Below are 111,372 nucleotides of genomic sequence, written 5' to 3'. Positions count from 1 at the left end.
TTATAATTAAAATATCACAGAGCTTTTTCACTTAGCGTGCGGTTTGTTTATTCTTTGCACAAGCATCGTGATGTCAAGCTCTCAATGTGACGATAAGGACAAGTTAATGAGTTACATCTCGACCTAGAACCCCCAAAATCATGACATCAACTCGATAGTTTAAAATTTTTACAATTTGATCCTTATTCAATCTTAAATTATCTATTGAGCTTCCGTAAACTTGTACAAGTCTCGCATACGATTGTATAACATGATAAAATGATATTTTGAACTTTATAATATGTACTAATTGTTAAATTGAATTGAAATTGATCATAATTGTTTTGACAACAAGTATGGTATCCCATAACTCGAATTCGACAATCGAGTTGGGTATAGAATGTTACAAATCTATAATGTGGGCAGTTTATTATTCACATTCATTGCCGAAACATTTCCACCGTTACCTAGATTAGGTACATTATCTGAAAAAGTAGGCCTCAGATCTGTTGTTTGAGAAACTGGGGAAGATTCCATAGTCGCATCACCCTGTGTTAATCCAATTGCTTTCACGTCCTAAACATGATCCAAGGGAAAACTTAAAATTCTATGACTTGTGCACATATACCCGAGCTTAGAAAAATCCAAAACCCTGGTAATATAAAAGAGATACAAAAATAATGCCCAAAAATGGAGCAGTTAAGAAGACCATTAATTTTGGTCTTAAGAAATATAATCAACTATTATCTATGAGAAATACCTGATACGATTGTGGACCATTGTCATCGTATCCAGCAACCAGTAGAGACACACCAAAAGGCCTTACACCACTACAAAGAAAAAGAAAGATACATCAAACTTACCATCAAAGCAAGAGGATTGCACAATTTAGCATTTCCACTTTTTTGGTCCAATTCAAACGGACTCAAAACATAGCAAAGAAGGCCATGGATCATAAGGCATGTGAAAATAGTGATCTACAACATTGCCATTTTCTCTGAAGTTCCTTCTCATATTCCACTTTCAACTCCGAGATAATGCAAAAATATTAAGGCCAAAATATTAACTTTGATCAATAGAACAGACCAAAGCTACAATACCATGATTTGATCTGACATAATTTTTTCCTAGATGCACATAGGTTAGAAATTAAGTAAACTAAGCGTCATTAAGAGCCATCAATACCTTATACAATCTATGATATCTTTTCGCTTTGCTTTCTACTTTTCCCAACCAAAACTCAAAATCAAGGCCCATACCACTGCGAACAATATGAAGATTTATGTGAATCTATATATCAAGAAATATAGAAGTTATATTAGCAGCAAAGAATTGTATTAAAACATAGAAATGGTGATGAGCTACTTACTTAGTAGCCTAGTAATCAAACCTACGTATTTTGAAAGAAACGCATTTCACCTTTCTACATGCCTAACCGTCTTTCAAAATCAAAAGCACAGTCTCCTTTCTTTTGTTGGATATAGCAACACGTGGCACAAAATAATAAACCATCAAAAAAAACTATATTACATGGTTAACAACTTACAGACCTTCCTTACAAAAAAACCATAACAAGACAAAGAAGATCATAAATAAAAATTCTCGACAAATAGGATATGAGTAAATGAATTCTTCATATATCAATCAAGGCATAGAACAAAAAGTAAAGGAAGGAAAGCTTTTAAAAAGGAATAAATTCCATGAAACAAAAAATGGTCATGTCTTTGGATAGTCGATATTTAGAAAATGAGTATTCTACGATAGACCAACTTATGAAACGTGAAGTTAGTAACTTAGGGTGCTCCTTTGAACTCCCCTGTTTGGTAAGTCAACAATGACATAGATGCACATGAACTGGTACTTGCTCAAGACATTGGCGAAACACGTAGATAATTGCGATTTAATTTTCAAGCGCTTTAATGCAATATGCATGCTAATCGATCCAATATATCTCCAACTAAAAGAACAAAATAACCGAGCTTTCCAGATTATTGCGAATGAAAAGAAACTAAACAACTCCAATATTTGGTGTCGACATCGTATTTTCGAACTCAAATCGGACATCAAATGTCCATATTTTGTGGTAATTAACAAAAATCATCAGCATGGAACTAGAAATTGAATACCCTAGGCTTTTAATCTTCATACATTATAAAGTTGAATTGCTTCAAAAGAACTAACTAATTCTACCAGAAAAGAAAACTAAAGCATCATCAATTATCGCTTATCTTTACATGATAACATAGAGCCTCACATATTTTCTCAAAACAAAAACTAAATGTAATTAAGCAAGTACAAGCATTGCATGTTTCTATATCTAGGCAGTGAGTGCATTCAACCATTCCCTAATTTTTGGTAAACCCAATACCCAAGGTCATATTGACACCGAGGTTGATGTAACATGGGAAAATCTAGAAATTCAAATGCAGATAGAAAGTGTGAGTGTATGGTACTAAATAATATACTCACAGAGGTTTCATCAACCAAGATTGAAGGCAATTTCTTCTCAAGAGTAATTACCACCCCATTAGCAGCTGTAATTTAAAACCATTTATTAGCATAAAAATCAAAATCATCAGCAACTTTTTTACTACTTCTAAAATCCTAAAACCCTTTTTTAAAAAGAAAACAAAGAAACATTTGATTCCAAGAGATGTTTGACCCGATCCTACTGCTGTCAAGGCGTGTTCGATCTGAACTAGCTTTCCTGAAGGACTGTTTAAGAACACAGCAAAAAAAAAAGAACTTTTGTTCTAAAAAAATTATGAAATATAGTACATTAACAAAGCTATAAAGCGATGAAAACATTACAGAAAAGAAATATTCCAAATTTGAGCACAAGCAAAAGCAAAAGCAAAACAAAATCAAAATCGATTTTATAGAAAAGAAAAGAAAAGAAAAACAGGGAAAAAATTTGGAAGAAGAAGCAGAAATCTGGAGAAAAGAAAATGGAGAAAAGAAAAGAAATGTGAGAAGAAAAGAAGCGTACCGTACCAGAAGAAGAAGTAGAAATTTGGAAGGGAAAAAATTGGGAAACGTCGGGAGAGGATGAGGGCAGAAAAAGGAAGAGGAGACGCAATGGGGAAGCCAATGGGAAGGGTAAAACAGGAGGGTAAACAATGCAAAGACCTAAACCGAGCAAAAGGGTCAGACATACAAATCGGTGGTTTTCACCGATTAGATAAGTAATTGATTACACGCGTATTAGCAATACATTGAACCAAACGACAGAATAGAGAGGGATTAGGTGGGGCTCACCGATTAGGGGTGTATTGACTATGTCAATACACCGAACCAAACATGCTGTAAGTTTCTTTTGATACTTCTGAATGAGAAAGCAAATTGGTAAATATCTAAATTTACTTATTTTACTATGCAAAAACATTGAATTTAATTCTTATTTTATTATTTGTACAAATTACGTTTATATATTTTTTCTTTTAAAATTGTTAATAAATATTGGATCAAATTTCATCCATTGGTGGGTGAAAATAATAAGTAAAAAGATGTATTTTAAATGGTAAATTTATTAAAAGAGTTTTAAAAATAAAGCCATAAATCTCAAAATTATACATGAACTTTGATTTAATGTGCAATTGTACATATGAACTTTAATTTGGTGCAATTATACACGTGAAACTCTAATTGTACTTGAAACTTTAACTTTGATTTAATCATACACATTTAAAGAAATAAATACATCAACTTATTTTTATATTAGATAAATATAATTGTTTATGTATGCAATATATAATCAAAAATGATGTTATATCAATAATTATGTTAGCAATTTACAAAAATTGGATCAAATCAAAATTTCATGTATTAAATTGCACAAAATCAAAGTTCATATACACAATTACACAAGAAACCATAGTTTAAGTATAGTTTTAAGATTTACCCAAAAATAAATGACGAGTGATAAATTAAAATTTAAATATTAACTTTTAGTAAAGAAATTTGCAAATATTGAATTTAAATTAAAAACTTGTTGGTATATTAATAAAAGTTAAGTGTACTCAATGCAATTATGCTTTAAATATTGAATTTAATCTTGTTTTATCAGAACAAATCATTTTAATCTTATTCAACATTTTTTTATAAATATCTCGGAAATCTATAGAATTACCGTCGCTTAGTTTTAAATTGCCTCCAACCATCTTTTGTGTTAACTGAAAAAAATTATCAAACATATTTAAAATTTTAAATGTTGAATATTTCATTTTATTAAAATGTAAATTTTAATGATTTATTAAATGTACTTGAGAATTCCCAAGTCAAAACAACTTTTATCATACAATTTACTCTTTTTTTTAATTTCTGATTTATAATACAATTTATTAATTTCTCACCGTTAGAGGTGTGCATGGGCCGGACCGAGCTCAACTAAAAATTTAGGCCTGTTTATTAGGCTCGGGCCCAACTCGAAAAATGGGCCTAAAATTTTGCCCAAGCCCGACCTGGACAAAAATGTTAAAACTCGGGTCTAACCCGGCCCACCCATATTAATTTTTATATAATTTTAAAATATATATAATACATCAAAAATACTAAAACATCAAAACAAATATTTCCCAACAAATTGAAAATAAATTTTAAAAATATGCATATTTAAATAACACTAAAATAGATGCAACTTAACAAGCAAATGCCTCTAAAATAATAACAAAATTAACAAATGTCTTTAAAATAATAACAAAATTAATAATAAAATAAGTTTTATACAATATTCAAACAATAACAATAAAATAGTAATAACATAATAGTAAAATGGTAGCAAAATAAGGAGAAAACAATAAGAAAATAATATTTAAAAAATAGATTTTTTTGTCCTTTAGTGAATTAGGGTCAGGCCGGGCCCAGGGTAAAAATGCCTTACTCGAGGCCCGACCCGTTTTTTAAATGGGCCTTATTTTTTGTCCAAGCCCATTTTTATGGCCTATATGCCCAAACCCTCCCATAGGTCGGGCAGGCCTTCGGGCCGGGCTGGGTGGCCCGACCCATGAACAAGTCTACTCACCGTTAATGTGTTTGCTTCTTGTAATTATGATTTATTAAGAGAATCAAGAGCTACATCTTCGAGGCATTTGTTAATAATAGTACATATGAGAATTCTTAATTGGCAGACTGTAAATGGAACAAAAGATTATCTTAGACATTTATACTGAAGTATTGATAGTGATTCTCAAATATGTATGTATACTTAAAATTTTTGGCCGAGTTAAATCACAAGTCAATTAAATAAAATATAGTCGGTAATGACTAAAAACTCATTCTTTTTACAAATAAATATTGTTTATAGTTTTATATTAAATCTATAAAAATCATTTTAAATTGTTGATTGAGTCTTAGCTCAATTGGCATGGGCATTGTTATTAATGCAAGAGGTCATGGGTTCAAGTGCACTGAAGCACATTATCCTCTTATTTATAAGTTGGAGAGGGGTTATATATAGTTCTAAACATTATGACAAAACCTATAATATCAATTTAAACCTAAAAAAATATCTCACATGGTTGGATTCGAACTTAGAACCTTAATTATGAGTAGGTTATTATCTAGTTAAATATGATATGAGAGTGGAGAATCGAGACACCATGAGTAATTCTGTTTCATTGCCCTTGGTAGGAAATTGGTTTAGCACCTATCAATGATTCGGTTAAGGAGTTTGCTGCTCGCATGTTGGTTGAGCAGCAAGATGAAAAGAGTAGGCGTGTTCAGGGGCATTTAGTTTTAGTAGAAATGTGATCATTTGGAAACAGATTTTTATGACAGTCGATCAGCTTGTGTATTATGTTACGGTGTTGATTATCTTGGAAATATATTATTGTAAAATAAAATCGTTAGTTTTGACAGGAAATTAAATTAAGTGTAAATAAATAAAGCAATCACTATGTCGTGGGAGAATTACTGCCTTAAAAGTAAATCTGTTCTAATCGGTGTAATCATGTAATGGACGTTACCCCCTAAAGTTAACACAGTACTTCAATATTTGTGAATAAAGAAGGTGGAATACAATTGGTATTATTTTTCTCGAAAAGCAATCGAAATCGAAAAACAAAAGTAGTTGATTGGAAATTTGATTAGAAAATAAACTAGAAGAAAATCAGCGAAACCACACTAGATTAGAGGGGCTACAGACGTCTTGTTTAAAACCCAATCTTCTAGATAAAGTTTCTCTCATGTAATTTCACATAACATCAAAATTTATGGAATAAAAAGAAATTAATTCTCTTATTGTGTTCTGTGTAAAATGAAGAGAATGAACTATTTATACAATTTTCTAAAGGACAAAATAGTAAATTAGTAGTGTCATTTCTAAAAATAGTAAAAGATTCAGAAAATATTTTCTGCAATCCACAAATGAAAATAATCTTTTGTATTACCAACAGGTTGGGGGTGCATGGTTCACTCCTCTTAGTCAATTTTGTGTCCGGCGGTTGAGGGAGGCGACGTTTGTTGGAAAAACTTAAATGAAATATTGACGGCATTATTTTTGTCGAGAGTGGTCATATGGGATGCGCCGCTATTGTGCGCAACGAAATAGGTAGTTTTGTGAGATGCATTTCGAGTTTCATGACGATGGTTGAAATTATAGCTGCGCGTGAGGCTTTTTTTGGCTTCGATCATTGCATGGATGACGTTATTTTGAAAATTGTTAATCTGAATAGGATGCCTCGTATTCAAGATTAATTCTTAAAAACTTTGTCTTTATTACCTCTTGCTTTCATTCTATCACATTGCTGGACTTGTAAAGATACTAATAAAATTGCACAGGCTTTAACAAAAACGACTAAATTAAATTACAACCGTGGAATTGATGATGTAATGGATTCAATCCTAAAAATTTTCAAAAGAAGAAGAGGAGCCGACCAAGTGGGACAGCACTTAATTAAAGGAGAAGGATAAGTGGGAGCCGCTGCCAATTTGCAAATTGTCGGTTCACTGCCCGCCCCCACCCACGCAACGTGTTCACGCCTTGCAATGCATCCATTTTTCTTTCTCTTCTCTAATTCTTCGTTTAATGTCTAAATATAATAGTTCAACTAATAACTATTACAATAAATATAATAATATGATATTGTTTTTCAATGGTTTTATTTTTATTTTTTTAAAAAAATCACTTAATTTTGGTTAATAAACTTAATAAATTGATGTCATGGGTTAATTTCTCAATCACTCAATTCAAAGAATTACTAAAACACAAAATTGTAAACATAAATAAGGTAGAATGTCAAAAGAACTTGACATTATTTGATGCAACTTTAAGACCATCAAAATAAACCCATTCAAAGGTTAGGACTAGAGGTGATCATGGGTTGGGCTACTCGGCTCAGCCCGATGGCCCGCTCGAAAAATAGGAGGGTTCGGGTAAAAATATAGGCCCGAAATATGGGTTTGGGCAAAAAAATGAGGCCCGTTTGAAAAACGGGCCGAGCCTCGGGTAAAACTTTTTTGGCCCTAGGCTTGGCCCGGCCCGAATTATATATTAAATATATATTTTTTATTTTTAATCAAAAATATATATTAAATATATACTTTTTTGGTGTTGTGAAATTTAATATGGGCTGGGTCAGGCCGGGCTTGGACAATTCTTTAGGCCCATATTTTGGGCCGGCCTGAGCCCGGGCCTAAAATTTTTTTTGGGCCAGGCCTGAACTCAGCCCAGCCCATGATCACCTCTAGTTAGGACCTTTCGTCCCAGTTGGCCAACCGACTTTAATTCCAAAATAAATAAGCTTTAAATTTAATTATATAAATATATAGATAAAATTGTAATTCTAAAATAATTTATTATTTAAACAACAAAATATACTTATAATATAAAATTAATACAATAAGTTGAAGAGTCAATTACGAAAATAATCACTTTTATTTGCCTCAAATTACATTTTAGTCACTTAAGTTATCGTTTTGTTACGAAGTGGTCATTTTACTGTTACTTCCCTAACGACAGTCTTATGTGGCAATCCAAATAGGTTTTAAATGCCAACTTAGATGTCCAATTATTGGGATGAAAATAGGTTTTTAATTAAATAAATTTAATTTAGACTGCCATGTAGGACATCCAAATTGACATTTAAAACCCATTTAGACTGTCACGTAGGACTGCCGTTAGGGAGGTAACAGAGGTTAATGGTAAAGTGACTAAAACGTAACATTTCAAACATAAGTGACTAAAATATAATCTGAGGCAAACAAAAGTGACTATTTTTGTAGTTTACCCTAAATTGAATGGGATAAATACTAAAACTATATATGAACTATGGTTTAATGTGCAATTGTATACATGAAATTTTAATTATTAACACAATTGTTGATATAACATCATTTTATGTTTATATATTGCATACATAAATAATTATATTTACCCAATATAAAAATAAATTGATGTATTTATTTCTTTAAATGTGTATGATTAAATCAAAATTAAAGTTTCAAGTATACTTTGGAACCACAATTAGAATTTCACGTGTATAATTGCAAACAAATTAAAATTCATATATTCAATTATATATTAAATCAAGGTCTATTTTGAAACTTTTATGACAAAAATAGTAGTGTATCAACATGTGTGAAGTCAAAATTAAATTATATAATTTTTGAGAATTAAAATTTACTTTTATTATTTTAATAATTTTTAAATAATAAAATTATTTTTAATTTTAATTTTAAAGTTGAAATATAATTTTATTATGTACTAATTTAAAATTTTTATAAATTTTAAAGAGTTAAAAAAGTTAAATTTCTCATTTAAAGAGAAATTGGAGCCTCTGCTGGGGTGTTCAATCGGTTAACTGACCCGAACTACCATTAACCGAACCGAAATTTTTTCAAAAAAATTAACCGAACCGAACTTTTTCGGTTAATTCGGTCGGTTAACCAAATTAACCGAAATTTATATGTTTTTTTTTTATTTTTTGTTAAAACAAGTATAAAACATATAAAAAATTAACCAACCAATTAATTTATATTTTCAAAAAATTAACCGAACCGACCGAATACTTATATATTATAATATTATTTATTAAATTCGGTTAACTGATTGATTTCGAACCGAATTACCATTAACCGAACTTCTAAAAAATTATTAACCAACCCTCGACTTAATTAATTAAGTTTTACCTGAAATTTACACACCCAGCCTCTGCCATGTTAGTCCCCTTTCGACCGCCCTTAAATGTCCATATCTGGAATTGAATTTATCAACTACCAGGCAAATCATGTTGACTTATAAAAATCAAAGTCGATGCGAATAAAAGAATCTTAAGTCTTGCTAAAAAACGTGTCTTAATATTATAAATGTATTTAGTTCATTTTTTAATAATATTGTTATATTATATAATATATATATATATATATCTTTAGGAGTTTGACCCAAAATTAAGAATACAAAAGATGAGCCACGTTGGACTTATAATTATTACATTTGATATATTTTATTTATATATGGGTTAGCAAGTCAAACCATCACATCAACATCAATTTTGCTACATCAATATTTTTTAATTAATATATTATTTCGAATTTCAGTTTATTTTCGATATTTAATTTAATTTTGAGGTTTTTAAATTTGATACTTAAATTTAATTGGATATTTGAATTTATCTTTAATATTCAATTTAATAATTGAAGTTTTGTATGTCCAATTAAATTTACTAAACGATATGTCAACCATTTATTAAGCCACGTGATGCTATTTAATTTGTGTGTTAAAATGAATATTGAATAATATATTAATTTTTTTATACGTTATAAGCTTAACAATTAAGGGAGAGGATGTATAGGAAGGACTCAAACCCTAAACTTTAAAGTGCCTAACACAAAATTTTAACTGTATGCAGAAGTTGTTGGCACTTATTCATAAATCAAATTGAAGGCTCACACGTCTTTGGAGTGCCTACAGCAAATGTCAATTAGAAAATATGAAAAGGTTACACATTATGATAAATTACAGTTTTATTTTATTATATATGGTATATTATCAATGGAACTTTTAAATCTCACGAGAGTCAAGTGTTGATAAGCATTTTATAAAAATATAATAAAATATTAAAAATAAATATTTTTGATGGTATGCATATTTATTTTACAGTTCATGTTCAGAGTTCATGGCTGCTCCTCTCAACAATGCTGTCTTTAATGTTCAAACCTACGTTTTCTTCTTGGGAGTAAAATATACTCTCATTGCATCCAAAAAAAACATTCTAAAAAGGAGACATATAACAAATTTTTAAGGCTATTTTTCGAATAAAAATGACACACTATTAGTGTACTAAATACTAATCTATTTTACTATATCCCTATAAAAACTGTATTAATAATGGATCAAATATTATAGTTTAAATAAAACACATTTTTATTAATTTTGATTATCTATGCTGTCGTTATCATCAGTCATCACAAATGTAGTAATGTACTGTATTTTTGCTTCTTCTTTTTTTATTGACTAAAGTTCGCCAGAATTGATCATAAAATTTAAATTATTAAAAAACTTGATTGGCACAAAAGTTAGTCCATGCTGCAGGAAAGAGAAGGAGACCCTTTAACTTGCCAACTATTTCAATCCTTGCAAAACAATTATAAAAATTAAGTATGTGATACTATGGACACATATTATTATAACTAGGGGTAGGGGTAATTATGGATAAATATTGAGTGAGTCGGTTATGAGTTGAAGACACATCTTTAAGGGTTGTTGATCTCGTAACATCAGATTGCTTTTTCATAGAGTTGTCATGAGTTTCTGCGTGTCTGAGTCCTATTCATTGGATTGAGGATTTTATTTATTTATCTAAAGATAACCTCAACCTCCGCTCCTGACTCACTCTCCATTGATGAATTCTGATTCTCGGGATGACTTTTGCCGTTTGGCCTCTGTGGTAACTTGAAAGGGTTTTTCAGAATAGTTTTAGCTGCTTTTGAGAATTATTTTTCTTACTTGATTGTTTGAGATGATTATTTTCAAAAAATAAATGTAAGGTACTTGAGGTACTATGCACTACAAAATTGTTTTCTTTAAAATAAAACTAAGAAAACATTTTTCCTCTTTGAGAGGAATATAGCTTTAAAAATACGTATTGCTCAATCATTTATCTTTTCATAATTAAAAAAGGAAAAAAGTAATTTGAGTATTAAACATCAAACAATATAAAATACTATCCTAAGTTTTATAATAATTTTAATAGTTTTAAAAAATTATAAGTACGAGTACAATAAAAATAAATTTGTTTTGATTAGTTAGAATCAGAATCAATTCAAAAATCAAAATATATCTAGTCAATTATAATTAGAATAAACTCAATACAAAAGCACAAGGAATTAAAAGTTAAAATATATTTAGATAGAGTCACACATAACATAAAATAATGTACATATGACATTTGCACATGGTGAGATTCAAATTTAGAATGGAAAAACTTACATATGATAAAACTTAAATTTTAATTGTCAAACTCAAATTTACCAACACAATCAAAACATTATTTGCATAACAATGTAATGTTGATAAAATTACTATTATATATTTAATCATACGTATTGTCGAAATGCAAAGAGGGAAGTGAGAGAACACTTTATCTTTTCTATTACAAAAACAAACCCTACAGCCGACAGAAAAATCTTCGGAAAAACTAAAGAAGAAAAATTATGTTTATTTGAACGCTGCTATAAGACAGCAGCAGTAGGCGACACATGGATTCAGATTTTCAGTTCTGTTTTTTTTGTGTCTAGTTTTTTCTTCACCATCAATTTCATTACCAGCAGCTAAAACATGTATAGCACATACTTCAACGAAGATAACACTCCCTTTTTCCCTTTTTTCTTTTCAAAATAATTTCCAGAGAAACAATTCTTCGATTTTCTTAGCTTAAATAGTTCAATTAGGTGACCTTTTCCTTTTTTATTTTTAATTTTACATATATATATATATATATATAAAGGATGAATCACTGCGTTCCAGATTTCAAAATGGAAGACGATTATGCAATATTCCTTTCACCTTCTAGTTTAACTCGAGTTGAAAAGCCTCCTTCCAGGTAATCTTCATTTTTTTTCTTCTGCTTTTTCCTTTTTAATCTTATGTACTATGAAAATTGTGAATTGATAAAATACAAAAACAGACCAGAGGATGAAATCATGGAGCTGTTGTGGCAAAACGGACAAGTTGTTATGCAGAGCCAAAATCAACGATCTATGAAGAAATTGCCGTCGTTCAAACTTCTCGACGCCGATCATTCGGCTCCCAGGGAGATCCGGTCATCATCACCATCTCACAAGCATCGTCGTCATCATCATCAAGAGCAACAGCAATTGCTTACCGATCATCTCTTCATGCAAGAAGATGAAATGGCTTCGTGGCTTCACTATCCTATCAGCGACGCAAATTTCGACCACGATTTCTGCACTGATCTCCTCTATCCTCCCTCCTCCTCCCCCACCGCTGCCGTCGCACCTTGCATGAGCTCCACTGTGGCAACTTCCACTCCTCCTATACTTAAAAGAGTTTCTCAAGTTTCGGTTTCTGCTTCAGCTAAGGAATCAGTTCCTAGGCCCCCGGTACCGCCGGCTAGGAGGAATGAGTTGGAGCCGGCAAGGATCCACAACTTCTCTCACTTCTCGAGGCATATAACGGCGAGGACGGAGCAATCTGAACTCTCGAATTCGAAGAATGTAATGGGGGAATCGACGGTCGTTGATTCGAGCAATACTCCGGCGGCAGCTCCTGAATCGAGAGCCGCTCAGGTTATGCCCAGCAACACTGAGGCGGCATCTGGCGGGAACAACAACAACAACAACAATGCCAACGCCAATATGAGCGCCGCTGGAGTACCCTATTTGCAATCAGCTGACGTCAGACTGGGTGCCAACAAAGACAGTTTAGCCACGTGCGAGGTCACCGTGACATCATCACCTGGAGGCTCCAGTGCTAGCGCTGAACCTACGGCTCAAAAGGCGGCCTCGGCTGAAGACCGGAAGCGTAAAGGCAGAGAACTGGACGAAGCCGAATGTCACAGCGAGGTTAGTTTTATTGGAGTTTAAAAATGTAAAAAGTTATCTGCTGTCTCGGCTAACGTGCGCCTTGGGTAACGTCTTTTAACATGAGCACCCTTCTCTTTGTCACTACTGGCTCACTGCCACCACTGGACACTTGGTGCATTATTTGGGAACTGTAGAAACGCCACGTGTACGACATAATTGAAAGGTGGACATGAGTTGGATGATTGGAGGAGGAAAGAGGTTTGCAGTATCAAGTGGGAGTGAAAAGAATTGGACTTTATTAATTAAAAATGAGAATATTTGTTACACTTGCACTTACACCCAATGCTTGTTTGTCAGTTGGCTCTTGGATTTTCTTTTTCTTTTTGGGCATCCTTTTAAGATATCATTTAGTAATTTTTTTTCGATTAAAAAAATGTTTATAATTTTTTAATGTATTTAATTGGCTTAAAACTTCTTCTTTTTTTATTTTTTATTAAGACATCCTTTAGTCTAGTGTTTACGTAGCTTGGATGCATGGGAATTCTGAAAGAATCAGCCTTAAGCTGGTTTTCATTAGTAGAGATCACCCAAATGTTACTCATCTTTTTCTTTATATCAAAATTCAATTTACTTTTTACTGATAGCTTTTATTAATGTTGCCAAAGAATGCTGAGTTTGAGTCGGCTGACACGAAGAAACAAACGCGTGGATCCACATCTGCAAAAAGGTCTCGTGCTGCAGAGGTCCATAACCTCTCCGAGAGGGTCAGTATCTTATATATTGACATTAATTAGAGTAGTGTTATTGAATTTGTTCTTCTTCTTCTTCTGGTTAGTTACATGGCGTTTACGTGCAGAGACGCAGGGATCGTATAAATGAAAAGATGAGGGCTTTGCAAGAACTTATACCTCGTTGCAACAAGGTTTGTTTGTCATTGACCATTTAGGAGTTGTTTGTACATTTCTCTCTTTGCCATTATTGACATATTCCATATTTTTGAGTCTCAGTCAGATAAAGCTTCAATGCTGGATGATGCAATTGATTACTTGAAATCACTTCAGATGCAAGTTCAGGTATGTATTATTTGGTTATGGTTAATGAAAGATGTGTCAAAAAGTTTTCTTCTTTCAACTCTATTTATAGGTGTAAAATGCCAACAATATTAACTTGTGTCTTTTCTTTTCAGTCGTGTGGGTCATCAATCATGACTTAATGCTACAACACTAAAAAGCCCTTGATCAACAATCAACACTATAAAATTTTCTGGCATAATTGCGTTAAGTGTCCTTTGATTCGTTAGCATGCTTAATAAATAACTCAAAATGAGTTGTGAGAAAGAAACAAAAATGGCTGAAAACTAAATTGGACTAACATAAGCTTCGGGATTTATGGAATTCATTTTACCAAAAATCAATAATGTGCATAACAATCTTTCTGCAGATGATGTCTATGGGTTGTGGCATGGTCCCAATGTTTCCAGGTGTTCAGCAGTATATATCCCCAATGGGAATTGGGATGAGTATGGGCATGGATATGGGAATAATTCGGCCAATGATGTCGTTTCCCAACGTTGTGGCTGGTTCAGCATTACCAACATCGGCAGCTGCAGCTCATTTGGGTCCAAGGATTCCTATGCCAGCCTTTCATATGCCACCATCAGTTCCAGCTCCTGACCCATCAGGATTCCAACCAAGCAATCAATCAGACCCCATCCCAAACCCGCTTGTCATGCAAAACCTAAACCAGGCCCAGCAGTATATTGGTCTTCACCAAACTATGCAAATACCCCATCCACAGGTAATGTCATCTTGCCTCCAAATCAGGGCTTGATTTGATTCACTCATGACAATATCTTAAAGAAAATTTTCTTCCTAAGATGTCTGATTCTGACAAAACACCACCTCAATCACATTGAGACATACTAATTACGAGTTTCACCTTTGACAGGGTCAAGCAATGGCCCAGCCAAGTAGCAGAAGGGGAGCTGAGAAAGTTGAGAATCACCCAACAGGTAGGTCCATTAGTTTCTAGTTCCATATCATCACAAGTTGTTGATATGCATATGCGAAATGATAAGACAGAGCACATGCCGTACCCATTCTAATCATATCAATAAAAGAGTGAAGTTGGTGTGAATTGTACAGGTTGAAAATTCTGCGTGGCTCACTCCAGAGTCCAGAAAGGATTCCTCTGCCTTTCTTAATGTTTTGTCGTTTGTCTGAGATAAACTATTTTGGGTTTCAACTAGGCAATTCATTATTATAACGCAGCTAACATGTAATTATCACGTTACTATGGAGATAGTTCCCCCTCAGTTTTCCCATATTCCTCTTTTATAGTTTGTTTCCTATTTGTTGAGGTTTGGGAAGTTAAATATATGTACTCTTCGTAAATTTAAAATTTAGTCCTGTGTTTTTACTTTTAAAAATTTGAAGTACAGGTATTAAATTCTAAATTTGTGAAGTGTACATGAAGTTGTGATATATTTTAACCTTGAAAAAATAAGAAAAATAAAGACATATTGTGGTTGGTGGGATGACTCTGATTTTGCTGACAACGCCACCCCTTCTCTCCCAAGTTGTTTCTGATTCAATTAAACTGAATTTGCTGAATTATTACTGCTTGTACTTTAATTTTATAAGGCATGAGTTTGTAATTATTAGTCAATTTTTAATTAAAAAATATTTAATTTAATCAAAAAGTATTTTTAAATTTTAACTTTTAGTAATTTTATTTTTATAATATCTGAGAAAAATATAATTTCAGAAACAAATTCTGAATTCTTTTAAAGTTTCTTTTTTTAATTATATAAAAATGTATATAATTTCTGTCATGAATTCTTTAGAATTTCAGATAGATTTTTTTTTTCTTCTTATGATTTAGCATTATATACTGTGCTTTGATGTAGCGTTTGCTTTTATTGACCGTTTATTTCATGCCATCGCATTAGGTAGCGGCAGTCGACGTTTGGATTAATTATAGAATTTAACCGCACTGAAAATGTGCCAAGTTTGAGCCTTTTGTCTAGGGTGTTATACAATGTCAACTGGTATGGCTGCCCTCCCAGGGTTGCTCATGCATATTTTATTATTATTATTATAGATGATATAACTATAAATTTGGAATGATTTCACTTCAAACGAGAGGGACGGAATGTTTTGATTCAACAATTTTAGTCATTATTTTACTCACCCTGCTTACCATATAAAATTATCACAATTATTTTATTCACCCTACTCATCAGGTAAAATTATATATATATTGTCGACAAAAGTCATTTGATACATACTACACCTCTGCTTGTCAGCTAGTGGTAGGAGTTAAACCAACTAGGGAGAAGGTAAACTGAGATTACTAATTCATTGAGCTAATGCATCCGCACATTTATTCCCTTCTCAAAATACTCGCTTCAAGGTGTTAGTAGTCAAAGACTGAAGGAACATATTGCACTCTTTAATCAAAGGTGACAGAAAAATGTTAGAGGTTAGTTCAAATTTTATAAAATGAATGTCAGTTGTAGCATCAAGTTCAATCTCAATGTTTTCGATATTCTGCCTATTTGCTAACTGTAGCCATCCCTTAGGGCCCACAATTCTGCTTCTACACTAGATAATCCAATTCCCCTCATGGTCTCGAATTAGGGCTACGTAATGATGATTCATCTGTGTTGAGTTTGTACCAACCCCTTGGAAGTAGTTTCCACATGACTAGAATGAAAGATGAAAGGGGACACTCTTCTAGCAAATGGGAAGATGGCCACAAATTTCCTTCTTGTTGAAAAGACTCTAGATACAAAACTCTCAAAGGGACGAGAATTCCCAAAAATACAGGCATTCCTAAACAACCAAATTTTTCATAGAGCAAATACAAATAACGTATTTCAGGGTACCTTTAGTTTGTTTATTCAAGTTTTAGACAATAGATTCGTAGAAATCCAATCTTCCCAACAGTGAGAGGCAGGAGGTATGAATTGAATACAGTTGTAGAGATTTTTCCATGGACCTTCTTTGATGGAGCATTCTCTAAAGAGATGACCGATGTCTTCTTGGGAGCTAGAGCAAAGGGGGCAAAGTGCCTTTGCATTTAGATTCTTTGAGCAGAGGAAAGCCTTATTGGGAATAGCATTATGAACACTGTACAACATAATTTTTATTTTGGGGGGAATTCTAACTTTCCAGATAGATTTTCAGAGATTAGTTTCTTTTGAGGGCTACAGCGAAATTCCTGCTTGTACTGAGGGAATATGCACTTGAAAGAGTAAAGCAACCAGTACTCGAGGAACCCAACATAAAGTACCATTATCGTTAGAGGAATTAAGGACAGGCGTACTTAAAAAAAAAAAAGCCTTCAAGAGTTCTTGAGGTAATTGGACCGAAATAATACAGAGCCCTTACACAACCCAACTATCTCTAACGTGGTGGAAGGTCCTATTACCTTCATCTTGTAGTACAGGTCCCTATAAAATATCTCTAAAGGCATCTAATTTAAACTAGTTATCATGCCAGAAATTCACTAAACGGTCATCCCTACCACCCCATCTAAGACCAAATGCAAAGATATGACTTATGTTCCTAAGTGACTTCCGAGTCGTACATGTATTACGCAAAGATAGAAGGTGCCTAGAGTCCTGCACGTATTTTGTTAAAAGAGTCTTTGCCCGAAGCGTATCCTTCCCTTTAATGAGTCGCCAGCCCAATTTCACCAAGTGAGCTTGATTTTTAAATTTAGCTATTTGGAGACAAAATCCTCCATGATCCTTCCATCGTGCCACCGAATCTCAATTAACCAAATGTAGTTTCTTTGTTCCCTCTCTTCCACTCTAGAGAAAATCTCAATTTAACGATCAAGTTGATTAAGAACACAAGTGGGCAGCATTCGAAACTGCATAAAATAATTTGGAATGGTGGCGATAGTAGATTGGATAAATACATGTCTCTCCGCAGGGGAGAGGAGATTTGCTTTCCAAGCTTTTTAGCTTACCCTTAACTTTCTTGATAATGTAATAATAATCTCTACGAGTTACCCTTTCGACATGTAAAGGGAAACCCAAGTATTTCCCTAGATCATGTTAGTAACCCTACCCCTCATACTGTACAAACAATTAGGAGAGAAAACCATCCTGGATTTTTTGTTGTGTATATGCATATTAAAACCCTAAATCTTTTACATTGTATCATGCCATCCATTTTTCTCAAACTAATATTCAAACATTTATTTAATTTCTACTTTCCAACATAAATCCTTCTTTTTTGGTTGGGAATTTTGTCCCAAAGTTATCAATTTTTAAATATTTTTAAAAAATTATGTTGAAAAGACAAACATTAAAAATAACTAACAAAAATCGAATTAATACAAAAAGAGACAAAGATGAATATATCCAACTTCCATGGAGATAACAATAGTTTTCAAAATTACGCATCTATAATAGAGTGAGGCATATGTTGAAACAGAACATCCCGATAGTAGATTTGACAACATCCATTCACAGCAGGAGGAAATACCAATGCGAAAATGTACATTGAACTATCTTTGGATCTGCACTGGGCTGAGGCTGAAATCAAGTGCCTGTCACATTTGTGCTTAAGACCCATTGATGACTGATGACTTGAACACTGAACAACACACCCCTTCTCGAGATTCATACCTTTAACTGTTTTTCTTCTTTTTTTTTTTGGTATATGGGAAACAACACGTCTTACAATCATATCCATTTCCACAAAACTCCATTGCCAAATAATTCTAAACCCTCTCCATAGCCATATCTCGAGAATGTTCAAAAGATATCCACCATCATAGACAATGCCGTGATACAAACGTTCAAGTATTGATTGTTACAGGCCACTGGAACACAAACTCCAACTTTAAGATTCAAGTACAAGAGCCCCCCATACCATCACCAGGATTGGCAGATAGCCAACTACTTAATATCAATATGCTCCCAAAGAATAGACTACCAACAACTAGCCACTCTAGTTGCAGACATCCACATAATCCACTTTTATCTGAAAATATTAATTAAACCTCTCTCTCTCTCTCTCTCTCTATATATATATATATCAATATCATAATGCATCCTTGTAATTTCTCAACTAGCATTTCATTCGGTTCACAGGAGCAACACTTTGTATCTTGCATGAGTAAATGAAAACATAGAAGGGAAAGTGCTTGAAAAAGGGCCATCAACAAGCATTGAATACAAAGGGAGCAGAGATGCCAACAAGCCATAACCATGAATGCATAAAGTGAAATGCAAAGAGCTATTTCAATTGTTTAAAACGCAAGGTGGAACAAGAAAACATCTGACCAGAATCCAGACAAAAAAGCACTGTAAAACAAAGACAGTACAGACACCATTGCATCAGCAGTGGTCATACTAAATCCCATGTAGCAAGCCAACTAGTTTTGAAATCTCCAGTCAGATTATTACTTCAATAAACAAACTAAAAATACCATGAGCCACAAATACCACGCATAGTTCTCCATATACTTGTGTTTACCTCAAGTAATCATCCAGTTTTGGAATCAGATTTTGTGCTAGCTTTTGACTCTGATTTTGAGTCTCCTCGTGTGTGAGCCGCTTCTCCACTTCTTGCATCACCTGAACAACATCCACCACCATGATGATGGTGGTGGTGGTGGTGATGATGATGACCATGATGATGGTTCGTCTTTTCTTTCAACTGCTTCCTCATGTCATATGCATCCTCCCCATCTGCATAATACTTGGCCTCCACATCATGAATCTTATATCCCAACGTCTGGGTATACAGATTAAACGCTGCCCTGTTACTCTTCCTCACATGCAGCGACACATACTCTGCTCCAAACACCTGCATCAATTTGTCCACTGGTAATGAAGAATGCAAAATTTTTCTTCTTCCTTTCTGATTAATTTTGCATTCAATTTATTCAAGAACTGCTAAAAACAAACCCTAAATGGAACAGTAATTCTAACATAAGCATTCTATATAAAAAGCAAAACCATTCAGTATTTCATCATACAAATATTAGATTATTAAGTTTTACTTCGCATACAATCATTGTCTGCTTTTTGCTTTCAAAATATAACAAAGCAACTATCGAATTTGCAAGTAAATATGTTTCTAATTAGCAATAACATAGGCAATATGAGGAGAAATCAAACTTCCAAAGCTTCATGGCCCGTTACATGATCACAAAAAAAAAGGAAATATGAATAAATAAATAAATAAATAAGGTAAGAGACCTGCTCCATGGCGGCTTGGGCGGCGTTCATGAGCTTAGTGGCGAGGCCAAGCTTGCGGTGAGTGCGGAGGACGGCGAGAGAGGTAATGTGGCCGTGGCACTCGTTGCTTTCGTCCTCCATCTTAGCGAGGACGTAACCGACGATGCGGCCGTTGTAGTCCTCGGCGACGTAAAGAAGCTGAGGCCAAGAGAGGATGTGGTAGAAATAGTATTTCATCTGGTAATTCTCGGGAAGGCAAAGCAAGTTGCAAGCTTGCATAGCCAGTAGGTCGTCCATGGTCGCCTTGCGTATGCACACCATTGTTCTCTTTGTTTGTTTAATTCCAGAATTAGGGATTTGGGATTTTTATGATTTTCAAGTTTACTTTTAAGAGGACAGGAAAGGGGTTTTCAGATGATAGATGAACTTGGATGGGCTAGGCCCAATGTGATTAGACCAATAGTTTCCAATGTTTAGTGGGCTGGACCTGTTTTATTGGGCTTTTTATCTAAATAATATAATAATAAATTACGAAAATAGGCATTTACTACTGTGTTCTGACAGTGCCACTTGACATATTGGTGCACTAGACTGAAATGTGATGACCTAAAATATTCAATGACTTGATCTGTAAAGTTCCTGTTTTGATTGGCAAAAAAAAAAAGTCAGCACCAAACTTTAAATAGGGTAAATTGTTTCATAACTCCCTTATTTATTATTATTTTTTACTCCCCTTTAACACCAAAAATAGAGAAGCCTCTTACCTCTTACCAATTAGTCAAAAAAAATTTTCTACCAAAAAATATTTTTATAAAAAGCTTATTCCAACTGAAAATATATTTTATTTATTTTTCGAGAAATAATTATAATTTCATTATCAATTTGATATGCGAACACGGTATAAAATTATAATTACAAAAGCTTTAGAAAAATATTATTAGTATAAATTATAATTATTAGTTAAATTTATAGTTTCTAAATATAATGTGAGCGAAAGAAAACTACTATGAAAACCGTTAATTGCCATGTCAAATATAATTTGAACAAAAAATTATTTTTCAAAAATAAATAAAATTTATTTCCAGTTGAATCGGCTTTTTTACAAAAGTATTTTTTAGTAGAAATCTTTCTTTTTTGGACTAATTGGTAAGAGACCTCTCTATTTTTGGTGTTAAAGGAAATAAAAATAATAATAAACAAGGGAGTCTATGAAATAATTTACTCTATTTAAAGTTTGGTGCTGCGGCTGCTCTTAAATCTTTTCTTCAAGTGACAATCAAAACAATAAATTTACAAGTCAGGTGCCTAAATATTTTAAGTCATTACATTTTAATCTGGTGCCGTCAATATGTTAGGCAATACCGTCAGAACACTATAGCAAATGTCTATTTTCGTAATTAATTTTTTTTATTATTTGAGTAAAAAAGTCGTTTTATTGTTTGTTAGTTCAAAATTCTATTTTAACATTTAAACAATATTTTGTATAATTAAATTTATAAAATATTTGTGTTAAATAAAATAGTTATTCGAACCATATCGAATTACAGTTTCTGTAAAATACAACTATAATTTATTCTGCTGGGTAATCAACAAACAAAAAAAAAAGGAATGTTTTAAGATCATAAAATAAAATTTGAATTATCTATTATGTAATCGGAATCTGATAAATTCGGCTCATATAATTTTAAACCATCTATTAAATTTCACACCGATATTTAAGAATACAAATATTTTATCAAACTTATTTATTTATATATATTATCTCGTTTAAATCAATTATTTAAAAAAACTTCCTTTTTACAAAAATAAATATTACGTGTAATCAAAGTGCATACATTTACATCACATGCAACACAGTAACACATGATCAATACTTCATATTAAAGTGAACTAGTGGTGGAGTCAGAAAATTATTTTGGGGGCGAATTAAATTGTATATTTTTACGATAGTAAAAATATAATTTCGTCATTTTAATAGTCTATATCTTTATAATTTTTAAAAGATTCAATCAAATTTTTTATTGTGTTTGAGAGTAAAAATACAATTTTACCATTACTAACTTAAAATTTAATAAACTATAGAAAGACCTAAATGAATTTTTTTCTATTCTAGGGAGGCTCATTGGCTCTGCCACTGTAGTGAACTCAAATGGGATCACATGGTAAGACAACGAACTCTATCATTATATTCAAAAACACAAATAAACAGCTTATCATAATTCATCTACCTGATTCACTTAACAATAAACTATGGCTCAATTTATTTTCAGTGATCAAATAATTCTTAAAAATTTGTAAACTCAATGATAAACCACCTATTCTTCTATCAAATTTTGCATCAACAATTATAACAATATATATATATTATAAATATAAATTCAGTAACTGTTCTAGCCTTTGCATAGCTATTACTAGGTTGAGGATGGACTTGATTTGTTCAATTTGTCCTAATACTTTAATATATTATTTGATATTAGAGTTTCACACTTTTTTACTGTAGTATTTGTGTTATTTTTTATTCAACTTTGGTACATATATTTGATTTAAAGTTATATATTTTGGTACTTCAAGGTAACAATATAAATTTTTAGTGTCTAATTCGGGTTTTAGAGTTGATTTGATAAAATTCATAATTAGCTAGTAATATTGACAATTAACCTTCACCAAATCAGTTCTAAAACGCAAATTAAACCACACCTATCGAACCATATTTGATAAATAAATAAATTTACAATTAATACTAAATTTGTTCTATTGACCAAATCATGAAAGCTTCAAACCTAATAATATTAGCAATTAACTTTCATCAAATCAATATTAAAATCCGAATTTAAAGACTAAGAAACTAATATCGTTACCTTTGGGTATCAAAATATATAAATTTTGTCAAATATAAGCACCAAATTAGACAAAAAAAACAAATGTATTGCATTAAAAAAATGTCAAACTTAAATACCAAATGATATATTAAGCCTTTCTACTAACAAATCTATTAAAGCTATACGATTATAATGACAATTATATATGTCGGTTATTCTACCCAAATGATCCCAAAAAATATTTACGTAAATGACCCTGGTTCAAAAACAATCACCTAAATAACCTGAAATGAACAGTAAAATTAGATTATGGGGACCAAATGGTCGGCACCACTATTTTTTTTAACACAACCATTGGCTGATGATTGTGTCAAAGGTTAGTGTAGACCTTTGTTGGTCGGCACCTGACATGCTAGCAAGCTAGTACTGTTTTGGGCATTTGTTGACTGGCACCTGACCCAAAATATTTTTTTAATCAGATAAAGGGGTGCCAGCCATCAACGTGCCAACACCCAAAAAAATTATTTTTTTATCTGATAAAGGGATGCTGACCATCAGTGTGTCAACACCTCAAATTTTTTTAAAAATACTGGTATAAATACAGTATGATTCGGTTTGAAAAAAATACATGGGTGCCGGCCTTCGTGCCGGCCTTCTAGTGTCCAAAACTCCAAATTTATTATTTTTTTACCCAACAAAAGGGGTGGGAATATTGCAACATTAACCCCTCCTCGTTTTCCCATATTTTTTATTTCCCATGTTTGATTACAAATTTTATATTTTAAAATAATATTAGATCTTATCGTGTTGTTAATTATTATTGCATCATTCACATTATTATTAAATTTAAATTAATATGCACAATTAAATTAATTTATTTTCATAAAATTAGAACCTGTTTTAATAATTTTCATCTTTTATAATAATTGAAATAAACATTGCTAAATTATTGTTTCTTTTGTTTTAAAAAATAATGTGTAATATATTTATAAATTTAGAAATAATTAAATAGTATTTAAAATTAATTTTAAATAAATTTAAATTTTAAAAATAACGTATAATATATTTTATAAAAGAAACTTACCTTATAGATTAAATTAATTTATAAAAATCATTTGAAAATATTTACGTTATCTTTATATTTTAAAATTTAATTTATAAATAAATTTATCTTGTATATTTAGAAAATATTATTTATTTTCTTGATAAAATTAATTTATTTATTTGAATTGTTATAAAAGATAAAAATTATTAAAGTAGATTCTAGTTTTATGAAAGAAAATCTAATTTAATTGTGCATATTAAATTTAAATTAACTTTTAAATTTAATAATAATGTGAATGATATAATGATAATTAACAACATGATAAGTAGCACAATATTATTTTAAAATATAAAATTTTTAATCAAACTCGGGAAATAAAAAAGATGAAAAAACGAGGAGAGGTTATGTTTGAATATTCCCGTCCCCTTTTGTTGGGTCAGCGTGAGCCTTTGTTGGCCGACCTTGACCTAAAAATTATTTTTTAATCAGATAAAGGGTATCGACCATCAATGTGCTAGCACCCCCAATTTTTTTTAAAAAATACAGGTATAAATATATACCAGTATGATACGGTTTGAGAAAAAATATATGGATGCCGACCATCTAGTGTCTAAAACCCTAAAAATTATTTTTTAACCCCTAACACAATCATCAGCTAATGATTTTGTTAGAAAAAATATTGATGCCGATCATCTAGCCCCCATAACCTAAATTTAGTGTTCATTTCAGGTCATTTAGATATTATTTTTGAACTAGGGCTATTTACGTAAATAATTATTTTTTTGGGTCATTTGGGTGAAATAATCATGTGTCAAATTGTATATTTATATTTTTTACTTGTGTTATCTAATAAGAGTTTTAATTTTTATATATTTAATTACACTTTTATATTTTTAGTTAGAAAAATTAAGAATATGCTCTTTCGTAATTAAAATAATTTTTATTTAAATCAATAAAATATGTATATAATATGATTAGAAACAAAATCGATTATTAATAAAATTTTTAATTTACGTTATTAGTTTTATAAATTTTATTTTAATATACATACTTTATTACTTTGTATATTTTTATTATTATTTTAGCCCTTAAATAAATTGATATTAGAGTCAAGACCATCAATTTGATTAAAAATTTAAAAATATCATAAATTAAAATATTATTTTATTCAAAATTTATTTTTATTAAAAAAAGCCAAGGTTTTATCCAACGTTCATTTTGATACAATTTTAGGATTTGTAATTTTAATAATTTAAAAATTGAGTATAAACAAGAAATGTCTAATCATATAGACAGAAGAAATGTATATGAATTGGATTTGTTTATTTATGATACAAGTAACAATGGGTACAGCTCTTTTATTTTCAAGATTTATTCAAAGCTTAAAGCTTGTTCCATTTGCTCAGAGTTTGCTAGTGATGTTAACACTTCGCACTTTAGAAGGCTTTGGAGTTGAATCTTTTGGAGCAACAATTGTGAGCACACCGTTTTCCACTTGGGCCTTAATCTGCTCAATCTTCACATTTTCTGGCAATTCAATTTCCCGAGAAAATTCAGCTTTCCCTGTCCCTCTCTCCGTAACATGCCAAACAGTTTCTTTCGTGTGACTCTCCTCTTTAATACCCTCTCCTTTTAGATGCATAATATTCCCATCTTGTATCTGCACTTTTATATCCTCCTTATTGTATCCTATATATACAAATTCACCAACCCAAACAACAAATCTCAGCTTAGACTTTGATTTTGGTGGAGGATATTGCTAAAAGAATGAAGGGAAAAAAAAAAAGAGGAAGAGAGGGGGGTGGAAGTTAAACCTGGGACGTTGAACTTGAAGATGTGGGCAGTGGGGGATTCGAGCCAATCCATGAGAGCGGGGGATCCAGACCATTCACGGAAGATTGGAGGGCTCCAAAAGAGGCGCCTGAATGGGTGACCCAATATACCATCTGCCATGGCGTGTCTCTCAGCTCTCAATTATCTATTGACGTTGAATGCGTTCAGAGTGGAGGGCAGGCAAGGGGGCTATAAGTTGATAAATACGAGGGGGTGTTGAAGGGATGCCAGAAGAGTCGAGAATATCCAGAATGTTCTTGGGGCTTGGGCTTTATATTTTATTATGGGATTTTTATTCATATCCTTGTTTTATTTTATTTTTTCATATTTTATGAATTCACGCGCGCGTTTTAGTTCTCTTGGTTAAATTCTGCTATTAGTTCTTGTACTTTATGAAAATTATGGATTTAGTCATTTTACTTTAATTTGATATTTTTAGTCCTTGGACTTTTCAAATTTTAAAATTTCAGTCCTCTCCATATGATAACTACTAAATCCATAAAGTTAAGTTCTGCTATCTCCCAAATCTTATGCAACAAACATGTTACTCACTATATAAGCATAATGTCATTTCAACTTATTATTTCTACATATTGCATACTAAAAGTTCAGTTAATGGACTAATGATTGTCATTTGTGTTAAGATTGAGATTTCATAATTTGAACAGTATAGGGACTTAGAATGACCCAATTAGAAAATATAGACTAAATCTACAATCTGTATGCATAATACAATACTAGTAATTGAATTTAATCAAATTAATTTAAATGTGATAGTTTGGGTCGAACTAAAATTTCAAAATTAAGTAAAGTATAAGGATTAAAATTTATCAATTCAAAAGTACAAAAACTAAAATTAATTGAATTAAAATATATGGATTAAATCCAAAACTTTAACAAAATATAGAGACTAATAGCAAAATTTGTCTTTTTGGTTCATTATGTGAAAGATAGATAATAGGCTTAATTTATGATTTGACCTTTAAAATAAACTCATTTTTTCACTTTGGTACCTAAATTTTTTGTCCCAATTTGATATTTAAATATCAATTTCCTCTATTTTGGTTCATTTTGTAGCAAAAAATTTGTTAGACAACTTTAGCCATTGAAAAAGCACCATGTGGTATGTTTTGACTAATGAAAAAAATGTCCCGTGGCAATTAGGTTTATTTTAAAAAAATAAATTTGAATTTTAAAAAAGTAAAAAGTATAATATTAAATATTTAAATATTAAAAACATTTTTTATTTTGACCGACCGTTGAAAGGCATCGATCACTCGTTGACTGGTTATGTGGCACTATTAAAATACACCATGTGTCTTTTTTATTTTTAATATTTTATATATTATATTGATTAAAAATATAAAAATATCATATATAATATATATATTTTTAAAAAAAAGTTTAAAAATAATTTTTTTTGTAAAATTCTAAAATGTAAAATTCTAAAATTTAAAAAGTCAAAATAATATATAAAAGTAAAAAAAGTTGTAAAAATGAAATATATATATTAATTTTATAACATTTTTAAATTTTTAAATATTATTATATATTTTAGAACTTTGTAAAAAACATTTTTAATTTTTTTAAAATTATACATATTATATAGAAAATAATATTTACTACTTGCCCATTTTAATAACATATCATCGCTCATTATCCTTGTAAAATCAACTCATGTAATTTGGCCTAATATGACGTATACAATACCTATGTTGTGCACAGTCTCATAGGCTTCAATGTCGATCAATCGCATCCTGTATTCCGAGTGCCTTATCAGAAATGATGCATATATCAGGTTGTTACACAACATGTCTTCTCAAGTTAGTTAAGAAAAAGTCCCAAGCATCAGCAATTTCTTGTTTAACAATTGCAAAAGCTATTAACAAGATTTTTCGATTATCATCCAGTGCAATAGCCAATAACAAGTGATGTTCATATCTCCCGTACATAAATGTGCCGTCAATTTGGACTAATGGCTTACAATATCAGAATGCTTCAATGCAGGACTTGAATGTCTAAAAGAGACAATGGAAAATTCTTTTCCCTTGGACCATTCGATTTCTATGATACGCAGGTTCCGTTTGTAGATTGATGACGGTACTTGGGACATATTGATTCAGTACCTTCAACCATTGTCACAAATCATTATATGATTTTTCCCACTCGTTAGTCATCTTTTCCATTTCTCTTTGTCTTGCAACTCATGCCTTGTAGTATGACACAGTGTCATCGTACTCACTACGAATATTAGTAATCAAAATCGGAACGAAAATTCTAGGATTTGCTTTCACCATTGGTAATACAATGTTAGAGATAATGTTAGAATCTAATTTCGGATGATCATGTGACATACTTGCAACAACAAAAATATTTCACCATAGGTAAGACAATGAACCCCGCCTTATTTCTCACAAATGCCATGATTTTCCACGGATATCTACCATCACGCATTGCACACTTCGGCTCATATTTTTGGCTCACGATTTTGTAACATGAAAGTTGACCCCATGCTTTTTGCTATACCGCTTCACTGCAACAACATCATCTTTGGAGGAAAATTTCATTCCAACTTGTAAATCGTCGAAAATTGTAGAAGAACTAGCATTGCTTGGTCTTCTATGAGTAAGTTTTGGAAATTCTAACCCATCTTCAGCATCAATGTCAACATTAAGCATGTGGGGTGGAGGCTCATATTGTAACACCCTTAACCTGTATTCGTCACTGGAATAGGGTTACGGAGTATTACATGACAACGAAATAGTAAATCATTCAAATAATACATTAATACAAACATAATCGAATTACTTGAACCTTAAGAAACTCAAATACTAACCAAAATACAAAATCAAAATGACATTAATCGAGTAAAAAACACATCAAAACCAACCTAATATGTGTCTAACCAATGTACCCTCATTGGTACCACAATTATATCCAATTTAATCTCAAAATACATATTAATTCAATTCATCAACTCATTCAAGCAATACCAAATCAAAATACCTAGCAAAGTTACCACAACCACAACAAATCAAATATATGTAATTCACGCATACTAGCATAACAACTATACCTCATTCTCATACCCTTTGCAAATTAGTTATTTGCACAAAATATCATTCATAGCATTTACATAAGTCAAACATTAACCAAAATAGCATAAGAGCCTATACATGCCATATAATCTGAATTTAACGTTTCAAAAACTATCGAGATAAACTGGATAGTGTGACTTTAGTGCTGAGCTGATCGTCCAATCTTTCGAAAATCTACAATGACATTAAACAACACAAGTAAGCTTAATGAAGCTTAGTAAGTTTGACAAGATAAACCAAAAAACTTATCGAACTAACTATAATAAATCAAATAATAATAAAAAAACCATACATGACAACTCTCTGTCATTCACAACTTCAATCGATAAATACATCTATATTCAAATCAATACAAAAATAAATAACATGTCTTTCAAATTCATTAAATAAATCACCTTACTGAGATTTTTCCATTCGAAGAACGACTTACAGATAAGAGTACATTGTCAACAGAATCTCATAAGAGCTGGTCCTCCCGAGTACACCAATAGAAACTCGAAAGCTGAACAGAAGCTCGTAAGCTAAATAGAAGCTCGTAAGAGCTGATCCAACCTATCACGCCAAACAGAAAGTAAAACACGAGAGTTCGCAACAAATGCTGAACCTCAGTTTACTTGGGTAAAATGCTGATATCTCCCTCTAATAACATCACCACTCCAAACCCCCGTCATACACCAAATCATGAATGTACTCAAATCTCGCGTTCAATTCAAATCGAATATCTAATTCAATATTATAATTCAAACAATAATTCATTTCCAACAATAGAATATATACATAATACCAATCATAAATTTATACAAATGTTAAATTTTAACCGTACAAACTTAACTGGACTAATTGTAGTAATTGCAGAAGTTTAGGGACTATTCGCTATTTTTCCTTTTCCACAGTATCTATGAGATCTTGATATAAAATATAAAATTACCCATTTATTAGCATATATTTCATTTCCAATCCATTTTACAATTAATACACTTTTATTTTTCAAATTTACGAATTACCCCAAACTTTTACAATTTAATCCCTTAATTAGTTAATCTATCAAATTAACTAATTTTCTCAAATTAATAATCTATCCAAATATTCTAGGTCCTCATACAACCTCTAATAAACCTAAAATTTACTATCAAACCCTAATATTTTGACATTTTTACAATTTAATCCTAAAATCAATATTTAACAAAAATCACTTTACAAAATCATCACACAACACAATCAAAGCTCCAAATCCATGTTATTCATAAAAAAAAAATCTAATATTTATCAATGGAAACTTCCAAAATTTTTAACAGAATCAGAAACGAAGGTACGGGTTAGTTGGACCTAGTTGCAACGATCTCAAAAACATAAAAATTATTAAAAACGAGTAAAGTTTGCTTACCAAATCACCAAACCAAAGTTGGCCAAATGTTTTCTTCTCCTTTCGAGTTTCGGTGGTGGTTTTTAAAATGAAGAAGATGATAATGAATTTTTATCATGTTTTTGTTATATTATACATATTTAATAATTTACTATTTTACCCTTATAAATATAATCAAACTTTAACAATTTAAAAGCCCACTAACGTCCACCAATGCTTGAATGGTCTAATTACCATTTAAGTCCCTTTTCCTTATTCAATAAACCATTTAATCACTCAAATCAAATAGTGACTAAATTTTACATCTTTTATGATTTAGTCATTTTAATTAATTAACTATCGAAATGTTAAAATTTTTCAACGAAACTTTAATACCACCTTAATGACACTCCTTAAATATTTATAAAAATATTTACAGTTCTGTTTATAGAAATGAGGTCTCGATACCTCACTTTCTAAAACCAGTTGACCTTAGGGTCTTACCACTTGAACCTAATAAATCATTATAAAACATAAATTATCAAATCAAAAACCTTTTTAAAATCATATTTGACTTATAAATATTAAATAATAATATTTAAAACTTACTCGCTAGATTTGGTGGCCTCGAAACCACTATTTTCGACACCACTGAAAAATCCGGTTGTTACACATATGCCATAAAATCTGGTTGGGTTCCTTTAGCATTGTCCGGACCTTCACTTTCAGAATCACTCCCCTTTGGTTTAATATGAAAGACCTCTAGTTCAGAAAATAATACAATTTCTAAACCATCTAATCCGGGCTACCGTATTAAATCATCATTGGTTTTAGCTTTCTCTTCGTTATCAACCCCAGTTGCAGTTTCATGTCTAGGTTTGGATGTCCCTTCACTAGTGCAGGTTGTAGGGAAAACATCATCCATTTTCGTCAACCCTGCGTTAAAACCAATATTATTTATTGATTGCCCACCCATGTAACTTGATGGGATGTCCGTATAAATGTTTCTAGCATAGAACATCGACTTTTTAAAGTTTAAATAAAAAAACACTCATAGAATGTTGTGTCAGGGTCTCTATGTTCGTGTTACCAGCAAACCCCAATCGTACGCCAAATTTTAAATTGAGGAATGCCTTCCCATTGATGATTCTAGAATCCCCTGATATGAGCTTTGTAACAACGCCATGAAATCATCGCACAACCGTGTGGTTGAACTTTCTACTTTCTGTTCCCGAAGCAAATTAACTGGAACTGTTGCCAAACTTGAACCACCTTCCCCGACATTGACAAACTGGACATATAACTCTAGTATAACATTTCTAGTAGAGCAATGTGTATCGAGCATTAACTCAACATCCATGTCTCATTTGAGCTCAATTATATCATATATAGATATTTAACGTTAAATATCTATATTTCAAGCTCAAAACTCTCCTCTGGCTTGAAGTCAAGACTTTACTTATAATTATTGATAGAAACTCATTCAATTTGATGCTCTGGTTGAAAGCCAATTATGTAGATTGGGTTGATACAAAAACAACCCCAATTTTGGTGTCACAAATTTGACTATCATAATAAATAACGACTCTAATTCATCTACCCATCTTCACCAAAAAAACCTATTTCACATGCTTAAAAAGAAAACATTATACAGAAAAATAAATACTCATTAGCCAAATTTAAACATGCTTAAAATAAATACTTTGTTAGGTTGATTTTTGAACTTCAAATTTTTAACATCAACAATCTTGTCCTTATGCAAATCTTCGGCTTGAAATTTAATTATGAAAACTTCTCCATATCAATCTTCATTTTGTAGGAAACTTTACCACCAAATATGAAACATATTTTAAAATGTTGGGTAGAAATCTAACAAGAAGAGTTTTTCTAAAAAGTTTTTAAAGATAATGTTAGCTTAAAAGATCAACTCGAAATCACCAAGAGGGGGTGAATTGGCCTTAAGAAAATTTGTGAAAGCAATGAAATAATGTGCAATAAAGAACACAACAATTTATAGTGGTTCAGCCCTAATTGCCTACTCTACTACCTTAACTTTCCATAACTAAAGATTTTCCCAAATTCACTAATTTAACAACGACAATGTTTAACCTTACAATCTCTCTTAAGATTTCTACCCAAAATCTTAAGATTGCAACTCCCTTAAGGTTTCTACTTAAAACTTAAGACTCAACATTCTCAAAGAAAACAAAAAATAGCAAACTAAGAAGTAATCCTTACAAGATTGATGTGTTTGCCAATTAAGCATAAATACAAAGAATAACACTTGAGCTAAATGAATACAATGAAAGCTCATAAGTATTTACAAGAAGAATATGAAAGAATTAAGCACTAATGTTGTTTTGATTGATCTTTAAGCTTGATGATCTCTCTCCTTGTTGTAGGACCTTTAGAACATGATATTTATACCCTTTAATACATTTCCAACTGTTGGGGTTGTTGTGAAAGTTAATAGAGCCGTTGAGGATGAAAATACCAGATCATTAAATTCACCTACAACAAAAGGTATCGATACTTTTTTTACGAGTATCGATACTATTAATAGTTAATGCCTGATTCAGTGACTGTTGAAATTAGTTTACAACTATACCAAAAATAAATTATCGAAACTTGGTAAAATGTATCAATACTTTTTGTGTAAATTGAAAACATAATGTCAATTTGATATTGATTTTAGAATGGGTATCGATATCTTGAAAACTATCTATACTTAGGCCCTAAAGCAAAATTGACTTGTTTAAAATAGTTTTAACATGATTGAAAATGTTTAACTCAATTGAAACCATTTTAACTTGATTTTATCAATTTTGTCCAATTTTGTTCAACTTTAACTTTAATTAAAAACACTTCAATTTGTTATATCAAAACATATTATAAAATAAAGCTTAGTTTAACAAATAATATTTCTGTTCTACCACGAAAAAGATGGGATGTAAATTTTATCCCAGGATTCTCAAGTTTTCAAAATTTAGCCTAATTGTTAATTTATTATTATTTTTTACAAAAAAAACGTTTTCAGGTGGCATGGCAAGAGAGAGGGTGAAAATACGCTACGTAGGACGCGTTTTCACTTAAAGTGCATTCTGCAAAGCGCATCTTCACCTTTTTTGCCACATCACCAAAAAAAATGTTTTTGCCACTTCTCCTCAAATCGATCTATTTATCTAATTTTTAAATAAAACGACTTAAAACACTAAATTATTTTTTAAACCGACATATATACCTAATTTTGCATGTAAAAGCTAATCTTGTGGTTTAATTATCTTATTAAATAGTTTTACAACTATCATCCTTTTAATGTTTCTAACATTTTAATTAATTTTGAATGTAATTGAGGAAAATGGAATTTATTTTAAACATTTTATTTAAATAATTAATAATATCAAGATAAATAATATTTATGTTTATGGTAATAATATATGATTTGTTAAAATATAATGTTTTAAATTTTTTACAGCTAAATTAGTATAAGTAGAAGATGAAAAATGACATGGCACACTTCCATTGGTTAGTGTTACAACTGTATTCACCTAAACCCGCCATATCCTTGGAAGAAACCTCCCCTCCTCCACCACCCAAAATAAACCCCATCCACAGCTTCAGAAGCCTCCACATGTGAACCGCCTGGATGAACCCAACAACAATCGCCGCCACCGCTGGATCACCTACCCACCCTTCATCGCTCTTCCCACAAATCACAAGATGCAAAACCATGAGAGAACTTCACCAAGTCCACGCCCTCTTCCTCAAAACAGGCCAAATCCACGACCCTTTAGCCGCAGCCGAAATTCTCAAATTCTGCTCCCTTTCCGCTCACCGTGACATCGGCTACGCCCGCAAGGTTTTCCGCCAAATGAGCGAACCTAACTGTTTTTCTTGGAACACAGTCATCCGAGCTCTAACGGAATCTGATGAAAACGATGAAACGAATGAACCGCTAGAAGCATTGCTTTTATTCACTGAAATGCTCACCGACGGGACCGTTTTGCCTAACAGATTTACTTTTCCTTCGGTTTTTAAGGCCTGTGCTAGAACTGGGAAGCTTCTAGAAGGGGAACAGGTTCATGGTTTAGCTGTGAAATTTGGGTTTGAAAAAGATGAGTTTGTTGCGAGCAATCTTGTAAGAATGTATGTTATGTGTGGAGCCATGGAGAAAGCTCAGTTTCTGCTTAACAAAATGATGGTTGAATTTGAAAATGATGGCAAATTAGTAAATGATAAGAGGAGAATAGAGGGTAATATTGTTTTATGGAATGTGATGATCGATGGGTATATCAGAATTGGGGATTTAACGGCTGCTAGGGAATTGTTTGATAAAATGTCTCAAAGAAGTGTAATTTCATGGAATGTGATGATTTCCGGATACGCCCAAAATGGATATTTTATGGAAGCAATTGAGATGTTTCGTTTGATGCAAATGGGGAAAGTGAGGCCTAATTACGTGACTTTGGTGAGCGTTCTTTCTGCAATTTCAAGAATTGGGGCACTTGAGTTGGGGAAATGGGTGCATTTGTATGCTGAGAGGAATGACATTGTGATCGATGATGTGCTTGGCTCTGCATTGATTGATATGTATGCTAAGTGCGGGAGCATTGAGAAAGCAGTTCAGGTCTTTAACAGGATAAGTAAACCGAATACAATTACATGGAGTGCGATAATCGGGGGTCTCGCAATCCATGGTAGAGCGAAGGATGCTCTTGATTATTTTTCAAGGATGGAACGTGAGGGGGTAACTCCTAGTGGTGTTGTCTACATAGGTATCTTGACTGCTTGTAGCCATGCAGGGTTAGTAGAAGAGGGGCGTTTATTTTTCAATCATATTGTCAATGAGGTTGACTTTGAACCTAGGCTTGAACATTATGGATGTATGGTTGATCTATTAGGCCGTGCTGGGCTACTTAAAGAAGCTGAAGAGTTTATATTGAACATGCCAATAAAACCCGATGATGTGACATGGAAGGCCTTGTTAGGTGCCTGTAAGATGCATGGGAATATAGAGATGGGAGACCGTGTTGCACAGATTTTGATGAATATGGCTCCTCGTGATAGCGGAGCTTACGTGGCATTGTCAAATATATATGCTGCTTCTAGAGATTGGGAATCAGTTGCAAGGGTGAGGTTAAAAATGAATGAGATGAATGTAAGGAAAGACCCTGGATGCAGTTGGATTGAGCTAGATGGAATTGTTCATCAGTTTCTTGTGGAAGATGATTCCCACCCCAGAGCTAAAGAGATTCATTCAATGCTACTCGAAATTGCCGAGCAAATGAGGTTGGTAGGATATAAGCCTGATACCTCGCAAGTTTTGCTCAACATCGACGATGAGGAAGAAAAAGAAAGCACACTATACTATCACAGTGAAAGGATTGCCATTGCATTTGGCTTAATCAGCACAAACCCTGGAACACCGCTTGGGATAGTGAAGAACCTCCGTGTATGCGATGATTGTCACTCTTGGATAAAACTAATCTCGAAGATCTACAAACGCGAAATAATTGTTAGGGATCGAAGGCGTTTTCACCATTTTGAGAATGGTTTATGTTCTTGCAAGGACTACTGGTGACACCCCTCCTCCATTCCCCATTTATGTGGTTTTAAGTATATACTAATAACTTCTTTAGTGGTAGCATTAAATAATTAGTTATCTCTGATTTGAATCAAAATTTTTGAAGAAACATGACTGCAAATCTCGTTGCCTTGTTACCAACATGTTCTTCATTTCAAGGGCTAAATATGTGCTTCACCGTATTGGCAATTGCTCAAATGTCTAACATGTTGAATTTGACATTCCATGTTTTACAATAACCTAACTCCCAAACCCTAAATTAAGGTGAGTAAAACTTGAATTGATTCAAAAAAGTTAAAAAAAGAATTTGAATTTCAACTTAATCAAGTCAAGTCATTCGAGTTCGAATAACAAATTGATGTAAATACTTTTTGACCACTGTTAATTCTGAAAATGAGCAAATTGATCTCTGAACAAAAAAATTTAAAATAATTTTCGAAAATTCGAAATTTATATATTTAAAAAATTATAATACTAAATTATAATTATTTTATTTTGAAAAAATTTCAAATATATAAAATTTTAAATTCATATATATTCGTTTTAATAAAATTTTAATTTTTTAATTAAACTCAAAATAATTTCAGACCCTCACCTCTAACGTAAATAGTGTGAAGAACATCATTAGTGCGCATGTTTAAGAAATGCGATTGCAAAGTAAGATATTAATTACGATACTCCAAAGCACAAAATTAAAATTGAGGGAGGTGTTGTAATATTACTGAAAATCTAAAATAATAATACTTGGTATGGCCCCCTTGAAAGGCTTTAACCAACCGACTTAAAAAGGGTAGTTTGAGGACAAGGTCATTGGGCATGAATAAATGGCCATTACTATGTCTCCATCATGCTCAACAAAGGTGTCATGTGTTTTCAACCTTAAATTTCAATTTCCTTACAATTGGTTTCACTCTCTCTGAAACCTAGTTTCAGCAAAACAAAAATACCCTTCTGCTGTGGAGAGTGAAAAAAGAAAAGGTGAAAGATTATTTATATAAAAAGAAAGAAAAAAGAATAATAGAAGAAAGAGTGATGGTAGATGAAAATGAATGATTGTTTAAAGGGCAGCGTGAATTTGAATAGTGAAATGTTGGTAATTCCCTATTTCTTTTTTCTCTTCAAACTTTCAAATAAACCCTCCCTTTTTTTCGCATAAAAAACCCTACCCTTTTTTTCTTCTTCTTTTCTATAGTAGGAATTTATTTCTAAAAGGACATAATTGGAGGCCCCATTTAATGCTAAAAAGAAAAACCTTCAATTATTTGTATAATGTTTCAAAATCTATAATATTTGCTTTCCATTATTCCTATTATAAAATATCTTTGAGTTAGTCAAAAGCTTTTATTTAAACTATTGGACTGTTAAGTCTTTTTCATTAACAGTTCGATCGACGAGTTTCAAGCAATAACTTAATAAACGGTATAGTAGAACAATATCTATTGATAAATAAAAGAATATATCTTAAATTTAAGTTGATTTAATGGTGAGAAAAAGCTGTTCTAATTTTGATTTGTATATTACTAACCTTCAAAGTTGTTTTATAAAGAAAAAAATATATTTTATAACTTTTGAAATTACCCATAATTTAAACCAACGTTATATCTTAGACATTTTTAAAAGAGTAAAATTCTGCAAAGTTCGCATGCATTTATTTAAGCTGCATTATTAAAAAATGGATGGCGATCATTATTACTTAGGAATTAGGATTGTTTAAATATATCTTTTTTTTTTTTTTGGAGAAATTCCCTGTAAATCCTAATGGATTAGGACATAAAAACTGAGTCCACTGCAACAAAACTACCACTATTAAACTCATACTTAGCCATGCTTTTGCTAAGTGACCCACAAGCAATCATCTTGGGCTCACCAAAAAAATACATAAACTACATTTCCACTTGCATCAATAGCAATGCACTCTCAACAATTTGCCTCTTTTCCATGTCCTTGGACTAATGAAAAGAGAAACAACAATTTGGACCTGCCATGGAAACTTATATATGGAATAAAGGACAAGGCTTGGTGGTGGTGTCCAGTGTTTTCTGCATAGAAAACCTTCCTTCTTAAAGAATGCAAAATGAAGATTAAAATATGTATATAAATTGGGAATTAGTAAAAACTAAAGTATAAATATAAAAATGTAGATTTTTACTATGGGTGTTGTTTCTGAGTTCAGGTGTATCTCTCCTTCACTATGTTATGATGCAATCTTTTGATTAATGGTGATGACTATACTATACTATACTATACGAGTTTGAAATTCTATAGAGCTCGGGTGGTGGAATCATGACCGTTTATTAATAGTCAAAATACTCAACACTCTGTCAGCTTTCCCAAAAAGAAAACCTCTCTTTCTCTCATTGAAAAGCTCCACAAAACAACATTGATCTTTGCACCTTCTTTTTTCTTTTATTTTTCCTCTCTCTCTCTCTCTCTCTCTTCCTCTATCTGGTACTTTCATGGAGGTGTTCAAACTTTACTGTGTTTGCATTTTCTTCTTTTTTGTGTTGGCCAAAGGCCTATCTTCATCTTCTTCTTCACCGGATGTTGAGCTTCTGTTGGGAAAGATTAAAGCTTCATTGCAAGGTAACACTGAGAACTTGCTTTTATCTTCATGGAACTCTTCGGTTCCTCTTTGCCAGTGGAGAGGACTTAAATGGGTCTTCTCCAATGGGACTCCTCTTTCTTGCACTGACCTTTCTTCACCACAATGGACTAACCTCTCTCTTTCCAAGGACCCATCTTTACACCTTGTTTCACTTCAGCTCCCCTCTGCTAACCTTACTGGTTCTTTACCTAGAGAGCTTGGGGAGTTCTCTATGCTTCAAAGTCTTTACCTTAACATTAACTCACTGAGTGGGACTATTCCACTTGAACTTGGTTACAGCTCTTCACTATCCGATATTGATTTGAGTGACAACTTGCTCACTGGGGTTTTAGCTCCTTCCATCTGGAACTTGTGTGAGAGACTTGTTTCTCTTAAGCTTCATGGTAATTCACTATCTGGGTCTCTCCCTGAACCTGCATTACCAAACTCCACTTGTAAGAATTTGCAGTCCCTTGATTTAGGTAACAACAAATTTTTAGGGGATTTCCCAGAGTTTGTAACTAGGTTTCAAGCTCTTAAAGAGCTTGATCTTTCGAGTAACTTGCTTTCAGGTCAAATTCCACAGAGTTTGGCCACTTTAAACCTGGGAAAATTAAACCTTTCCCACAATAACTTCACTGGAATGTTGCCTGTTTTTGGTGAAAGAAAGTTTGGCCCGGAGGCTTTCGAAGGGAACAATCCAGGGCTATGTGGGTTGCCTTTGAATAGTTGTAGTGGCAGGTCACAGCTGAGTCCAGGTGCAATTGCTGGCATTGTGATTGGTCTAATGACTGGAGTGGTAGTTTTGGCATCATTGTTCATTGGCTATATGCAAAACAGGAAGAGGAGCAGCAATGGAGACAGTGAGGAGGAACTGGAAGAAGGAGAGGGGGATGAAAACGGGGTCGGGGGAGTTGTCAGTGAGAGCAAGCTTATTTTGTTCCAAGGCGGGGAGCATTTGACATTAGAGGATGTACTGAATGCAACTGGTCAAGTCATGGAGAAGACAAATTATGGGACTGTTTATAAGGCAAAGCTTGCTGATGGTGGAAATATAGCATTGAGGTTGTTGAGGGAAGGCAGTTGTAAGGACAGGAGTTCATGTCTGCCTGTCATAAAGCAGCTGGGGAAGGTTAGACATGAGAATTTGGTTCCACTGAGAGCATTCTATCAGGGGAAAAGAGGGGAGAAGCTTCTAATTTATGACTATCTTCCAAATAGAAGCCTACATGACTTTTTACATGGTATGCATATTTCGAGCTTTCAAAATCTGCAGCAATAGTAATATGTCAATTCATATTGATTTAACCTTTATCTGTAAAATGTTGAAGTAATTTGTTTTGTGAATCTTTGGTGTATAGTGGTCTTTGATTGTGAATTCATCGAATTCTTATCTCATGTTTGTGTCTAAATGCAGAATCAAGAGCAGGAAAGCCAGTTCTAAATTGGGCTCGACGGCACAAAATCGCATTGGGGATAGCCAAAGGATTAGCACATCTTCATACAGGTCTCGAGATGCCGATCACCCATGGGAATGTTAGGTCCAAAAATGTGCTTGTAGATGACTTCTTTGTAGCCAGGCTCACCGAATATGGACTCGACAAGCTAATGATTCCGGCTGTGGCCGATGAAATGGTTGCCCTCGCAAAGACCGAAGGTTACAAAGCACCGGAACTTCAAAGCATGAAGAAATGCAACACCAGAACTGACGTTTATGCATTTGGGATACTGTTATTGGAGATTTTGATAGGCAAGAAGCCTGGGAAAAATGCAAGAAGCAACGATGTTGGGGATTTGCCTTCGATTGTGAAAGCAGCAGTTTTGGAAGAGACAACAATGGAGGTTTTCGACGTAGAAGTGTTGAAAGGTATCCGAAGTCCGATGGAAGACGGGTTAGTTCAAGCACTAAAGCTTGCAATGGGATGTTGTGCTCCGGTAGCTTCAGTGAGACCCACCATGGATGAAGTTGTGAAGCAGCTGGAAGACAATAGACCAAGGAACAGATCCGCTTTATATAGCCCTTCAGAAACAAGGAGTGAAGTTGGCACCCCATTTTGAGCTTTTGTTTGTCAAAGTTTTTTTATTTTTCATCAAATTATCACCTTTCATTTGCCTTACTGCTATTAATATCTGCTTGTCAAGTAGGAAAGAAGTGGTAGTGCTTGATTTATGACTTAATGTTTCTTGAGAAAAAGGTTATATTTTTCTTGGGTGGAAATTCAAAAAATTTTACTAGGGTTTATGTAATTCATTACAACTGATCACCTAAAAGGCCTAGTGTGGATTCTTCTTTTAATCACAAATTCGAAGCGTATGTGAAACTTTATACTTATGCAATATACTTGCTGGCTAAATTCATCAAAGAGACAAGAATACAAGGGACCAAAGAGGGAAAGCAGGGGGAAACTGTTAAAGCGAAATACATAATTACAAAGAGAAGCAACAAAGAAATGAACAACACTACGGCACCATAAAGAGGCCGAGGTCGATCAATGGCGTTTTATGACAAGTGAAATTGTTGTGTATGAGGCAGAGGTACATGACAATTTCTATGGACTTTTTTGTACACTTGTCAAAAGGATTGATTAAGCAGAAAAAAACTCAGGGAATACTACGTACTATATTAAACGATATATAATATTATATTTATGTGGGAAGAAAAATGAGTTGTTTTTCATCTTGTTTCGCTTGGATTTTTGGTTGGGGATTGATGAGCATTAGCACATGCGGCCTGGGCGGCAGGCAAGGGCACCTGCATTTGAAGTAAGGGTGCCGACCAAGAAAGACGACTTGGCGCTCAAGCTCGAGGCCCTGGCGTAGCTGGCGGCTCTTCCAGCACCTGATGGAGTGAAATAAGCTCCATTCAACAACAGGTCTCCCTCCGACCTCCAATTCCAATGTTTCCATTCATCACTATATGTGTCCACTCTCTTTGTCACCTCCTTAGCAAAGGGATTAACAGGGGCAAGGTAACGGTTGCCTTGGCTGTTAATGGTGGGATTTGCACTTCCACCAATTGCATACATTTCCCAGTGCGTGTAGTCATTGTTTACGACATGGAAATATCCGTGTCTACACCTGCAACATTTGGTAAAGATGGCCAAGTCAATTTTACGAAATGGAAATAAGTTATTTAAAATTACATAGCACTATGAAAGTTTTTTTACCTTGGCATTCTCTGGATAAGGCCCTCACCGAAATGATTATAAGCAATGGTGACTTGCATCTGCTTGTCTCTTACATAAGAGTCACTATGTCCCAACAGCATAACCTGTCATCAAAATTAGATTCAATGAATTAATTTAAGTCCTTTCTATAGCATGAATTTACCTAAAGATGTACGAGGGAATCTATCTTATTCTGAATTCTGACCTCATTGTGATGGGTGAAGTAGTTGTTTGAGATTGTGATCGCAGTGGATCCCATTACAGCATCGATAAGTCCATCGGCACAATTAGACAGCGAGTTGTGGTCGATCCAGATGTGACTCGACCCGAAAATTGAAATGCCGTCACCGTCAGCCATGGTTCTCCATCCGTAATGAGAAGGGGAGCTACGGACCATGGCGTTGCCTGTGGGCTTGCAATTATGAATGTGGAGTCCATGGATGATAATGTTGGTGACAAACTGGATGGTGATACAGGCCCCGTAAGCGATATGCACGTTGACGCCCCGAGCATCAATCGTCTTAAAACTGTTCATTATCAGCTCCTGCTTCAACGTGATCACCATGTCACGCTTGAACACGATCCAAAGAGGCCTGTCTTGGATAACAGCATGGCGGAGGGTTCCTGGTTTGGGGTTCACAGGGTTATCATCGCCAGGGTCAGTCACAACATAGTACCTTCCATCACGACCACCAATAGCATTGCGTCCAAACCCAATGCCGCAGCTTGCAAGGCGTCTTCTCCTACGATACCATCGCCGGTCACATCTCCAACAGTCATCGATTGGATTCCCTGTTCCACACGAGAAATATCCCAAGTTTCTCCTTGCTGTACTATTTTTTATGGTCCTGAAAACATCCCAAAAAAAAACACCATCATCATTATCATCATCATTACTTAATTGGAACCAGATTTAATGATGGAAATTTATTGTGACAAAATTAAATGAGTTGATCATATTTCTTTTAGCTGCACATCGAGAAACTCTAAAGATTTAAGCTGATATATATTTAAGACTTACACATATATTTTGAGTGAACAAATCTGTGTATAATATCGGATTGATGGACCATATTGTCCTAATTGTAAAATGATAAGGTGGGAACTAAAAATATTAGAGCCCAGAGTGGGTCGGTGGGAGGGGGCAAAAGCAAATCAAAACATTGAATACGTAGGGATCCTAGTGTCAGTAAATACAGCTAGTTTTTTTTGTCAGCTATATAGCTGTGGTAGATCAATGAAGAATTTAGCCATTTTTTTCTTCTGCATGCATTGAAATAAAAAGGGCAGGAAGCAGATCTCTGATTTGTGGGCTCAATCAATCTCATTCCATGCCTCCTTTGACAGGCTGGCAAAAGGGGAACAAATAGTTCAACTCAGCTGAGTTTAAATCTAATCGTCTGCCATTGTTCAAAAGAGATGGGGGATGAAGGACAAAGATATTGGTATAATGGCAATATATGCAAGTCGTAAAGACCAATGGCCGAACTTGGTGTGAGTAGGCAAATTTAATATAAAAGCTTGATGTTCTTGGAATTATACTTCGATAAGGAAGGAATAACATGACAACAAAATAATAAATTAAGAACGAGATGCGCAGATCTCGGGACATGGGCATGTGCTTCACCTGGCTAACTAGATAAACAAAATAAAAGTAGGCCCAGTGTGACAGAGAGTAAATTTTTTAACAGTGAAGAACATGGCAATGGATTCCCCAAGTAGAATCAATTCCATAGGAAAAATAATTATTAAACACTACGTGATTGCATGAACAAAAAGTAAGTTCAAGTTGGACTCTAAATATAATCCAGATTTAATTGTTTCCCTAAGTAAACTGAACATGGGGAGAAGCTGAAAAAGGAACAAGAACAACCCTTTGTTTTTTGACTGGATCATGTTAGGTGAAAGGACATTTTTGACTAGCCAAGTAAGAAAAACAAGGCCGGGGAAGACAGACAAGTGAAAAGGACTTGTCTGAAACTACAGGTTTTGGCAAGTGGGGGGGGGGGGGGGAGAACCAATTAAGGGACTATTCATGTGGAATCGAGGGTCTTATCAGTTCTCAAAGAACTAACTATTACGACAAGCATTAATGAAATCCTAAATATTTAATTATATTTAGGAATTGATTAAATTATCATGTGAAACTGAAATGATAAAAGACTAAGAATTTGATAATTATGCAGAAGTACTGAGTTACAAAGTTGAGCTGATCCAATCTGTTGTAGATCAGATAAAGAGACTCACATATCAACCATTGAAGCAATTTCTTCAGGATTGTCGACTGCGTGCTCATTTTTCCATTTATCATCATCCAACCTGAAAATAAATATAGAACAAAGTTTAAAACTGCAAATGCAATGAATTCAAAGGGTGTTTTGTTTAGTTTTTTTTTTTTTTTTTATGTTTAGGTTAGATAAGTAAGTTGGTTGATCATCTGATTCTAGATATGATCTATAAGATCCAATCTCAATGGCTTATAAACTTCCCAAATAATTTTGCTTACCCGTCTGCCGTTGATGAGTTCTTCAAGCCCTGCAATTTGTTTCCTTCAGCAAGCCTGCAATTACAAACACGATGAAAATTCAAAAACCAGTTGCACCATGTATGTGTATATATAGCTTGGCTAGCTAAATTTGCATTTGAAAGTGCTTTTCCCTTGGACTGGAAACAGAGAGAACTCGAAGTTAGCTGATTGTTTCCCGAGAAAATGGAAAATGTACCTTGAGTTCAGCTCTGTTTTCTCTGCTGAGCCATTGACACAAACGAACAACATAACAAGTAGCAACGTAAACGAAGAGAAGAAGAATCTCCGAGAAATCTCCATTGCTGAATCTCTCTTCCTCCCTATGAAACAGTGCTCTGTGTTTTAAAAAAATTTCTGTTTGGAAGAAATGGAAAAACAGAAAAGGAAAGAAAATGAAATTTGGAGTCAATTGAAAAAAACTGGAGTGGCGCAATCTCTTTTATAGGGAAAGCGAGAGAGACCGAAAAGAAAAAATAATAATAATAACGTTGGATCGTAAAACGCCGTTAAATCTTGGTTAAGTAAAATTAACCCAAAATCGTTTAAATATTTTTAACCTCCCTAACCGCCACTAACTGAAAAGAAATTTAACGCCACCACGTGTCGATGTGTCGGTCGCTCACGTGCCACTGCCTTTTCATCCACTGACACTTCAGCTGGTCCCCCTAGGGTCCAATTTTTCCACGTCATATTTCTTGAATTATCATTGGATGATTACATTACGTACTCGCAGTTGACGGTGGAGTATTATACTCGCTTTAGGGCGGAAGCCAGGTGGCCACATGGTCGACGTGGAAGGATAACTAAATATAATAGGTAAGCGTAGGAATAATAGAAAAGCGTCAATGGACAGAGATGTCCTTCCTTAAATACCGTACGGGGTACGCTTCAAATTGAAAGACTGTATTACCGTACAAAACCCTGGTGTTTTTTCCCTTCATTATTGTTTTCCGAGTTGACGTGCTACTATTAATTTCGCTAATGATTTTTGTTTGTGAATGAAAATTAAAATATAATATAATATATGAAAATAAATCATCCAATTATATGTAAATTTCAATCAAATTTTAATACATTATATGCACTAAATTAAATAATTTAATTTTAACCCTTTTTTTCATTATGTATTGTAAAAATTATTAAATATATAATTCTTTTTCCATTTAATATGCTTTCATTACAATGATAATTGTTTTAGAAATTTTACTGAAGCTTAAATAATTGCTAAGAAAAAAAAAACCTAAGAATATCCTAAAAGTTAGAGTTATTTTTTCTTTAAAATTTCTTGCTGCTAAAAAACATAAAATTATTAATTGTGTATGCTGATTAAGTCTTAACTCGATTGGTATGGGCATTATTACCAATGAAGGAGGACATGAGTTCGAGTATCCTCCTATTTATAGGTTGGAAAGGGGCTATGGATAGTTTTAGGCATTGTGTCAAAAAGAACAAATATGATCAGAACATTTCAAATCCCTCAAATACATAAATTATTAATCGCAATATTTTTATCTCAAGCAACTTGAGGTACATAAGGCATGCTCAAGATGTTTTATTTTTTATTATTTCTTAAGGTATTTACCGAAGCGAGTCCAGTAACTAACCCTCTACATCTTGTAAGTCCATCAAGAAGTAGATGCTGGGTCATGAGTTTTAAAGTTGCTCCATACTCTGACCGAGGATCGAACCCCCAATTATTGGTTAAGGTTAAAAAGATCCTTGTCATCTCACCTAACTCTGTGATTAGATATTCAAGATGTTTAACGCTACCATAAACGCCAAAATTATTAGATCAATTGGTATAAGAAATTCTATGTTTAAAAACAAAATACCACTTGATTGATTTGCCTATTAATAGATTTAAATAATAATATAAATAATTAATAAAAATCGTTTTAAATTTAAAGAATTGTTTTAATATTTGGATAAATTTTAAAAAAATCAATAGAGACACTGACATATATATATATAATTTTTATTATTTAAAAAATTAAAAATGTTATAAGAGACTCAAAGAGCCAAAAATGCCAAGATCGCATCTCCTCAAGTAAATTTTTTTAAAAATAATTGTTTTAATATTCACATTTTCACAGAAGCACTCTTTTTTTTTTTTTAGAAAACATAAGCATAGGAATAAAAACAAGCACAATAGCACATGGTGTAAACAAGTGTACATGTTATCCTAGTTGTAAAATTGAAAAGAGAACATGCCATTGAACTCACAACACGCCTTGTAAAATGAATCAAGTCAAACCAATTTATTATACTCTTTTTATTTTATTTTAGTGCATTAATATATATATATAATTTAATTAGGAGGAAAATGAAACTAATTGACATTGCAAATTTTGGGTGATACAAAAAAAACATGTAAATTAATGAAAAAAGGAAACAATGCAATTCTATGTCATTATAAATTGAAATAAACATAAATTTATGCCATTTTATTGAATTTGGTATATATTGAGCACTGTCTGTCTCAAATTATTCTATTACAACCCTCAATTATTGATGTTATATCAATTAGGTCCTTTCGTTATTAAAACTATAAATTTAACCATTAAATAACACGTCAAATATTATGTAGCTAAATTTAAAATGAAAAATTTAAAGAACAATAGAACGTTGTCACATGACTTTTAAAAGAAAAAAGAAAGAGAAAGAGTGAACGGTAAAAAATATCTATAAAAGCTTTGAAAACCTCAAAACTAACATTTTTAAAACGTCTATTTTTACAATATTCTTTTTCATAAAATTTTCATTTTAAATTATGTCCCATAAGATCCGGCGATCATTTAATAGGTAAATTAAGGATTTTAGTAACGAAATGACTTAATTGATATAATCTCGATAGTTTGAGAATGTAATTAAAATAATTTAAAAATCAGAGACTAATTTAAAATTAGGGCCATTGTTTGATAATGTTTAATACAATTAACTCTCAAAAAAATGCACAATAATTTTTATTTATAAACCTAACGCCTTATTTTTGGGGGCGAGTGTTCTCCTTCTATCTTTCTCTCATATCTTTATTTCCCACTCTCTTCTTATCTAAGATTATTTTTTTTTGAAATAATATTTCATCCACTAATGGTGTCAATGACAAGCCAAAAAAACAATAACAACCTATAAAACAAGTATCGGTCACAAGCTCCCCCTTATTTTTTTTTTCGATTTTTTTCTATTTCAACTGTTTTTTTCTGTTTCACTTTTTTTTTAAATTCTCACCGGGTAGCCTGATACACCAACGACACCCATAAAAATATTTTTTTTTTGTATTTTCTCTTCCGATGTGCATCTGAAAATATGGATATTTAAAAAAAAATTGGCCAGTGCCGCCGGTTTAAAAAAAAAATTCTTTCCTTTTTCCACCATGATTACTTGTTTTTTTCACGAGTATATTGAAAAATATATACAGGTGCCACTTGATACGGTGGCGACACTAGAATTTTTTTTAAAAGCTGAAGATTGAGGGGAAAGTGGGTGGTGCCGCCGGTTGTTGAGATGGCCCCAACTGTTACTGTAAAAATAAGGATATTTTCTTAAATAAATTTTGGTCTAAATCATTATCTTAATTAATTAACCTTTTTAGGTTATTCGTATAAAAAAGACGTAGTAGACGTTTATTTCTTTTTTGGGTTTTGAAATAAAATATTTAATTATCCAAAAGATTATAGAAGTAATTTAACGTACAAAGGAATATATATATAAAAAGTAGGATAAAGCAGAGAGTGAGCGGGAGTCAGTCAAGAACTTGCATGGACAGCCCTTCATGCACGTATCATAATTGTTTTCAATTTATCATTAAAATTTTAGTTTCTAATTTACTAATAAATAAGTTGGTGAAAATAAAAATTTTAAACTTTTATTTATAGACTATTAGTTAGGACTCATATTTTAATTTCTTGAACAAATGTTTTATACCCAACACACATGAAAACATAGAAAAATAATAATGAATTTCTCTTTAAAAATGGTTATCTATGTATGTATGTATGTATGTATATCCAGTATGAGAATCAAAATTATAGGCTAAAATGTTTGCATAATTTCAGCCATGGGAAGAGAGGTTTGCATGATTAAAATTGTACATAATTAAATAAGATATGTGATAAGGACAGTTCATAAAATAAATTTTAAATATTAAATACTAAATTATATATGGTAGACGAAAAAATAATGTAAAAATATTGTATTTATTAAAAATTATGTGAAAAGCAAAGATTTGGTTTAAATTGTGTAATGTGTACTTTTAGTAATTTTCTTTTTATTATAATTTTAGTTTTTATCAAGTATAAGCTAATGTGGCATATTAAGTCAATATACTTAATTATTTACATAATATGTCACGTTTAATTATTTACGATTAAGTTGATCAACAATGACTTTCGATAATAAAAGGTTTAATTGATTTTTTTGATTTTTACTCAAAACTTTTTAGAATTTTTACCATATTATTTTAATATATTTGATGATTACTAGACAATTTTAGAAAGGCTTGAATCTTAATCCTTAGAGAGCCAACCATAAAAATTTTGATTTTATACGATTTTATATATTGACATTTAATTTTATTTAATTTTCACAAAATACTAAAATCAAATTTCTAGTATATAACTACACCAAATCACAGTATATCACGATGATGCCAAATCAATAACCCAAAAAAAGTGTGACCAATGTTGACTACTACAAAACTTTAGCTAGTGAAAAATTGGTACCCATATTCTAATTAAAGCCTGCCTAATAAATGAAACCTATTGCTTTAATTGAACATACATAAATTTGTAGAAAAAAATATAGATATAAATGACGTTGCAAGAATGAATAAAAAAGTTTATTTATTTGAGTTAGTGCTCATTATATATGGATTATAATGTTGAATAAAAGGAAGCCTAACCTTGTTTTGACTTTTTTTTCTGCTCATTTGTTCTTTAAACAAATGGTGGGAAGCATGCCATCATGTTCTCTCATTTATTTTGCCACACCTTTAAATAAACAAGTTCACACTTCATATCAAAGAATTTAAAACCCACTTATCAAAACATGTTTTGTTCTCCACAACAAATGTTGCTTTCACAAGTCTTGTTTTTGACATTACCACATTAAATAAACAAACATAAGTTAATGTGTTTGGTAAGGAAGAAAGTGAATTGAACATGAAGGAAATCAACAGTTGAACTAAATTTGGAATGAAGATATTTTATAAGTGAGATGTTGTTTTCATGAAGCAATTAGGAAGGGATTTACCAAAGTGGTTCATAATCTCCCAACCAAATGGTTCCACTTTCTCCATGTTTTGTTTGTTCAATGAAGTCAAGCCTATGGTGAAAACCATTATGTTTGATAATTGTATTATTCATTACCAACTATCATAATCTTTTTGGAAATGGAATTTGGAGCAATGCTAAATGGGTTTAAGATATTTTTTTTTTCTTCAAAATTATAGTTGTTGATAGCCAAAAAAGAGGAAGAAGACCATTGATGTTTTGCCAATTTCAATGGTGGATATTTGATGGTGAAATGTTGTGGTGTAAATTATACTTAATCATGCCTCGAGTCGAAGTAAAATTTTAAGTTTACTTTTTAGGTTCGGGTTTGATTTGGTCTAAAAAATGGGCTTAAAATTCTATCCAAGCTCAGCTCAGATTAAAAATTCTAAACTTGAGCTCAACCTGGTCCACCAGTATTAAATGTTTCTAGAATATTTTTTTATATAAAAACAAATTTTAAAAAATATAATATATTAAATACACTACAAACATTAAAATAAATGTTTCCTAACAAATTGAAAATACAATTTAAAAAAGTTTTTATACTTAAATAACACTAAGATAGTTGCAACTTAGCAATTAAATGTCTCTAAAATAATAACAACATTAATAATAAAACAAGAGCAATACAATATCCAAACAATAACAAGAAAATAATAGCAATATAATAGCAAAATTGTAACAAAACAGTAGGGGAAAAAAGTTTAGGCTTATTCGAGCTGACCCAGGGTTCGAGCCAAAAAATCCTACTCGAGGCCCGACCAATTTAGAAAACGTGCCTTATATTTTGTCCAAGTTCATTTTTCGGGTCTATAATTTTTTTTTTCAAATCCTCCCACTTTTCAGACAAACCTTTAAGTATGGAAAGATAACCCGGCTTATAATCAGGTCTAGTGTAAACCCTCCATTGTTGATGTATGAGTTGGAATTACAACTAATGAAATACCCAATCATTCCTTCAATAATAAGGTTATAATAATGTGTTTAAACAAAAAGTTGGGGGGAAAAAAAAACAGAGAAGAAGTTAGATGTAATGCACCCACCCATGTGATGGTCTCTGTTTTTAGCTCAAATTATGCAAAAATGAATAAGCCAATACTTGATTTTTAACATGGTTAATTATTCCATCCAATAAGTAAGCTTTGCAGCCTGCAATGGATATATTTTTATATAATATACTTCATACAATAATTTGATGCTAAAGAAAATAAAATTTCCAACATTAATAAATCTGCTAAGTTTATTTACATTTTTTTCCTGGAAAATTGGGAATTAAACCTCATGATTGAGGCATGATGAGGGAAACTTAATTTTATTCTTAGAAGAAACAAAAACATTCAGCAGAAAGATATGAACAAACATTGGACTTCGAGAACAACACTTAATTATCATTTTCCCTAATTATGGGTTTTTATTTTCTTAGTACAAAATATAGTTGTCTGCACGTATTTAACAATTTTAAGATTGTGAATTGAGCTTTAATTCGATTGATATTAATATTATTGTTAGTGTAGGAAGACGTGAGTTCGAGTACATTGAAGCGCATTATCCTCATATTTAAGGGTTAGGGAGGGGCTATGGGTGGTTTTAGACATTATATCAAAAAAAAAGTAGATATGATAAGTAGGGGTGTTCAAACGATCGATTCGGTTAATACCCGAACAGAATTACTATTAACCAAATTACTCGAAATGTAAAAATCTTTAACTGTTAACCAAACCGAAGTTTTTTTTAATACATTAACCGAATCGAAATATTTTGGCTAATTCAATCGGTTAACCAACTTAACCGAAATTTATATGTTTTTATTTTTTTGGTTAAAAAAATATAAAACATATAAAAATACATTACTAAGGTTCTTTTTCTATTATTTAATAGTTCAAAAAACTTTAAATGGAGTTGAAAATAACAAATAAGACATTAGAAACACTAGATAAGTCCTGAAATTTAACAACCAAACACTATTAATTGGTTAATTCTGTTAATTACCTTATTTCGAATCGAATTAACCGATAACTAAAATTTTAAAAAATCATTAATTGACCTCCGACCGAACTAAATTCAGCCAGCGGCTGATTAATCGAATTAAATCGGTTCGTTCAATTATTTTGATTTTAACCGAAATGTGAACATCTCTAATGATAAAAATTTATAATGAGACTAATATCAATATATATATATATATATATATATATAACGTTTGATGATCAACTCTGGGAATTTTTTGTATTTGTTTTATTTTTGGTGGATAAATGAGAAATCAAGGGATTTGACATTTTGTAATAGATTTTCATAAAAGAAAAAGGAGAGATAGAGGTGAAGTTAAAAGAAGAAGAATATGTTCTCCAAACTATATAAATATAAGAATAATATGAATGAAAAAATGGACCGACACCGTAGGGTGTGACAGTTGGGTATCTCTCTATTATAAGATACATAAAATAAATAAATAAACAAACAAAAATACTGCAATATTATCCAAATGCAAGGTATTTGGCAGATTACATTTCATCCCAGCACGTAGGCCAGTAGTTAGCAGAGGGTCTAATGAGGTATCTAAGCATATGAATAATATTGGGATTGCTTAATTTGCTGCTTAAAAGATTTGGGTCGGCCAAAATACAAGTCATACCTCATCTTGCATTGCATCATAGATATATATATATAACCTTAGTATCAAAATCGTACTTAAATTAAACTCTTTTATTGTTCTCATTTATGGACTATAATACTAGACGATTTCTTTTACGTACTACATATGTCATAAATTTTTATATTTTTTGAAAACTTAAAATTTAATTTTTAAAGTTGCCTAATTATTAATACAATTTTTTTGTTAAGTCAAAGTTTATTATAATGTTGTTTCTTTTAATTATATGACTATTAAGTAGACTTGATTATAGGTAAGGTCACCCGCCTAAGCTTGAAGGTTTGTCTAAAAAGTGGGAGGATTTGAGGAAATATATATGCCCTGAAAATGGGTTTGGACAAAAAAATGCTCATTTAGGAAACGAGTCGAGTCTCGAGTAGGACTTTTTTGGTCCTGGCCTGGCTTGAATTTGACAAAAAAAAAGTTTCTATTGTTTGTTGTTGTTATGTTGTTTTGTTACCATTTCGTTATTATATTGATACTATTTTGTTATTATTGTTTGGATATTGTATAACTTAGAGGTGCTCATGGGCCGTGCGGCCCGGCCCGGCTCGACAGCCCGCCCGAAATATGGGAGGGTTTGGGTAAAAATATAGGCCTGAAATATGGGCTTGGGCAAAAAAACAAGGCCCGTTTAGAAAACAGGCCGGGCCTCGAGCACCACTTTTTTGGCCTGGGCCCGGCCTGACCCGATATAATAAATATATTTATTTTTTAAATTTTTTTAATTTTAAAATATTTTTAAAATATTTTTTATTTTTTAATTTTAAAATATTTTTAAAATACTTTTTAATTTTAAAATATTTTTAAAATACTTTTTTTTAATTTTTAAAATAATTTTTTAGTATTTATTAAAAAATGGGCCGGGCCGGGCCCGGGCTTATGATTTTTTCCCGGGACGGGCCTGGGCAAAATTTCAGGCCCATATTTTGGGCCGGGCCTGGGCCTAGGACCCGGGCCGAAATTTTTCAAGGTCCCGGACCGAACCCGGCCCGGCCCGGCCCATGAGCACCTCTAGTATAACTCTTGTTTTATTATTAATTTTGCTACTATTTTAAAGGCATTTGCTTGTTAAGTTTCAACTATGTTAGTATTATTAAGTATAAAAACTTCTTTTTATATGTATTTTCAATTTGTTAGGAAATATTAATGTTTTTAGTCTATTTGATGTATTATATTTTTAAAATTTATTTTTATATAAAAAATAATCTAAAAACATTAATACGAGTGGGCTATGTCGGGCTCAGGTTTAACATTTTTATCCAAGTTGGGCTTATGCAAAATTTTAGGCCAATTTTTCGAGATCAACATTAATTTTTGCACTGGCCCGACCCGAATCAAGCTCATGATCAACTCTACTATCAAGTGAATCTTTTTCTTTTCTTTCAAAATTTCTCACCAATAAATTTAACAAAAAAATAGTGTTAACAGTTAAACCTGAATCTTAAAATTTGAAAAGTAAAAAGCTAGATTCTTGGAAATAAAAATATAATCACTAAATTTTAAATATTCAAAATGTGGAAAAATTCATGGCATATTTTAAATTTTTTTTTTTGGTAGGAAGTCCTTAAGCAGTTAAGTTTTAGTGATTTAGTAACTCTTCCATATATTGTATGGTGTAAAAATAAAATGTCGGTAATGACAATATTTCGCAAAGAAAAGAGAAATAAAAATAAAGAACACACAAATTTTTACATGGAAACCCTTTCAATAAAAAACCACGGGCAGAGGAGAATAAAATTTACTATGTCGAATTCGAATAATTACAAGAGGAGTAGATTATGTCTATTTGTAGGCTTGTAAAACCATATTCTAATAGGAATGTAGTAAGATTAAAACACCTTATTCTAATCAATATCAAATAGATAGAGTTTAATAAGGTTTTAAAACCTTATTTTAAAATAAAATAAAAGAAAAAATCACTATGTCGAATTCAATAATTACAAAAGGAGTAGGTTATGTCTATTTATAGGCTTGTAAAACCATATTCTAATAGGAGTGTAGTAAGATTGAAACACTTTATTCTAATTAATATCAAATAGATAGAGTTTAATAAGGTTTAAAAATCTTATTCTAAAATAAAATAAAAGAAGTGTAGTTCTATAGGGATTTTACTTTTATTTTATTTTACCCCTGTATTTTATTTAAATAAGAATCTGGGTCACTTAATTCAAACAAATGGTATATGTGTGTTAAACATCCCTTGGTTGTTTCATGGCTGATCTGTAATTATGCCTGCAAACATATATAATTGAGGTTTAGAATTGGATAAAATAACAATAGATAACATAATATATGCAGATGGGGATAATGTGGCATGTGCAGATGTTTTACAACTCTATTGTAAGCCGATGGAGCACATTAAAAGGCAGGCCCCTCTTCTTTCTCTACCTATTATATCATTGCTAAGAAGTGGCACCAGCTAATTGAGTAACCAAGCGGCTTATATGCAGACACGTATACTATTTATCCTTCATTGCTTCTACTACATGATTGGTCCGCCCATATGCCTAACATTTGTTTTATATTTTTATTTTTTTCCCTAATAATTTTACACAAAAAGAAAGTCCAAAAGTCAACCTGCAAATAGGGAAAAGGGAATAAACCAGTCCAGGAGAGCAGCCCATCCCAAGTTTAGTAATATGTTAAATTGGGTTTTTTCTAAATTCACAAATGGAGTTTGAGCTTGAGCTATTAACAGTTGCAAAAGACAAGATGTAAAATTACAGTTGAATCTCTTTCAAGCTTTTAATAGCAAATGTAAATGTGCCCCTTTGACTAGAAAAATCTTCCATTAATATTGCAATAATGAATGGAAATCTAGAGAAGTATAGCAAAGTGGAGAAGAATAGTGTTATGAGTATCACCATATTGTACATACCAATGGAGCCTATATCAACTATTCTGTTCAAGTGGTAGTATCTCCACTATGTCTCAAATTCTCAACCAAGCATCAAGACATTCATGGTGGAAGCAAGTACAAAACCAAACCACAACATATTTACAGAGTAAATGTAAGTGAGAGAGGTGACTTAATGGTAAACTATATTTTGTATCCTGTTGATATTAATACTATATTATCCCATCGATAGGAGTTGGTGAGTTTAATTGGCTCTCTTAATAATCAGATGAATGCCTATTTGGGGTTGCCGCTGGATACGTCTAAGTCTAATACTTTTGGTAAGGTGGCCTTCTTTCTCGTGACGGAAAAGAAGCCCGTAAGGCATGAAAAATAAAGGTAGGAAATATGATATAAACTAAGGTAGAAAATGATATTATGTTTGTTGATTTGAACTAATTAAGAAAATTACGTGATAATATGATCACATTTGAACTTTTTTAAAGAAGTTATGAGATAATATTGTTGCACCAAACCCACATATTACGTGGGCTAAGCACCTGACTCAATTATACAAATCATAAAAAATTGATATTTAAATCTTTTATATTATATATCTCTTTACAATGTAAAGTTACTAACTTTGCAAACTACTAACAACTATTCCTCTTACCTCAATGTCTTTGTGATGAATTAAATTCGGTGACTAGTTGGTTTTTGGGGGGTGAGTGAGGCATATGAGTTGGGCTTTATCGAGCTGCTTAAGTGTCTCTAAGGTAGGAGATGATCTGGGTTTTTATAACCTTGGTTATACATTATCGAGGACTAAATTTATTATTACATTAATTAAAAATATTTAGAATGGATCGCGATTAATCTTTTTAGTTACTCATTTTTAAAATTAATAGAGATTAAATTGTTCTAATTTTTTTAAAGATCAATTTGCTTAATATCAAAATTGAGAATAATCGGAGAGATATTTTTACAATTGGATTAATATCATGAAATAAAAAAAAGAGGTTGCATACAATAAAAATAAAATAAAACATAAAATTTATATTAAATGTTGTAAATAATAATATATAATACTATAATGTAAATATTAAGTAATATGTTAATTTGTTTTTTGTTGGTCGAATTTCGCACATGCAAGTATATGTATCCAAGTAGTATAAAATATCATTCCTATACTGAGTTGTTACTAATTATAACGCTAATCACTAAATATTACTCTAATACACATCCGAATAAGTCGATAATAAAATTTCTTAACTAAGTTTAATAAACAAAATGAGACAACAAATTAAAACAAAATAATCAATCAATAATAAAAATTTAGGATTACGATTTCATCTAATGTATTAGATAATTGTTCTATCTTCACCCAACTTACTTTAATAGAGTTGATTATTAACATGGGTACTAAATTTTCCTTAATTCTTTTCAAGCAATTAAAAATTAATTTAATCTAACTGTTGAGCTATATTTCTATACCAACAATTTAGACCAATTTGATTAAGAATAAACTCCAATTATGGTTACTCAAGGTAATCAAGCATATTCTTGTCATAATTACGAATCATGAATTGGCACATCTAATTTAGATCAAGAGTTATTCATTTTAGACCTAAAACAAAAAGTTCTCTTCGATTTCTTTAAGTTTTGTCGATAAATAGTTGGTCGACTATTATCAATAAAGAACATGAATGAATAAATAATCAAATATCTGTTAAGAATAAAAAGATATGGAAATAAAAATTTATTTAATTAACTAAACACGGAATTCATTTCAATCCTAGAAAAGAGAACTTCGTTCATGAAGAAAAATGAAAAACACCATGAAATAAAAACAATAGCTAGTCATAGAAAAAGGAAACAAGAAGAAAATCCATGAAATCTGTTGATTCTTGATGCTTGAAGACTTTGGCGGCTTCTCTTTTTCTCCTCTCCTCCCTTGAGTTTAGGTCTCTTTTTTCCTATTATGATCCCTAAAAATCGCAACTCTTGAAAATTGTTCAGGTAGTTGCGCCTAGACATGTCCAAGGGTTAGGTAGCCCGCCTGGCCCAGTAAGCTTGACCTGAGTCAAGTTCGGTCTGGACAAGGATTTTCGCACTTCAAGTCGGCCCAAATTTAATTTAAATAATAAAATATTTTTAGAATTTAAATTTAATTATAAAAGTACATAAAATATCAATTACAATATATTTTTTCTTAATTTTTAATAATAAAATGGGCTTTTGGGTGGGTCTAGGCTTGCAATTTTTTTTGGAAATGGGCCTCGACACAGCCTAGACCATGGACACATCTAGTTGCGTTACTCCAGTGAACAAACTTTTCTCTGTGTTCGTTGGACTGGAGAGCTATCTAATTGCGTTTGTTGGGGTGAAAAAATTTTTAGCAGGAGTGAAAATCTACTTTAATTGCCTATCTCAAACTATTCTTTCTCCATATTTTGTCAGACCTACATTGGGTAAGAATCACTTGAAATGAGTCTGATTTAACACTAATAAATTATTGAAAACATAAATGAAATAAAATAATTTAAAATTCCTAAAATTTACTAAAATTAACCTAAAAAACCTAAATCCTAAAACCTTACCGGAATAACAAACAAATAATTCTAAGATGTTAGATTTATCATTTATGTTTAAAGTTTTAAGAGATAAATATCAAATTTATATATAAATTTTGATTTGGTGCAATTATACACATGAAATTTGAATCGTGGTTCATATCTAGACATGTAACTTGGGTTTTGATTCAATTGTACACATTTAAAAAATGAATACATTCATTTATTTCCATATTGGATTAATATAATTATTTGTGTATGCAATATATCAATGTAAAATTATGTTAATTCAATAATGTTGACATGTTGTTAGTGATTTGTGAAAATTGAATCAAATTAAGATTTTATGTATAAAATTGCACAAAATCAAAGTTCATATATGATATTACACATTGGATCAAAATTCATGTATGGTTTTGATATTTATCTCAAAATTTAATAAAATAATATTTAAATTATTAAAATAAACAAATTAAAAATAACATATTTTAAAAATTAAAATAATATGAACAAGTTTAAAATAAACTTGAGTTAACTATTTATAAATATAAACAAAATCAAATAAAATTTGAAACCCATTTTCGATGAGACCGCATAACTCAAATCTAAACCAACTCATTACCAAATCGATTCCAATTTAATTTAAGATCACAATATTTATTCACATTTCCGTTCATTTTCGCCGAGGAAAATGTTATTTAATGTCAATTTTATATGCTTGATATTTGATATTTGATTTTTTTTAAATTTAGTATCTAATTTTTTGTCACAATTTGGTACCGAACTTGGTACCCTTTTTCCTAATTTATTATCTAAACTTTTTTAGGTTCAATTTGGTACTTAAATTTATTAAATATTATAAAATTTACATAAAACACTAACGGTGTTAATTTTTTTTGTCAAGATTAAAGGAAATTCATGTTAAAAATAGATATTGAGCTATGCTTAACTAATTAATAATAAATAAGAAAAAATATTTTTAAAATTTCAAATTAAAAAGAAACTTATTTTTCAATTAATAAAATAAATAATTAAATAAAACTAAAATAATTGAACATATAAAATACAAAAATATCATATAATCATTATATGTCGATCATACATTGATTATTTTTGCTACCTCAAAAAATAACATTGTTAGTATATTAGAGTAATTTTAAAATGCTTGACAAGTACCAAATTCAATAAAAAAGATTAGATACCAAATTAGACCCTAAAAAGTATAAATATTAAGATATGCCAAATATTATATTAAGCCTTTTCATATTTACAAATTTTGCTCCAATATATAAATTTAGATATTTAAATTATTAAATATAACTCTGTAGTCGTATATAAATAAATTAAAAATAAGATATATTTGTTTGCTAGTAATATTCGGCTGACTCCAGGACAAATGGATTTTTTTTTCACGTTTTCTTACACGGAGAGTCCTTCTCCGACCACATTTTTTTTTTTTGAAAAAAACTTTTGCTTGCGAGAAACATTATTCTTACGTTATAGTAGTATTGTTTTTATTTTCAAGTTGGGATTATAGTAAGATTTTTTAATTGTAATGCATTTTTATATAACAATAATTGACACTTGAGGGATGATTTTTTGAATCGTAAGTTGTCTTGATCATTAAATAATAATAATGAGCAAGTCCACATCAATCTCAAAATAAAATAAATGGTTAATTTACTATTTGGTATCTAAATTTGATTTCAATATTCAATTTGATACTTAAATTTTTTTAGCTCGTTAAGTAATTGAGTTTGACTTTAATGTTTAATTTAGTATTTAAGCTCTTTTTTTTCCTAATCGAGTATTTCTTTTCACTAGAGCCACATGTCAAACATTTATTGGGTCCTATGATGCCCTTTAGTATGGGTACCAAATTGATATTGAAGCCAAAATCAAATACCAAATTGGGAAAAAATTAAGGTACCAAATTGAAAATCAAAGCCAAATTTAAGTACTAAATGATATATTACCCCTAAAATATAAGAGAAATGGATAGAAGACAATAAATTTATTCAATAATAAAAGGGTAAATTACACCATTAGTCATTAAACCATGGGTAAGTTTTTATTTTGGTCACTTAACTAAAACAAGTTACAATTTGGTCACTAAACTATTCAAAAGTTTTTATTTAAGTCATTGAACGATTCAATGATCGGTACAATGGATTAGTATCCATCGACGAGTAGAAGAACATATCTTAGATCCAAGTCCATTTCACGGTTAGCGTCGGAGATTGAAGAAAAAAAAGTTATTTGACATTTGGTTCGTAGATTCGTGATGTTTGAAGTTGTTTCATAAAAAACCTAAACTGTAGAACAGGAGGGGAAAGAAAGCTTTTGATTGGTGTAGACAATGCAAACAGATAAAGCCATATAACAATTGTTATACCTTGTGTAGTGAACCTCATAGAGCACCCATGAAGAGCTTGACAGGTGTATCCCAATGGAACCAAAGATACTCCGAACCTTATAACTGGTTCGCGAACCATAGCTTAGCGAGCTTTAGAACTATGCATCTCCACTAAGGCTATATGAGGACTACATTGAGGCCTAAAGTAATTGATTACTAGTTATCCTAACATATCTCATCCTAAGATGTCACATCACTGTACTGTTGAGAGTATCAAATTAAATTTCCACGTCAACAATCTTAAGACACGTAGCAAAGGGACCATGCAAATAGCTCATAGACACTACATGCTGATCCCTTCTTCTCTAACCATTTTACTTTTCTCCAAAGAGATATCTAACCAAACCTAAATACCCTCTCTTTCTTCATTCAACCATAACCTTTTTCTTTTAATTACCTTACCGGTTAACAAGCATCAATTTTAACAGTGCAATTATTTAAACGAAAATTTTTGAAATGAAAATTTTTGAATAATTTAATGAAAAAACCAATAATTTAGTTCCTAATAAAAAATATCCCTCCCTTCCGTCCAATTGAAAAAAACGTGGATAATTTCAATGTTCAAACAAAGCCAAGCTAGAGATAAAATTAAAATTAAAAGAACCAAAATTGATAAGCAAACTTAAGCTAAGATCCCAAATTCTTATTGGTTGTTGGATGGCTTGCAATTTTGGAAGGCTGCTAAAAATGTTGACCCAACCTGCCCCCAAAGTCACTGAAACAGACAATATACGGTATTTAAGTTATTAGTATTATATTAACCCATTATTGCATTTCCATTGGAGAGGAAAGTAAGTAACCGAAGTGAAAGGATTTGAGAGAAAAGAAGGGAAAGACTCTGATAGAAAAATGGAGAAAGCAATCAACAGACAACAAGTTTTGCTTAATCATTTACAACCCTCTTCTCAATCTCATCAATCATCTGCTGCTATTCTGTTTGTATGCCTCATCTTCTTCTTTCTTTGGAATTTTTTGGTTCTTTCTATTATTCTGAAAGTGGTTTTGTTTTCGTTTGATCAGCCTTCAAACTGCGCGGCGGGGGATAGCGCTGCCTATCACCGGACGGCTGCTTTTGGGGATGATGTTGTGATTGTTGCGTAAGTTATTTACTATTCTAATAATCTATATCATGTTATCCAAATTAATACTCTCTTTTTTTTAATCCAAAGGAATTAGTAGGAAAAAAAAAATCCATATTTTATGTGTTTCTTTGATCGATTAATTTTGGTATTAAAGAGGGGGAAATCGTTGTTACACAGGGCATGTCGCACTGCAATTTGCAAAGCAAAGCGTGGAGGCTTCAAAGATACACTTGCAGATGATTTGCTTGCCCCTGTTTTAAGGGTTAAATGCCCTTGGCTTTTTTAAGTTCAGTTGTCTTTGAAATCACATTCCTTTTGCTTCCCATCTTAAGTTAAGTCTCGATGCAGGCTGTGATTGATAGAACAAAGCTGAACCCAAGTGAAGTGGGGGATATAGTTGTTGGTACAGTGTTGGCACCTGGTTCACAAAGAGCAATGGAGTGTAGGATGGCAGCATTCTATGCTGGTTTCCCTGGTATAGTTATTCTTTCAAATCCGTCGTCTTTTTCGAGATTTTAACTGTTTGTTTTCATTGAATTCCATTTGTTAACTATGCCTGTTTTGTATGTAAATGTTGCTAACATAGTTACCTGTTACAACCAGATACGGTGCCTATTAGAACTGTCAACAGGCAATGTTCATCGGGCCTGCAAGCAGTTGCCGATGTTGCTGCTTGCATAAAAGCAGGATTTTATGATATTGGTAACGATGCTTTATCTGATCTACATATTTGAATGCTAAGAAAGATTTAATTCGAGCGACCTTCACCTCGGATCCCGTATTAACCTTCTTGGTTTTCAATGTAGGCATTGGTGCTGGACTTGAGAGCATGACAACTAATGGTAGTGCTCCTGATCAAAGCAAGGTTAACCCGAAGGTATATAAAACACATAGCTTGTTTTCACTATTTTGGATATGTTTTACATTAACGTCTTAATATGCAACTGCATTTATTTTTACAGGTAAAGAGCTTTGCCCAAGCCCGGGATTGTCTTCTTCCTATGGGCATTACTTCTGAAAATGTCGCACAACGCTATGGTGTGACACGTCAAGAGCAAGACCAGGCTGCCGTAAGTTCTTTGGTTTTCCTTTAGAATATACCATTACCTACCTATGTAAACTTAAATCTTTGTTTTGTCTGAAACGCCTTTGTAAAAATAATATAGGTCGAATCTCATAGACGTGCTGCTGCTGCAACAGCATCTGGTAAATTCAAAGAAGAAATTGTCCCTGTATCCACGAAGGTAATTTCAGGTAGTAAATTATTCCGGTTTAGTGTTTTTATGATATTTCATTAACTCACATTGTTAATCTGCAAAGATTGTGGATCCTAAAACTGGAGAAGAGAAGGCAGTCACAATTTCGGTGGATGATGGTATCCGCCCAGACACAAACACGGCCGGTCTAGCCAAGTTAAAGCCTGCATTTAAGAAGGATGGAACCACAACTGCTGGTATATACGGATGAAATTTGTGAAAAAAAACTCTGACAAGAACATTATGTAATTGAATGAAAACTTGTGTTCCAATTTTTTTCTTAGGAAATGCTAGCCAAGTGAGTGATGGTGCAGGAGCGGTCCTACTTATGAAGCGAAGTTTGGCGCTGCAAAAAGGACTTCCAATCCTTGGTGTTTTCAGGTAATGAAAACTGCTCCAAGTTGAGTTTGGCTCATTTATCTTAGCTATTCTACATTATCTTTTAGTGACCAGGTAGATGATGGCTCCATTTTGCATTCATTTACCGAAATAGTAGTAGAGATCACTGATGATATGGTTCTAGACTTCTGTCACTTGACTGCAAAAGAACAGTTAAAGAAGCTATGGCTTTGAGGGGTAAAAAATAGACAATAAGTAAATAACCCCGCAGTGCCTATCAAGTTTACCGAATTTAGAGATTAAAAGCCTTTTAAGAAAAGGAGAAGGAATATTTGCTGCACTTGATAATCAGTTATCTTTTCTACTCATATGTTAGCTTAAAAGGATGAGGTCCTCACTCTGCTTTCCTATGCTCCATTTTGTAGAAGCTTTGCTGCTGTTGGTGTAGATCCTGCTGTGATGGGCATCGGTCCTGCTGTTGCTATACCAGCTGCAGTCAAGTCTGCAGGTCTTGAGATTGATGATATAGACTTGTTTGAGATCAATGAGGTAGTAGATTTTTTTTTAGTTAATTTCATGTTGAAGATTAATTTCATTTGAATTTTTCTTTCTTTTCTAAGTACGCAATATGTATTTTTATTTTCATCAGGCATTTGCATCTCAGTTCGTATACTCTTGTAAGAAACTGGGGCTTGATCGTGAAAAGGTCAATGTTAATGGAGGTGCAATAGCCCTTGGGCATCCTTTGGGTGTTACAGGTACAAATTTCACAATTTGTAATAAATAAATACATGAAAAGCAAACAATGAAAAGTACGAAGAATCCAAAATGCACACCTATGATGAATTTGTGTGTATGTATGATACTCTTCAAACACATGTACGTCTGAACAAATACTACATTACCTGTTCAAACCTTTCCAGAGGATAAGCTTGATCTTGAGGAGGGTCTGGTATTAATTTATGATATATATCGTTTTTTTTTTTTTTTGTATCAGGTGCTCGCTGTGTTGGAACTCTGTTGTACGAGATGAAGCGTCGTGGGAAGGACTGTCGGTTTGGAGTGATCTCAATGTGCATAGGTACCCTCCCTCCCTCCCTCCTTAGTCCAAGTAAAGAATCGGAACAAGTTTAATGGCAGCACCCAATGGAGTGAGGCTTAGTTGCCTTTAATGGGATAACATGGTCAACTGTAGCTTGTAATTGTTTTTGCAATCAGTGATTTGACTTCATTTGCCGTTAACAATTGAACTGAAACGTGTAGACTGGTTCCTTTTTCTGTCTTTATCTGGTTAAGAAAGGTAATAGTTAGAGTGTTTGTGATTGCAGGAACTGGAATGGGGGCAGCAGCTGTTTTTGAAAGGGGAGACTGTGTTGATGAACTCTGCAATGCTCGAGCTGTCAAAAACTAAGGACCTTATATCAAAGGATGCTCCATAGATATGCTTGTTGCTACCTTACAATTTGTATTAAATATATGACTTTCCATTTTCCCATGATTGGATAGTTGTTTGTGAGTTGTCAAAGCTTTCATATTGAAAAATCAAAATAAAGTTTACAAGTTATTTGAATATCTATATTTATCATTTCAATTTCATTACTTTTCAAATTCTAAAATCAAAATCTTATTCAACAAACATAATATTGTATTAATTTATTATTTTCATATAATACTCCCAAAAAAGTTATAATATTTTAATTAGAGTAAATTATCAAAATAGTCACTTTTATTTACCTCGGGTTACATTTTAGTTACTTATGTTAATTGTTACTAAGCGTGTAATGATAAACCGATGTGGCACGTTAATTCATAATTTCAAACAAAATTGTAGGTTAAATTATACAACTAATCTCTATATTTTTTGTTTTAAGCAATTTAATTTTTTTCTTTTATGTTCTTTTAACTTTTTTTTTCATTCTCTTTTGTTTCTCTCTCTGTTTTCCTCCCTTCCCCAATTCTTTTAATGTATCAAATAGGATAGCACAAACCCTCTCTCAACTTATACTTTCTTACACTATCGACTCTCATCAAATTCAATCTCTCACTCACCATGGCACAAACCCTTACACGTGCCGCTACATCCACCCTCATGTGTCACAGAGCTGGAACTTTAATCTCGTAATCCGTACGACTTTAGGCGATCCATTCGTTCCAAACACGCCTAAGTCAGTCTAAACACTACAAAGTGAGGATTCACAAAGAATTTCTTCAAGGCACCAATTTATATAGCAGAAGCAACACAAATCAAAAGAAAGCTCAAAAGAACAAAATAGCCCCAGAAAACTTATGCAATAGATGTGTTTGAGTAAATGCTTCCAATTGTATTACTTTCTCAAAGAATACAAGAATACAATGGATGAATGTATGATTTAGAAGTGAGAGGGAGACTTTTTATTTATAGTTGATCCCCCCAAAACCAACGATCTAGATCAAATCACATCAATGGACGAGATTAAGTCTATCCCTACAATCAAGGGATTTACAAGATCACATAATCAAATCATATCTAATCTTACAAGATATTATTCTCATCCATCTTCTAATATTAGTTTCCCTATTTACCAATGTAGCCTAACTTTCCATATTTGCATCATTAGGCCACCCAGGCTTCAAACGGATAGACTTCTTCAACAGCTCTTTGAATCAGGCCCGCTCACGTGGGTCAAATGATCCCCATTTAAACGATAGACATCCATGGGATGCATTTTGTGTGATGGCCACGGACTTTGAACTGTGACCCGTGACATTCTTCCTACCTATTCTTGCAACACCCTCATTGCGCCTTCGAAATGACGCTGACTTGATTCGCCTCGGAACTCTTTCGTCACCTTGGCTCATTCCCGACTAACCTCACTATCGAGTCGTCCCTTCCTTCGAAACTTTTGCCTCGACTTTCATCGCCTCTTAACTCGAATCGTCTCACTCGTTGGTACATCTCGTCGGTAAGAAGCCACGGCTCTCACTTGCCCACAGTTTGACTCGCTTTGATCGGAATCCTTTTGATTCTCACCACTAGCTTCGGCATGTCCACAGTCTCTCGCCCTTCTCGCTTAAGAACTTTGAAAGGGCCACTATGTTCTTGCCCAGCCAACAAGTTAGAATGCAAAACACTACCAAAGTGTTCGAAATGTAACTTACTCACAACATTTACTCTAGTCAACTTTTTAGTTTGCATCACCACTTTCACAAAGTCTGATGCACAACTGATCTCACCTATTGGTGGTAGCTCATCTAATGAATCAACAGAAATGAGCCTCATTGATCCTAGATTCAAAGTTTGCATCACTACTTCTTCCTCTAAGTCCAATGCATAACTCACCTCTTCCTTGGGTGAAAACCTCGCCACTCAGCAAACTCTGTTGTTTTCATCGAATTGAGCCTCATTGGTCCTAGCTTCAATGTTTCCATCACTACTTCTTCCTTTAAGTCTGACGTCAGAATCACCTCTTCCTTGGGTGAAAGCCCTTTCGATGACTCAACAAGCTTCGATGTTGTCTTTTCCTTGACCACGACGAACTTGAATTACTTTGGACAGTTCCACAACTCATACGAACAACCACACAAAAAGTATTTCACTGGCTTCTTCTTGCTCCACTTTGACCTCTTGGATTCGACACCCCTTGCACTCAAACCAAGTTTCTTGGGCACTTTGTCTAACCCATCATCCTATTTGATAGTAGACTTTTTCGGACATTTTCACAACCTATGCAGCCATGACACAAGAAACACTCCACTAGCTTCTTCTCATTTTCGGGCTCTTTAGCTTCGGCACTCTTTGCGCTGGACCCAAGTCTCACGACTTTACCTTTAGACTTGTCATTCTCAGAAAGCACGAATTTCTTCGGACATTTCTTCAACATATATGAATCGTCGAAAAGAAAGTATTTGATATTGCTCTTATTTTTGTTGGGTTTCCTCTTCCCAACTCATAGTTTCCTATTACCACCATTGTCGTTGCCATTGCCATTATCTTCCTTGTGGTTCCCTTCATATACACCCATTTCCTCGGACTTGGAAGACTCAAACTTGTCTTTTCCTAGACCCAGCTTGACCATGGACTCCACTACCGTCATAGCTTTCGACAACTCTTAGACACCTCTTCGTTTCAATTTGTTTGACCCACGACTTTAACCCATTCTTGAAAGCAAGAAACGCTTCAATCTCGGTTACGTCTGAAATTTGGAGCATGAGTTCCTTAAACTCTCGAACATACTCCCCCACTGTGCCTCGTTGCGTAAGCCATCATAACTTTTCTCGAGCTTCCTCGGTAAATTCTGGATAAAACTGCCCATTTAATTTATGATAGAACTCTTCTCACGTCTTAATCTCACTATGCCTTTTATCTGCGGACCTGTCTCACTACCAAAAAAGCGCAATATCAATAAGAAACATGGAATTAGTGTTTACTTTAATCACATCCTCCATGATGCCTTTGGCACACGAAAGTAGTGCTCCATTCTCCACAAGAAATTGCCCACATCGCATGCAGACCTTGTCCCCGTAAACTCTTTCGGCTTCGGGACATCTACCTCACAATTGAATGCTACACTCGACACTCTATTACTCACGACTGCTGGACACAAGGCAAGCTCTCCATTGAGCTCATCTATTATTGTGCTCAAAGCTTTCGTCGTAGCCATTGTTTCTTTCTTCAAAGCCATCATCATAGCCTCGAGAGCATCATTCTTCTCCGTCAGCTTATTCCTAGTGTAATTTAACAACTCTTATACATTTTCCACATTGGAATCAAGAGACATCATCACATAGTGTAACAGCCCAATTTTCAGTAGTGTCAGAACAGTGATTTGAGATCACTAAATTCGATGAAAAAGTTAAAAAAATGTAGTAATTAATAATTATAAGTTAAGCGTGATTTTAGAAATATTTTTGAATTAGTGAATTTTGTGATTTAAAAGAAAGTATTAGGTAAATTGGGTCAAAACGAGGTATCGAGACCTGGATATTATAAACTGAGCCGTAAATATTTTTATAAATATTTACAGAGTGTCATTAGGGTAGTATTAAAGTTGTTAAGAAATTTTAATGTTCCGATGGTTAATTGATTAAAAGGACTAAATTGCAACAAGGATAAAAGTTTAATTATAGATTAAAGAAAAGTTAAAAGGACTAAATAGGTAAATATGCCAAGTCCCATAAATGAGGCGGCATATGCATGATAAAATCTGAGATTTTTTGAAGTATACTATTATTTTATTATATTGTAAATTATATTAATTATATTATATATTATATTCCAAATAAATAAAATTGTTGACAAATGCATGGTGTATATGATGACATGTGGAAGAATGAAATAAGTAATGATTACATACTTACATATTATTTAAGTAAGAAATATTATATTATTATTTTATTGTTATTATATTAAACTAATTTAATAAAAGAAATAAAAGATAGAAAAAGAGAAATGGAAACAGAATAGGCAAACGAAAACAGGGAAGAAAGGAAAGAAAAAGAAAAAGGGAAGGAAAGAAAGAAAATTTGGGGTTTCAATGTTTCAAGCTCAATTGGTAACTCAAATTAAGTTATTTTCTTATAATTTTTGAGTTTTTGGAGTTCTAGAGCAAAATATTTCATGGTTTATGTTGAAATTTGGGAAGATATTATATTTCTAGACATTGATTATGTTGAATAAATGAAAGAATTAGGGTTAAATTGATTGAATTTCAAGTTAGAAGTTAGTAAATGATTTAATTGTAAAATAAAGTGTAAGTTTTGAATACTAGAGACTAAATTGAAAGAATCCCGAAATTAGGGATTTATGGTGAAAATGAAGAGTTAAAATGAGTTTATGGTAAGAATTAAGAGAGAATATGGAGTTAGATTGGGAAAATAAAATTAGTATTGATAATGGATTAAATTAGAATTTAGGTAAAGTTTAGGTATAAATGGAAATGTTTTGATGAAATTGTGTATTAATAATTTTTAATTGTTTAATTACGTAGCTAATGTCGTGCAAGAGTCATTGCCGAGAAAGGAAAGGGGAAGGTGATCAAGGAGTGACTCGAGAAAATTTACGGTTAGTATTACCATAATTCGAATTTAATTATTAATTGTTAAAATTTAAATTAATATACATGATAAGCAAATTGAGGTAAGAATCATGATTGAATTAAATGAAAAATACATATTGGCATTGAATTTATTAATAGTAATTATTGTTGAATTTTAAATAATATGTTTAGTAAATAAAAATAAGGTGAATATCGATATTGAATTAAATGATATTGAATTGTATGTGAATTGAATGAAATTAAAATGAAGTATGAATAGGTATGAGCATTTGATGGTATCTTGATTGAAAGGTGAAAATGTATTGAATTAAATTGTGATTAAATTGGAATTGAAAGTATGAGAAAGTGATTGAATTGAAATGTGATTCGAATACCCTATTAACTTATCGGACTAGATTGGATACAAATGGCATGCCATAGGATTTGTGATGTGATGAGGAGATTTGTAGCTCGGCCGAAGATGATTATGTTATTATATGCTTCGGTTTATCCGAAGAGGCATTTAATGCCTTATTGGTGTGTTTGGGAGGATATGATATATCGATTGTGTTATGGAGGGTTTATATTTATTTCGGTGTGTTTTGGTTGGATATTCGGTGTGTTTGGGTGGAATTCGCGTATCTCTGTGAGTCCGAGTCAAGTTAATAGAGGCAAATGAAATAAATTACTGATAAAACTAATCTCGAATGATATAGTATATGTGAAAAGTGAAATTTGAAATAAAGAAATAAGAATGATATTTATATATATAAATAATTGATAATATTAAAAGATTGAAATGTTTATTAGTAGTGATAATTGTAATGAAATGTATGAACCATGGGTTCAAGAAATAGATAATGATATAGTTCATGAACTGGTTTGGTAGTATGAGATAATGTAAAATCTAAGTGAAGAAAAGCAAATTAAAGTAGCTATTGTTGAGAAATGAGAAGTGAAAATTAAAAAATTTGAAATAGTGAAATAATATGTGAATTTAATTGAATACAAGTTATTGAAATTTATTTATGGATTTAATGTATCAATTGAGTGTTAAAAGATTATAAGTGTAAAATTGTTTATAACTGAACGAATCGAATTAAAAGATAGTTATTATTATTACTGTTGTTGAAACAAGTTGATTTAATGTATTAAATGTTTATTGAAAGATTAATGGTATAAATTGAATTAAGAAATAGTGTATGAGTTAATTTGAATACAAATTTTATAAAATAAGTTATTATTATTATTGAAACATGTTGGTCTAAATGTTTAATTTGATTATTAAAAGATTGAAAAGTATAAATTGAATATAAATAGAAATGATAATGAATGAGTTGATAAATTGATTGAATTTGTATGAATTGGAATGAATTATTAGAATGAGATGTCGAAAAATCCAATAGAATTGAGATAGTGAAATAAGGTATGAATACAACTAAATACAAGATTTGAAATATTGCTTATTGTTATTAATTATCAGGTTGATTTAAAGTACGAGAAAATGTATTGAATAATTGTAGACATAAATTTAAATGTATATAATTTATCGATTAATGTTATTAATTTGAATTATGGTAATACCACTGAGTATTTCTATACTCAGCGTGCGGTTGTCTCCGTGCGCAGGTTAGTAGAAAGCCAGTATCCGGTCCAGTATCCAGAGCAATCCCGAACTCAGAGAAATTTTAGTTATGTACCTTTGTTTGATAATGTGGCATGTACCTAGGTGATGTATAGGTTAAGAATAAAAGTTTTGTTATTACGGTTGTAGAATGATGTTTAAATTGGTTAAGTATGAAATGGAACTAATATGACATATTTGATACAAGTATGCTATATCTGTTATTTAATTGTAAATTAGTTATAAGTTATCCGATATGTCTGGTAATACTCCATAACCTTGTTCCGGTGACGGTTTGGGGTTAGGGGGTGTTACACATAGTCCCTAGATTGTTCCAGCCAGTCCTCGAGTGATTCCTTCACGTCTTCATGGGCTCCTCGAGATTAGCCACTCGTTCCTTTACAGCCGACAACTTTTCCTTTAATAGAATTAGTTTTTTGGCCCACCAATGGGTCTCCTTTGACTCATTCTGATCAGCAACTTCTTTCGACATCTCGACGGTGCCTTCGCAACCCAGGCTCGAATACCACTGTCACGGGGCTAGAACTTTAGTCTCGCAATTCATGCGATTTTAGGCGATCATTTCATTCCAAACATGCCTAAGTCAGCCTAACCACCACAAAGTAAGTAGTCACAAATAATTTTTCCAATGCACCAATTTATATAGTGGAAGCAACACGAATCAAAAGAAGACTCAAAAGAATAGAATAGCCACAGAAAATTTATGCACGAGAAGTGTTTGAGTAAATACTCTCAATTGTATTAATTTCTCAAAAAATACAAGGGATGAATGGATGATTTATAAGTGAAGAGGATGCTTTTTATTTATAGTTAAACTCCCCTAAATCGACTGTCTAAATCAAGTTACATCGACAAACGAGATTAAGCATATCCCTTTAATCAAGAGATTTACAAGATTACATAATCAAATCATATCTAATCTTACAAGATACTATTCCTATCCATCTTCTAAGATTAGTTTCCCTATTTACCAATGTAGCCTAACTTTCCATATCTGCATCATTGGGTCACTCAAGCTTTAAACGGACAGACTTCTTCAACAGCTCTTTGAATCGGGCCAACTCTCGTGGGTCAAATGATCTTTATCTAAATGATAGACCTCCATAAGATGCATTTTGTACAATGGTCACGGGTTTTGAACTGTGGTTCATGACACACACGTCACCTTACTCTATCCTTTTTCCTACCCAAATGCCTCATATCCACCAAATCCATCACTCATCCTCCTCCCATCACTTCCCCCCACTTCTCTCATCACCCTCTTACACCTCTTTCTCACGTCGTCCAATGTCTCCCTCTCACCCCGACGCGTTTCACCTCCATCCGGTGCCGCGTCAATCGCTCCGAAAACTCCTCTTACCCTCTGCTCAACTTTGGGTCGAACTTCAGCGACCAGCTGCCAACTGAAATGATCCAATTATTTTCAAATTGTGATCATAAGCATTGACTTATCGTTACGGATAAACTCAGTGAAGAAAAAGCTACTAAGTAGGAAATAATTGATTGTTATATCAAAACCCTCGCTAAAATCGTTGGCAAGTTTTTTTTTTTTGTGATTTTTTACGTTAACCTTTTTTGGGTGTTTGGATGCTGAGAAAGTCTAAGAAAATGGGAAGGAAAAAAGTTGATTTAATTTTGGAAAGGAAGATAATATCTTGAGTTTCTTTATTACCTATTTTTGGGGGGTTACCTTTGTTTTCACAATAATTTATTCTATATTAATATTACTTATGATACATTTCATTTAAGGATTTAGAGAGTTCTTTTCTGTTGCTTGCATTATTAAAGCTTAGTTTGTATTTTAAGACCAACCTTTTTATATTTATTTGTTATTTAATACATTAAAGAAATAGAGAAGGAAGGAAAACAAAGAGAGAATCATAAGAGAATGAAAAAAAAAAGTTCAAAAGAACATAAAATAAAAAATTAAATTACTCAAAACGAAAAAATATGAAGACCAATTGTATAATTTAATATAAAATTTTTGTTTGAAATGATGATTTGACGTGTCAATTCAACTTACCGTTACACCGTTAACGGCAATTAACAGCTCAGTGACTAAAATATAAACATAAGTAACAAAAATATAATATGAGGTAAACAAATGTGACTATTTTGGTAGTTTACCCTTTTAATTACCGTTTTGAGTCAAGATTAAAATTTCAAATTTAAGAAACATAGGGACTAAAAATGATAAAATTAAAAAAATGAAATAAATCCACAACTTACGAGACCAATAGCAAAATTTGACCTAAAACATGTACTTATTTGCCAAAGAATATCCCCCAGAATGCAGAAGCATTGAGACCCCATGCTTAAGGAAAAGCATACTATTCTTTAATTGCATCAATGCGCTTAACTGCAACAATGCCAAACCTGGCTCTTCTTGATTCTTAAGGCTAAATCCGTCTAAGCAAATATAATACTAGTTAACAAGGATGATGGACCAATAAAGTGACATTAGACCTAAAAGCATTTGAAATGTTATGATAAGCACAATCAATCATTAACCATGACAGTAAATGTTGCCAACTCTGCCCTACCACCAAATTTCGAGAATCTTACAGTGATCCAAGTTAACTAATTAAGTTCTGCACCAGATTTCTCACTAAAACTGAGAATATGGCCAGGAATTAATAACATTAAAAGAAACATGGAGGAGCTAACACTTTCATTCGGGATCAGGTGAGCCTCCTGGGACCAACTGCATTGCACAAAATGAAATAGTATAAGAAATTTGAAACCGTTATAATCTGTGGCCTTTGGTTTCTGGTAATCCAAATTGTGTAAACAAAATCTTACAATGGCGATGTTGTTTCCATTAAGCAAAATTTGATCAAGCTTTGTGATCCGTCTTCCTTCAGTGGTGATCTCACTGTAATATGCAAAAAAGAAGCATAGAAGCAAATAACATCAGCACATTCTATGAGGGATATCCTATTTAAGGGGGGCAAACACTCGAGAATCACTTATGCACGCGGTCGAGCATGAGGCAGACATGTTACTAAGTCATTAAAGTCAAATGAAATATATATTATGCATATTCTTGTATAGCACTATTGTTTTCAAGTCAATGTGAGAAAAAGCAAACCAAACATCTTGTCACTCTCAAAAGAAATAACCATCACCACCTAGTAAAAGGATATGCGAACCACTATGAAGATCAATCAGGACGAAACATAAATGAAAAAAAGGAGCCATGCGGCTGGCAAAGCAAGCGGATTTTCAGACCAAAACAATTATTTCTCAACATGTCCCTTCAACAATGAGGATTCTTACTGACACAACATTAACAGTAACGAAAATGGTGACTGAAAAACCTTAATTCCACCACAAGGTATCAATTGGCATAGAAAAAAGAGAGTAGAAAACCTACTCTATCCCAAATTTAAAAGCCATACTCACTTTTTGCAGATTCCAAATAATTTCAACATTTGAACCAGAAGATGAAAAGTAAAGCTTCAAATCATGGGAAATTTGCTTCAACCTGACCTTAAAGTTTGAACTCTTAAGTAATTTAAGGGGAAAATAGAGGTTACCCAAAGTACTGATACAAACATGACAACTAATAATGCCCAGACAACTTGATATCTTTCTCATTAATTTCGTAGCCCATTTTTCTCTAGTGAGAAACCCTAGAATACAGAACAAAGTCAAACATTGCAGGGAAAGTCTGAGCTGAAATATCTAAATCTAAACCTTCAAAGAAGAAAAGAAGGAAGAAAGAACTTTACTATTCAGTGACATCTTCGAGGACCATGTTGACGTAAACATCGAAGCCTCTAAGAGTACCCACGAGCTCCTTGTCCCCTTTCATTATCACCCATATTTTGGACCCTATGCACCTATCTATCAACTCTGCAGAGGAAAAAAAAACCAGAAACCCAAATTGATATTCTGTCTGATTTTCTCGAGAAAGTGAAGGAAAAAACCAGAAAGGGGTAAAAAAAGTCACCTGACGGAAGAAGCTGCGAGGGATTGTTTGCCATTGCTTTTTAAGAGAGTTCCGGCGAAAAATAATCGAAGAAGAAGAAAAAAGCTCCAATTTTGAAGCTTAATTTGTCAACACTGTTTTCTTCCTTAAAGGGCTACAATCTTTTATAATGACTAAAATATCCTAGTGAAAACAACTTTATAAGATCAAACAGGCTCAGTTGGCCCAACAGGCTCCAATTTTGGATTTCTGGGTCCAAGTTTTCTTGTATTCATAGCTCATCGACTATTTCAAGATTTCACCAACTATCTTTTTCGTGTCTTCTTCCTGTTTTGACATTACGTTGGCAACGATTTTGCTATCAAATGTTTGGCAGAAAGTTGTATTTTGTCTAGTTTCTAGTTTTGTAAGACAAGTCCAAAACATGATCTTCTTCCCCATTATTGAAATTTTTGGATTTTTTTATATAAATGAACAATTATATTACAATGAGAGATTAAACACAAAATCTTATATCAATCAACTTGAAATCCATGCAAGTTTATCACTGAATTATATAAAAAAGGTGAAAGGTTCTAGAATATATCTAGACATTCCATGATGTACGTTATCCCTTTGCTTCCTCGATTCACTCTCATCTGCATTCTTCTCCCAACATAAATATAGGAACACTTGAAACGAAAACCCAATTTAGGCAATGGTGAACACAGTGACACGTCGATTCACCCCATCTTCCATCAAAATTTTGTAAGACAAGTCCCCCTCCTCCTTTCCCTGTGAGAAAGGAAAATGATAATTAGAGAGGTTGAAAGTCGTGCAAAGATTGGCCTCAAATTTCTTGTAACATCATATTATTACATTAACATGAACAACTAACTACTATGGCCCTATGTGGCATCTCTTCTTTACCTTGCCATGTGAGACAAAAACTGGGGTCATTGTCTTTGTCCCCACCGGATTTTCAAGTGTCCTAAAATATCTGTTTGCTCACATGCTTACACTGTTTCTGGAATAAACATTTACATTTATTCTGACATTACATGTTCCTTTGGTACACATTGCTGTTTAAAAACCTTCATTCATGGGGGTATATACAAACATGCTGTTACAATGAAGAATCCATCACAAATTATAACCAAAATCTGCTGTTTGGCTTAGTTTGGCTCTTAAATGCATTATTGGCCTAATATGATGATTTTGAGTCCCTGATCTTAACTGATAATCCATTTCAGGCCAAGATATCAGGACCACCGGGGACCGACCAACCACGGGATTACAAGTGTATGGCAAAGACAAAAGCCACCAGGTCTGGTTCTTAAATTAATACTTATCTCCCTCTTAAATTCATCATATGAGCATATGTTATATAATACTACTCCCCCATGTTACTATGGATCTCAAGCCAACCCTTCCCCACTCACTGCTTGGTTGTCTCATCATCATCTTCCTCAAAACACTCACTCACCTTTCTCAAATTTCTTTTTGTCTTCATCTTCACAAGTGCTTCATTTTTTTTTTAGTACAGGAATCTCAAGCAATACTGACAGCACCACATAGATCTCTCAGAGCTGTCCATTTTGACCAAGATTTTGCTGAAACAAAGTAGAGTTTCACTCATTTCCAATACTATATAATTTATTCAGTTCCCCTTCAAAGACAAAATATCAAGCAAAATACAAATGCAGGTGAGCTGGTTCATTAGCAATTCAACAAGATATTCAGCATAGCATTGTCCTCGACCTTATATATCCTTCATTTGTGAATTTATATATAGCAGATCCTTCAATGGCTCTTTAAGGTAGCACATGAACAAGGAAGGGAAAATACTAGAGGTAAGCAAAAATGTGTGTGTGTATATATATATATATATATATATCTTGTCAACTATAACCAATTAACCATATATGTTAATGTCTGAAAATGAGTCTAATATTGTTTCCAATTGTTTGCAGATCAGGAAGAAAAATCCAAAGACATAGTTTTCTCAAAGCATAGAAGATCAAAAAGTAAGAAGTTTAATAAGTACTTTAAGCCAATCATATTTCCATGCAATAGAGATGTTGCAAGGGCCTGCTTCTATAGTACTATCTATTTGAGTAGAGTGAGGAGCTCTTCTCATAGAGGACAACAACAGCATTGGGCTCAATCCATGAAGATGAAGAAGAAACAAGATATCGCTACAGGGTTCGGTGTTAGTCCAAAGTCGGATTCAGGTACTCGTACAGGGGACAAGGTCGTTTTACCGTTAAGTGAACCCCCGGCGGAAAATGACCAATGCAACACCATTGAAAAGAAAGAAAAGGTTAAAGGGGACAAAACCAAAACCATGTCTAGAATGAAGGAGCTGTTGAGATGGGCCGCTGCTAAGAAACCGGAGAAATTAGGCGGGAAGTTCATCGGCAGAAAGGTAAATGAAAAAGCTTGTCTTCTAAATCTTCATTTGTTTTAGGATTGTGTAGTTTAAAAGAGTTCAAATTGTTGACAGGTTTTACAGTTTAGGAGCCGTGAAGCAATGAAAGGAGTGTCGGGTGATCATGATCAATTGAGCAATGAGTCACCTAAGATAAGCTTTAGGTGGGATGTCCAGAGCTCCTCCACTACTTCCTCAGCCTATTCTGGAATCACAGTGACTTCTTCGTTGAGAAATGATGAAACCTGCAATATATTATCATTGAATTCAACTCCTATGCATGGCTTAAACCGTTGTTGTAGCAGGAGAGGGAATTGGATAACTACAGACTCTGAATGTAAGACTTACATATATATATGTATATATATGTGTGTGTATGTATTCTTATGGTGTTCCAAGTCACTTAATTATGTTTGTATGTTATTGTGGACACAGTTGTGGTGCTTGAGCTGTGACGATATGAGATAAAGAGAAGGTGATGGTAGGCAGAAGCTGAAAATTTTCTTTTGGGGGGAGTGTAAAAAGGAAAAGAAAAGAAATACTCCATTGGTATAGGCTTAGATTTGATTAATTAAAGTTGATTGGTTATTTGTTGAGATATTTTAGACATTATCCAGTTAGATGTGGAAATATCAGTGCTATGGATCTGAAATGTAACATCGAAGATTACTCAACAATATTGACCTACGTGCCCAAGCTGACTTCAATCCATTTTCCATCGCACGAAGTTAAAGCCATCTACTGTTAAAAAACAGGCTTTTTAAGCTTAATATAGGCACTGTATCTCTGTGTCTCGTTAGTTCATGCCTTTGTCACAAGCAATGTTTCTTCATAACATAGATTACTCATTCAACTCAATTACTCAAATTATAAATATTGATTATTTAAACTTTTAACTACAAATTTGTTTGCATAATAATATTTTCAGTACAGTAATCTTTAAAATTTTACAATATCATATTTACATTCTATTTCTTTACTATGTCTCTATCAGATCAATTCACATGTAATCTAATGTTTTATCATCTTTTCATCGGTTTAATGTTGTCTCTTTTTTTTCTTTAATTTTAGTTTTTTTACTTAATTATTAAAACAAAACATCAACGAATATTGAATGCAATATTAAGACTAGGGATGGTGATGGAGCAAGATGAGACGAATGTCATTAAATCCATCACCGCTCCATAGTTGGCACACTTTACACTACCATCCGTCTCGCTCTAATATGGATGTATAATCTTGAAAATCATTACCACCTCTATGAATGTTGATTATATTCATTCCCATCTTACCTCGTTCTGTTTCAATTTGATTTTCAATATTTATCTTTAATATTTTTAATCTTTTTAAAATCGAGTAAATATTTAAATGTGATTCTTTAAAAGGATATTTAAACATAAAATATATGATTTTTTTTTCCTACATTACATTATTAATTCCCAAAGAATTAGGGTGGATAAACTCTAAAACAATCATCTAAATTATATCCAAAAATAAATATGATAATCTATTAAAAACCCAATTATGGAATATGGACAGACAGTTTGGACTTGGACTCCCTGAGTGGGTTGGTTTGTAGAGTTGGGTCAAATATTGCATGCCTGGTAAGGCGTTTGCCACTGACAGGCCACACATTTTGTAATTTCCTTGATTGTTAGGTTTATTATTATAAAAACATTCAATTTGTTTGTTAATTTGATTATGACAAAATTTGTATCCAAGGTGACAAAACATGTTGACGTAAAAGCACACAGCCCGTTGTATTGAGAGTTAAATTGTATTTTATTCTTTTTATTCAAAAAATAGATAAATTATTTTCTATATATTAAATCAAATAGCAAACTGTCATTCTATTAAAAATTCATTCCATTTTTAATGTTAAAAATTGATCTTTGTACATCAGTATGAGGTAAACGTGGCACACCACGTGTCGCTATTTGGTTATTCTATCAACTACGTCAATCTTGAACAGTATAAATTGATGAAATCTTTAACAAAAAAAAATTAATTTACTCTTTGATCTAATGTGCAAAGATTAATTTATCCATTTTTTGGTAGAAAGGGTCAAATACAACCTAACTCCTAGTACAATGACCTCTATGGTGCTTTTACCAACATGTTGACCACACAAGCGGCTTTCAGCAAACTATTTCCAATCTAAATTAGTTCCAACCAAATCTTTAAATAATTATACTATATATTCATCATTTGATATTGTTGATGTCATAAGTCAATCAAACACTAACTTAGTTGAATTATGACGAAAATATTTTTAACTTACAAAGTATATTGTATTATTTGAAGGTGCTTTTGTCATTCTATATCTTTTAAATAAAAATAAAAATATACACATAATAGCATTTGAATCCAAACCTCTATAAGTTTCGATATTTATACTTTATCATTCAACTAAACCTACCTCTGTTATTTTGTTAATACAGTGTACCACGAGGATGACAGGGAGGAGGATGTGGTGGTGTTATGGAGGCCGATTCACCTTAAAAGGCGAAGAGCTGAAGAGGACAAGCAGAAGGCTAAGAATGAGGCTGAATATGACAAGTGCTCAAAGGTTGTTGAAGAGGCCAAAAGATCCCTCCCTCATTGATTGAGAGGGTACTTATAGGGGTTGTTAAGGTGCTTATTACGTCACTATTTCATTCCTACCGAATAACTTTTTCATTACTATCTATTCCATTCCTGCGAATCATACGTGGTTTTGTAGTTATAACCACTCTTAACAACAAGTCTTATGCTCATTTGTTTCCCGAGAAAAATTGCTTAGTATACTCTCTTCCTGCCTAAAAATCAAAGAAGAAAATGGTATTTTCTATTTTTTTTATTAGGAAGAATTGCAAATATTATGTAGAGTACACCTTAAAATAAAATTTAGTAACAAATATATTTATAAAAAAATTGATAAAAAACAAATGAAAACTTTGGATGAATGGTAAATATAAATATTACTTAGAAAAAATAAGATATAAATATTATTAAAAATGATAAAGGTTTAGGCTCAAATACTTTGCTATTTTCTTTATGTAAAATATATAAAATAATAAAACACAGTTAAAATAATACAATTTACTTTATAAAATAAATTTATTTTTGTCACTACTTACTCAATTAGTCATTTTCTTTTGGTTTCACACCAACCCATTTCTTTTCTCTTTTCAAGTAAACTGAGTTCATTTCTAAGTGACAAATTTCCAACTTTATTTTCTCTTAATCTATATCAGTGCTTTAACTGACCTGATTTTTTTTATGTTAATTCAATTTTTATATTTAATATATCTGAAATACCGATGTAAATATTATTCTTTATATATAAAAATAAAAAATTAATAACTTCATTGGTACGGGCATTGTTGTCAATGTAGGAAGATGTGAGTTTGAGTGCGTTGAAACGCATTATCCTCCTATTTAAGTGTTGAGAAAAAATATGGATAATTTTAAACATTATCTAAAAAATAACAGATATGACCAGATTATTAAAGAAAATAAAAAAAATAGTGATGTAGTATTTAAACATTATTCACGTCAAGTCAGATAAGTTAGATTTTTTTTTTCCTTTTTTCCAAACTTTTGCTTGGATAGGCTAATAACTGGCTCAATTTACTGTTTGGATACCTAATAAACTAATTAAAAATGGGTGAATAATTGTTATACTCGTGGTGAATATTTGAGTTTTAACTTGATTGACATAGGCATTATTGTCAATGCAGAAAAATATGAGTTCGAGAGCGTTGAAGCGCATTATCCTCCTATTTATGGGTTGGGGAGATGCTATGAGTAGTTCTAGGCATTATGTAAAAAAAAATGATCAGAACATATAATAAGATTGTTTAAGAAAAAAAGATATGAAAAAATAAACCTGTAAGTGATTGTAGCTTGATTTCCTAGCAGTTAAGTATCTATTTGTAAAAGTCTCCAAAAACAGGAATTTAAGAAAATATAAACGAAAAATTTAATATTTTTGGCAAAAGGAAAAATAATGCATATTGACATAGAATGTTTCTTAAAGGGTTATGTACTGAATAGTATAAAATAATTAATAAATATGGAATGTTTCTATTTTAAAAGTTAAAAACTTTGGTTAGGAAGTTTGAGGATCAAATTAATAGAGTTTGTCATTGTGAAGGGTTAAATTTATTAAATTTTTAGAATTAAGATCAAATTGATAGAATATGTAAGTATTGAGGATTAAATGAGCTATTATACTAGTAAGAAAAAGGCTTTCATTATCAATCTAACTACGAGTGACCAAACAGAACACGGATATAATTAAGTAACCATTTGTATAATTTAACCTACTTTATTTTAATTATAATTAATTTGAGTATATATAATTTATAATTGTAATTGTAAATTTAAAAATATATAAAATTAAATTTAAATACCATAATGAACTAAACTTATAAAATTTTCATCCAAAATGGCAATTTTATTTTCCAAATTCCAAAACCATAATGAATTATCGGTTAAAATATGTTGTCGGTCCCTACACTTTAACAAAATTTAAGATTTAATCCATGTATTGAAAAAATTAAAACTAATTCTACTTTTTTTATTAAAATATCAGTTCAATCATTAAAATCATAAGTATTTTTGTTAAAATGTATCAACTTGAAATTTTGATTAAATTTTCTTCTTAAGGCATAGTATATGGTTGACAGAAAATAAATACGATAAGTTAATAAATTTTAACCAAAGGTCAAAAATAACAAATAATGATAATGATCAGACTAAGATTTTTAAATTGAAAAAATAAAAAGGTTAAATTTATAACTTTTAAAACACTCTATAGAAGTGAATGTACTAACCGCATATTTTAACTTTAATACTCTTTTTCCTCTTTTTCTTCTCATTTCCTTCGAAAACCACGTTCTTTCACCCACCTCTCAGTCTCTCATTTCCAAGTTCCAACTACCTTTCGTTCTTCTTCCTCCCTTCGATGTCAGACCACAACCCTAAAGAACCCAACATCAACTCCCTCAGCCTCGATCTCACCCAACTCATCTTCTCTTCCCTTCCTCTCCCTTCCCTCCTCCGTGCTTCCGCCGTTTGCAAGCTCTGGAATTCTCTTATTTCCTCCCCTTCTTTTACTTCCCCTTGCCTTTCCTACCCTTGGTTCTTCCTCTTCGGTCTCCACAACACTTCTTCTCGGAACAACCAGTCTTTCGCCTTCGACCCTTTGTCCAACGCCTGGTTTCTTCTCCCTCGCCTTGATGACCCCTCTTCCTCCTCTGCTTTCCTCGGCTCCAATGGCTTCTTTTTCACCACCACTCCCAATTTCAGCTACACCCCAGTTCTCAAATCCGCCTGGCGTTTCACCTCGCCCTTGAAGTTCTCCAGGCTTAACCCTCTTTTGGGTGTCTTCTACGATGGTTCCTCCGGTGGGTTCGGCTTCAAATTCATCGTCGTCGGTGGAGTCAGGTTCATTGGTGGCTTGGTTGATATCGAAGACAGGTTGGCTGTTGAAATATATGACCCGAATCGTGATTCTTGGGAGCTTTGCCCCGCTTTGCCGGCTGATTTCAGGTCCGGGAACTCAAGCCAATCTCTTTCATCAGCTTTGTTCAAGGGCAAATTCTACGTCTCTGGGATCTACTCTTGCTTTGTATCTTCTTTTGATTTACGAAACCGCGTTTGGAGTGAGGTTCAAACTCTCAGGCCACCAGGGGTCATTTTTTCCTTTTTGATTCCGTGCAACGACATGCTTGTTTTGGCCGGGATGTGCAACGCGCCACGGGGACCGTCGTTTAATCTCTGGAAAATCGATGAAACTACATTGGAATTCAGCGAGATTTCGATCATGCCGCAGAGCTTGTTACACAGCTTGGTAGAAAGCGAGGAAGATGAAAATTTTGCAAGCTTGAAATGCGTTGGAATGGGGAATCTTATATATGTATTCAATGAAGAGTATCACCAAAAGTACCCATCATGTCTTTGCGAAATCAGTGCTGAAAATGGGAAATGCAGTTGGAGGAGAGTGCCTCGGTTGCCATTACCTGTTAACAAATTCCATAAAGTCATTAGCTTTTGTTCCACCGTTTCTCTAACTCATTCTTTCCCCCAACAATAAGATGATGGGGGTGGCACAAGCTATGTATCACCTTGGTAAGTTTGAACCTTGAATTTCTTTTCCTTTTATCTTCCTTTTATGCTTGATGTATTGCATTTTATTCAAGCATTGGTATTTTATCAGAATTATCATGGTTTTGAATTTAACAGGTCAGTCTCTAGTGTGATTGAATTTATACTGATTGTGATCTCGATTGAATCTATCAGTTTTTGTAGTTTGTCATTGGTGGATGAATTGTATCCAGCTCTAGGATAAACTGGATGTCTTGACTTCATTTGGAAGGTTCTGTTGCATCCTTGGGGCAATTTTTTGAGCACAAGATGCTAACAAAACCTGGGTTATTGGTCTTAAGTGCAAATAATGTCCAAAGAGTTCTTTTGGTGGGTTAAAACCCATAACTATCCTTTTTATCTGTCATTGTTCAGTAATTCATTCTTCATCTTACAATTCATTCCTAATAGCACCGACATAATCGAACCTTTGTTTCACTAGCTATTCGCATCTCAGCCACTTGCTTTTTGCATATCTGGGTTAAGAAGTTTTTGAATTTGTACACTGCTCTGTAATTCCTTTACTTCCGTTTTTGGTTGTCATGCACTTACTTAACATCACATCATCATATTCCATAGTTGTTTGTGTGTCACATGCCAAGTCCTTTAGTGTGAAGATAGGATAGCAATGCCATTGATGCACTGTTAGTCATTTTAGTTATAAGAGGTGGTTTTGCATATTACCATGATGGTTGCAAATTAAGGTACCTATTGAACCTAGGCAATCTTGCAGTTGATTAGTTGTGCTACAGCCAAGGATGCCTATGCTTGCTGATCAGTCAACTGTTCTACTTCAATAACTGACCTTCAGTTAACCAAAAGAGTAAAAGATAGTACTGAAATAAATACACCAAGTATGTCGTCAATTACCAAATGCTTGCAATTTGTGCTGAATTATGCTGGTCTAATGCTTGATGTTACTGACATTACATTGCATCTTTCCGCAGCTTGCTCAAAGGCAAGTCCAACAACAGATTATCAAGAACCCCACAAATTGTGGTTGCAAAACAGAATCATGCTTTCATGCTGAGATGAGCTTGAAGATGCCTGCTACTGTACAGTTCTTCATCTGCCAGCTCTTGCATCTAAATAGTCTTTTGAAAAACATTGTTAGCTTTTTATTTGCAGAGTCTCACAAGGAAATAAGGTCACAGAGTGTTTTGTGGATGCTTTAGTTTCTTCTTTCGATCGATAATCCCTCAAAATCGATCCTCTCATTCAGTTAACTATTATGTTGGTGTCTATGTATTGAAATTGTTGTTCTGAAATAGATTTGTGCTTCTTTTCTCTGTCAGAATTTGAAATGTGAATTGTATGAATAAATTACTTTTTATGGAGTAATGGTTGAGCTTAAATCTTTTCCTCTCAAGTAAAGTTAGGATTATTGAATGGCCTGCATTCTTTTTGCAGACATTAATGAACAAAAATCCTAGCAGGCAGAATCTATTTGTAATTGTTCTTATTGAATTTTCTTGTTGACCAAATTTCTTTTAATGAAAAAACATAGAAATTATAGATAAATTTTTAAAAGAAATTAAAAATTATGGATAAATCTAAAATAAATATAAATTAACCATTTATAAATATAAACAAATTCAACCTGATCATACATTATAGTAATGTGATACAATAATCCTACCCAACCCAATTTAGTCATAGAAGAAAGAAAATTCTAAAACATTTTATTAAAATTTTGTTTTGGGTTACTTTACTCTTCATTTCTTGATTTCCAAGAAAATATATTCAAGCTAAAAAAAAAAAAAGCAAAAGAAAGCTTGGGCCCGAAGGTTAGGGGCCACATAGTATCAACCAATCTAAGCCGTTCGTGTATGCAACTCGCTTCCCTGTAGCGAGTGTAAAAAATAAAAGGTTATTCTCTGCATAAAACCAGAGCAAACCCCAACCCAATAAAAACCCGAGAAGGAGAAAATTAGCTAAAGATTAAGCAAGGCCACGGAAGAAGAAAAAAGGGATTCGCTGTTTTGTTTCCTTCTGCTACTGGTTAGGGTTTAAATCAGGGGTTTTCCTTCTTCTTGTTCTTCTTCTTCTTCTTCTTCTTCTCACTGCTTCACCACTATTCCACCATCAACAACCAATGGATAGATACCAGAAAGTAGAGAAGCCAAAGCCTGAATCACCCATTAACGAGAATGAGATCCGAATCACTTCCCAAGGTGCTATTCGGAACTACATCAACTATGCTATTGCTCTTCTTCAGGTTCCCTCCCTCTTTATCTTCACCCCTTTTTTCCACTTACCTTCATTCTTGTTGTCATTTTTGTTTCTTGGCATTTCCTGCTCGTGGGTTTCTCTTCTTGTTTTGAGTAGCTTTCTTCTATGGATTTATTTGCCTCCATAGCTTTCTTTTTGGACTTGCTTTTTCTTTTATGAGTTTTTGGTTTAGGGATTTGACGTCGGTATCTTTAAGTGTTAGTTGCTCGATAGTTTTGGGTTTTCTTTTTCCTGATTTTGAGAAAAATGATTGCATTGCGTATCTTTGTTTATCAGAGTTGTTTGTGTTCAATCCCTATTCTATTCAATGGGTTCTATCCTGTTGTTATGAATAAAGCTATTTGATACAATTTTTAGCTAATAGCTGCTCTATTCTTGTGTGCTATTTTTAGCTAATATAAAATTTGGGGTTAGAATTTTTTAGCATTCTATTAGTCCATTACTATTGATGAGTTGGTATTAGTTGTCAGCATATACTTAGCTAAATATGGAAGAAATCAAATCTTAAACATCGAATTTTCTTTTTATGTGACTCTGCTACCTTTTCTTTGAAGCTGGTTTCTATTGCTTTTTGCCTATTCTATTTTTATGTTGATTCACTCTGAATAATAGCTTTATTAGACTATTCTGCCAGTGGTGCACCTTTTTTTTATATTCGTTGTTTGTATTCAAGTGTTTCGATGATGTGTTTTTAGGACAAGCATGTGAAGGAAATTGTCTTGAAAGCAATGGGACAGGCAATCAGTAAGACAGTAGCCATTGCCGAGATTTTAAAGGTTGTGATGTCCTTACTGATCACCCCTGCATTGTGTTTTGCCACTTTTCGTGATTACTGAATTGCATTGTGAAACAGAAACGGATTCCTCGCTTGCATCAAGATACTTCCATTAGCTCGGTGAGCATAACTGATGTGTGGGAGCCTATTGAAGAGGGCCTTGTTCCGTAAGTCTCCTACTTTACCCCTATTTACGATGTGTCGAGTTTATACTTAATACATATGAGTATTTCTTATCTTGTTTGCAGTGTGGAGATGACTCGCCATGTCTCAATGATATCTATTACCTTGTCAACCAGAGAACTAAACAAAAACTCTGTTGGGTAGGCTAAATTGTCTTGTATTTTTTTGTGCTTTTTTTTTTTCAACAATGGGATGGTAAATTGATGAGATGTCTGTTGGTAGCCAATTGTATTACAAGTTCAGGGAAATGAAACCAGGGAAGCTTAGATTTTTAATATTATGCTTAGATGGGGTTTGATATAACACTAGATGCCAGTTCTTACATGTTTTAATAGCCTGTGATGCAGAATTATTTTTTATGTTGCTTGTTTGATTGAGACAAGTCTTCGCTGGTATGATTTGAATTGTGTGACTCCAGGTATCAAGCTCCACATTATGCTGAACAACCAAAGCCACAATATCATTATCAGCAGCAGCAACTGCCAAAACAAGGTCGCATCCCATATAATGCTGTTAATGAAGGTGTTTTCTTGAACTAGTAGTTCTGCAACTGTTCTCTAAGAACTCTGTTCATTTCAAGCTCAACTCATTTCCTGTACTTTAAATGTAGATTCATATGGCCGAGGTAGGGGTCGTGGTAGAGGCAGAGGGAGGGGGCGGAGTTGGGGCAGGGGTGGCTATGGAAATTATCAAGGTATAATATATGGATTTTGAGTAGTTTTATGATAATTATTGACATTTTTCTTTGAACTTTTACATTTGTGAAGCAAAAATTTGCGCTTTAGTTAGACTATACTTTATACTTCACTTATTTCTTATAGATAATGGTGGATATTCAAACTGGGGCAGAGGTGGAGGGCGAGGAAGAGGTTGGGGTTATCGTGGTAAGTATACTTTTTAATAGCTTATTGAAGGAGTGGTATTTTATAACTTTGAGAAGTTTTATATGCTAAAATAAAAACAGTTCATAGGTGAAGGTTCCTTGTCTTAAATTTGTGAACTTGGGTTTCCTTGCTCCTTCCTCATCTGTACTCATCAACCAACCCGTTGTCGATTTTCACTCCTTTGAATATAAATAATATTGCCTACAATATAAGGAATGTAGAACAAAGTTTTGAGAGTAGATCAAGCAAAAGAATGTCTAGTTTAGATGTTAGTTGTAATGTAGAATTCAAAGGAAATTCACAATGATAGTACCAATAATCTTTTAATTTGGAATGGTGGCTTTTGCTTGTTATAACTTGGTTATGAGAGCATGGCAGTTGCACCTATCAAAGTAGCCAAAATCTTACTGAAATAAGTTGTAGATGCAGAATAGAATCATTGATGAATGAATCTCAAATTGCTGTAAAAAATTCATTTGGCTGTTTTACTGCGGCAGGTGCTGGTTATGAAAGAGGTAGAGGTGGAGGTGGTAGAGGCTTTAGCCGTGGCCGTGGGAGGATGGGTGGTGGTGGTCGCTCGAGGGGTGGTGGCTACTGAAGCATAATCAAAGACGGATAAAGTTTGTGTTTTTACCCCCTTTAGCTAGATGCTTGCTTGCCTTGGCCAGTGGGAAATTATGGAAGTAGTTCAGTTTCTAATAGCGTGAGATTGTGGCTTAAAATCTCCAGCACTATTAAGCAGTGGTAATGTGTTTGTTTCTGCATTATATGGATGAGAGGGTAGGGGTAGTTTTGTTGGGTTTTTTTTCGCATTTAGCCAAGGGCAAGATGATGATGATGATGATGATGGGTTTATATGATTTGTGCTGTAATTGAAGTTACCCTTATGGTTTTGCCAAATCTCAAATACCCTATCATGTTTATATATATATAATATGATTTCTTTATTCCTTGGATGTATATATTTGTCTCTCTCATTTTCTCTTCTGCCCATCTAGGAGTAATTCAAGGACATTCCCATTAAGGCTATCGAATCAATCGAAGGGAAAGCATAGCTACTACCTGTAGCAACTTTACCATGGAACTTTTGCTTAAAGCTGCATGGACCGATTATCCGTGGGAATTTTATATTTTTCCTAATTTGGTTTAACAGAGCCATTAATATCATATTACTACATTTAGCCGATAATTTGATATATCTACTATCTTACATACTATATTACATTTGGTAAAAAAAACTTATTTAATAACTACATGTAATTAGAAAGAAAAGTAAAACTTTTACAAATATATATATATATATATATTGCTTTTCTATTCCTCTTAAAAATATGAAAGAAACATAGATAAAGAAAAATAAATAAAAGCAAACATATAATACCTTAATGGAACTATAATATGAAAGTTCAACTATACACAAGGCACCTAAGTCCTTTATTAATTAGCAGCTTTACTCTGCATATTAGCCCAACAATTTGAGTCTTAAAATGGATATATACCCTTCAAACTTTTAAATGTATGACTAATTTTGATGATTCAATTAATGGAGACCAAAAGTACAGAGTAGTTGTGGATGAAAAAAGAAATAATTAAGCCATATTATGAAATGACTGATGGTAGATGGTTACATAAAAACATATATTCTTTTATTACATATATTCTTTTATTGGGAGTTGATCAATGCATTTTGGATGATTTGAATATGATGCTTACTGCTCGATATATGGTAGAGGAAATCTATGTTGCTTTAAAAAGTATAGGACCGACAAAAGCCTCGGGGTTGATGGTTTTCTGGCCTTATTTTTTTAGAAACGTTGACATATTGTGGGAGAGGATGTAACCTCATTCCGCGTTGAGAGTCTTGAATGAAAGACTGGAGTTGGAACATATTAACAAATATAGTACTCATCCCCAAGTGTTGCATCCAAAAAACATGGTAAACTTCAGACCTATAAGTCATTGTAGTGTTGTCTATAAAATGGTAGCTAATGCAATAGCAAACCGTTTTCAGTAGGTGTTGGACCTGTGTATTAATAAAGCCCAAAGTCTTTTTGTACCAGGGCGTTTGATTTCTGACGTGTTACTTGCTTATGAAATATTCCATATGTTTTGTCAGAAAAGAAAAGGGAGCAAGGGTTTTATGGCATTGAAATTAGATATGAGTAAGGCCATGATCGAGTGGAATGAGGCTCTATAAAGGCAAAGATGGAACGTATGGGTTTTGATGTAAGGTGAGTGGACCTTATCATGAAATGTGCCTCCACAGTGTCATATTCAGTGAGCAATAAAGGAAAAATGGGTGAGTTTTTTCGGCCTTTTATGGGGCTTAGACAAGGAGACCCATTAAGCCATTTCTTATTTCTGATTTGCAATAAGGGTCTTTCTACCCTTATGCGCATGGCTTTGCAGGAGGGTTTGATTAAAGGGGCAGAAACTAGTAGACGAGGCCCTCAAATTTCGCATTTACTTTTTGCCGATGACTATGTCCTTTTCGGTGAAGCAAATGAGAGAGGAATTCAAGTTTTGAAGGGTATTTTGAAGGAATATAAATCGTGTTCAGACCAATGTGTGAATTAAGACAAATCAACGGTTTACTATAGCTCAAATACCCCAAAAGAAATTTGAGTGTTGATTTCGAAAAGGTTGGGAGTTTAGTATTCAAATGATCTTGAGAGGTACCTGGGCTTACCTAACATGGTGAGGAGACGGAAGAAAGTAGCATTTCAGCTCTTGAAAGATAGGTTCAAGAAGAAGATCGATGGATGGAATTTGAAGTTCATGTCTCGAAGGGGTAAGGAAGTTTTTATAAAGTTGGTATTGCAAACCAATCCAACTTATGGCATGTTTCTTACTACTCAAAACTTTATGTAGGGAATTAAATAGTATCATGGCACGGTTCTGATAGCAAAAGGGACAGGAAAAAAAAGGAATACATTGGTGTGAATGGTCTCGGCTATGTGAGTTGAAAGAAGATGGAGGTATGGGTTTTCACAGCTTTGAGAAATTCAATATTGCCCTATTGGCAAAACAAGTAGGAATGAGCATTCGATCGAATCGAATCGAAAATTTTCGAGTTAATCGAATTTTCGAATCTCATTTTATCATCCTAACTTTATTTAAAGTTTTCTCGAATCGAGTCGAGTGAAATGGAATTCGAATCGAATCGAATATATTTGTTCGAGTTAAATTTTAAAAAATAATTTTAGGTCCTTGTAACCATTGTCACCCATCGTAATAAAATTTGTCCACCTTAATCAAATTTTTTATTAACTTTCATCACTTCATAATTTATTTATTAATTTTTTATATATTGATTAGCTTCTTTGCTTGCTTAGTTATTTCAATTATCTTCAGATTCTTGTCACTATGCATTTTAGAATTAAAAATATATATTAACTTTAAAATATGATTTTTAATAAAAGTTATTTTATAAATAAAATATGAAATTGATACCAATATAAAATTTTAACATGAATATTTTATGGCATAATTAATAATTCAATTTTAATATAAATATTCAATATGACTAAATAATTCAATAATATAAATAATATAAAATGTAAAATTTAATTTAATAATATAAATAGTAGATATAAATAAAATTATTACTATTTATGTTTAGTGATTTTTTGGATAATTTTGATTTTTATTTGAGAGTAAAGGGTGAGAAGTAAAAATTTAGGGGAAAAATAAAAAATTTTGAGGAATAAAAGTTTGAGGGAAAGTAAACAGGAAGAGTAAAATTTTGGAAGAAAAATATTTAAAAAAAAATTAGGGGGGGAGGGTTTGGGATAAATGGGAGGTGGGATGAGAATGGAATAAAAGTTTTAGGGAAAAGTGGGAAAGAGTAAAAATTTTGGGAGAAAATAAAAAGTTTTGAGAGTTTTTGAGAGTAAAATTTTGAAAAAAAATAAATGGAAGAATAAAATTTTGATGGGAAATAAATTTTGGGTAAATTGGGGGTTGAGAGGGGAGGGGAGTAAAAGTTTTGAACAAAAGTAGAAAGGAGTAAAAGTTTTAAGGGAAAAGTAAAAAGATTTGGGACATAGGGATAAAAATGTAAAATATTATAATTTAATATTCGAATTATTTGAATTATTTGAATTATTCGAATTCGAAAACTCAACTCGATTCGAACTCGAAATTCAAATTTTTTTTTAATTTTTTCGAGTCGAATCGAATTTTACTCACCCCTAAAATCAAGGATGGCAGTTGATAAATCGTCTTGATTCTTTATTAACTTGCGTGTTAAAAGCAAAATATTTTGCTGATTCTGATTTTTTAAACGCATGTTTAGGGAACCAACCATCCTATTCGTGGAAGAGTATATGGGTAGCAAGAGGTCTTTTGCAAGATGGTTTTGGATGGAAGGTTGGTTCGGGGGACAATATTTTAATTTCCGAGCATGCTTAGATTCCAGCTTCAGTTGAATATCGATTATGTGATAACATGCAAAGTCATGATGTATCTTTTGTTGCAGATTTGATTGATAAAACTAGCAGAGAATGGAAATGGGAAGTAATTTTCAATACCTTCTCGGAAAGAGATGCGGGCAGGATATTACAGATTCCCTTGGAAAAGGAGCGTCATGACGACCTAGTGGTGTGGCAAGGCGAACCGTTGGGTGAATTCTTTATCCGCAGTGCTTATAAACTATTACAAGTAAGCAACTTTGGCCCTAATTTTAATGCATTACAGACCGCTACTGAAGCTTTCTATAAGAAGCTGTGGAACTTACAGCTACCAGCTAAAGTGAAAATTACAATCTAGAAAATTGCAAGAAAATTTATTCCTATTTTCCCAAATTTGAGACAAAGAAAATTGGTGGTGAATATAGGATGTCCTCGGTGTGGGGGAGAATTGGAGTCTGTGGACCATGTCTTTAAAAAGTGTCCTACATCAATAGAAGTCTGGACCTGTTTAGGAGTAATCTAGGTTTTGAATAGGCCAGATTTGGAGTACTTGGATTGGCCTACTTGAGTTTTTGCGGAAAGCTCTCAACATCAGAGTCGAATGTTTGGATGTGCTCTATGGACTCTTTGGTCTGAAAGAAATAAAACAGTACATGAGAGAAAGCAAAAGTCTGGAAAGGATATCTCAGATACTATTGGCTGGTATTTGAGGGAACTAGATGATACGGAGGTTAGGCAGTATATTAGGAGTAGAACGAAGGCCAAATAGAGACCCCCAACTGGATCGATTGTTAAAATCAATTTTGATGGTGCCTTTGAGAAAGAGAGCTTTAGATCGTGCTCTGGCATAGTAGCAAGAAACTCCCATGGTGAGGTTCTGGTTTCACGAGCAGTTTTTCACCCGAATGTTGGCTCGCCTTTTGCTGCGGAAGCCATTGCATGCTTATGGACAGTGAAAACAAGTACAAAAATAGGGTGGTCAAAGGTAATAATAGAAGGTAATGCATTAACTATCATTAAGATATGTCAATCAGATCAAATAGATAGATCAGAGATTGGGGTTCATATCAGAGATATTCATCAGATTTCACAACAGTTTGGATGGATTCGATTCAAACACACAAACAATGTAGCAAATCAACTAGCCCATGTTTTAGCTAATATGAGTCTAAAAAGAGAGGAACCAACTTACATGTATGGAGGAGTCCCCTACTTCACCGTGCGGAGAATGGAGGCGGAGAGACAGCGTGAACCAGACTGAAATGGGGTGTGCAGGGAATTAAAAGGGACGAGGAACGTCAGATTGGAAATGGGGTTTGGTTCCTTGGAAGCCGAAACCGTCTACTTTTTGAAAAGTGTTGATTTGAAAGCGCGGTTTCTGCATTAAATGTGGTTGGGTAGGAAAATCATATCCTTTGGTTTTTTTTCAAATCTATTTTCTTTTCTGGCTATGGGTTAGGTGTTAGTCTTATTATTTTCATGGTAGGCCCGTCGATCTATCTGTTAGGCTATTTTTTGTTTGTATTGTTTTAAGCAATTAGTAAATAAAACCCAGCTTGTTTGATTTCAAAAGAAAAGAAATATGCAGGGAAAACCAAACCAACACAAGGCTTAAACTAGTAAAAACTTTTGGTCTATCTTCACTGATGTTATTACAGGAAAAGAAAAACGTTTTAGCATGGTAATGCCAGATTTGTGATTATTTTATCCTAAAACATCTTTGACCCTAAAACATAACTTTTTTTTTGGTGTGAAAAATAATGCAGAAAAAATTAAATTAAACCATCATATACTAAAAACCATTAACTTTATCGGCATATAATCCTGCTTCAAGCTGCTTAGGTTCATCTTCAAATACTTGCACTTCAATTATCCTATAGAAATCTTCTTAACTATGCAATCAACCACTTGATTTCTCTTTCTTGGTACGTGTCTGATGCTCCATTAATCCATAGTTTGTAGTAGTTAATAAGTTCTTCTCATCAAAGCCGAGGTTGAATCCGTCATTTGTCTATCTTGAAAAACATTGACCACCTCTAAACTGTCTGTATGAATCACAACTTATTAACCCTAATTTGGCTATCTTGATTGCAACTTCTTCAACAATATTTTCTATTTTTCTTTTGCTTTTAATTTCAAATCATATTATCATGAATTATTTGATAAATTATTTTGATATAACAAACAAAAAATATTTTTGAATAAAAATTATTTTAACAAAGAAATTATTAAGTTCAAAGCATAAAATTATTCAAGACTTTCAAACATCTTAGAAAATGTTTTGAACACTTAGAATATTTTGATCAAAGTTCAAAACGATTTTAAATTCTTGAACTTGATTGAAACAATCTTAAATCAATTGAAAACTGCTCCCTACAAGAAGTATCGATACCAATATGACTTTTATCGATACCATTTTTATCGATGCCAAATTTGCTCATTGAATTGAATAAAAATTGAACAAAAACAATATGTATCGATACCTTTCAAAATATATCAATACCTTTTGAATTTTATCGATACCATTGTTTATATTGATATCATTTTGCATTATGTTTTATGATCTTTCGAACAATGAAAAAGTATCGATACCCATTAAAATATATCGATACTTTTTACCGGTATCGATAAATCATCTTTGGTATCATTGTAAACTAACTTTAACAGTCACTGAATCAGGTATTAAATGCTATTAATATTGATACTCATAGAAAAAGTATCGATACTTTTTGTTACAGGTAAATTTAATGATCTGATATTTTCATCCCCAATGGCTCTATTTATTTTCTCAACAATCACAACGGTTGGAAATAAATTAGAGGATATAAATATTAGCTTTTAAAGGTCCTGCAACAATTAGAAAAAATATTCAAGCAAAAAGATGAATCAACAACCTTCGTGCCAAATACTTTCATATTTTTCTTTCATACACTTGTGAGCTTTATTTTTCTATGTTCATTTTTCTATACTCTCTTTTTAAAAGCCATTTCACCTCTCCCTCTTGATTAATTGAACTAACAAAATGTGCTTCATCCTCACAAGTGGAGATTGAACCTCTAACCACATTATTAAGAGACAAGATAAGTAACCACCATGTTACACATCATGGTTAGTAATGCACCTTTTCTTAATTTCATAAGTCGAGTTAAAAAATTACTAAGTGTTTTTTTTCTTTTTATTATTTTTTATTGTACCCTGCAACCACATGTCATCCTATGATTTTTTTTAATTTACATGTACTAAATATATTTTCTATATATAAAATTAATTAATTAATTTCAAAATTGTACATTAAATATCAAAGTGTTGGTGCAAAGTTGCACAATAAATGTCAAACTTTAAAAACAATATTTTTAGAATGGATAATTATAAATTCCGAACTCTTCATAATCATAAAAAATAATGTGTTATAAATAATTGATAATTATTGTGTAAAATAATTTAAATTAGTTTGTTCCTTCAAAAAAAAAAAAGAAATTGATATTAGTTTGTTATAATATCCAGTAAGTTGGGCTCAACGTCGGTCTAAAAAGACGGTCAGGTAAAGCTAGCACAGCTAACATAAGTCAAACATCGAACAAAAAGTAGAATGAAAATACTGAGATTGTTCATTTTTATTGTTTGTCTTGTTTCTTAATGTCGTCTTTCTCAAGAGAAACGATAATATTGTACCTAAAGAAAACAAGAGCATTCATGTTAATGAACACAGTCCGGAAAAATGGCTACATTCATAATTTATTATCTTTGGTCCATTATTCAGTCCTGATGTACTTGGTTTTATTTTTAATATCTATTCTATAATCATGGTTATAATCCGTGATCAACTCAGTTGAATTTCTTTTAATTTATTTTGTTAAATAATTATTGTTTTGATGATATTTTGTTTATTCATACTTTATTAAAATTTAAAATTAAAAATTAAAAATAACATATCTAAAATTGAATACATGTTTAATAAGTTTATAAACAATTTTTGGTGTAGTGATTGCACCAATAATAATTATTAAGTAAATTTAAAAAATAAATATTTTTATCACCCACATCGTATATATATACTCTATATTATTATTTAAACCTTTAATTAAATTAGTATCACGAATTAATGAAAGTTATAAAATTTATGAAGATAATAATACTTATAGCTTTAAAAGTTAATATACATATAATCTTTCAAAAATAATATTTAAGACATATTTCATCATATTAAACCTAGTAGAGTTTTTATTATGTCAAGTAGTATGATACTTGTGAATTAATTTTTATTAGTTTTGGTTTAATTTTAAGCATTCAATTTTTTAAGTGGTGATTTTCAATTGTTTTATTTAATTTTTATAAAAATAATAAGATAGAAATATTATTATAATAAATTTAATTTCAATAATCTATATATAGTATAGATAATATTATTGTTGTCGATTGAGTCTTAATTTGATTAGTATGGATATTGTTACTAATGCAAGAGGACATGGGTTTGAATGCACTAAAGCGCATTATCATTTTAGTTTTGGGTTGGGAGCGGTTATGGATAATTCTAAACATTGTGTCAAAAAAATATGACTAAAACTTTTAATAAAATTGTTAAAAAAATATTATTGATCTTTTCTTTTGTGGACAAGATAGCATTATTGTTAGCAAGGGAGAATCTAGGGAGCTGGCAAGGGCCACGCCCCCTTAAAATGAATTTTTTTCTATTTTGACAATTTTAGTAAAAATAAAATTATACTTTAACCCTTTTAAAATAATAAAATTTTTATTTAATTCTTTAAAATTATATTTTACTATCGTATAAATTACAATTTAATTTTATCGTTTTAAAAATTTTTTTTGATTTCACTATTGATTGATTGTTAGTGATACAAATATTCATATTATGATGGTCAAACGGAAAAATAATTGGTGAAAGCGAGTAATGAGAGAAAAGAAAATCAATAATTAGTTGAATGCTATAAATTATGAATATATGTTTTTTATAACTTTATTAATATTAAATATTATTGGTATTGTGAAATTTAAAAATGACATCATGCACGTTAAATATATATATAAAAATTAGATGGATTTGACTGCGTTTGGGTGAAGTGGCGCGTGGCTCCCTTCAGCAATTAAAAGAAGGACGTGGCAGTCAGTTTTGTCGTAGGAAAAGTTGCGTTGTAAATTAAGAACATAGCGGCAAAGTCATCTAGGTACATGATCTTTTCATTTAACCAAACCTTCACACTGTATATAGAAGGAAAAAATAGAAACGTAAGATTGAAGGAGAAAAAAGGGGTGGGAGCCAACCATGAACTCCATCAGTTCCAACAACAATCACAACCAGCAGATGAGGATAATGAGAACCGCCATGATGAAGAAGATGAAGAAGAACAGTAGCAGCTCAAGTAATGAAGAAGATCTTTATCATGTTATTCATAAAGTTCCTCACGGTGATTCTCCTTATGTTAAAGCCAAACATGCTCAGGTCTCTCTCTAATTTCCTTCTGTTTATTTTGCTTTGCTTTGATTTTCTTTGAATTGATTTGATTTGCTCTTCTTCTTCTTCTTCTTCTTCTTCTTCTTCTTCTTCACTTCGTTAATTTTCTTAATTAGTTTCTTTTGTTTTGGAAAAAAAAAAAACCATTAGAGCTTCTTCAGCTCTGTTACAACCTTTTTTGCACCCGGAAAATATTCGTATTTCTTCTTATTTTTTGTTGAAGTTTTGTTAATATACTTGGCATTAAGCTAATGAAGATAATTTTGACGACGAATTGCGTATAACATATATATCCATTTAATATCGTTGTTTTTATGGATTAATTGCAGCTCCTTTTTTATGGATTAATTAGTTGTTTGAAGGATAAAGTAGCCAGCTGTTAATTCTTTTATTTTCTCTTCTTTTTTTCCGGGAAAAAAATGGTAAGAAAAGTTTGTAATACGAAGAGAACAAGGAATATTAATGGTATATCTCATGAAAAAAAAAAAACTAAGATCTGCACCATAGCTGCATGCACGCATACTCAAGTGATGATTATATATATTGCATGGAGATCGATCACCATGAATTTTCTTCTCTAATCAACAAGGTTAATAGCAGCGTCTCAATGAACAGTTGACTTTGTTTTGTCTTCCTTTTCGGTTTTCTTCGAGATCTAAAAACTGTCTGCAGATCTACAAATCTTCTGTTGAAGTTCAAATAACCAATTTATGTTTATTTAATTTCTTTTAAAAGTTATATTTATGTTTTTATTAAATTTTGAAAAAAAACTTAATTTACTTTTTAAATCTTAAATAACCTAATAATTGAAGAAAGTTAGTAAGGAAGAAAAGAAAATGTTATAATTAATATGTCGATCTATTTATGAAATCTTACTCCTCTTTCTTACATAAAACTAATTTAATGAACATAATAACTTTATAGATGATGAATGAAGATATTATCGTACTTATCCCTTTGTGTTTGGTCCAAAATTCTGGAGTATTTCTTAGCGTTGAAACTACTGTCTTTCTTTGGAGAGATAGATCCGATATAGAATAATTAGTCACCATTTCTTCGTTCTTCTTCTGTCACTTCAAAAGGCTTCAATCAAACCCTCTCATGATGTTGACACACACACAGTTTATAATATAGGGAGCCAAGTGTATACAGTAAATGAACCTTTGGCCTAAATTGAAATCTCAAGGGTAAATTATTTAGTAGCATGCTACTAGGTTTCATATAACACCTCTCACCCACTCAAAAGTACCCTTACATCATGAGTAAGGGGTGTCACATTTGAACATTAATGTCAACTTAATTCGATCGTCAATTTTAAAACTTTGTTTTATCATAAGCTCTTTTGAAGTTATTTAAGTCATTTCTAAATTTTTTTGGAGTCTGGTTATAAATAAAGTTAAATTGAGGCTTTAAAACAAGTTAAAGAAGGTTAAAGTTGCAATACTAGAAAATAGGTGTCACAACACTGACTGATGTCGTGACATTGATCTCTTAATGTTGCAACACCGAGAATAGATTACTTTTATGACTAATGATGCGATACCGGAGACATATTACTCTATTGACTCTAATATTGCAACACTAAAAGTTGGATTGCGCGAGACCAAAGACAGATTATCCAAAACATAACTTAAATACTTAAAATAAATCAAAACTATTTTCAAACATTTTATAACATATTTAAACATTTTTAGGACTCAATTAAATTAACATTCAAAAACTTCATATAGCACCTAAATATATCCTTCCAAGGCACAAAATAATGTTAGGCATGCTCAACATAGTTTTGGAACCACCTAATTACTTCACAATAAAAATTCATATGGTTCTAGTTCTATGTATATGTCAATCTATTATCAATATTTAAGTTCCATACAAGTCACTCCTTACTTGAGGATGAGATGAGGAGGAGGATTGTCACTTCAAAATTTGCCTTCAAAGTGATTAGTAAGTACTTAAAATTCCAACTTACCTTTATTCAATATAGTATATCGGTAAATAAGTACTAAAATGATAAACATAATAAACATTACTAAAAATCACTTAAAGATACGATGACATGGCAATAAAGTGAAATAACATCATTTCATTTATCACATTTTCTTCATACATTATCATTCATTTATCACTTTGTTCATTGCAGATTTGAATGAACAAGAAAGATATACGAAATATAGTCATATAGTACACGAGGATATAAGTGTTAGATTATCACGAACAGTAATAGTGTTAAAACATGAGCACCGAAGTGCTAAATTCACCAACACGCTAAGGAGTTCTCAATGGCATACCATCTACAAGAGCTTAAATATCATTATAAACCAAATATTCATTACAAACACAAACAAGTTTGATAATTTCATAGTCCTATATAACTTTTCAACATTTTTACAATTTAATCCTTTTCTCCACACATATATTCACATCAACAATAACCATATTCATTTACTACTTTCTTGAATTATTCGCATATTTATTAAGTTACAAATACTCAAATTCATGACATTAACATTTACTTTAGTATAAAATTTCAAAAACTTAAGTAAGAAGAATTTTAGAGTACTTACAAATATTTATTAGGCTATGGTTTTTTTCAAACTTTATCTACTTTTTCTCCCTTGTCTACACTCCTTCCATCTTCTTCCTTGTCTTTTCTTCAATTCATAGCAATTCCATAAAACATGAGAAATCAATATACTTATTTCATAACATTTTCATGCTCAAATAAGTATAAGTATATTATCTTAAAACCTTAGTTCCTCGTGATTCTCATGTTTAGTTTAAAACCTTAAAACTTAAATCAATATATTAAATCATGAAAATATTACCTTAAAACCTTAGTTCCTCACAATATTTACATTTTCTCCTCTTCACACATGAATACTCCACTTCTAGCTTGGAAACTAAGCTTATTAGATTATAGCCAACTTTATTTAGCTAAGGTTTCTGTAAAAATTTAGTGATTTCAAGCTTGAAAGGGCCTTTAATGATGATAGAGGACTAAATTGTAAAAAAAAATTCTTTCTAAATGCTTTTAACATGTAAGAGAAGAAGATGATGGGGAATCTTATCCATCTTTCTTTTAAAATATCATCATTATTATAATAATAAAATTTAATAATAGTAATATCAATAATAATACAATATTATAATTTATTCATAAAAATCTATCCATCATCATTATTCCTAGATTTTTCACTAGTAAAATTGTTCTTCATGTCCTCACATATTTCACCATTAATTCAATTTAATACTTTTTATTTTTAATTTCTCACTTTGACCCAAATATTTTGTAAAACATTACAATTTAGTCTATTCCTCGGATTAATATCTCTCAATACATCCGTCTTTTAAATTTTCTTCAGTCTCCTACTACCTTCTCCACTGACACTTATAAATCACATTTTATTTATATTGAAAATTTTGACTCATAATTACTCAAAATAGTATTGTTACAACCAAGGAATTTTCGATTTCATGTTTTAAACTTGGCAGCTCAGAGTTCGATCGAGTTTGTTGTGTAGTTCTTATATTACTTAATGTTCTCTTTTACGAGTTTGTGTTAGTATATAGTGAGCCTTTTCTACTATTATATCTTGAGAGGTTCGAACTGCGTAATTCTAAAGTATGGCTTGAATGTTGCAGCTGATAGAAAAGAATCCAGAAGCAGCAATAGTATTATTTTGGAAGGCGATAAATGCTGGGGATAGAGTGGACAGTGCACTAAAGGACATGGCCGTGGTGATGAAGCAACTCGACCGAAGCGAAGAAGCCATTGAGGCTATCAAGTCTTTCAGGTCTCGTTGCTCAAAACAAGCACAGGAGTCACTTGACAATGTTCTCATCGACTTGTACAAGGTGTGTGTATATACATTTTTATTCCACAAATTTTCAATGCGTGGTTGGCTTGTCATCATATTCAGTACGTATACAATGACATTGATGAATGATCATAAATGAATTTGGTAGAAATGTGGTAGATTAGACGAGCAAATTGAATTATTAAAAAGAAAGTTGAGATTAATATACCAGGGAGAGGTGTTCAATGGAAAACCAACCAAGACAGCTCGCTCCCATGGGAAGAAGTTTCAAGTTTCTGTTAAGCAAGAAATTTCAAGATTACTGGTATCATTTTGACTTTCTCTACATAGGTTGTTAGTAAAATTAATTGGTGACGAAGGCCTCCACGTTTGCATGACAGGGAAATCTGGGGTGGGCTTACATGCAGAAATCGAACTACTTGACGGCAGAGGTGATTTATAGAAAAGCACAGATGATCGATCCGGATGCCAACAAGGCCTGCAACTTGGGTCTTTGCTTGATCAAACAAGGCAGGTTTGATGATGCAGGTTCGGTCCTTGGAGATGTATTGCAAGGTAAAATTCCAGGTTCAGAGGACGATAAAGCCAAGAATAAAGCTCGGGAATTGTTAATGGAAGTTAAAGCCATTCAGCCACCTTTGGAGTTGTCTGATATTGTGGGACTTGATGATGAGTTTTTCAATGGGCTTGAGCTGTTAATGAATGCATATGCCCCTGGTAGATCAAAGAGACTGCCCATTTTTGAAGAGATCTCCTCATTTAGAGATCAATTGGCTTGTTAGGTTAACACGATAGATAAGATTTGTTCTTGGGCGAGTGGTGATTTGTGCTTTTTATATAGTTGGAGCAGTACTCGTAGGAATAAATTATGCTGTAAATAACTGTATTTGGTTCCCAAGAATCAATATTGTATCAATACGTGTACTGTTTGTTTGTCTTGATAAATTATGTATAAAATTTTTTAAGTTTATCTATTTTTCATATATATTTGGAGTCTCTTGATAAATAATATATACATTTAAATTTTTTATTTTTATATTCTAATTTTAATTTTTAATAGATTATATATTATTTTGGTAAAAATAAATTATATAATACAAATATATCTTAATTAAATTCATATAAACATATTTACATCTAAATTTAAATTTTAAAATTAGTAATTAAGATCAATAATTTAATTTAATAATTATTAATTTTAAATGTAACTATAAAATAATTAAAATGGTTAAAATAAAAAAATATTAAAAGTTGATATAAAATATTACAAATCAAAATTTGATCGAAATGGGCGACAACCTAAAACACACTGCAATTTTAGTACCGATTTAAGACTGGAACAGTATGTATTTGTACTGATATAAGACTGGAACAGTATGTATTAATTTAAAGGCAAAATTAACAAAGAGCAAACCACTAATCCATGAGCTTCAACAACATGTCCCTAACAAGATCACCTGAAAGTACCTTATTTGATATTTTTATATATTTCAAAATTCAATTTTCATAGTTCGAATCTCAGTATATATGCAGAGAGTCTTCTGATATTAGGCTACAGCAGAAAAGGACGTGGAATTAAAGAAAACTGTAACTACTAACTATGAGGAGCATCAATATTACTGGTGACAGCTACAACACCGATCAATGAGTGGGCAAATGAATAGAATATAGCAACTGAACGATTCATCAACAGTTGAAGCCATGACAGACAGACAGTACGATGATGAGAACCAAGGCGATCAGAATCCCGAGCACGATCAGCTTTATTTTCATGTTCTGTAACCACATCTTTCTCCTCATCTGGGTTCCCTGCTGCCTGAAATCTTGTGCCTAAAAACGTTCAAACAACAAATACCGATTTTAAACCAAGTATAACCTCTTTGAATTAATAGTAGGAAATTTATGTAAAGGAAGTCTCAGGTTTTTCAAGTTGAAGCATTCAGCTGGACCCTTCAAATTTTGGGAACTAGTATTGCTAAATACTTTTATGAAAGAACTGAACAATTGGGTGAATAAGCAATCATCTTAAAATGTGTTTTAGTACTTTATTTCATGCAAATAATATGCCTTATTTATGGTCTACCCAGTACAGCTTTAGAAAACAAAATTTTAAGATACATGCTGGTAGTTTATTTTCCTGTCCGAGGTTAGCATGGTTTTACCAGTCACAAGCCCCAATAATGCCCTATTTTTGATCTAATGCAGTTTTTAAGAACACTGCCAATGGTTTCAAATTTTAAACAATATGATATAAATTTACTGACCTGGGAGCGAAGATTTTCTGATTTATCCACCAAAAGCTCAATTTTTTCACCACGGTCCAGAACCTGCAAAGTTAATTTTTAATGAAAATCAGAAAAGCATGCCAACAATTCGTATTCATGATCTAGAAATTCGTGAAGCTAGATTCCTTACCCACTTAAAGCCATTACATTGCACTCCATATTATATGTGCATAAGGCAAAAAGATAACAACAATTACCTTCTCAATGTTTTCCATCATAACTCCTTTGACTTCTGAAACTTGAGCTTTCACTTTGGCAATCTTACTAACCTCCTCTGGATGATCAATGCAATACTGCATATGCTCCTTCAACTTTGGCCTATAAGAACAATAACAAAAGCATAGCATCAATGCACTTCATGACAACGAATATATTCCATTTGATGGCCAAAGAAAAGAGAATACCCAAACTCCTTGCTCAAGCTGTTTGCAGGAGCAGCTGCAGCTTTTCCTCCACCATATCTCTTGGTAAAATCCTCCTTAATTCTCTCAAGAAAGGCAATTGGCACCTGTCGCCCAGCAGATTCAACAGCAACCACACAGTAAGCTGAAAAGTGTAAGAAATGTTAATTCAAGGAAGGACTGATGTAGCCATATTTGATAACAGATGATGCAGCACAAGCTATGAAGAAACAGTAAAAATCATGCAAGCACAAAAATGCACCTTTGAAATGACCGCCTGAGATTTCAGGTTTTCAATGTATAAGTCAACCGTTTTCAATGTATAAGCCAACCTTAAAGGGCCAAACATGCCTATTCTTCTACAATTACATAATATGTTACGAACTCTTTAAAAGATACACACACAGAAGAAAAGTATCTGGACATGTCATTAGTTAAACCATGGAAAATGCTAAACATTTGAATCAAACTTTGTTCTGACCACTAGATTTTCCAATATACTTAACTAAGTTTAAGGGAAAGCAAGGATGGCTTACATTGATGATAGTAGTAAATAGCTATGGAACTTTGGACTCGAACATACCATAAATTGAGAAAAAGCAAATTCAGGAAACTGTTTGAACCAAAAAGGTGAATCAGAACCAAGCAAGTTTCAGATCACTCAGCCCCAACTCATACAGGTAATCTAGAGATTATGAATGAGTTGACTTAAAAAGAAGATCAAAGCAGAGATTTCATATAGTCTAGATTTGGTTATTGTTTTTGTTACTAGCTTTACTGGTACTGACTTTTGCTAGGAATGAGCAAAATTAAAATCATATTTTGCTAAGATAAGCAAATTATTAAAATATAAAACACATTCATACATTATCTTTCATTATAACGTAAATTATTGGTTCCGGTTTCTTATAAGGGTTCAAGTAAGTTCTTAATTTAAAAAGTTATTCAAAATGTATTAGTATTTGCTTTGGCATCTGAATGCAATTAATGTTATTTATTATTTTACATCATTTTTATTAAGTGTTCTTGTCCAAAACCTACATTCAACACATTATCCCAACATGGGAACGAGAATAAAACCCTGCAAAATTCTTCAAATACATTGGAAAAAACTTAAGATACTTGTGTCAAACGCATAACATTGACACCCGAGTTCAAGTAATATAGGCTAAGAGCACCTTTGTCACAAGATCTATACACAGATTTAATTCATTCAAAACATTTCAACCTTTTAGTTGTTACTCCTACTCAGTTTTGGAAAGTTTCAATTAAAAGTTAAACCAATGTATTGAATTAATTAATGAATAAATGCACATTTCATTTTTGGCACATAACCAACTCTTCTCTTAAAATAGAAATAACGTAACTGATTCTACCGCCTTTCCCCTTTCAGGCGCACTAAGTTACGCAGAACACAACTATTTTTAATAGCCTAAGAAATTTCACATAACTTAATCCAGAATCACCTTCTCGAAATCATTACCAAGGAAAAATAAGAAATAAAAAAAAGCGGAAGCAGCTAACAAAAAATGGATCGACAACAGCTACAACTAAAAGAACTTCCTCGCCGGATCAAATAAGCAGTAAAAATACGGATCAGAGATAGATAAACAAACGAAATGAACAAAAGGGGGGAAAAAAAAGAATAAAAAACAGAGGAGAAAGAGAGGAGATTACTAAAGCCGTTATCAACGAGATAGTTAAAGGTATGGCCGTCGCAGTTGTAAGTGAACTTGTTGTTGGAAGCAGGAAGTTTCTGGAGGCACTGAGAAGCAATGGAGGTGAAGTTGCCGGAGAACTCGGTGTAATCGGCTAAAACGACGGTGCCTCGTGCCACGAAGGCGTAGATCAGCGATTGTTGCCCCATCACAGTCCTTTGACTAAGGAAGAATGAATTGAAATGAAGAGCAAGAGGAAGGGGAAGGGTTTTTATCGTCGGAAGGAAGGAGAGTTGTTTCCTTTTCCCTTTTCGCTTAGATGAAAAGCAAGGTAGCGTGACTTGTTTCTTTCCCCCATTTTTCTATTTATTTTTTTAGGCATCTATTGTGTGTGGAAATTTACGGCTATGCCACGCGGTCTGGGTTTTGAAATTGGAATATTTGGAGATTTGATCTAATAGCTTTGGCTTTGTGTCAGTGTTATGCTCTTCCTGTTACTAGCTTAAATAATTTTTTTCCGTTTTTTTTTCTTCCTTTTATGTGGGTTATTATTTATAAATTATACAATAAGACTGACAAAATCTAACATTTTTAAAATAATATAACGTGTATTTTAATATTTAAAATTCGATTTAATTTTAAAAAACAATATTCGCTTCTTAAAAAATCGGGATTAATTATATTATACATCTTAGATTTTTAATTGTTTTATTATTAGTCCAATCGTCAGCCTAACAAAACTATTTGGTACAATTTGAAGTTTAGATGTGAATTTAAAATCTAAATCATAATGCGAACACCTTTGGTGCAATAAACCCATGAAATTTAAGGGCGTATCCCTCTACAATAAATAAGGTTGTTAATCATATTAATTCACTATTAGTTTGTGGAAAACAAACATTCAAATAAAGACATTAAGAAGAGACAGCATTAAACAAAATTTCTTACATCTTGCTTCAATTGAGCTGAATTAGACAGTCAATAAAATAAATGAAATGATGAAGCATTTTGAGATTTCCAGGTATGTTTAGTTTCTTACTACTCATCAACTTCAATACCTGACATTGGCACCCCACAAGTATTTTGACCCTTCCCCTTCACATAATCCACACCAAAGTCATAGTCGCCTTCATCATCCATGGCATCACCCCCTAATGTTGATTTATTTTTGGCTTTTTTCTTTCTCTTATTCTCTGCCCTCTTCATTTTTGGGTTAAACATACCTTCTACTGCATATAACTTCTCGTTTTGCTTGCTTGTAGTAGATTTTGACTTGGCTTTTTCAGCATCATGTTCTTCTGAAGCCATTGGCTCATCGGATATAATTTCTTGGCTTTCATCAACTTCAGTTGATGGCAAAGGCCGCGCATTGTCCTGAGATGAACCAAAAACCCAACAGATTTGTATAAGCATGACATGATAAGTTCAAGTTATTAGAACTTTTAACATGTGGTAACCAGACCACCAGCCACTTCGCATATGCTTATTGGTCATACCCATATAGAACTTAGAAAAGGGCAATCACAAACCTCTAGTATAGTCTCATCGAAGTTGAGAGGGTGGCTAGGGGGGACTTGAACAGAATGAAAATCATCTGCTGACTTGAGGCTTCCAATGAATGAAGATTCTGTGTTGTAAACCTCATCAACATTGAACTCTTTTCCAAGTTCTGTGACAATCCTTGCCTCCGAAGGCTCTTCTTGATTTCGGCCCGGGGGCATGGTGTAATAGGGAATTTTACCTGAAGCATGCCAAGCGGATAGCAATGGGTTAACTTGATTTTCTAGCAAATTGAGATGGAAATAGAGAGAGAAGAAAAATGATAAATGGCATGCATACCTTCATTCCAATCGTGCAAAATGATCCTTGCAGCAGCTTCGACATCCACAATACCACCTTTTTTGAGCTTACCCCTTACAGTGGCTACATTCTGAAGGAATTCATCAACTGATTCAAAGCCCGGGATCTTGTATATTGTCACCAACAGTCGCTCTGGACAAAGCTTGAGAATCTCTTTCACTGTGTTGTTGACAAAAGGAATATTACAAATTAGTATTGCTAACTAGATTCTGGCAAGACAAGTTAAAATTCCGTCCAGTAGTTGAAATAAAATGATTTAAGTGCACTCGGTCAATCTTAACATGGTAGGAAATCTTGATGCCAGTGATATTTCCTTTCAAGAAATGTTGAAGGAAGTCTATTTTGTTTTCTTCTAATTAAACTATAATATTAAATAGACGCTCCACCAAAACTACGCCTAAATACAGAACTACTTGACCAATGCAGTATAAGTTAAACATCCCAACTCAGCTCTCATATCACCTAAACTATGACTCGATCCCATGGAAGTCGTAGTCATATACATGAAACATGAAATTCACAGGTTGAATTACCTGGAGCAACCGGATCATCCAACTTTTCTATTCTTTTGCAGTTTCGAAGAGCTATTGATGCATCATTTCCACTAGATTTAAGCATAACAACACCAGGACAGTCCAATAAATTTACATTCTTGTCCAATTGAACCTCTTGCATTGATCTCGTCAACCCTGGAGTAGCACCAACATTGACAACGTGGCATCTTTTCAAGCTGTTAATTAGGCTGCTCTTGCCAACATTAGGCAGGCCAATAACACCGACAGTTATGGACTTCTTTATCTGCAAAAACAAAGTATGCAACGAGATGAATATTTGTATGAAAACAACAAGAGATTCAAACTCCAACAAGAATCTGAACAGGAAGATAAATCAGACAAGCATGAAATCAAGTATCAACATTGTGGTCAGAAAAACAACTAGAATCACCTCATGACTTCTTGAGTAATTTTTCAACAATTTAATGAGAGTTTCTGCTCCAAGACAGTCGCTGGTTTGCAGAAGATTACTAGGCTTCATTGCTTTAGAAGATTTCCACCCTAAATTTGACCTCTGCTCTTGAGTGCTGCACTTAAAGGCAACAGCCGGTAACTCTTCCCTAAGATATTTGAGCCACTTTTCAACAGCTTCTCGAGGAACAAGATCTGAAAAAACAAGTTTTCATTAAAAACAGTCAAGGCAGAAAACTTAAAGGAACACGGAAAAGAAATAATCAAACAAAAGTTATGCCATGATATTTACCACAAGATGTATGAATAAAGAACTTACCAATCTTATTCAAAAGTAATACTAGGTGCTTATCAGGGCCTGATTTCATCACCATCGTTTCCATGTCGACACAACGGGTACCAAGCGGATCTCTAGCATCAAGGACTTCCAGAATGACATCTGATGCTTCAATTACCTTAACCAACTCCTTGTAGAAAGCTCTATCTGAGTTATCTGTAAAAAAAAATGACACATTAAAAATAGGAACCATCCACCGACAATGTATCAATCTCCACCTTAATATCAACTTACCCCGGGCATTTACAATTCCAGTAGAAACATCAATTCCCTTCACCTCTTCTATACTTAATTCTTTTTCATCATCCTCTAGTAAACCCATCTTCCTCTTTTTAGCCTGAAAAATCATAAAGGTCCAATATATTATAATTTATAAGGTAAGCAGCTTCATAGCAGTAAAGAATTCACCATATTAATAACCATTATTAAGTCAATCAAATAAAAATGGCAAAGTTAAAGGTCATCCTATAGAGACTATGACAACAATTTGCCTCAGGCCACACTATCGTTTAAAATTTCCAACCAAAACACTATCCAATAACCAAGACAGTGGTAAAACCAATAAAGAGAGTTCTTTTTACAATAATGATTTTTTTTAAGAAGGCATTGTAGCAATACCCTCTCCTTGCGGGCAGCTTTCTTTTGCTCCAGTTCTTCGAGCGCCCGAGCTCGACGAGCTTCGAGAGCTTTGAGCTCTTGTTCCTTGAAAGGCCAATCATTGGGGATTCCAGGATCCTTCTCAACCTTCCGCTTATGCTTCAATCCCGACTTTTTGGCTTCTTTAGCTTTCTTCTTATGGTGTTCTTTTACTTTTCTTATAACCTTGTACTTTTGCTTCAGTGAAACTCGCTTGCTCTTGCTCTCTGCAAGAATTATATGACCAGAATTTTAAAACCGACACTTAGAGGGTTAAAGAAATAAATGAATAACAGAGCGAATTGGGCTTTGCTTACTTTTGCTCCTCTTCACCATTGTCGCAAAGTTCAAAGATTTTGATGGAAAGTTGTAGCAGCAGCTAACTAGCTAAATAAGGTTTAGGGTTTGGGGAAGATAATAATAAGGTTATAATATGCTGTAACTCCTTATATTTTTTTAAATTTAGAATTTAGTCTTTTTACTTTTTAGATTTTAAAATTTAGATTTAATTATTAACATTATTAAATTTATTTTATTAAATTCAGATTCATTAATTTTAAAATCAACAGTAACAAATGGATCTTAATTTTAAAATCTAAAAAAATCTAAATTCAAAAAACAAAAGTAAATGGTAAATTGATTTTAAGGACCAAAATGAATAAAATATAAAACTTGAAGGAATATCCAATAAATGAAATTGAGTTGATAATTGAATTAAATTATAATTTAGATCAGGATTTAAACCAATTAAAGGATCTTCCAAAAAGAGAAAATTGCGAATTAATTCCTGATACTTTACTGATTATTGTTTTTACCAAGTAAGTTCATATGGTGATTATGTTTAAATCATAATGAATGTTATATTGTGAATCTATGTATGTTTTGTTAAACCTTGAATTAATTGTAACTTGGCACAAAATGGTGATATTTTGACTAAATTGAAAAAATGATTAAATATGAACTTACATGATGGAATTACCCCAATGAAACTTCGTAAATGTATCACACACATGGTTACAAGTTGATTTTCGATGATTCCGAGATCTAACATTTATTACGGACTCAAAGATACATGTGACATAGGTTTAGCTTGGACAAGTAACTTGATGTGGTTTTAAAGTTTTAGCCCAGACATGTAGCCTTACATGTATATACAGCTTTGGCTAACTATTTGATATGTCAATAAATGTTTATCCTAAACTGGTAACCTAGCACTAATATATATTCAGCTCGAACGAGCAACTTGAAGTAGTTTTAAAGGTTCGGCCCAAATGGGTAACCTGACACAAATGGATATGATTACAACTTTAGTCAAGTTATTTGACGTGTCATTTAAAAGGTTTAGTCCGGATGGGTAACCTGACACAAATGGATATGATTAGCTCAAACGAGCATCGGATGTGATTAGTACCAGTGTATTTGAGTTCCTTTATGATGTTTCATTGGGTAACTTACAATATGTGAAGTTTGGAAATTAGATTGCATGTTATGAACTTAATGATCAAATGTGGCAAGTGTGTGACTTAATGACAAGTTTGAGGTCATTTTAAAATTTCAACCCAAACGGGTAACTTGATCTGTACTTTATAGCTTTGGCCAAGTTATTTGACGTGTCATTAAAATGTTTATCCCGGACGGGTAACCTAACACAAATGGATGTGATTAGCTCGGACGAACATCATATGTGATTAGTACTAGTGTATTCGAGTTCTTTTACGATGCTTCATCGAATAACTTACAAGGTGTAAAGCGTGGAAACTAGATTGCATGTTATAAACTTAATGATCAAATGTGGCAAGTGTATGACTTAATGACAAGTTTGAGCAGTGGTGAAACTAAGGGGACTAGCAGGGGCACCAGCTCCCCTAAAATGAAATTTTTTTCATATGGCCCCTTAAAATTTTTAAAATTTAAAATTAGTAAAGGTAAAATTGTACTTTACCCCCTAAATATAAAATTCTAATTTAATCCTTTAAAATTTATAAAGATGTAGTCTATTAAAATGGTGAAATTGCATTTTTTCTATTGTAAAAATTACAATTTAATTTTGCCCCCCTAAAATTTTTTTATAGTTTCACCCTTGAGTTTGAGTATACATATGTGATTGAAAGGTAAAAGAATTGAATTTCAAGAATATCAATTGATATGCTTAGTAGTTGAAATGTTATATGATTGAACGTGAATCAAACTCACCTTATTGTGATTGCGTTTTGATATGTTAGGTATATTGAGTTATACACATTAGTTTAACATATATACTTGTTATATGAATTAAGATAACCGTTTACATACATATGATCTTACTAAGCATTTCGTAATGCTTACTCCGATGCTTTTCTTTTTTTCATGTAGATTTTGATTTGTGGAGCGTGTTGATGGGATTCTCGAGGAGTTCACACATCCATCTCCTAATTTGGTAGACTTTTGATCGTTTAAACTTGGCTATATGTGGCATGTGTTTAGGAGTGTTATGTTATTTGTAATGTTAAGTATATTTTGAAACATATTTGTCATAAACACTCATGCTAAATTGCTTATGTTTAAAAATTGGATGTCATTTTGGTTTACATGTATGGCTTGGAAATCAAAGCAAGTGAAGTATGCATGAACTAGTTTGTTAAGATGAATGGAATGAAAGTTGTGATTGGCATGAATAATATAACATGTTGGAATATATATGTTTAGTACTTATAGATGCATGGATGAGCATGTTTGAATTGAGAAATT

General features: G+C 32.5%; 14 protein-coding genes and 2 long non-coding RNA genes across 22 annotated transcripts; 9 read left to right on the top strand and 7 right to left on the bottom strand.

Moving 5' to 3' along the window:
* Positions 1–11,532: 11,532 nt before the first annotated feature.
* Positions 11,533–15,496, top strand: LOC105803263 (transcription factor PIF1). Of its 2 annotated transcripts, XM_012635338.2 has the most exons (8): positions 11,533–12,017; positions 12,102–12,999; positions 13,626–13,724; positions 13,817–13,882; positions 13,968–14,033; positions 14,401–14,757; positions 14,908–14,971; positions 15,105–15,496. In XM_012635338.2, the coding sequence occupies exons 1-8, from the start codon at positions 11,923–11,925 to the stop codon at positions 15,107–15,109; spliced, it is 1,650 nt and encodes a 549-aa protein (XP_012490792.1). In that variant the 5' UTR covers positions 11,533–11,922; the 3' UTR covers positions 15,110–15,496. The 2 variants fall into 2 exon arrangements, with proteins under 2 accessions (XP_012490792.1, XP_012490791.1); XM_012635337.2 differs by having other exon boundaries at positions 11,534–12,017; positions 14,908–15,496.
* Positions 15,497–19,171: 3,675 nt separating this feature from the next.
* On the bottom strand, positions 19,172–20,535 carry LOC105803264 (N-terminal acetyltransferase A complex catalytic subunit NAA10). The gene is made up of 2 exons (XM_012635339.2): positions 20,186–20,535; positions 19,172–19,790 (listed from the first exon to the last, which is right to left on the bottom strand). The coding sequence occupies exons 1-2, from the start codon at positions 20,483–20,485 to the stop codon at positions 19,467–19,469; spliced, it is 624 nt and encodes a 207-aa protein (XP_012490793.1). The 5' UTR covers positions 20,486–20,535; the 3' UTR covers positions 19,172–19,466.
* A 4,797-nt stretch (positions 20,536–25,332) lies between these two features.
* LOC105803265 (15.7 kDa heat shock protein, peroxisomal) lies at positions 25,333–26,116 on the bottom strand. Its single transcript, XM_012635340.2, has 2 exons — positions 25,843–26,116; positions 25,333–25,717 (listed from the first exon to the last, which is right to left on the bottom strand). The coding sequence occupies exons 1-2, from the start codon at positions 25,979–25,981 to the stop codon at positions 25,431–25,433; spliced, it is 426 nt and encodes a 141-aa protein (XP_012490794.2). The 5' UTR covers positions 25,982–26,116; the 3' UTR covers positions 25,333–25,430.
* A 7,701-nt stretch (positions 26,117–33,817) lies between these two features.
* LOC105803262 (pentatricopeptide repeat-containing protein At5g48910) lies at positions 33,818–36,006 on the top strand. The gene has a single exon (XM_012635336.2). The coding sequence runs from the start codon at positions 33,948–33,950 to the stop codon at positions 35,880–35,882; it is 1,935 nt and encodes a 644-aa protein (XP_012490790.1). The 5' UTR covers positions 33,818–33,947; the 3' UTR covers positions 35,883–36,006.
* Positions 36,007–38,216: 2,210 nt separating this feature from the next.
* Positions 38,217–40,716, top strand: LOC105803266 (putative kinase-like protein TMKL1). Its single transcript, XM_012635342.2, has 2 exons — positions 38,217–39,713; positions 39,887–40,716. Exons 1-2 carry the CDS (start codon positions 38,342–38,344, stop codon positions 40,525–40,527), a joined length of 2,013 nt encoding a protein of 670 aa, XP_012490796.1. The 5' UTR covers positions 38,217–38,341; the 3' UTR covers positions 40,528–40,716.
* Positions 40,717–40,781: 65 nt separating this feature from the next.
* On the bottom strand, positions 40,782–44,577 carry LOC105803267 (probable pectate lyase 8). Its single transcript, XM_012635343.2, has 6 exons — positions 44,360–44,577; positions 44,143–44,196; positions 43,884–43,955; positions 41,842–42,484; positions 41,637–41,740; positions 40,782–41,547 (listed from the first exon to the last, which is right to left on the bottom strand). The coding sequence occupies exons 1-6, from the start codon at positions 44,461–44,463 to the stop codon at positions 41,187–41,189; spliced, it is 1,338 nt and encodes a 445-aa protein (XP_012490797.1). The 5' UTR covers positions 44,464–44,577; the 3' UTR covers positions 40,782–41,186.
* A 16,096-nt stretch (positions 44,578–60,673) lies between these two features.
* Positions 60,674–64,163, top strand: LOC105803268 (3-ketoacyl-CoA thiolase 2, peroxisomal). The gene is made up of 14 exons (XM_012635344.2): positions 60,674–60,853; positions 60,935–61,011; positions 61,174–61,258; positions 61,345–61,471; positions 61,600–61,698; positions 61,803–61,873; positions 61,959–62,066; positions 62,163–62,240; positions 62,317–62,449; positions 62,537–62,633; positions 63,017–63,140; positions 63,241–63,349; positions 63,589–63,672; positions 63,920–64,163. Exons 1-14 carry the CDS (start codon positions 60,764–60,766, stop codon positions 64,000–64,002), a joined length of 1,365 nt encoding a protein of 454 aa, XP_012490798.1. The 5' UTR covers positions 60,674–60,763; the 3' UTR covers positions 64,003–64,163.
* A 3,828-nt stretch (positions 64,164–67,991) lies between these two features.
* Positions 67,992–70,436, top strand: LOC105801489 (uncharacterized). Its single transcript, XR_001135949.2, has 3 exons — positions 67,992–68,122; positions 68,558–68,631; positions 70,235–70,436. It is a non-coding gene; the product is annotated as an uncharacterized LOC105801489 (long non-coding RNA).
* Positions 70,437–72,605: 2,169 nt separating this feature from the next.
* LOC105803269 (sm-like protein LSM5) lies at positions 72,606–74,349 on the bottom strand. Its single transcript, XM_012635345.2, has 4 exons — positions 74,206–74,349; positions 73,985–74,108; positions 73,053–73,125; positions 72,606–72,954 (listed from the first exon to the last, which is right to left on the bottom strand). The coding sequence occupies exons 1-4, from the start codon at positions 74,237–74,239 to the stop codon at positions 72,922–72,924; spliced, it is 264 nt and encodes an 87-aa protein (XP_012490799.1). The 5' UTR covers positions 74,240–74,349; the 3' UTR covers positions 72,606–72,921.
* Positions 74,350–75,573: 1,224 nt separating this feature from the next.
* On the top strand, positions 75,574–77,490 carry LOC105803270 (hypothetical protein). 2 transcript variants are annotated; one of them, XM_012635347.2, is made up of 5 exons: positions 75,574–75,869; positions 75,962–76,016; positions 76,137–76,591; positions 76,670–76,931; positions 77,030–77,490. In XM_012635347.2, the coding sequence occupies exons 1-5, from the start codon at positions 75,864–75,866 to the stop codon at positions 77,047–77,049; spliced, it is 798 nt and encodes a 265-aa protein (XP_012490801.1). In that variant the 5' UTR covers positions 75,574–75,863; the 3' UTR covers positions 77,050–77,490. The 2 variants fall into 2 exon arrangements, with proteins under 2 accessions (XP_012490801.1, XP_052479307.1); XM_052623347.1 differs by having other exon boundaries at positions 76,670–77,490.
* Positions 77,491–81,442: 3,952 nt separating this feature from the next.
* LOC105803271 (F-box/kelch-repeat protein At3g24760) lies at positions 81,443–84,067 on the top strand. Of its 2 annotated transcripts, XR_001136408.2 has the most exons (3): positions 81,443–82,711; positions 83,460–83,580; positions 83,674–84,067. XR_001136408.2 is itself a non-coding variant. In XM_012635348.2 (2 exons), the coding sequence occupies exon 1, from the start codon at positions 81,546–81,548 to the stop codon at positions 82,674–82,676; it is 1,131 nt and encodes a 376-aa protein (XP_012490802.1). In that variant the 5' UTR covers positions 81,444–81,545; the 3' UTR covers positions 82,677–82,711; positions 83,674–84,067. The 2 variants fall into 2 exon arrangements, 1 of the variants encoding a protein (XP_012490802.1); XM_012635348.2 differs by lacking the exon at positions 83,460–83,580 and having other exon boundaries at positions 81,444–82,711.
* Positions 84,068–84,630: 563 nt separating this feature from the next.
* LOC105803273 (uncharacterized) lies at positions 84,631–87,760 on the top strand. Its single transcript, XM_012635350.2, has 8 exons — positions 84,631–84,944; positions 85,654–85,734; positions 85,812–85,900; positions 85,982–86,056; positions 86,335–86,438; positions 86,527–86,610; positions 86,738–86,800; positions 87,298–87,760. The coding sequence occupies exons 1-8, from the start codon at positions 84,822–84,824 to the stop codon at positions 87,396–87,398; spliced, it is 720 nt and encodes a 239-aa protein (XP_012490804.1). The 5' UTR covers positions 84,631–84,821; the 3' UTR covers positions 87,399–87,760.
* Positions 87,761–91,237: 3,477 nt separating this feature from the next.
* LOC128034664 (uncharacterized) lies at positions 91,238–92,692 on the bottom strand. 2 transcript variants are annotated; one of them, XR_008190799.1, is made up of 2 exons: positions 92,405–92,692; positions 91,238–92,154 (listed from the first exon to the last, which is right to left on the bottom strand). It is a non-coding gene; the product is annotated as an uncharacterized LOC128034664 (long non-coding RNA). The 2 variants fall into 2 exon arrangements; XR_008190800.1 differs by having other exon boundaries at positions 91,238–92,135.
* Positions 92,693–96,429: 3,737 nt separating this feature from the next.
* LOC105803274 (protein SULFUR DEFICIENCY-INDUCED 1) lies at positions 96,430–101,488 on the top strand. Of its 3 annotated transcripts, none has more exons than XM_012635351.2 (4): positions 96,430–96,670; positions 100,328–100,540; positions 100,652–100,807; positions 100,884–101,488. In XM_012635351.2, the coding sequence occupies exons 1-4, from the start codon at positions 96,494–96,496 to the stop codon at positions 101,283–101,285; spliced, it is 948 nt and encodes a 315-aa protein (XP_012490805.1). In that variant the 5' UTR covers positions 96,430–96,493; the 3' UTR covers positions 101,286–101,488. The 3 variants fall into 3 exon arrangements, with proteins under 3 accessions (XP_012490805.1, XP_012490808.1, XP_012490807.1); XM_012635353.2 differs by having other exon boundaries at positions 96,436–96,670; positions 100,715–100,807; XM_012635354.2 differs by lacking the exon at positions 100,652–100,807 and having other exon boundaries at positions 96,433–96,670.
* A 468-nt stretch (positions 101,489–101,956) lies between these two features.
* LOC105803275 (vesicle-associated membrane protein 722) lies at positions 101,957–105,195 on the bottom strand. Its single transcript, XM_012635355.2, has 5 exons — positions 104,867–105,195; positions 103,193–103,334; positions 102,986–103,106; positions 102,768–102,830; positions 101,957–102,333 (listed from the first exon to the last, which is right to left on the bottom strand). Exons 1-5 carry the CDS (start codon positions 105,054–105,056, stop codon positions 102,190–102,192), a joined length of 660 nt encoding a protein of 219 aa, XP_012490809.1. The 5' UTR covers positions 105,057–105,195; the 3' UTR covers positions 101,957–102,189.
* Positions 105,196–105,671: 476 nt separating this feature from the next.
* On the bottom strand, positions 105,672–109,054 carry LOC105803276 (guanine nucleotide-binding protein-like NSN1). The gene is made up of 9 exons (XM_012635356.2): positions 108,963–109,054; positions 108,628–108,872; positions 108,244–108,346; positions 107,992–108,165; positions 107,653–107,867; positions 107,241–107,505; positions 106,687–106,866; positions 106,377–106,588; positions 105,672–106,221 (listed from the first exon to the last, which is right to left on the bottom strand). Exons 1-9 carry the CDS (start codon positions 108,979–108,981, stop codon positions 105,886–105,888), a joined length of 1,749 nt encoding a protein of 582 aa, XP_012490810.1. The 5' UTR covers positions 108,982–109,054; the 3' UTR covers positions 105,672–105,885.
* Positions 109,055–111,372: the final 2,318 nt, after the last annotated feature.

Source organism: Gossypium raimondii, chromosome 11 (assembly GCF_025698545.1).
Source record: "Gossypium raimondii isolate GPD5lz chromosome 11, ASM2569854v1, whole genome shotgun sequence".
Taxonomy (NCBI): Eukaryota; Viridiplantae; Streptophyta; class Magnoliopsida; order Malvales; family Malvaceae; genus Gossypium; species Gossypium raimondii.
Note: the sequence above shows the minus strand (reverse complement) of the source record. Positions and strands in the feature narration are given on the sequence as shown.

Coding starts and splice junctions, on each gene's coding strand:
- LOC105803263 (XM_012635337.2), top strand. CDS start 11,923: ATGAATCACTGCGTTCCAGATTTCAAAATGGAAGACGATTATGCAATA. Junction 13,725..13,816: donor TCCATAACCTCTCCGAGAGG/GTCAGTATCTTA, acceptor GTTTACGTGCAG/AGACGCAGGGATCGTATAAA. Junction 14,758..14,907: donor TGCAAATACCCCATCCACAG/GTAATGTCATCT, acceptor CACCTTTGACAG/GGTCAAGCAATGGCCCAGCC.
- LOC105803264 (XM_012635339.2), bottom strand. CDS start 20,485: ATGGTGTGCATACGCAAGGCGACCATGGACGACCTACTGGCTATGCAA. Junction 19,791..20,185: donor CCCAAGCCGCCATGGAGCAG/GTCTCTTACCTT, acceptor AAATTGATGCAG/GTGTTTGGAGCAGAGTATGT.
- LOC105803265 (XM_012635340.2), bottom strand. CDS start 25,981: ATGGCAGATGGTATATTGGGTCACCCATTCAGGCGCCTCTTTTGGAGC. Junction 25,718..25,842: donor CTTCAAGTTCAACGTCCCAG/GTTTAACTTCCA, acceptor TTGTATATATAG/GATACAATAAGGAGGATATA.
- LOC105803262 (XM_012635336.2), top strand. CDS start 33,948: ATGAACCCAACAACAATCGCCGCCACCGCTGGATCACCTACCCACCCT.
- LOC105803266 (XM_012635342.2), top strand. CDS start 38,342: ATGGAGGTGTTCAAACTTTACTGTGTTTGCATTTTCTTCTTTTTTGTG. Junction 39,714..39,886: donor CCTACATGACTTTTTACATG/GTATGCATATTT, acceptor GTCTAAATGCAG/AATCAAGAGCAGGAAAGCCA.
- LOC105803267 (XM_012635343.2), bottom strand. CDS start 44,463: ATGGAGATTTCTCGGAGATTCTTCTTCTCTTCGTTTACGTTGCTACTT. Junction 43,956..44,142: donor AACTCATCAACGGCAGACGG/GTAAGCAAAATT, acceptor ATTTATTTTCAG/GTTGGATGATGATAAATGGA. Junction 41,548..41,636: donor CTTATCCAGAGAATGCCAAG/GTAAAAAAACTT, acceptor CAAATGTTGCAG/GTGTAGACACGGATATTTCC.
- LOC105803268 (XM_012635344.2), top strand. CDS start 60,764: ATGGAGAAAGCAATCAACAGACAACAAGTTTTGCTTAATCATTTACAA. Junction 60,854..60,934: donor CATCTGCTGCTATTCTGTTT/GTATGCCTCATC, acceptor TCGTTTGATCAG/CCTTCAAACTGCGCGGCGGG. Junction 61,699..61,802: donor AGCAGGATTTTATGATATTG/GTAACGATGCTT, acceptor TTTTCAATGTAG/GCATTGGTGCTGGACTTGAG.
- LOC105803269 (XM_012635345.2), bottom strand. CDS start 74,239: ATGGCAAACAATCCCTCGCAGCTTCTTCCGTCAG. Junction 74,109..74,205: donor CTCGCAGCTTCTTCCGTCAG/GTGACTTTTTTT, acceptor TTTCCTCTGCAG/AGTTGATAGATAGGTGCATA. Junction 72,955..73,052: donor ATGGAAACAACATCGCCATT/GTAAGATTTTGT, acceptor TGTGCAATGCAG/TTGGTCCCAGGAGGCTCACC.
- LOC105803270 (XM_052623347.1), top strand. Junction 76,017..76,136: donor AGGAAGGGAAAATACTAGAG/GTAAGCAAAAAT, acceptor AATTGTTTGCAG/ATCAGGAAGAAAAATCCAAA. Junction 76,592..76,669: donor GGAAGTTCATCGGCAGAAAG/GTAAATGAAAAA, acceptor AATTGTTGACAG/GTTTTACAGTTTAGGAGCCG.
- LOC105803271 (XM_012635348.2), top strand. CDS start 81,546: ATGTCAGACCACAACCCTAAAGAACCCAACATCAACTCCCTCAGCCTC.
- LOC105803273 (XM_012635350.2), top strand. CDS start 84,822: ATGGATAGATACCAGAAAGTAGAGAAGCCAAAGCCTGAATCACCCATT. Junction 84,945..85,653: donor ATGCTATTGCTCTTCTTCAG/GTTCCCTCCCTC, acceptor ATGTGTTTTTAG/GACAAGCATGTGAAGGAAAT. Junction 86,439..86,526: donor ATATAATGCTGTTAATGAAG/GTGTTTTCTTGA, acceptor CTTTAAATGTAG/ATTCATATGGCCGAGGTAGG.
- LOC105803274 (XM_012635351.2), top strand. CDS start 96,494: ATGAACTCCATCAGTTCCAACAACAATCACAACCAGCAGATGAGGATA. Junction 100,541..100,651: donor TTCTCATCGACTTGTACAAG/GTGTGTGTATAT, acceptor TGAATTTGGTAG/AAATGTGGTAGATTAGACGA. Junction 100,808..100,883: donor AAGAAATTTCAAGATTACTG/GTATCATTTTGA, acceptor TTTGCATGACAG/GGAAATCTGGGGTGGGCTTA.
- LOC105803275 (XM_012635355.2), bottom strand. CDS start 105,056: ATGGGGCAACAATCGCTGATCTACGCCTTCGTGGCACGAGGCACCGTC. Junction 103,335..104,866: donor TCTCGTTGATAACGGCTTTA/GTAATCTCCTCT, acceptor TACACTTTTCAG/CTTACTGTGTGGTTGCTGTT. Junction 102,334..102,767: donor CAGAAAATCTTCGCTCCCAG/GTCAGTAAATTT, acceptor GAACGTTTTTAG/GCACAAGATTTCAGGCAGCA.
- LOC105803276 (XM_012635356.2), bottom strand. Junction 107,868..107,991: donor ATTACTTTTGAATAAGATTG/GTAAGTTCTTTA, acceptor TTGTTTTTTCAG/ATCTTGTTCCTCGAGAAGCT. Junction 106,222..106,376: donor TCGATGAGACTATACTAGAG/GTTTGTGATTGC, acceptor GGTTCATCTCAG/GACAATGCGCGGCCTTTGCC.